At 39.9% G+C, this 131,881-nt stretch overlaps 2 protein-coding genes across 10 annotated transcripts; both read right to left on the reverse strand.

Moving 5' to 3' along the window:
• Window positions 1-10,230: 10,230 nt before the first annotated feature.
• abch1 (ATP-binding cassette, sub-family H, member 1) lies at window positions 10,231-42,697 on the reverse strand. 2 transcript variants are annotated; one of them, XM_053509161.1, is made up of 20 exons: window positions 42,641-42,697; window positions 36,754-36,905; window positions 34,647-34,806; window positions 34,073-34,227; window positions 29,649-29,756; window positions 28,694-28,787; window positions 25,176-25,250; window positions 24,873-25,050; window positions 24,662-24,758; window positions 24,363-24,531; window positions 22,973-23,073; window positions 21,476-21,546; window positions 21,313-21,362; window positions 20,456-20,512; window positions 19,102-19,172; window positions 17,921-18,009; window positions 17,346-17,449; window positions 15,491-15,650; window positions 13,295-13,399; window positions 10,231-12,801 (listed from the first exon to the last, which is right to left on the reverse strand). In XM_053509161.1, the coding sequence occupies exons 1-20, from the start codon at window positions 42,695-42,697 to the stop codon at window positions 12,695-12,697; spliced, it is 2,160 nt and encodes a 719-aa protein (XP_053365136.1). In that variant the 3' UTR covers window positions 10,231-12,694. The 2 variants fall into 2 exon arrangements, with proteins under 2 accessions (XP_053365136.1, XP_053365137.1); XM_053509162.1 differs by lacking the exon at window positions 42,641-42,697 and adding an exon at window positions 40,032-40,094 and having other exon boundaries at window positions 10,232-12,801.
• Window positions 42,698-45,089: 2,392 nt separating this feature from the next.
• On the reverse strand, window positions 45,090-69,751 carry aftphb (aftiphilin b). Of its 8 annotated transcripts, none has more exons than XM_053509813.1 (9): window positions 69,594-69,751; window positions 61,087-62,730; window positions 58,433-58,557; window positions 58,154-58,274; window positions 56,396-56,452; window positions 55,334-55,426; window positions 54,780-54,810; window positions 47,676-47,799; window positions 45,090-45,905 (listed from the first exon to the last, which is right to left on the reverse strand). In XM_053509813.1, exons 2-9 carry the CDS (start codon window positions 62,695-62,697, stop codon window positions 45,773-45,775), a joined length of 2,295 nt encoding a protein of 764 aa, XP_053365788.1. In that variant the 5' UTR covers window positions 62,698-62,730; window positions 69,594-69,751; the 3' UTR covers window positions 45,090-45,772. The 8 variants fall into 8 exon arrangements, with proteins under 8 accessions (XP_053365788.1, XP_053365787.1, XP_053365786.1 ...); XM_053509812.1 differs by having other exon boundaries at window positions 47,676-47,802; XM_053509811.1 differs by having other exon boundaries at window positions 54,780-54,813.
• Between the last annotated feature and the right edge of the window lie 62,130 nt (window positions 69,752-131,881).

Genomic DNA, 131,881 nt, shown 5'->3' on the forward strand with positions numbered 1-131,881 from the left:
ATCCTGTAAAGGGTTGCGGCGGGCCTGCCTGGAGACTATACTTAAGGCACGAGGCAAGGCACACCCTGGACAGGTTGCCAGTCCATCACAGGGCAAAAACACACACATGCACTCATTCACACACTACAGGCAAATTGGAAATGCCAAACAGCATGTCTTACTGTTAGAGGAAACCCACCAAGCAAATGCAAACTCGATGCGCACACACACACAGACCCAGGGTGGGAATCAAACATGAACCCCATAGGTCCAAGGCAATAGTGCTAACCACTACACACCTGTGCCGCCTACCATGTACATCCTCATGGACAATTAGAAAACGCATCCTTAGTCACTTGACCATGACTTATGAAAAAAACAAAGAGTTAAAATGAAAGCAACACACACACAAGCAAACAATAACAGATTCTACACAAAGAAATAGGCATAAATACTTTTCTTTCTTATTAAAATAGATTTCATGTAGGACAGCAGTTTAAAAGATAAACATCATGTGATATTTAAAAAAAAAAAGCATAAATCTGAAAAAAAAAATTAAACATTTTGATCTACAGTACAGTAGGTCTTCTACTGGATCGGACTACACGGGCCAGCCTTCACTCCCCATGTGCATCAATGACCCTTGGTCGTACATCACCCTTTTGCCGGTTTAACAAATCTGATTTGAGTGTTATAAAGACCAGCTGTACTGTAGCTGTCGAAGGGTTGGACTAGTCCAGGTGAATGCTGAGAACTTTCGTGTTTTGAGAATTCTGAGTGCCTCAGGAAACAGACTGTCCAGACTGGAGGCTTGTGGTGGTGGCACAGATGGCACCTCCTGTACCATCTGGAAAGGCTTCTCTATTCTCACATATGTCAGCTTGTTAGGAATCTAGGATCTGACCGCAGGGTCAGCCATGATACAGCACCCCTGGAGTTAACAGAGTTAAGGGATGTTAAGGGGCTTTGCTTAACAAGGAGGCTTTTGCTATTGAGCCACCAGTGACAGTTCAACTAATGCTAGTAATAGAATAAATTAATGTAATGAAATGAAATACAATGGTAATAACTAATAAGTTATAAAAAGTCAAATTCTAATTTAAATTTTATTTGTCATGTACACAACCATACATAGTATGATATGCAGTGAAATGCTTATACGACTGTTGGTGACCTAAAATGGAAGGATAGGACAGAGTCTGAAGATTTTACACTAAATTTCAATAAATGTATAAATCTACAAATTTACGGATTTACAAAGTTACAATAAAATCATTAAAATAGAAAAATGCATCAATAAAAAGAAATCACACAGGGTGTACAGAATGTGCAATATAAAAGGATATAAAGTGGTAGAGATATGACATGTAGGTATGAAAGCAGCAGTATGAGTGAAACATGAAGTATGGAATAAAATCATGTGTTTGTCAGCAGCAATCTGTGTTTTTAAAGGGCAAAAAAGTGTGTTGTGTGTGCTGCCTTATTCATTGTAAAACAATATAAACAAGCACTGTATTTTAGACAGTGTCTCTGCATGGACAGTGTTTTGTTCAGGCAGTAAGTACAGACGTGTTGTACAGTATGAGTGGGATGTAGGTGTGATGTTCTCTTTTGTCAACAAAGAAAATCATAAAAGGGCTTTATATCAAAGTCCTTCTATTCTGCTCATAACATCGCTGGCCACATCCAGGTGGACAAGTTGAGCAAGGGATTTAGGGGCAGTAGCGGCTCAGTGTGTTAAGGCTCTGAGTTACTGATCGGCGGTTCGAGCCCCATGTTGCCTCTGTTGGGCGCTTGAGCAAGGCCCTTAACCCTGTCTGTTCCAGAGGCACAGTATAATGGCTGACCCTGCACTCTGACCCCAACCTACTAACAAAAAAGCTGGGATGTGCGAAGAATAAAGAATTACTCTGATATATAATGTATATGTGACGATTAAAGGCTGAACGTAATGAACGATAATTTTTTTTAGCCTTAAGGAGTTCAAGTTGGCAAATTCAGATTCAGCAGTGACCTTCAGCAGTGTATTGGGCTTGGTGTTATATTAACTCACTAATTCATTAATTCATTCATGCCACTGTAGTCTCACCTTGATAAAATTCTGGGAAGCTTTCATACATTACACCTTTAAGTGAAACCTTTTTATAGATTTACACCATCAGCTAACACGTCCCCCGCCTCCACTTTCTCTTGAAACTATGCTAATGAAGTACATATATTAACACATTACCACTGTTAAATTTTGTGTCTGACTTCAGAGGTCATTGTGCTGCCTTGTCTCATTCTTGAGAAATAGACAGAAGGGTGTGTGTGTGTGTGTGTGTGTGTGTGTATGTGTGTTGGTGTTCTTTGATGGAAACTGATTTGTCAACTATGTATGAATTAGCATGAGCTAGCTTTAGAGATTGTAACCATATTTGAACAGGGCTTTCTAGTAATGTAGTATGCTAGCTAGCTAGCTAGCTGGCTCATGTTAGCTTACACAGGTGTCTAGTTACATTGGTATTGAACAATATCACACTAGCAACCTGTAAGAACTTAGATGAATTAGCTAGCTAGCAAATATAGCAAGCAACTGAACCTCCAAGTTATCTAGCCAGGTACAGTAATGATGTTGGGGTTCAGTAGCTTGCTAGGTTTGTTAGCTAGCTACAGTACCTCATGCTAACTTATACAGGTACCGTATAAGCTAACATGAGGTACTGTAGCTAGCTCATCCTAGCTTACACAAGTATTTAATTACATAGATATTGAACTCTATTGAACTGATAATAGGTAGCTACTGTAACTAGCAAACCTAGCAAGCCACAAAACCCCCAACAGCATTTGGTTAGCCAGCTAAAATTACTTTTTTAATATATTAGTGATATAAAGGTGAGTTTTACTTTGCAGTATAGCTCAGTTACTTTATATACTTTAAAAGTTAGCATAAAAACAGAACAGACAACAGAACATTTTCAGATTTGTTGTGTTGACGGTAGACGTGTAATTTGTAAAGTAATTACTCAAGTAATGTTTCACCAGATGATGTGTAGCATCCTTGTATTACAGTCATTTTCTTGATGACTGGTTTTACTTTTACTCAAATGAAAATCACAAAATCAAGTACAGAAGACGGAAGCAATTTCAGTGATGATCGCTCAGGCGCAAAGAGGTCGAGTGGGTGGAAAGGAGGTTCCTTCGCTTTCCGTGTAGGGGGTTAAGTAGGTATTTGTCATGGAGCTTATTTTGGATTTGTACGGGGGGATAACGGATATCAGCTACTCCCTATATAGTTGCCCTCAACTGAAACTAGACAGTCGACAAGTTGTTCGTTGTTCAAATCCCCCAACGGAAAGATCACTATATATATATATATATATATATATATATATATATATATAGTGATATATACATATTATATGCTGTACCAATTTTGTTATATATGTTTATCATGTCTGCATAATTATGTACAAAATCACTCAGTATTCAGTAGTTTTTATAGTTTTTATGTTTTATATATTTTTAAAAAAATTTATATATTTTTATTATTTTCTTAGTTTTCTATAGCTAAACTTACTCTTATTTTATCTTATTTTATTTTATTCCACTATTTATTTTTTTAATAGTTAAAAATAAAATTATGATCACAGGCCGTTATATAAGCATTTCACTGCATATCATACTGTGTATGACGTGTATGTGCAACAAATAAAATTTAAATTTGAATTATTTCCATATATAACTTAAATATTAATAAATAAATAACATTACAGGGCAATATATGCAATTAAGTTAAATTAAATTAAGTTATATATTGAAATACTGAATGATTTTGTACATAATTATGCAGACATGATAAACATATATAACAAAATTGGTACAGCATATAATATGGTGCCTAAAACTTATGCACAGTACTGTATATATATATATATATATATATATATATATATATATATATATTTATAGTCCAATGCCACCAGTACCGTGGCATATAACACAGTATTTGCTGATATACTGTAGTACACGGGTGAGTCCAAAACGATCCACATCCTGATTATATTAACACTTCTGTTTGCCACACTGTCTTATCAGCGCTTTCCGTTCAAGGCTACTGTCAACCCAGTCACTTCTGTGCAGGTGTTACATCAGTTCATTTGTAACCGCGGTGTGAGCGAAAATGGATGCCCCACTTGTGATTAGCACAAAAGGAGAGCAGCATGCAGTGATTTTTCTTTTTGGGGTGTGTCATCTAAGGGTGTAGATGGTGCCAAAACAACTCATGGAAGAGCATGAACAGTGGCGTATGGAGATCTGTATCAGAATTTGAATTATACAGCCAGGGTCATTTTTGATGTACCACGCTACGGTACAAAGATCTACCATCGTACTGTACATAGTTTGACACAACGGTACATGTATTATAGTATGGAACTGAAAATCATTCAGTATGTCAAAAAAATTGTTATACTGTACGTGCAAACTTCAGGGGCATCATGCGTGCTTTTTTAAATACTGAATATGAAAAAAGTTGATTTAGATAATAGTAAAAACATAATTATGCAAGCAAGTTAACAATTTGCATCCAAAGGTCAGGGTTTTTATTTATTTTTGAATGTTCTTGGCTCATGTTCCGGCTAACAATAAATCAGACTGTGCGAACTCCTACTCTGATCAGCAGAGCATAGCTGGGCTATAATATACCACTCTCACACTCCAGTCTGAATATAGGTACGTAAATAAATATGAGCACTAATAAATAAATGTTCTCAGATATAATGTCATATGGTTCTCATGTCAGCGCGTTGGGATGATGTAGATACACACACACACACACACACACACATAACTGCATTGACAGTGATAAATTAGAAACCTGACGCAATCCATATTTAAGCCACTATAGCAACAGCCCCAACATCTCACCAATACACTTATAATGGCGCTGTATTTGAGGGGTCAGAATGCATAAACACACACACACACACACACACACACACACATACACACACACACACACACACACAAGTATATTTATCTTTCTGTCAATGTGAGGACCTTCACATAGTCATTACTATATCTTAACATAAAAAAATCAGTACACTTGATTTCAACATCAGTTACCAGTAGCATCATTTTGGATCTTTTAATTAATCAATCAATTAATTAATTAATTCCTTTTTTTTTTAAATAATCCCTGCAGCATTTTTCCTTGTACTAAATGTCCCCCCCAAGATCGTTATATATTCCTATCCTTGTGGTGACCTTTGAGCTACACCAAGCCTCACACACACACACACACACACACACACACACAGACCTGACAGACAGCTTTAGATATGATTCATACAGGATAAATGAATGCTTGTCCCAGCCTTACAATGCCTCTCAAGAAAGTTCAGCTCTGTCCTGACACCTCTTTGATTGTTCCCTATGACATCACCTTTTCATGTTCTATTGTTTTTTTTATGTTTTAAAAACATAAAAATTAATAGCATGCTTTAAAAAAAAATAAAAAATTTTTAAACTCTCCTTTCTTGCTTTAACGACCCGGCTGTGGTTCCTGCTCCGAATCCTCCAGAGGGCATTCGTTCTAGCCGAGAGATCATTTCAGGATGCGATTAAATGAAAAACATAGCAACAGCTGTGAGCGAACGCTGAGCCGAGAGGTCGAGAAGAGGGCAGCGTGAGAGAGAGCCAGAGAGTAACATGGAAAGAGAAAAGGGCAGGGAGGAGACTGGTGTGTCAGGAACGGGTAATCGAATCTCACGGTGAAGAGTTCATATCTTAACCTCTTAGTGTTTGGGAGCGGGCCGCACACTGTTGTCGGGCTGCCCTGGCAACGGTAACTATGTACACTGATATGTTTACTCACTGCTTGTAATATTGCAAACGTGGAAGGCATGAGAAAACAGATTGGTCACATTCCATAAGTATTTGACTTACACAGGTGCACAGGGGTTCGAGATCGCTTGCAGCTGGATGCGTTTCATATTTTTGTTTTGCTGTATTGGTCAACAAAGATTTGCAAAAAATGCCGATTTTTTTCTAAATTAGATTACAAACCGATGCTTTAGGAGCTCAAACCATACCAGTTCCAATTTAAGCAGACATGACATCCAACTGAGAAATATTTCATAGTATAAACAGACCCACTCCAAATAGTCTAGTGTTCAATCTCTCTCTCTCTCTTTCACATATCACTGTAAAATATCCTCTACCAATATACTGCCTCATCTCTCCTTGCTGTTCAGGCAACTCCTACTCAGGCTGAAGAACTGTTGAGCTATTTATAGACCTGTTGAGTTTAATTACACACGCTTGAGATATAATTCTGAACTGTTGTCAGCTCTTTCCACACCTCGATCGATCAGTTTTTTTTTTTTTAAAGAGCAGTGTACTGTAGGTTTAACCCAGTGGAACCCAACCCAGTTTTTTTAAGCCCTACCACCAGCCTGGTCCTTGGTGGAGTCTCAGAAAAAATAGCGTTTGAGAAGTCTTCTAAAAGAGAGAGCAAAACCAAACAGCGGCTCCTAGATCAGAAAAAAATGAAGGGTGTAAGGACGTGAGGGTGGATGGCAGGCAAGGCAAAGCCATAATGATGTAGTTGGTGGTCTGTTAATGTTTTTCCAGGATTAAGATAGCAATTACCAGCGTTAGAATCAGGCTCGATTCCCGCCTTTGTGTGCATGTTTTTCAGTTTTCATTTTCTCCTCGTGCTTGGTGGGATTCCTCCGGGTACTAAGACATGCAGATCACGCTAATTGGTGTTCCCAAATTGCCCGTAATGTGTTAATGAGTGTGTATATGTGCCCTGTGATGGACTGGCATCCCGTCCAGGGTGTACCTCACCTTGTGCCCTATGTCTCCTGGGATTGGCTCCAGACTCCCCGCAACCCTCTATACAGGATTAAACGGTATAGACGGTGAGTGAGTAAGTGAGTGAGTAAGAATTAAGGCATCCTTGGCCTTGTTCCTGATGATCAACCACTCAAAAGAGTCTCAGGCCTAACCTCTGAATTGTAGATCACTGTAGATCCTTGCTGTGGTGTTTTCCCTGCCCTATATCCTATTTCCCAATTAAGAAATGGCTATTAATTACCTGAGTAGTTAAGTCAGGTATGCTGGGAGCTGCCAAAACGCTAAAATGTGCAGGTCCTCCAGCACCAAGGTTACCACGGTGTTTCTACAGGCCTATATTCATCTCCAGTAAAAAGTCCGAATCATCCCTATTTAGATTTATCACTTTAGTCCTGAATCCATTTCTCCACTAGTCTAATGGCAAAAAAAAAGTCAGCTCAAGAAGAACACCAACGGTGAAGACGTTGCGAGCAGATCTCCTGGCTTTGTGAGTCTACTTTGGGAAAAAAAAACATCATTACTAGAAGTGTTTGAGCTGCCCATTGCACTGTGAGTTCATTTTTTTCAAAAGATGGTGGTCACAAACCTCTGGTTGGTCATGATAACCACCCCAATCCCTGAAGTACGCGGTTCTTTGTTATGCCTGAGCAAGTGTTGATGCCGCCATGGAACCCGGTTTCTCTGTCTGAGGCCTGGTGCTTTGGGTGTCTCAAAACGATGAACTGGTTTAAAATTGGATAGCAGCTCCGAACTAGCTCCGGAATTGCCTAGGTGGAAAAAGGGTATGTGTGTGTGTGCCTTTGGGTATTCTGGTTTCCTCCCACAGCCCAAGGACATGAACAGTAGGTTGTTTGGCATTTCCAAATCGCTCACAGCATGTAAGTGTGTGTATGCTTGTGCGTAGTAATGGTTTGTCAACCCATCTAGGGTGTACCTTGAAAGTTCCCTGGGAAAGGCTCCTTGCAAACCTGGACAAGAAAAGTGATGTAGATAACAAATGAATGTCTTCCTGCACCATCAACATCAACATCTATAGTCAGGAGTCATTCCTGTTCAAAATACCATGAATGAAAAGACCAAACTCTGGAGAGTGGTAGATCTTCAGTAGCATGGCTGATTGACTTTAACTTTGGTGTTAAGACTGGCTTTGATGTTTGCTTTACCTACGTGATGCTTCCTCTAATCTGTAATCTTGCAGTTTTGCTCTAGACAGTGTAGGTTTGCGACACTCAAGGCAGCAATTCAGCTAATTATAATTGAAAAGAGGGCTGGAAAAGCGAAGGCGTGTGCATTTGCTATTTAAACTTCAACTCTTGTGAAAGCATTTATCATTACTTATTACACATTACCACTTATCCAAAATAGTAATTCTATTTTTTTTATGGAATATGGATAAAAAAAAAAGAGTTCTCCTTTCAGCCTACCTCACATGAAAGATGCATTTATTACCGAGCCACAAAGACGGAAACGTACCCACTTAGGTTTGATTTATGTAAATGTCAAACACGCTTAATATAAAAGTTGCCCCAGATCTTGGACCAGGGCCACCCTCCTACATTACCATTAACAGAAAATGTGCAAAACGAATCCTCAGACCAGCATAAAAGAGCAACGCCTACAACCAGACCGAGATAAATTGTTTGAAACACTCACGTGCAGTCGCCAGAATTCTTTCCAAGAGGGTCACCGCGTTCTCATATACGGAGCGACTCGATGCGGATAACCTGATTTACTGTGCTTTCATGTTTTTGTTCTTTAATCTCCTTTTGATCTTCCACCTCTTTCTTTCATTATCTCTCACCTCCTTATCACTGGCCTCATTTACTGTACATCAGGCTGTATATCTGAATCTGTAAAGAAGCTGAGTTTGTTAATAGCGATCTGACGCCCACGCCGGATTGCCTTCAGATAGCCGTGTAGGATGTGTTGCAGTCTCATGAAACATAGCGTTGAAGAAGTCTTGCCTCTGGAAAGAGCAAAACCGTGCATTTAACTGGCTGCTGTGGAAGATCTAAAAGACACATGCAGGGGTAAAACGGGGGGCATGGAAGAAATGAGGTCAGATGGAGAGCAGGATGAAGGCGTGATGTTTACGATGATGCAGTCGGTGGTTTTATGAGTGTTATTCATTAAGACAGCGATTCTCAGTGTTGGAGATTCATGGATTCATGGAGTTCTCGGGTTCTCATGCGAAAAAGACTTTGTGGATTTTCCTGACGTTGAAACATTTTCGAAAACCAGACTCTAAACACAAAGAGAAGATAAGCACAAGGAAGTCAACCTTCATGCTCCGCCTAATATTATTAATATTTTGGAGAACTCATCAGCATTGATGTTATCTCAGTCTGAACATTGGTCCACTTTCGTGTTTAATTATGGTTGGCTTTCATATTCAATTCCAACCGTACACCAGTACACCAAAATGTGAAAGCACCCTAACTCCCCATAGTCCTGCAAGTAGTGACAGATGCTGGAAAGGAAATTCGGCTTACAGGGTTAAACTGTTAAAATACCTTCTCACTCTGGTAATACTGTAGGAAGAGTGTTTTTTTTTCTTTGCATTTTCACTCTCACTCACTTACTCACTCATCGTCTATACCGCTTTATTGCGAGGGGCCTGGAGCCTATCCCAGGAGACGGGTTCAATTCCTGCCTTGGAGTCTGTGTAAATGGAGCTTGCATGTTCTCCCCATGATGGGTGGGTTTCCTCCGAGTGCTCCATGTTTCCTCCCACAGTCCAAAGACATACAGGTTAGGCTAACTGGCGTTCCCAAATTGCCCGTAGTGTGTGAATGAGTGCGTAAGTGTGTATGTGTATGCCCTGCGATTGATTGGCACCCCGTCCACAGTGTAGATAGATCAATAACATAAACCAGAATTTTACAAGACCATATTTAAAGTGCAATTGGCTCTTGTGTTATTTATGAAGTGCTTCCTCTAATCTTTAAGCTTTTTATGTTTTTTGATACTCGAGGGAGCTTTATCACTAATTGTAATTGAAAAGAGGACTATTTTTCTTTGTTTTAGTCTAAAATCCAGAATTTTTTTTTAATCCTAATATTTTCTGTTGTTTATCCAAATTAAAAACAAGGAACCTTGTAAAGAATCATGTATGGCTACCACAAAACAGTTTAATTATAGATTACTTTAATACGCATCAGATTTCACTTTTGTTTCAGGTTTAACACACCTGTTTCATGAGGAATTTCACATGCAAAACTTAAATAAACTTCATAAAGTCATGATACTGTACAATCGTATGATTTATGACAAACACATGATTATAGAAAAATAATTTGATAATGTAGGAAAGTGGAAATTTGAGACAGGAAATATTTTGGGTTTTCTGTCTTATATACTGTAGTTCTCTACATGTTAATCAAGAAGCTGTTTTATGACAGGAAAACAGGAAATATAAAGAGTTACTGTAAATGATCAGTAATTACTACATGTATACTGCATAAATGCATATATTTTTTTTAATTATGAGCCAAAACCTTTAGAAGACTTTACAGACAAAAAAAGTTTTCATATAGACATCTTTATAAAACACATCAGCTTTTAACACTGTTCACCAAAATACTCTAAAGCTAGTGATTAACATCAAATATATATACTCTCTCTCTATATATATATATATATATATATTTCTTCATATCTTTCAACATTCAGTAGGATGCCACTGTATTGATTGTAGCTGGTGCAGTTGGCACAAGGCTGGTATTGTGCTTGTAGCCCTGGCGAACTCTTTTCAGTACACATGCGTTGCCTCCTTGCACTTCTTTTTGTAATATTTTTTTTCACAGCTCACAATAATTGCAGGTTCGGTCATAAGACTAATGTAAACGTGCACATACCCCCCCAACACAAAACACTTGGCACAATCAGAGTTGTTACAACACACACAAACGGAACAGACATAGCGTAATACACTGTACATGATTAAAGGACGTCAGCTTTTTGATGTCAGCTTTTGATGTTGATCAGATTGAGGCCAGAATGAGGCAGTGAAGGAAAAGAAAGATGTATAGTAAAGTTATTTTGAATGTAAACAAAAATAAAAATAAAATAAAAAAAACATACTTGTCCATATATGCAATAAATAAAGATGCAAAGGAATTAAAATTTTAGTTAACTGTTGCTTGTTTTAGATTCCTTGATTGCTTAAGATCACCTGTCAATCAAATTTTGTGGTGAGGATCAGCTTTTTTGGCTTGTTGATGTACGACGGTTTAAAGTCCAATGTAGTGCATAAGATCTAGAAAGTAATGCTGAAAGATCTAGGTTCTAGGTTAGGTATATTTGCAATTGTTACCCGGTTAATGCAACTACAAACTTATTTTAATAATAAAATAAGCCGTGTTTAAAATACAAGGGGCATTCAAGTCAAACCCGGACTTACAGTATGATGAAATATCTGAAGAATGAGGGAGTTAAATTGATTAAAAGGGCAGTACGGTGATGGGACTCGGACTCGACTGCACTCGTTCCCGTGAACGTTCTGAGAATTAAACACCTGATCCTGGAAAATTGACAGATAACTTGTTGGCAACTTGTGGAAGAGACACAGAACTGTACACACAGGAACTCGTCTGGGAGTTATCGCCACATCCCCCGTACAGTCCTGACCTCTCTCCAAACCATTTTCACATGTTTGAGCCATTACAGAGTTCCTGCGAGGCCAGAGTTTCCGATGTAAAGTATACAAGGCATACTACCTTGATGGTATCCAAGCACTAGTGTAACACTTAGTGTAGCAGCGAATTATATAGAGAAATAAAGGGAGTTTTTACTCTCATAATTGTTCTGCTATTCGGCACAATCAAAAGTCCCGGTTGGACTCAAACGACCCCTTGTGGATTATTACTTATCACACTGCTTAGGTTGACTTATATAACAAACTAAGAGACAAGGTGTGTATCCTCTGTCAGATCCTATGACAATGTTCTGTTTAAGCCATCGATCAGCATGATATAAAAAATGAGCTTGCGTACATAAAAACATATTTCAGTGTGATTCTGGAGTAATAAGGCTATTGTCCTATTATCCTTTTGCATGTTTTGTCTACGGTTCGGAATTAAAATTACTGTACTGGTTTGCCATCCTCCTTTTGGCGGCTTTTAGACGAAAGCTGGAGCAGCGGTCACTCTCTGAAAACAGAAAGAAAGCTGACAGAACTTTGACGTTGGTCTTTGCAAAGGCTCTACATCGACCCCTGGTAGTCGGGTCACATGAGAAATCCAAACCGTGACATGTTTTAAGCCAGGATTTAAAAGACGATCCAATTAACTGAGTATGAATGACAAGTGATCTTACTATTAAATCAAAAAAACATAATAGCAGAGAACCATAATACAGCCATGTCTCACATACAAACCCCCGAATAAAGCGACTGGAAGGTTAAAATTATATATTAGATTATATAACATTACAAATTGTAGACAGCCAGGAATTAAACTAAATGACGTAAACTGTAACATCTAAATGCATCCAGATTGTCCTTCTACAACATGTCTGAGGTTTCGAATACTTATCAGTTTTAAAGACGAATTCCATGAACGAACATGCCTCAAAATCTGAAGCTTGGTACTTGCTGGTGGAATGCCATTGATGCACAAACAGAACCAAATCTTTCCCTGAGGCTGCTCTTGTTCTGGTTCTGGCCCTTATAACAAACCCTGACTGACCACCAGAGGCGGCCTTCAAGCTAAAAGTCAACTCTGATTGGTCATCGTTATCCTTCCACTCATGAGAGTGCCTTCATTAAATAAACAAGAGTTGAGACAGTGAGAGTGTGAGGCCTGGTCTTGTCCATGAAGCCTGGGGCTCTCCACCATCTGAAGCACCTTCTGGTGACCGGCGGTGGTGTCCTTCAGGTCCTCAGCTTGAGGATGATGGTGGCCAGCATGAGGAAGAACGTGTTCCAGCCAAGGGTGACGGCGAAGCCGCGCCACACCATCATGCGCGACAGACCCCATCCTGAAGAGCATCACAAACAAGATCTCATGTTTCTGTGCTTGTTACGATAGTTTTTAGCGGTAACTGTTTATTAACCCGGTTAAGCTGTGGTGGTGCTGGTGCTGGAGAGAAAACCAGGCAAGGGTTGAAAGGGGTTTCATTCGAGATGATAAGCTTGGTGAATAATTGAGGATGAGAGACACACACACACATGCAGAGAGAGAGAGAGAGAGAGAGAGAGAAAGAGTGAGGACAGATACAGAGAGAGCGAGAGGGAAGGAGGGTGACAAAGGGAGGGTTGGGTGTCCTGATTGTCTGGTGCAACATGAGCTCATGATCGTGGAACATAGACGGGACGTGAAACGCCTCTCAAACATGCAGTGTGTGTTTACTTTCGAAAGCCATAGTGTGTGTGTGTGTATGTGTGTGTGTCTGTGTGTATGTGTAAGTGTAAGATTACCAATAAACATTTTGCAGGAGAGTGCATCGTGTGTGTGTGTGTGCGCATGTTCACCTCGGTACATAATGCATCGCAGCGCTTCAGATGCGTACGTCTGAGGCAGTGCCAGACTCAGGTATCGCAGCGGATACGGAATACACTCCACCGGCCAAATGACACCTACAGAGAGTTAGATAAGGATCAAGAGAAGCATGTGAGGACGATTTAAAAAAAAATTAAATAAAAAAAAAAAGATAGTGATAAAGTGATAAAGACCATGTTTGTGTGTGATAACAGTGCACAAGGTCTCATAACCTCAGAAATGACTTCCTCCTCAGTCTGTCATTATCAGGCTTTTAGTGCTTTTCTGCTGAGCCCCCCCCCCCCCCCCCTTTCCTTTCCACATCACCTTTTCTCATCACTCTATCCAACCATCTCCTGATCCCAGTGGACTGGCCCAGATCAAATTGCGCTAATGTCTTTCCTCATCAATCAGCAAAGAAAAAAAAAAAAAAAAAAGACTCTCTGCATTAAAGCGACGGTAAGCGACTTTCCTGGAAATGTATGATTTAGCTGAAACTGAGACTGGCCTCGGTTGCATGCGTCATCGCTAACATATTGATCTCTATCGATCCGTTTTGAAATTTGATCCTTTTGTAAAAATATTATTCCATTTTGTTCCACTGATCTCATGTGCGGTGTACCGTGTGTGCCGTTACTACAGAATTTCACTTGGCTGGAAAAAAAAAAAATACAAAAATATTTACACAAAATTCAGGCATAACGGACGTCCAAGAGCAGCTGTTGTATTCCCTCTGTAAATAGTTAATGTTTGTGTTTTTTTTTAAATATAAAGCTTTTCATCCTTCAGTTAAAGCAGGAACATGAACTACTTTTCCAAGCAGTGCGTAACTCCTACTCCTTAACAAACTCCTTTTGACCAATCGGAACCGGGAAAAAGTGGTGAAGATACAGTGGGGAAAATAATTATTTGATCCCCTGTAGATTTTGCAAGTTCAATCACTTACAGTGAAATGAAAGGTCTATATTTTTTATCATAGGTTTATTTTAAAGAATGGAGACAGAATATCAATCAAAATAAAGAAAAACAAACATATTATATAAATGTTATAAACTTAGAGTTGGATTTCAATTAGTAAAATAAGTATTTGATCCCCTACCAACCAACAATAATTCTCACCTAATCTGTGTACCACATGAGCACATAAAAAATATCTATCTTCCATTTAAACCTCACCACCATCAGCCAAAGGATGTCAGGGACGAGACTGTAGACCTGCTCAAGGCTGGAATGGGCTACAAGACCTTCAGGAAGAAACTTGTTGGAGCGATTATTCACAAATGGACGAAATACAAAAGTAACCACCAGTTGCCCTCTGTCTGGAGCTCCAAGCAAGATTTCACCCCATGGGATAAGGATGATCATGAGAAAAGTTAGAGATCAGTCCAGAACTATAAGGGAGGAGCTTGTGAATGATCTCAGGGCAGATGGGACCACAGTCACCAAACAAACCATACAGTAGGTAACACATTACGCCGCCATGAACTTAAATCCATGTGGGGTGCAAGGTCCACCTCCTCGAGAAGGCATACGTACAGGCTTGTCTGGAGTTTTCAAATGAACAAAGAAGAATTGGGAGAAAGTGCTGTGGTCACATGGGTGCTCTGGCATCAACTCGACTTGCCATGTTTGAAAGAAGAAAAATGACTATGACCCTAAGAACACCATCCCTACAGTCAAGCACGGAGGTAGAACCATCATGCTTTGGGGATGTTTCTCTGCTAAAGGAACAGGCTGTCTTTGCTGCATTGACGGGCCAATGGACTGGGCCATGTATAATAAGAACCTCCTGAAGATGGTGAAGTTGGTGAATGGATCTTCCAGCATGAAATTCCACCAAAATTTATGGAGGAAGTTGTCAAGCGACAGGCAAGAAACCTTAACGATTTAGAGAAGATCTGTAAAGAATAGTGGACCAAAATCCCTCCTTAGATGTGTGCAAACCTGGTAACCAACTACAAAACTACAGAGGTTCTTACCTCTGTGCTTGCCAACAAGTGTTTCTCCACCAAGTACCATGTCATGTTTTGCTTTTTTTTGGACTTTTGGTTGATATTCTGCCTTTATTCTTTAAAATAAACCTATGATAAAACTTATAGACCCTTAATTTGTTTGTAAGAAGCAAATTCACAAAATCCGTATCAGATTATCAAATAATTTTTTTCTCCACTGTAACTTGTTAGTCGTACCGCTGATGATGAGGTTGGGGTAGAAGATGCCGAGAGCCGCCTGATTGGCCGACTGCTCATCGTCGATGGCAGAGGAAATGACCAATCCGAAGGAGATTCCGGTCACACCCTGAAGAACAATCAGGCAGATGACTAGCACCAGGGAGCCCTCGTTGGGAATCTAACGCAGAGAGAGAAATATATTATAAGGCTGCATAAACCTTGTACACTGTATTATGGACAATGTATTAGAAAGAATCATACATTTTATACATTTATTTATTCCTTCCACCTAAATCTACAAGTCACCAAGCATCATTGCGGAGAAAGGTCTTCCTAGATTACCCACAATGCAATTCAACTTCCTGCTAATAGCAGAACCAGTAGGATTTAGCCATGGTCTTCATCTCTACCTCTAAATAGAGAGGCAGCGGCACTTTATTCCTTTAGCCAGTCAAACTCCTTCACCTGCTTCACCTCTTCATACTAATCCCTCCATCAACACCATCAAATTTATCACAATCATAATTTCTTAACTGTATTGCATTCTGGGACTTTGAGTCCTAGAATTGCAGAGAAAGGGCAGTGGTGGGTCAAACAGTTAAGGCCGTGGGTTACTGGGTTAATGATCGGAAGTTCGGAGGTTCGAGCCCCAGCACCGCCAAGTTGCCTCTGGTAAGCTCCTGATCAAGGCTCTTAACCCTATCTGCTCCAGGGGCGCTGTTACCTGGCTGACTCAGTGCTCTGACCCCAGCTTCCTAACTGGGATAAGCGAAAAAATTATTTCACTGTGCTGTACAGTACATGTAAAAAATAACTGAATAATTAATTCATAATTAATGACTACATTTGTGCAATGTACTGTATTAAAATCTCATGTCGCCCCCTACTGGATGGACAAAAAACAAAAGAGGTGTTATAGTCTACGTAGATCTCTCTTATGGTCAGAAATCACTCTGGCAGGCATTGTCATTTCTATAGCAACAACTTGTTTAGTTAACATTTACAATGTAAGACTTCATTCAGCGTCAATATTCACTCACCCATCGTCTATACCACTTTATACTGTATAGAGGGTCACGGGGAGACCTGGTGCCTATCCCAGGAGATTTAGGGCATGAGGCGGGATACACCCTGGACAGGGAGCCAATCCTTTGCAGGACACCCACACATACGGCCATTTACACACTACGGGCAAATAGGGAATGCTTAATCTGTGGGAGGAAACTGGAGTACCTGGAGGAAACCAACTAAGCACAGAGAAAACATGCAAACTTCATGCCCACAAAGGTGGTAATCGAACTTGAACCCAGGAGGTGTAAGGTGACAGTGCTAACCACTAAGCCAGCGTGCCGCCTTAGCATCAACACTCTAAGCTCACACAGCTGCTTTAACTTTTATACTGTGTTCAGGGCGAAAGTACAAATTGATAAAAAGTATAATATCCTGATCTTAATAAATAGAACATTTATCATCGTCACATTTGTGCTAAATAAAAGAAATGAAGCACCAAGGAGTGGGCTTTTATTGAAAATAATCAGCCTGGGGTGTGGCTGATTGTTTTCCAAGAAGCTCTCACCACTTAAGTCTATCTAACTTGCCACCTGTTTGCTCTGACACCGCCAACCGGTTGTAAATACTCATAAAACAGTCCATTAAAATTCATGGTTAGGCTTAGGTAATAGCTTTGTTACAGCTAGACTTCCCCACTGAAATGATCATTTGTTAAACAGCTGCTAGTTCTAACCTAAGCACATGACACTAAACTATAAGATCAATCAGCTGCTTGCAGCCTTATACGCATGGGCAGGTTTCTGTTTTAAAAAAAAAAAATACATTTGTAGTTTAGGAAAAGCACTGATCTCATATTATATACCTTAAAAACGAGCAGGATAAAGAGCAGAAGCAGGATGATCTGGACGCTAATGACCAGGAGCTGAGAGAAGAGATGTGCCAGCATGGTCTCCAGTGAACTCACGCCTACAAGGGAAGAGGAAAATTAAAGATAGTGAAAGTAATGCAAAAAAAAGTGAGCGTAATATACAGCATGTCAGTGCCTCCATCTAGTGGTTTATAGACAAAATCAATTTTTTAGGTGTGCAATATAAATGTAAACAGCAAAAAATATAAGGGAAGGAGAGGAGCTGATTTATTTATAAAATGGAATGTGCTAAAAAAGGTGAAAATATAAGTGATTAGTGATTTTTCCTTTCAAATTATTGCACCTGCCCAAAAGTAACAGCAACATATGAGGACAAATTTGTGAGTGTCCTTATCATGCCCAGTGTGAAGGCGGCGTGGGTGAACAAGTGCAAGAAGGAGTAATGAATAGTAACCGGATTACAAATGTGTGGAATAGTCATCACTGTGGATCCTGCCTGATGCAGAAGGGATGACGTTTTCAGTAACATAGATACTTACTCGGCTATGTCTCAAAAGTTAAAGTCTCACCTGCGACCCAGCACCTGTCCAGCAGCCCCTCTTTCCTCTCCAAGACGAAGGACAGAGCAGTGAGTCCCACCGCCAGGTAAAAAGTGATACTGTGATAAAGACAGATAATTAAAAAAATGTACGTTAACAGTTACTTGTAAATTCATGAAGGAAATGTACCGTACACCAAAACAAGCTGTCACTGTAAATAAAAAATGAATGACCCCAAAATATGTTCTAAAATAAGCAGCAAACTGCCAATGTGATTTATTATTATTAGAAGTAGAAGTAGTATGAATTGTAGTAGTATGAAACTTTTTTTTTTCGTTAAATATAGCGAGCTCTAAAAGTCTGGGAACAAATTAATATTTTTAAATGTTAAAATGGAAATAAACACCAGGTTTCACAAAGGATTTTAAATATCCTCAACAAGGATATTTAAAAAATAAATATTTTTCTTTGTTTTAAACCATTTTTAAACCAATACCTTTAATATGTAATGTTTAAGATTCTGTACTATTTCTGTTTCTCTAATTAAATCTAAGCAAATGTGTAATATACAGTAAACCATGTTGTTGAACTGCTTTGTACAAAAGGTCAGATTTTTCTCTTGTCTTATCTCTTCTAATGAAGCGTGTGATCAGATTTCATCTGAAATGGATCATAAGATTTTAAACAAACATGAGGAGTCAGTGCCAGTTTCAATTCATGCGGTGATTAAAGCAAAAACAGGATGTACCGAATACTAAGAAACTCTGAAATGTACTGTATGTACGATATTCTAAACAATCTTGTTTAAAACAAAATATAGGCTGTGTTCATTGCCGATGTATAAATAATTTAGAGTGTGATGGGCAACATTTTACCGCCTGAATTTGATTGCAATTGTATTATTTAAAATGTAATAATAATAATAATAATAATAAAAAATAATAAAGATTTTGGAGTCTGTTTGGTGATAAATGAATTGCCACTTAAAAGAATATTAATAAAGATGTAAATTAATTCAGTTACATATCCATTACTGTTTTAAAACCAATACATTAACTTTTAAGCCAATACAATTAACAAAAAAAAAAAAAATCATAAATCGTTAAAAAAAAATTTTTTACAAAGTTTTAATTTGTAATCAAATATGTTTTAAAAAAGCGCTCTCAGCCTTTTGGACGCCAGTGTTTCAGGAGTGTGTAGTGTAATTTAACCTCAGAACAGCTCCAGGAGTCACAAACGTAGTAAATGTAGTGTTCTGACTGCCGTATATCGGCTCCTCGAACTGTAGAAGAGAAATAATAGACATAGAAGCGTCTCCATCAGAAAATTGTGTCACGAATGCATATTTGAAAAATTAGAATCATGATAAACATATGTCTGCTCTATTACACTTTCTACACACACATACACACACACGTGTTAACTTTCTCCTCAGATTCAAAGGTCTGTCACCCATAGTCACTTGGAGCACAATGACATTTTATATTCTATATTTTCATACATGTTACATGATAGACCTCAATATCAAGACTTCTAATTGAACTGGCTAGTTAGCATGCTGCTAACTTCAATTATAAAGAGTATGTGCTCTAGCTTGCTAACTGAGTGGCTTGATAAACATGTCATGTGGTAGCTAGCTAGCATAATTAGCTACATTCATACCATTAGACAATTTTATCCACCTTTTTTACATGAGAGCTCAAAATGTTTATTTTGTTAAGTCTACAGGATATGGTGTTTTTTTGTTTTGTTTTTTTTTGCTAACAACATTTATCTATAGCTTACTACAGTATGTATCTATAGCTTAGCAATGCTACACACCAAACAATTAGCAATTCTTAACAAGTGGAAATACCTTAAATGCAGTTAAATGTAACAATAACAATAAATAGCAATAAAACTAAGATAACAATAAACCAATTTAAAGATTATTAAACATATTTCTAGACATTCCTTTTACATGCTACACTTTTCAGATATTTATTTCTAACAAACTTTGTAAACAATTTAACATTTTTACTTTCACTTTACAATAGAGTGCCACATAAACCCCCAATAAAATACATTTACGTTTGTGTTTGTAATGTGACAAAATGTGGAAAACGTTCAAGGGGTATGAATACTTTTGCAAGGCACTGCAATGTACATGTTGGGTACCACAGTTGCTACCAAAACTCAGGAGGTATCTAATATGGTACTGCCTGTACTATACAGTACCATACCAATAGTATCTAAAATATCCCAAATATGCAAACATAAGGTAAATGGTAGCTATCGTGGTACCCAGTAAATACCACAATATTCACCATAATATAGCGGCACCCAATGAAGTGCAACGGTACCTACATGGGCACTCGAAAGTCCTACAGTGCCTACCATGGTAATGGCTGAAGTAAAATTTTGGGGGGGATTTTTTACTTGCTAAGATTTAAAATTTTGTGCTGTGTATGTCACAGAATGACCGCATGACGGTTGAGCCTAACAGCACAGGGAATTAATAATGAGTATAGGCATAAAACACATAAAAACACACTTTTGCAAATGAGAAATGTGACATAATCTTACCTTAACTGGGACAGACACTAGGTATGCCTGACTGCCCATCTTACTATCAATGAAAGCCTGAAACAGACACACACCCACACATATCACAAAGTATGAATTTTATTAAACATATGATAGTCTCTCAATAATAAGACGTATGCATCTCATGGGGAAATGCTCCCACAAGACTATAGATGGAGTTTTACTTTCATGTGGCTGGGAGCGGGCATTATTTTACTTTCATGTGGCTGCGGTGGGCGTTTCTATATGTTCATGTGACCAGGAGCAGCCTTTTAGATATTATAGATTATATTCAGATTACTTCAGTGATTAAGCTACTGACTACTTGATTAGGCTATATTTCGTCAGGGTTTATTTATAAGGAAGTTTGCAACTGTCAGTCATATGACCAGCCCCTTTAGGGACCCTGAGCCACCAGAGGGCGTTGTAAACATGTTTTGAGTGTGAGATCAAACAGCTTATTCATTTACAGCTCATTAGCACATATTGCTGAAACAGAATATACACTATATATATATATATATATATATATATATAAACCCTGCAAAATCGGTCAAGAGTGTTTACAGCGAAAGGCAGGTCAAAAATCTCTCAGCATTAAAAAACTGTCACATGCTCTCCTTTAATCTATACACATAAGCCAAGTCATGTGGTACAGGACTTTTCCTCCATTCCCTTGTTCCCTTTTCTAAATCTGTATACTTTCATACATGCTTAATAATTATTTCAACATCTCAGTCGCTCATTATTCCAAACTCCATCCACTTTATGGAAACACAGATCTTTTAAAAGATTAACAAGTATGACTGCAAAAGCTGAAGAGACATTGTGTTGTAGACTAATCAGCTTAGCTGTACCTGAAATGCTTCATGCAGCTTCTTTTGTAGCATTATTCCTATCTGTCGATCTAAAAAAAAAAGAAGGAAGAAAAACACAACAGATGTTTTTTACAAATAGATTTTAATTCGTGAAATTAGTGTCAAATCACACAGTAACTTTAATTCCGAAACTCAAACTCACTTGTCAAGTCAAGCCAAACGTGGACGGAGCCCCCCTCGACGATGCTCCTGGAGACTCTCGGGTTCAACATCCTGTAGAAATCATTCCACATGACACAGAGGAAATTATATATGATGAATCAGGGGCGGAATGTATACAAAATATTGGATACACATTTAAGTAGATAAATAGTGCTCCAATAGTAATTTAATTAACTATTATACACATTGCCAGTCAAAACTTTGGACACATCTTCTAATCCCATGGTCGGTTCTAATTTTTATTTCTTTCTACACTGTAAAACAATGCTGAAGGCGTTTATTCATAACATACAATAATCTCCTTTGAACGGTTGATATTGAGATGTATCTGCTACTTCTGCTCTGTAAAGCTTCTTCATAACGGCTCTAATCTGAGGTGCTGGTTGTTAATTGGTGATTTCTGAGGCTGGTGACTCTAAATGAACTTCTCCTCTGCAGCAGAGGTCAGGTTTGGTCTTGTTTTCCTGGGAAGGTCTTCATGAGAGACAGTTTCATCATGGAGCTTGATGGGTTTTGCAAATGCACTCGACACAATACTGTTCTTGCAAGACCTGATCCAGAACAGCTGACCTTCATGTCTTAAAATAACAACAACTATTACTATTAATAAACATGACTATTGCTGTTGTTGTTACTTAATTGTCTTCTTCCATGTGTGTCATTTCATAGTTATGAAATCTCCAGTATTGGAGACAAAAAACACTGAACTAGAAGGTGTGTCCAAACTTTGCCTTTTAGCCTTGTGGTTTTCAGCCATAAGAGAAAGAAGATAAATTCGCAACACCAAACATAACACGTCCTTTAAAGGATTTACCAAACGCATACTTTCGAGTTGACTTTGAGTGGTCTTGTGCAAAAGAGAAAGACAGACACAGAGAGAGACAGAGACACAGAAAGAAAGACAGGACTGACCTGCTTTTCCTCTCTCACACACTGATTCAGACAACAAGCTATGCAGCCTCTCCCAGACATTTCCCCCTATTCTCTGTGTCCTGTGTGCTACAGGCATGATGCGTCACCTGACTCTGTTTGTGCGAGTGTTCGTGTATTTTTAGAGCATCATCAAAACACCTTGCGCAGGTTAACTGTGAGGTAACAGCAGGTAAATGTCAGATATTATGTCACTGGCGATTTATGCATAACATTCGTATCTGCTGAAAAATAAACCGAGGTTACTAAAATGACTAAACTTAAGTACATACAGTATGTCACGTATATAGTATGTATTTTTATTAGGAGAAACTTTTACTTTTACTCCACTCAACAGTACAGCAAATCTCTGTTCGTTTACTCAACGACATTTCTGCATGGTGTTGTGTTACCTAACCACACTGGCATGTAGTAAGTGTAGAGGGACTTTCACCACCTGCTGACTATTATGCTTAATCAGAAGGAGAGAGTGAGAGAGAGAGAGAGAGAGAGATGAGAGAGATTTACAGATCTGGACAAGATGCGAAAGTCTTCTTGAAATTCCCACCTCTTGGTCAGGTAGCTGGTGAAGTTCTCGCCAAACCCGATGACGCCCCAGTACTCCCCGTTATGGATGCCTTCAAAAGCTGCAGAATGGGGCAGGTTCACCTGCAGTGGGCAAAGAGTTAAAACAATTCCATCAAAGAAATGCCAAGACCAAGCATCCAACTTCTAGCCAAACACAGCCTTTATCTTTAAAAAGCAGAACATGATGCCAATGGTGTTGACAGGAATGTCTCCACCACCACCACCAAGTCTAGACTCCATGTTACTACATGCTACATGTGACTCCATTGTTGCAGTGTCCTCAGCTGATCTACAGCAACTGTGTATGCTTAAACAGGTTTAAACTGAGCTACAACACAAGAATGCCGTTAGATCTCAGATAACCTCAGTTCCTTTCTTTATTTATACAGCTAGAGTTTCTTAGAGGTTCCACTTCTCAGTTCCTGAAAGCTCAGGCATTGTCATTGTCTGGCTGTGGAGAAAACTTCTGCAGGATAATCACTGTACCGTGATACCTGTTCATGCGTTAGCCAGACTGAAGTGAAACTCTGTACACTTCCTCTGCTGACAGAGGAAGTGAGAGTAAGAGATCTTGAGGTTGTATAAAGTTCTATCTTTGTTATGCAGTTGATGTATAAATAATATAAAGGACGGATAGATAGATGACTGGAAAAACAGGCTGATCTAATTGTAAAATCAGTTAACATACAAATATTTAACTATACTGTAGTACAGTATCATTATTTCTGTCCATCCATTCGTCCATCCACTCATTGTTCCACTTTTCTACTCATTCGTTCCTAAAATAATCCATTCATACATCCAGTCATCCTACTGGCCATTCACACACTCTTCCATCCATCCATCCATTCATCCATCCATCCATTCTTCCATCCACCCACTCACCCTCCCATCCATCCCTTCATTCTCTGGTTCATTCACTCTGTCATCCACCCATCCATCGACTCATCATTCCATTCCTATCCAGCCATCCATTAATCCTTTCATCCATCCAGCTATTTATCCACTTTTTACTTTATCAATTCCCTCATCCACCACCCATCCATCCAATCATCCATCACCCCTCCACTCATCCATCCATCATTCCTCTTAAATATCCATCTATTCATCCATTCCCTCATCATCCACTCATTCCTCCATCCATCCATCACCCTCCACTCATCCATCCATATTGATGCGTTTATTCATTCATCATTCCCTCATTATCCTTCCATCCATCCATCCATCCATCCATCCACCCTTATTATTATTCATTTAAATAATAACTAATTATAGCATAATCTAATTAGCACATAATTGATACCAGGTTTCCCAATCAGAGTGACGATGCTTCATGTTAAGGTGTGACATACAGAATGAAATGTTGGTACCTGGTGGATGCTGGTGTTGTCAAGGAAGGAGAGGAGAGAGAGGCTGTAGGAGCTCGAGCTGGTTTCGTTATTGACTACAGCCACCTGAATGCCTTTAGGGTCACCGCCGATACACAAACACATCAGACAGATCTGAATGACGGGCAACAGGAACTGAAAACACATCGAACTATAAAGAGGAAGAGAGAGAAACTAGCTTAGAGCGACATGAACACTTAAAAACACTTTTACTAAAACAGATAAGACAGATAATAATAAGAACAGCTTTTTTTTGCGCTGTACATGATTGCAGTGATTACCCTGGATTTCTCCTCATTCGCACCATGGTCTTGATCGTCAGTGCGGTGATATTTCTACATTTTGGAAAGACGTGCCGTGCTCTCACTTTCCAATCCACTGTATATACATACACACAAACAAAAATACACACATAAACACACTCACACACACACATAACAGCACATTGTAATATATATATGTTGGTAGTTTTTCAGTGTTTTTTAAAATCACCTTTAAGTTTGTGGATGTCTGATGTTCCTGATATTTCCTTCCCTAAAATGGGCTCCCTACAGTCATCCTTCAGACTGTCTGGAGACATGCTGTTACTGCGCACAGGACCCTGGGAACTGTCCTGGGACCCGCCCTGGTCCGAGTCCTCACAAAGCTGTAGAAAAGCGCTCTCCAGGGTCTGATGTGTGTATCATGTGTACAAACACAAACAGTAATATATTTACACTTTCTATGTCTATTGTCTCTCTTGTATAGTCTAAATGAGGACTTATGTAATGTGTGTGTTTGTGAAGATGGACTCACGGCTGCATTGTGCTGCTTCATGATCGCTTCTGGTTTGGCTTCAGCTAACAGCCTCCCGTTCCTCATTAACCCCACCTAGGCATGATTTAGCACCATCATTACCAACCACAGAGTGCAGAGAGATTTTAAAGACCAACATTATACAGAACATCTGGAATAACATCAGTCACTAACAGCTGCACACTAAAAAAGTAGAAAATATAAAAAAAATTGAATATACAGTATAGTGCAATCATATAATCATCCTACTGTACATTTGTATACAAGTCTTGTCAATTTCATGCCTACTGCATTTGTGTAGAATTTACCTTAAAAGCCGCCACATTATGGTAATATAACGAAGCAGCTGGGACACACTGAAAGGAAAGTGCTATCCACCCTCTTCTGCATGCACAGGCTTACACTGGCTTAGGAATGGCCAGCTAGTGCCGTTCTGATTGACTTGGGAAACTGTCACTCAAAAGTCTCCAGACGGAAATTCTTTTTTTTTATTTTATTTTAAAAATGCTTAAACTAGAATATATTTTTTACATAGATCACAGTTCTTATTAAAAAAAAAATAAATAAATAAAAAAATTAAAATCATCCAGACTGTCTGGGATTTTACTTGCAATCTTACATGCATGCAATTGTACACACATTCTTCGTACATCTAGTGTTCATATTTTTTAAGCCTCTACTTTTAGTAACTTTGCTTGCAATGTAAAGTACTATAGCAATACAATACAAATTTAATTACAACAAACAAATTGTAAGATTATTAATGTCAATTTAGTCAAATGTTACTAAAAATGTTCTTGTTCTGTTATTTTGCTAGCTTTAGGAATTAATTTCTTGAGAAAAGCAAAATTCTCTGCCAATGGAACAAAACATTTCCGCTTGTATTTTAGTTTGACTAGAAATAAGCCTAATGATTTTATATTTTGTTTGCTGTAATCTTATTTAAAAAAAAATTGATATGTTTGACTACATTGAAGAATATTTCACTTGCTAAGATTTTATTTATTTTCATTTCATATTTTATTTGTGCGAATAAAATAATCAGATGATTCTTCCAAATTTTTCTTCTTATTCTTATTTTTTTTTTAAAGGCAAAACCTAAACAGCTTAAAGTTTCTCATCAACTGCCAGAGATTGGATTTAGATCTGCTTCATTTATACTTTCCACTGAGGTTCCACAAAGCTCTGTGCTTAGTCCCTTACAATTCTCTCTCTAGGTCATATCCTCACATGGGTTATCATAGTATTGCTATGCTGATGACATTCAACTTTCATTGGAAAACCATCAGATCTCACTCTCACGCTACTGTATACTGTATGCACAACTGTGTGGAAGTTTTGGATAACCGTGTATCTTTATCCTTGTCACAAGTGAAAGATACACACTAAAGGGTGTTCCCTTGGTGGACAAGACAGAGATTGTTACTTTGATATCTGAGAATGTAGTGGCTTGAACTAACCTGACCGACTGTACCATCTCTTCAGATGTTCTCATAGCTAGCTGATGTAAATGAACTTCACCTGACGGTCTAAACATCTGGATTACTGTCTGTATGTCTTCAAACAAAAAGACTCAGGACATACTTCCTAAATTATGGCACTTTTTAAAAACATGTTTTTCTCCCTTAAGCGGTTTTAGCTTGACACTATCCTTAAAACATTAAACAAGCAGAATGGAGTGAAACATTTAGTACAAACTCAATGACACTATATACATGATCCATGTTGCTCAGATGTGTGTTTTTATCTTTTGCAGGGATGGGATTTGCCAAAGGATTAAAAAGTAACTATATACACACATGTAAGATCTCATAGGGCTTGTAAAGAAAAGTGTGCACCTCCTGTGTGAAGACACGTTTAGTCCTCAGGGGAAAAGGTAAATGCTGTGACCTGGTGTCACTGATGCTATAAGTGGCAGCATTTAGACAGCTCAAAGGGTATTCAAAAAGGCGTAGTTATCTTTTCAAAGCCTGATTCATTACCTTAAAGCCATTGTGTAACGAGTAAAAAGGAAAAAAAAGTAGTGTAATATTTCATAGCATGGAAATAAACAGACACCACTGATCTTTCGCAAAGGCATCTAGAGGTTTATGAGCGTCTGGGAAACCTATTGTGTCACAAAACCAAAATTAAGACAATTATTCAATTCAATATTATTATGTCTTCAGTCTCTATGATTATCACCCTTAGGTGAGGGTTTTGTGTGGTGCAAAAAGCCAAGCCAAGGCGTTTCGATATCGTACAATAACCCGAAGTAATATAACTTTTAAAGCCAGATGAACTGTACTGTGCGTTGGCAGCTGTGAGGTGCTGTCCGTGGTCTTAGCGTAGGCAGACCTGCCTGGTTCAGTCTGTGCGTAATGTACAGTAAGTGATTGAATCTAGAGATGTCACACGCAATACAGGAAAGCAATCTTAAAGTAAATAATACACGTTTATTAAAAAGTATTGCATTGCTGTTAATATTAGCAGGATTTTGTAGGGAGGAAACTGATAAAGCTTATACATTCAGATGGACGGGTTTCAAAATCACTCGTTCTCTATAGTGTTTATTAAGTGCTGTTCTTCTCGTGCTCGGTGGGTTTCCTCTGGGTTTGCCGGTTTCCTCCCACAGTCCAAAGACATGGACCATGCGAACCGGGCGTTCCCACATTGCCCGCAGTGTGTGAGTGAGTGTGTAAGTGTGTGCACGCCTGTGCTCTGTGATAGACTGGAACCCCACCTGGGATTGGCTCTAAGATTCCTGTACTGTACCTCCTGCACTTTGATGGCGTGATTTTGCTAAGAATATCACTTCTACAATTCCTGTTCGTTTTTTCCCGTCCATGCATTACACCAAGTTGTGTCCAAGTTGAGTTTCAGTTTATTTTACGGTTTTGTTTACACCCCAGCACAATCCGATACAGACACCACGTGGCGCGCCTTCCCCGAAACAAACTTGCATGTTCACCCACACTCTCTTTCGTTCTTTGTTATTTTTAGAAACACAATCAGTGAAAAAAACAACCACCCTGCTACGCCCTGAGCCCTGCGTTACTCTACACAAGATTACACAAGGTGACCTGATCATGTTTTGTTTTGCAAGCTGCCAGGTCAGGTGTCAGTCTGTTGTCACATATGCGTCGATGCAGGAAGAGCTCCAAAAATTGTTGCGAGAGAGAAAATTCAGCGATCGAGGGGGTGGATTTATAGCGGCGCAGGGTTGAGTTAGTGCAAAAATAGAACGGTGTTAAATACATTATGCTGCAGGAAAAAATTATTACAGCAGCAACTGTTAGTAGTCCCTACTTTATACCCTTTATTTTTTAGACTTGAAAGAATGGACTTATTTTAAAAGGTGCGGTTTAGACACTAATGTGAAACTTTATGTGATTCCAATACCACATTCAAGAAAAATGATGGGGCCGGGGATTTATTGCATAAGTAATAAGTGCATTTAATTACATTTACTCTTATGGCTCACTCTCACCTGTATAAGACCTCATTTGATTAATAGACCCGGAGTGTGTATATCTTACCATGTTGGCTTGTCTGGCCTCCTCTATGTAGTGCGTAGTGATGATGACGGATACCTGTCCTTCTTTCACAATCTCCACTAGGTGCTGCCATATTCTGTAGAAATCAGACAAGTTCAGATTTTGGATAATGATAAAAACGACAGCTTAAGTTACTGTAACAACCTAAAAGTGTTTTCTTATGAACAGTGCCGTGAAGTCCTTGATTCCTCACCACTTATACCACGAATACTTTTAATTAATCAATACAATACTTTTAAAACAATACTATTATATGACAGCAACTAAAAACAGTTGTTCACTTTTAAATAAAACAGAAAAAACAAATCACTAAAACCTCTTCTGTCCTGAATAAGGTAACACATTAGTATGAGGACATTGTGCATTTGCACAGTTTTTTTATTATTACTTCTGTTTTACACCTTCAACATTTATGAGAAAGTTCATCACAAGTCCTGGTTTGACTCGAACGTCGCTCGTAGAATAGGATGCAGTTTTGGGGGGAAAATGGAAAACCAACACTTAAAACCATGTGTGTGTGTGTATGTGTGTGTGTGTGTGTGTATGTGCTTTTTTTCTTTTTTTTTTAAAACAATAAAAAAAAATCTTAGCAACTGGGAATAAAGCTGTGAGGGTGATATAATAAGGGTGATATAATAAGGGTGATATAATAAGGGTGATATAATAAGGGTGATATAATAATTCTGCTGTTTCAGGATCAGATTAATGCAAGGATTGTACTGTACAAGCTACACGATTGATTGCGCAAAAGTATGTGTGTGTGTGTGTGTGTTAAAATTTGGACTCCTGATTTAAGGTTTACATGCATTAGCTGTAAATGTGAGTAGCAGGTGTTTCCAGAAATAAAAACGCAGCTGAGGATGTGATTGTATTTAGCAAGAGAGAGAAACAGAAGTGGAAGTTGAGAAAGACAAAGGAATAAAGAAAAAGTGTGTACTTGGATCGTAGAACAGGATCCACTCCTACTGTGGGCTCGTCGAGGATGAGGAGGCGAGGGTTCTGAAGCAGAGCCGCACCAAGAGAAACGCGACGTCGCTGACCCCCGCTGCAAACAGCCACAGTAGCAGCAGTTAATAACTAATAAACAACCTTTTACCCACAACAACTTTATGGTACGAATAATAATCTGAAATCTAGAATTATAAATGAATACACAGCAAAAAAAAGTTTTAAGTTAATAAAACAAATAAGTGTTACATCATGTGGTAAATTTTCTTTCCATCCTTTTTAAGGTGAATGTTCCTTTACGGCCAGGTTAACTATTGCTAGTGGATGATTCTATCATTACTCTTTGTTTACAAAAAAATATTAATGGCAGCTTTGACCACCGTGAGAAAGACTATTTTGAAAATAGTCGGACTGCTGATATAGACTTTGTTAAAGGATCGACAACGTGATTAGTTTTACGTAAATTGAAGCCCTGTGTGAAACACTATGTTTTTTTACATTTTTTTTTATTTTTAAATTTGTATAATTTAAAATTTTTTACTCTGTGATTTGCTTAATATTCATTTTATGTGTCCCTCCCCCTTCTTGAATCATTGCATTTTTTGGTTTTCATATTTGAATTTCCAATTAAAAAGTTATTAACAAAAAAAAAGGGTTCAGAATTTACACACTAAATACACATCAAAGAACAAATAAGTATATAATTCCATATATTTACCAATCATTTATAAACAATGTTAATAATTGAAACAAAAGTTCAAAAACAAATAAAACAACATTAAAGTTTTAAATTAACACCAAAAAAAACACCCGATGATCATGCATCAATTAAACAAATTCTAATGATTAACAAATAATTATTAAAAAACTATTATCTGAAGCATTTCCAACACTTGAAAAAACTATTTAATATGCTAAAATCAACAAATTATGAACTGATAAACAGTTGTACACCATAAACAACCAATTAACCAACGGATTAACCATTTAAATATGGACTTATTGGCCAACGGTGCAAAAAGCAATTTACATTCAACGCCAACATCAAATATAAATCTGTCACACACACACACACACACACACACTCAGGCCTGTTTTCACCACCCCAGAATATTTACCGCACTTCTGTTGTCCTTGTCCTCTTGCTACAGTCAATATTGATTCTCACCTCTTACTTGTTTCGTTTATTTGGATTTTGGGGAAGTATTGCCGGGGAAGTATTGCTGCCAGTCACAGCTTTGGTTCTCAGGCTGCTTGACCTAGTTCTAGATCATTTGTCCTCAATGACTCGCTGGATGACGAACTCTGGCTTGTTCTTACTAAAAACGCGGATTACTCTACATGCAAATCCTAATAAATGTTTCTGATTTATTATAGTTTAAAGTAATTTTTATAACTGAATTTATTACGGACATTTATTTGCTAGTAAACACTTTCATTGTGCTTAAAGTTTCCCCCTATAATAGTACAGGCGTGGCAGGTCGCCATGCCAACAAGAGCATGAAAATCTAATCCCGTCTGATATACACTCATAGGGAAATAATCATTTGCATTTGGGAGTCTGTGTCAGATTCCTCTTTCTTGCTCTCTCTGTGTTGCAATCTGTAGACCACAACCTCACTCAATTTTGGTGAACGGCGAACTGATCAATGCAGTTGACCAATTAGTATAATCTGTGGAATCTACCACAAGTTAGTCCAAAACGCCAAATTTTTACATTTGGGACAAAGCCAAAGTACCCAGAGCAAACCCATGAAGCACAGGGAGAACATGCGAACTCCATGCACACAGACATGAGACCTAGAGGTGCAAGTCATTGTGCCGCCATGACATAACATGACATGACATGACATGATATAATATGACATGATATAATATGACATGATATAATATAATGTAATGTAATAATAGATATTTTCCATTTTCTGCATAAATTATATATTTTTGTTTAATTGTTTTTTTAACTGGTGGCTTTCACAGTGATTTGTGTCAAATAAATACATCTTAATAATTCGCTCCTTATTTTATTCGACCTTAACTTCCTCTTGCCACGGTACCTGAAACCATTTCTAGGGGAAATACTGACTGAACACTTTCCAGCCTGGGTCATGTGGTTACATGCTTCAGAGAGCAGAGTATAAAAAACGGTGACACTGGGTCTTTGTTTCAGGCGGTTATTTCTAAATATGGCGTACTTTAAGCGTTTAGAAAGGATTTACATCAACAGTTTGATCTCATACAGGAAAAAAAACATGGAGTGTGATCAGGACTTCTTGGAGACCATTCACGAGGTCCGAGTTGTTCCGGCCAACATCCTGGAAAAAAGTGGTGCACCATGGGGTAGTGCTCCGGTGATACTAGAAGTTCTAGAGGCATTAAATAAATATTGATGGCTAACCAAATGGTGCTCAGTAAAAACCCAAACACAACTGAACACATCTCGAACCTCAGGCTGCTCTGTTACGGCAAAAGATCTTGATAAACTGGATCTCCGAAGCTTGTTCGGAGAAGAGAAAGTGTACAGTGTGGCGGTTTTATTTTGAGCTTTGTTTTCTATTTGTGCAATAGGAGTCATGAGTTTCGTTTTGAGCACTAGGATACAGATGTAGGAGTTGACAGAAGTAGCATGATAGGGAGAAGTCGCTTGTAGATTGGAATGGACGGAAATGACGAGGGTTGAAATCTAAATTTTTAAAATAATGTAAAAATTTGGCGCTTTGGACTAACTCGCGGTAGATTTCAAGCCATGGATTAACATCAATAAAGTGATTCGTTATATCCGTTCAGCCACTTCAGCCTTTTGTGCATTAGAGGAACTTTCCAGTCTTTAAAAACGTTGCGTGTATAAATAGACCTGAAGACGCCATGCATGTTCTACACAACCTGTCCTTCGACACTACACACACAGATACCTCTCATTAATAACAACTCACTAGGTTAAAAAAAATACATCAAATGTCAAATATAAGCCTTCGACTATACACAGAATTAATCAGATCCAAGCTTGTCATGGTGTTTTTTTCTCCTTACATAAAGTTTTATCGTGTTAAAGGTACAGTATTTGTCCTGGAAAACGTGACCGCTGAGCAATTAAAGGCCAGTAAATGAACAAAGGACTTGATAAGAGAGAGAGAGAGAGAGAGAGAGAGAGAGACGTACAGTGAGTGTGAAAGAGAAAACAAAGAAGTGAATATTGTTGGCATTAGCAGTGAAAGGCTGGTCCACATTCATCGTGTCACTGAGGATTCATTCTGATGGAAACTAATCAACTTTATACAAAAGAGTCCGTCACACAACAAGGCCTGCTTTCTTTTCCTGTCCTTTCTGCAGCTCTTCAGTTTACAGTAAACCGCATACATAGCAGCACAATCATTGTATAAAATAAATCCCAGAACAATTGAGGAAATAAAGGTGCGAGAAGGGAAGAGTGTGAATCACTAAGCCATCTCGCCGCTTCATCCTTGTTATATAGATATATACTGTATTATCGGTTTAATCTGAATGTAAAACGTAAACATGGAAAATGCATGAAGGCATTGTACATGGAAAGCGTTAGAAGTTCACCATGAGTACTGTGTGCACAATCTTTTTTTGAGAGTTCCCCATCAAGATCATCTTTATTTTGCACATATACATTACTGCACAGGGAATTCTTTTCTGATACGGCACCTGGGGTAGTTAGGTTGGTGAGTGGGTAGATACGATGGGCCAATACGATATTATCACGATACTGAGGTGCTGATTCCATTTTTTATTGTGGTACTGTATCACGCTTTTATAAAAACCCCAATTTAGAGAGAGCTGATTGGCCGAGCTCTCTCAGAGGGGAGGGATGAGAGGTACTTAGTGCTCCCACATTAATCACTGATCTACAGCTAATCAGGAGCGTTTGTGAGCTCGCGCAAGCGGAAGGAGTGGATAGCGTTGTCCTCCGAGAGTGTTACGCCGCTTCCAACAGTGTGTGAGCAAGCAGTTCGAAAAGTCGGCTGGCGTCATGTGATTCGGAGGAAACACGTGATAGTCTTCGGCCCTCCTGACAAAGTCAAATAAGTAAATGTCTTAATGTGGTCGCCTCCTAGTGACGGGGAGGAATTGGACACGACTAAATTGGGAGAAAATCGGGGGAAAATCCAAACAAATAATTACATTTTTACATTTAAAATGCTTATATATGCTTATATATAAATAAAAATTAATTCAACAAAGAAAGACAGTGTGGCGATACATGAATTGCCACACAAAAGAATTGCATTATGTCATGCATATACAGTATGTTTAAGAAGGAAATCTGTCCTGAAAGCATTTCACACATTTCAACTCCTGAGCGTCACCAAGCCTGACTGGGACTCTGACTCTGCTTCATATCCAACCACCTGCAGTGCATTAAAATGAACAGAAATGAATCGTCCGCACCTGAGGTTTCTGACGAGACTGTTCTTCTGCGGCAGGTCCAAAAAATCGATGAGGAACTTCATCCGCTCACGTGTCTCTTTGGATGAGAGGCCGTGGATTCGGCCAAAGAACCAGAGCGTGTCGCTGATGGTGAACTCGTTATACAGTGCTATATCCTGCCATGAGAGAGATGAACGGTCACATGAGCATTACCAAACACACACACACACACACACACCTGTCATCAGTAGCATGCTGTCTTTACTGCACATTTATCCATCCATGCATTTATTACATGATAATATTGTAATTATAAATAACTATTTAACTGGGTGGAGTTTGCATGTGTTATGAAACAGAAAGTGATCACAAGACAAACAGTCACATACTGCAGAAAGCTTTTAATGGTTTAATCCTGGGTGTGGACATACCGTACTGCAGACTCATCTGATAACTGTTTTATTACTTTACATCTTTACTTTATATACAAATAAAGTCAGAAAAACATTAATCGAGTAAATGCACTTCTCAAAAAATGTCTTTGCATGAACTACACGAGCAAAGTGTATTGTTGGGTGCATAATGACGGTCTCACCTGTGGCATGTATCCCACCATCCTTCCAGGCACCTCATGTCCGGGAAACGCCGGCGGCTTCCCGAGCACGCTGATGTGACCTCGAGAGATCTTTAGAGTTCCCACGATGCACTTCAGCAGAGTGGTCTTCCCACAACCGCTCGGACCCAGCAAGCCGTAACTGATAAAGAAAGGAAGTGAGGTTTAGAGTTCAAGGATTAAAGTTGAACTCAAATTAGTGAGATTTATTGGTGAAGGTTTAAAACTATCATGTGCATCAAGACGTGCTTTTCTTTACAACAAAGTGCATTTTTGTGATTTATTGTATGCAGATTGCTGGCTGTATGTTGCACAAAAGGTCAAAAATCGCAAATATTATTGATGATCTATTATTGATGATCATTAGAAACTGTAGGAGCAATACCAAAACTTTAGTTTACAGCATCGTCAGTTTCGTCCTTTACCAGTTTTAGTTTCACTAAATCGTTGTCCTAGTGCACCTTTAACCAACAGCTTCCCACACACAGCTTGTGCATCTCATGTTTCTTGAACACAAAATCGCCTGTGCATATTTTACATTTCGTAACATTAATTCTCTGTCTCACTGCAGTGCTTACTCTACAGAATCCCACATGCTTTGTTAAATGCATAACCTCGTGCTCGAGCAACATCCAAACTGCATAATGCCCTGTTTAACGAAACGTACCATTGATGTTAAGTGCTACATACCTGTCATGTTTTACTGCTGGAGCGACTGCAACAAACGGCAATAACAGAGTATAAACATCTTTTTATTGGCTTCAACATTCTTCAAAATCTCTTTGAACACATTTAAGCCACTCGCAGCAGCCGCTGTGTTGCACAGGAAGGATCTTTGCTTCCCTGATCACATGACAAAGAGATGCGATGCGATTGGCTCGTCACAGCTTTTGCTTGGAAATCTGGCGGCTACGTGTCATGCTTTGCTCAAAATGTGGCAGTTTAAAGCTTCTCAAATAAAGTTATATAATGGTTTTTAAGTTAGATGCTTTGTAATAGACAGTGTTGTGTCAATACTTTGCCAAAATGTGTAAAAGTCTAAAATCTCCAGTGTTGATTTAAAACTGTCCAAGTGGACCTGTATTGTATGTAGCACAATGGAGGGTGTTCAAACAAAATTCAACACTGGGAATTTTGCTGATCAGCACACACACACACACACACACAACCAATCTGGGAACGCCAGTTAGCCACCAGTTGATGGTGGTAGGGTTTGAACCTGGGACCTTACGAACCATAGTCCAATGCCTTAACCAATGCCTACCCCTGCTTCATACTGTACAAACTTTGCAGACACGGGAACGGAGGTGAGACTCGAACCCGCAACCATGGAGATGTGATGCAGCTGTGTGAACGCCAATTGTCCTAATCTGCATGTCTGTGGACTGTGGGAGGAAACCAAAGTACCCGCAGGAAACCCACCAAGCACGGGGAGAACATGCAAACTCCAAGCACACGGGATTCAAACCCAGACCCTGGAGGTGCAAGGCGACAGTGCTGATCACTAGACTAGTCTAAATTAACAGACATTATAGTGCAGGAATTCATAGTGGAAGAAAAAGAATCCCTGTAATTACTCATTTCTATTTCTATTAGATTAGATTAGATTAGATTAGATTAGATTAGATTAGATTAGGATGCACTAAAGTGCTTTATAAACCTGTGTATAGTTTAAAAACAGACATAAGGACAGAGAATAGATGAGAAATCAGAGTACACCACATCCTTATACACGTCTGTGCATACACATTTTTCTGTTCGCTTGCAGAATTGGTGTGACCAGTAGACACGTTTAAAAGATGCGTGAGATGCTGACACAGTGTGTGTGTGTGTGTGTGTGTGTGGAGTTATTTATCTCTGAGTGGTGCCGTTATAGATGAGTTCCATCGATTAAACATTAGCAACTGTCCCAAGTGTCTGAGTGTGTGAGTCTGAGTGTGTGTGTGTGTGTGTGTGTGTACTGTATAAAGAAATGCTAAGAGCTAAAACGAACAAGCCATGTGTGTGCTTATGTGAAAAATTAAGAGGGACAGAAAGAGAAAGAAAGAGACAGAGAGTTAGAGAGACCGAGCGTATAATCCATACTCACATCTGGCCCTGAGGTACAGTGAGGTTGAGGCTGCTGAGGACGCGCAGCTTCCCGTAGGAGCGACACACATCCCGACACTGAATAGCTGAACTACTGCTCCCCGAGAGAGAAGCCTCCAGGTCTGCCTTTATCATCTCACACTCACCACCACTCTACACACACACACACACACACACACAACAGAAACAATATTAATGCCAACTGACACACAAGATCACTTCACATCCATGAATTTATCCATGAAATCGTTTTCTGCTTTTAAACATAATATACAGTACAAAAGCCTAACTGCTGAAACAAAGCTCTGACACTGGAGACTCCTTCCAAAAATGTTAAATAAATGTCTCCTTTAAACTAACATTATACTAACGTCCTTTACATGATTTGCTTTGTAGGCGATGTCGAAAGTTAACCAGTTAAACAAATACCTTCTGACCAATCAGAATCAGGAATTAAAACATGACCATGGCCACCGTATGCTTAATATTCAATATTACCATCAGCCACAACATTATGACCACCAGCCTAATATTGCGGAGGCTCCACACTTCTGCTGTCATAACAGCCCTGGTCCCTCCAGGCATGGACTCCACTAGACCTCTGATGGTGTCTCCAACCCATCAATACAGCAGTTCATTTAAGTTCTGTAAATTGCGAGATAAGGGTTTTCATGAAAGCTGAGTCAATACCGCGGACTCGCTTTCTTCTCGTAGTACATCCTGGTGCCGTCAGACACACGGCCATCCACAAGATGTAAAAGAAAATATGATGCACAAGACCAGGCCACCTTCTTCCATCACTCTGTGGTCCAGTTCGAATGGCCATTGCAGGAGTTTTTGAAGGTGGACACATGGGTACTCTGACAGGTCTGTAGGAACAACAAACTGGGATGCACTGTATATTCTGACTCCGTTCTACTAGAGCAAGCATTAACTTCTTCAGCCATTTGATCTACAGCAGCTCTTCTATTGGATTGGACTACACGGGCCAGCCGTCGCTCTCCATGAGCCAGTGATCCTGTTGCCGGTTCTCCAGTTTTCCTTTTTCGGACCACTTTTGGTAGATCCTGACCAATGCAACCAATGGAACACGGCCTAAGAGCAGCAGTTTTGGAGTTGCTCTAACCCATCATAATTTGGCTCAATCAAATTCTTACGCTTGCCCATTTTTTCTCCTCCACATCAACTTCAGGAACAAAATGTTCACTTGCTGCCTAATATATATTCACTCCACTTCAAGGTGCCATTGCAATGAGATAATCAACGTTATTCACTTCACCTGATGGAGGACAGAAAGTTATGGCTGATCAGTGTATGTTGTTTATGTCAGAAATAGTCATAGTTTGGGATATTGTGACCTGCCGGGTAAACTTAGAGTACATCCCTTTACTCACACAACATATTGCTCTACTGCTTTATTCTGTATACATGGTCTGGGGCCCAGGTGGGGGATTACCTTGGAATTGAGTTGCAGGGCACACACACACACATACACACGCTCACATGCTCATTTACACACTATGGACGATTTGGAAATGCCAATTAACCTAATGGACTGTGGGAGGAACCCGGGTTACCCAGCAGAATCCCACCAAGCACGGGGAGAACATGCACCAAGCACTCCGGGAGCACAGAGCCGATGTGGGAATCGAACCCGCACCCTAGAGACGCAAGGCGACAGTGGTAACCACTAGGACACTGTGCCACCTACATTCCTTTACATTGCATTTAAAAAAAAAAAGTGCTGTGTTTGTTATGTAAGAAGGCATGCAAAGAATTATTTGTTTTATGATAAAATGTTTGCACCTAAATTCTTTCTGGGAAAAGCATGATATTTGAAATTAGAGGCCAGGCATCTTGAAATCTCCCTTTTTACCATTAACAGAATAGAAAACATGTAAAACATCAGTAACGTCACAACCTAGTCAACCCGGGTCTCCTGAAAGATGCCTCCGAAGCTCTGAGATCTGTTTACTTCCTGCACGTCTGTGACATGCTCTCACTAAGGTGCTTTACTTTTGGCAGGTTAAACAACAGATTGTTTTTTTAACCACGCTGCCTAAGATATGTGAATGATCAGCTGACTGCATTGTCATCGTGAGTGTAATTGTCAGTGAACAAACTGGTTCGGAGTGTCGACATGCTGAAATCTCAGCAACTCGGTATGTGTGTGTGTGTGTGTGTGCCTGCACATACAGTACAATCATTTATCTTTACGATGATCTCTATCTGTTCGAATCTTCTTATCTCTCTGTGTGAAATGTGTACTGTATTCAATACTGTTTATTTTTATCTTCTGATATATATTTGATATAATCTTCAACGTTGATGTTATAGTTTATGTAGCATTACAGGAGCAGAGAATTCTCGACACCCATGGATGGGGTGCCAGTCCATCACACACATAAACACACACACTAGTTACTATATGGGCAATCTGGAAACACCAAACAAAAAAGACCAGGACACAGACCCAAGGTGGGACTCGAACCCTCAACCCTGAAGGTGAGAGGCCACAGTGATAATCACTAACAACCTGTCAGTCCTAAAAATATATTTTTAAAAATGCACATTGAAGCTCTGCGTGTTATAGAATTGTTGGAGCAACCTTCTCCATTCCTGAAGACTTTCCCATGGTGGAAAACTCTCATTCACTCACTCATCATCTTTTACGCTTTATTCTGTATACAGAGTCACAGGTGGTCTGGAGCCTATCCCAGGAGATTTAGGGACGTAGGTGGGGTACACCCTAGATGGGGTGCCAATTCATTGCAGGGCATACACACTCACACACTCACTACGGGCAATTTGGGAATGCCAATTAGCATAATCTGTATGTCTTTGGACTTTGGGAGGAAACCGGAGCACCTGAAGGAAACCCACCAAGCACGGGGAGAACATGCAAACTCCATGCACAAGGACCCGAAGCGGGAATCAAACCTGGACCCTTGAGGTGCACGGTGACAGCGCTAACCACTACACCCCAGAGACCCCACCGCCCATTAATACTTAATGAAGAATTAAAAAGCAAAGTGGTATAAAGTGCATTAGCTTCATTATACTAAATATTATGTGCAGCCTTAATAACATGAGTGCTTAATTAAAGTAATAAAGGCAAGGTGTCAATTAAAAGATTTTTTTTTCCTCCACATGATCATAGACAATCTGACCCCTACTGTATTTAGACTTTTAATTATCAGAATTTAATTAAATTAAATTTGACTTGTTATCAAAAACTCATTTATAGTTCTGAATAAGTGCATTAAAGAGTTACAGTACCTGCACCAACGCGCAGCTCTCTCTCTCTCTCTCTCTTACACACACACACACACACACACACACACACACACACACACACTCAGTTCTTCTTTAGAATAAACCCCATTAATAGATTACATCAGTGGATCCCTGCAGCCCCGATCTAACGTGGCTCTGGACGAAGCGCGCGCACCGAACCGCGCGCGGAAGCCAGCTCAGATTTTCAACATTATCCCTCTTTGATATGCAAATATATTCGAATACGCGCATATTGATTGGGCGTCAGTTCTGACGACGTCACGCCGCTCATGTTCCTGTTATGGAAGGCCATCGAGGCCACAGTCCACATAGTAGCAAGAGCCACTGTAATTGCACGCTAAAGGGGGACAATACTGTAAAACTTCACTAACATATTTCACAGCATGTAAAAAATATAGGTTTGTCTCCATGTCCCCCAAATGTAATTACTCACTCACTCATCGTCTACATCGCTTTATCCTGTATTCTTGTAATTATTTCCTTCCTAGTTCTTAGATATTTTCAACTTTTTTAACCTCTGATATTAGACTTTTGTTTATAGCAGTATATTTGATTTATTTAGTTTTTTACTTAGAAAGCATATCGTTTTCTATTGTTAATCGTTCAGGGACAAAAAAGGAAATCTTTTTAGTCCCAAATGAAAAGTTTTAAAAAGTTTTCAAATTGTTTCCAAAATATTTGGAAAATCGGCGACACGGTGGCATAGTGTAACCGCATTGCGGCTTCGCACAGACTCCAGGGTCGGGTTCAATTCCTTCCTCGGGGTCTGTGTGCATGAAGTTTGCATGTTCTCCCCATGCTCGATACAGTAGGTTTCCTTCAAGTACTCTGGTTTCATCCCACAGTCCAGTGACATGCGGGTTAGGATAATTGGCATTCCCAAGTTGCCCAAAGAAGGTGCAATGTAATGTCTTGGCGCCATGTCCAGGGTGTACTCCGCCTTATGCACAAAGTGTCCTGGGATAGGAGTAACCTGTACAGGATAAGCAGTAGCCTATAGAAGATGGATAAATAAAGTTATATTCTGAGAATAGAATTAAATCGAATCAGGAAACCTTTATCGTGTATCATTCAACCCCTGTAGATCATGGCGGCAATGGTTAGCCCTGTGGCCTTGCCTTTCCAGGGCCGGGGTTCGATTTCTGCCTTGGGTCTGTTTGCATGCGCTTGGTGGGTTTCCTCTGGGTGCTCCGGTTTCCTCCTACAGTAGAAAGATCAGTCCAGATTAAGCTAACTAGTGTTCCCAAATTGCTCATAGTGTGTGAATGACAATCAGGCATCAAGTTGGCAACCTGACCCCTTAAGTAGTGCCATAGAAATGACGGATGTATTTTAAGGGTTGGGAAGTATCCACCGTCGCCGATGTACTGTATGGACGGCACATGAACTGACCAAAATACCAAATACAGTTTTATCTTAACATACAAATGCCTCATCATAAGAATTTTCCCCTTAAGAACAGAAATTTTGCAAGAAATGTGCCTTGGCATAGAAAGCATTTTCGACAAACCGTACGAGCGAACGAAGCGAGCTGAACCGAAACGTGCGTACCATCTGGGAGCTGTTCAAAACTTGGAAACTCTGTGTCAATGGAAAGCCAAGCAAAGCGTGTTTACAGATTTTTGTGTTTTTTTTTTTTTTCAGTGGAGACATAGCACCATGGGTCCCAAGAAGGTTAACAAGCATGGTAGCAAGAAGAAAAGAAAACCACTTTTGATTTAAACGCAGCTGGTGCCAAGAGGAATCATAAATTAAGGTTAAGTGAGATTTTATTTCATTTACATTTTTTTCCTAAATGTTTTGATTGTTTTTGTATGCAAAAAATATAATCATGATTTGATTGGATGAAATTGGTAATTTTGGCAATATTTTTGGGAGGCTGGGACGGATTATCTGCATTTACATTATTTCCAATGGGAAAATGCATTTCGCAAAAACTGCAAATACTGCATGATCTTGTCTTATTTCGATGTGTCGTGATGTCCTTTCCTTTACATATCAACTCTAAATAAGGATAGTTTTTTAAAAACTATTTCATAATAGTTATATTTCGAACTATAGTTATATATTTTTTTTATTAAGAGCGTATATTTTAAATATACACTCTAAATAACAATAGTTACAGTACGTTTTGAATTTTCACCTAAAAATTAAACAAAACTATTCATCTCACCAGTACATGCACCTGTAAGAAAAAGAAGAAAAAAAACAATTTCTGTTTGCTTTTTTTTTTTTAAATTCTGACTGATTATTTTGCAGTGGTCTCCTGTGTTTTTCCAGAGCGCATGGTTTCCCCCCTTTTTGACCCTTTTGGCTTCCCATAGCCGGAGCGCTGTCTCTCTGCATCCTGTCGCGCGCAGATGCTCTGCGTTTTCTGTGATGAATAATGACATTATAAAAAAAAAAAAAAAAAATCTCGAGTGTGTAAGGTACATTTATATACAGTCCGGGGTCGAATCACAGGGTCTTAACTCTCGGCCCAGTTCATCTATATCTGTGATGTGATGTACCGGATTAGAGTCGGCCTGACGAGAGAACAAAAATAATGTATATAAAAGAAAAAATGGCTGTAAAAACGTTTAAGACGTTACCAGTTTGTCCATCTCAGTGCCCCTGGGAGGAGGGTCGGGATCTCCGGTTTGGGCCATGGGAGCGGGCGGGAAAGCGCGCGAGCTCGCCGTGTTGCGGTAACACCGTGTTTCGGTCCGCGCAGCTGTGCGGGTTATTAACCCGTTACACCCTGAACCGCATCCGTACCGTCTACATACTGTACATACAGCACTGTGGAGGAGGATAATGACCTGAGAGGCAATGAATAAATACATGCATAAATAAAAGTATAAGTTAATAAATACATTAATTATGATTATTTAATAAATACATAAACAGTACAATAGAAAAGTACTGTGCAAAAGCCCACATTTTTTATACACTGATCAACCATAACATTTTGACCACCTGAGTAATAGTAAGTAGGTCCCCACTTCACCCCTATAACACTGATGCACTGATCAGACCACGCGGGTCAGCCTTCGCCCCCCATGTGCATCAGTGACCTCAAGCCACCCAGGATCCTGTCGCCAAGTGCACCAGTTTGATCACTTTTGCAGATTTGTCCCTTCTTAAAGTAGCTACATTTTCCATATCTCATTACAATGGTGACTGGAAGTGGGTGGGATTATACAGTATTAGGCATTGAGTGAACCCTGAAGTTGATGTTGTTGGAAGAAAAAAATGAGCAAGCATAAGGATTTGAGTGGCTTTGAGGATAAATAGAGGACTGGGTCAGAGAAAATCCCAAACTGCAGCTCTTGTGGAATGTTCCCAGGCTGCAGTGGTCAGGACGTACCAAAAGTGAACTGGAAACAGGGTCATGGACGGCTAAGGCTTACTGATGAACATGAGGAGCGAAGGCTGGCCTGTATACTCCGATCCAATAGAAGCGCTAGTGTAGATCGAATTGATGAAAAGTTTAATGCTCGAAAAGGAGTCACATAGGAGGGATCTACTGTGGTCATAATGTTAGAACTGATTTGTGCATTTTACTAGGAAAATAAGACAAGCACACGCCAATACCTAAACACATGATGATTTACGTGCAAACATACAGGCCTGTGCAAAAGTCTTAGGCACCATTAGTACAAATGTTGTAATATACAGTCGTGCTCGAAATAATAGCAGTGTGTTGAAAAAAGTGAGTAAAGCTCCATATCCATATAATAACTTTTCATTTAAATCACATAAATGCATTGGACCCCCTGCACGTTCTATTCTGAATCACAACATGAAGAAAAATGTGCTAAATGGATTATTAGTTTACAGAAAGTGAAGAAAAAACAAAAATTAGTCTGTTTATTCATCTTTACCGTTTAAACAAAAATGCTTGAAGTTTAATCTTTCTTGTGCATCTCTGAAGTAACATTTAGTTGTAAAACCATGCTTTCTGAGAACTGCTTCACATCTGTGACAATTGTACTACATGACACAATTCCTTTGCATTTCTTGGTTTTGCCTCAGAAACAGCATTTTTATTGTCAGGCCACAACTTTTCTATTGGATTAGGGTCTGGGGATTGGGCTGGCCACTCTATAACGTCAATCCTGTTGGTCTAGAACCAAGATGCTGCTTGCTTACTGGTGTATTCGGGGTCGTTGTCTTGTTGAAACACCCAGGCATTTAAGGGCATTTCCTCTTTTCCATAAGGCAACGTGACGTCTTTCTGATGTACTCAAATTGATTAATAGACCCAACACCATAGTACGAGAAGCATCCCCATATTAAAACGAACAATCTTGCTTTCATCAGTCCACAAGTTTAAATATATTGCGGCATTTCTCTTTAGGCCAGTCAATGTGTTCTTTAGCGAACTGTATCTTTAATCATGCTGGAACTGATCATTGAGTCTTTGCCAATTTTGTTATTCTTCGATCCATTTGTATTGTTCCGTTTTCTTCCACATGTTTCTGGTTCTGATCTCCATTTTAAAGCACTTGATATCATTTTAGCAGAGCAGCCTATCATTTTCTGCACTTTTTGTAAGTTTTTTCCCATTACTAATCAACTTTTGAATCAAAGTACGCTGTTGTTCTGAACAAAGTCTGAAATGACCTGTTTTACTCTGATTTTTAGAGGGAAATGCACAGGACAACCTTTTCTGCATTTATCCCTAAATAAGGGGAATTTGTTTGACACCTGTTTTTCACAGAATAATTCACCTCTCTAATTGAACTCCACACTGCTATTATTTTGAACACGCCCCATTTCAATTAATAATTAAATTACACAGAATCAGGTGCGTCCAATCATGACTGTTGGGTCTGTTGGTTTTCTGTTACTCCACTACACCTACAAGTAAAATATTTACCATGAAGAAATGTAATTTCTCCCAAAAACAATTATTGATCTGGTTACTGATGTTAGACTGCTATTATTTTGAACACAACTGTATGGTATTTCATAACCGCAAGCTTTTTTCAATTTAAATAAACCCAACATAAGTAAAATAAAATAAAAAAAAGACCAGGCTTTTATTTTCTTTGAAGTTCATGAACATTATGTTGTATGTATTTATTTATTAATGTAATTATTTTTATAGAAACATTCTTACATGTCAGTCAGTTATTCAGGTCTCGTGCAAAATTCTAACCTCACATGCTAATCAGGGATCTGACAAAAATAAATACAAACTGATATATGATGTAGATTATATAATAAATACACAACTTATAGTTATGGTTATAAATAAGAACTCATCTTTAGTAACATTCCTGAACAAATGTTCATCGTTGAGCTCAAAGAAATGCATTTCAAACAAACAAACAAACAAACAAACAAAAAGAAAATGTCTAATACTTGTCAGGAATAAAATGAGACAATGAGAAGTTTGTTAAATGAAATATTAAAGCAAATCTCAAGAAGGACATAAAAGTTCAGCAATATTCGTTATGAAGTTATTAAGTTTTCAAGTAATAAAATGTGCACTTGCTTTTCTTATTTCTTTCACACCTAAACCTAAAAGGACTAGTGCTTAATATTTAACAAAACATAAGAAAAAGGATTAACACCAAAGAACACTCACTACACCAGGATTAAAAACGCCTCAGAAAGTGACAGTGCTTTCTGTTGTTGTTATAAATGAACCTGCTATAAAGGTTCAGGTGAGGTCAGAGGAGAGGTCACTGGAGGACCAAAGCCTCAAGGTAAAACGTGACTGAGGTCGAAGGTCATGAGTGACCGGCTGCTGGAGTGAGGGTGGAGGGAAACATGAGGACTCTTGCGTGCATGAAAGACAGATCGGGGAGACGAGAGATCACCTGGGATGCCTCCTGGCTTATCTCACCATCTTGCTCCGGTTTTCTATGGAGACAGAGAGAGACAGAAGGACAGACAGACAGATGCAAGGCATCAATGCATGCAACAATTTGGGGTATGATAATACTAATTACAATTAGGACTGAAGCTGTGCTGTTTGTTCATAGTCTATCAAAAAGTCAGAAATAGAAATAATCTATTATTATAATAATAATACATCGTCTGGACCAAATAAGTCAGCATTTCAGAAGGGTCAAAGTATTGGGTTGCATTAAGCAAAGAAAACAACTAAGGAGATTTTAAATGTCTGTATCTGGGTTAAAAACACTTCAACATATTATTAAAACCTGAACGGATAGTGCTAAACCATCAACTCTATGGAAGAAATGTTGAACTTAAACACCTGGTGAAGTTGCATTGGAAAAAAAAAAATCATCAGTAAATTTATGTTTAATAGTTGAAGTAAAAGCATTTCCATACACATCACAGTGTAATGATAGCTCACAATTGTGCTGTTCAGTTCAGGTGTAAAAATGATTCCTCATGCTCCCAGAACCACTCTGTCACAATCTGAGTTTTGGAATATGGCCGTGCCATCGGGTTAGAAGAACTCCATAGATGTGATAACCAGCTCATTCAGTACATTCAGGTCATTGGCTGACTTCATTTTATTGCCACATAACGTTACTGAGTCTAGACCTGAGCAACTGAAGCAACCCCAGATGATATGATTGTCTCCAGAGGCTTGTACAGTGGACGCTATGTATGATTGGTGCATCGCTTCATGCGATTTCCTTTTTACCCTGACACGCCCATCATTCTGGAATAGGCTCAATCTGGACTTATCAGACATGATCTTTTTTTATTGCTCCCTAGCAAACTCAAGCCTTTTTTAGTCTCACTAACAAGTGGTGTTCTTATGGACACACAGCCACTGTTCCCCCGCAATGTTGGTTCAGCATCCTTCCATGGTTTAATAATGCATTGGACAGTTCTTAAGCAAATTCCAGTAATTTTAAATTACCTTAGCTGTTTTCTTTGCTTAAAGCCACCCACAATTTGCCCCTTAAATCCATCTCAAACGCCCCCATGGAAAAACATGTTCTTTTTTATTTATTTATTTTTTTCCCCAATTTTCTCCCCAATATTAGTCGTAGCCAATTCCTCCCCGTCACTAGGGGGCTCCCACATTAAGGATGCTACTACCACTCAGTCGGGAGGGCGAAGACTAAGAGGGCTGTAGGGCCGTGATTAATGTAGGAGTGCAAGTACCTCTCATCCCTCCCCCCTGAGAGAGCTCGGCCAATCAGCTCTCTCTAGGCCTCCGGCTGCGAGAGGTTACAGCAGTACCCGGGGATCGAACTCGCGATCTCCGGATGATAGGAACTCTTAATTGTTTAGCATACCAAGACATTTTGGCCAATTTCATGCCCCCAACTTTGTGGAAACAGTTTGTGTATGGCCACATCTTTTTCCAACATGACTGCGCACGAGTGCACAATGCAAGGTCCATAAAGACATGGATGAGCAAGTTCGATGTGGGAGAAATTGACAGGCCTGCACCTCAACCCGAGAGAACACCTTTGTGATGAATTAAAGTCCAACATAAGTGTCTGACCTCACAAATGCTCTTCTGAAAGAATGGTCAAAAATTCCCATAAACACACTCCTAAAGTTTGTGGAAAGCCTTTACAGAAGTGTTAAAGCTATTATGGCTGCAAAAGGTGGGCCCAAATCATATTAAGCCCTATGGATTAAGAATAGGATGTTACTTAAGTTCATATGCATGTGAGGGCAGGTGCATGGAAGACATACCTGGTTACAGTGCTATTCTTTTCCACCGTCTCCATCAGTCTGGTGAAGGCGTCCGTCACATTACTGCCAGTGTTATTGCTCTCTAGTTTAGCAGTGGTCAGTTCATACAGCTCTGGATCCACACCTATAAACACAGAGTATTTACACTTTAAAATATTCCCCCCGACATGTACACACACATTGTGGATATCAATGCCTATAGAAACAACCCGAATCCACAGACTCAGGTCAATTTAATCAGGCTGACCTTTTTCTTCTCTTTCTTGTTCACACAGGCACACATGCACAATTAAAACCAAGCTTCCAATGCAACGCTGAGACAGCCAACTCGTTAGTAGACAAGTTATATACTGTATATATTAAGTCCGAAAGTATGACTAGACCGTATCTCTCTGTGTGTCAAAAGCAAGGTATCTCCTACACACATTTCTACGCACAATTGATTTTTTTTATACAAACATGTTGGGACTAAAATGAAAAGAAATGACAAAGATCAGACATCAGAGCTAATACAAGCTATATATCTATTTATGCAATACCTCTACCCCAATAACAGGGCGTGTCAACTTATCAAATAAGGTATTTATGCATTTGGAAACACAATATGCAAAAAAAAAAAAAAAAAAGTAAGCGAAATGTAGTAAAAATGAAAGGAAAAAAAGGAATCTTTTCAAAGTGAATGTCTTTGTGTGAACAGTTGTAAAAATCAAGTTATCACGTTAAAGATGATGATGTATGATAATTTGTGTGATCTTACAGCCACAACATTACAATGCAAAACATTATGCCCAGTAATGTGTTGCCTTCCCTCGTGCCAATGGAACAGCTCTGATCCCTCACGCATGACTGTGTGGGGCCTCAGATCCTTTGAGGGCTCTGGGTTATGGAGGGGGGCTTCTCTGGATTGGATTTGTTTGTCCGGAACGTCCAAAGGGTTTGCAATCTCAAGAGTTTGAAAGTCGGGTCGACGGTCTCACACTCTTTGCCTGATGGACCACATGTGCAGTGGGCTGTAGCGCACTCGGTGTTCTGGGGTCTTTCCATCATAGCGATTTGTGCTGCATTGGCTTTTCAGAGGGATTGGACCAGATGGACTGGTCTTTGGTCCTTGGGTGTTTATAATCCTGCCTCCAATTTACTGGTACAGTAAAACCTTGGACTGCGAGTAACTTGATTGCAAGGGTTTTGCAAGATGTTTATTTTAAATTGCTAAACAAACGAGGTCTTGAAATAGGAGTAGTACGTATACACTTTGTTTGCGGAGCATCATGTGATCACAACTGGTTCTTCTCTCTGTCTCTGTTTCTCCTTCTCCTCTCCTCTCTCGTCTCACTTACAGCAGCAGCAAAGGTAAAGTGCAGATTTTATTTTTACATTATATTTCGCATCAATTTTCTAATGGGAATATTTCCCATTATTTCGTATGGGGAAATTTGCTTTGATAAGAGTGCTTTGATATATGATCACAAAATGCATTATGCTCGCAGTCCAAAGTTTAACTGTATATACAGTAAGTGGCTTATCAGTGCAGACCTCAATTGCTGAGAAACTGTGTATTGTCCCATGTTTTTATGCAAAGTGATTCCCCATTTAACATTCTTATTGTCCTCTGAAGAAATGCCTAAAACCCTAAGTAGGTACAGTACAGGTCATTTTGCGAACTAACTCTTACTTAACAAAATGCATCCATACCGATACAATCTGATAGCACTTTTCAGGTTTCTCTTGCTGTAGTATTCAAGCACTCGAATTGAGTTAATCAGGTGTAGCAGAGACACAGAGAAACTAAAAGGTCTGGAACATGAACACCATCACCAAAAACAGGGAATTCGTTCCATAAGAAATGATAGGATGTAGGAAATGAAAGAAGGATTCACGGCAAGCCAATTACAGTAATTTACTAAGGATGCAAGGATATGTATACCGTACAGTACATGCAGTATGCACATCTATGTGTGTTAAAACCACAGCTGTGCTAAATACTCAAGTCTGATTGGTCAGATGATGTTATGAAATTTTCTAAAATAGCTTTGACATGATTACATCGTACAAATAGTTGATACAGTGAATAATTAAGGAGATGTTTATTTAACATTTATGGAAATGAGTTTTTGGTGCCAGGATTGACATTAATTTGTTTTTATTACGTCCTCTCAAATTTTCACCCATCCCAATTTTTATTAATAAGAAATGTAAATTATGCTATAAACTTTGGTACGTTTTTGCATGTTACATATAACGTGATTCTCTTATTTAGAAAAGTTATTTTATTATTTCCTGCATGTGTATAAATCAACTTTAATCACTGGCTTTATTTCACTAAGTTTTAAGAAATTTTAGGAGAAATATAATTATTTTAATAATTGATGCCTTTTTTTGTCATGCTATAAGCATTCTCCAATAATGTTAATGTTTAAATTTGTTTAATTGTCATTCATGAAATCAATTTTGATAAATATTATTTATTTATTTAATACATAAAACTTCTAATCCCTGGCAAATTGCTGCAGCATATGAGGAATAAACACTATAATACCTGCTGTTATAAGTAAATAATTAACTTTGGGGTAATTTCACATTTGTGTAAGGCTTCAATGCTCCTCTCCATTATTGATTACTGTTCTGTACAAACAATGCATCTTACTCTTTACTTACTGTGTGTGGGTGTTTCTGTAAAAGTATATCGATATAATAAACAATATAATAATAGTTTACCCTAATATTATATCATGAATTTCACATAAAAAAAGCCAACTCAATGCCAAAACCTCAGCGAAAAAATGAGTATTAGATTATTTGGTTTGTAATTCTACAAAAATGAATTAGCAAAACATTCCCACGGGTATCATTTTAATCTTTTTAAAGTACAATTTTTTTTTAATCATAGCTGCCCTGTTTGTTGCTTATTAGGTGACTTTTTGGTGACATTTTTGTGACAATTCTAGGATTTACAGTACTGTGCAAAGGTCTTAGGCACCATATTATATGCTGTACCAATTTAGTTATATACGTTTATCATATCTGCATAATTATGTACAAAATCATTTAGTATTTCCATATATAACTTAAAAATTAATAAATAAATAACATTTATTACCAAAGTTACCAGAAGAATTCCTATTCTCCATACAGCTGTTTTATTATAAAACTGCACAAATCTGTGTCCTTTCTATTTTTTGTTAAAAAAACAAATATATATATAAGGCCTACTACATATTTTTTTATTTACAGCCATGCATATATTCTCCTGTAATGTTATTTATTTATACCTTTTAAAGTTATATATGGAAATACTGAATGATTTAGGACATAATTATGCAGACATGATAAACATATATAAGAAAATATGGTGCCAAAGACTTTTGCATAGTACTGTATAATGATAATAATAATGTGTTATACTGTCATATAACATGATTTATCATGATATATCATCACATCCTTAGTATGGAATGTCAGTATGTGTAGCTCAGGACTGTTCTTTGTCCTCTAACCTGGTATCGGTGCATCAGTGTCACTGTCTGAGCTACAGTCCTCCACAGGCCCAAAAAAATCAAGGTTGAGTTGTATGACAGCGCCCCCTGGTGCTGCGAGGCATAATGGCAGCACACAAGGAGGCAAGTGAGGGTTAAAAAGAGGTTAATGCTTTCAAACACACAACCAAACACATACATACCCACCTGCTAAAAGACTTAAAAAACATATATGAATTTATAGAAATTAAGTAAATAGAAGAATTAGAAAAAGTCTTAGATGTAGGTTTCAGATTTTAGATTTAGAAATTTGGACCGCCTACACACCAACACAGGGGAACGTAATTTGTAACTTCCAAGTAACTTGCTAACACAAGCTACAACGCTAACTTAGGGCTGAATCATAAATACATCTTCAACCCCTAATCAAGGGCACTACTTGGTGTATGAAACAAGGGATTCTACACCCTACATTAAACACTAGATTTTACTGTTACACTATTTGAAATTCAACAGTTATAGCTGAGGCTATTCCAAAGTGGAATAAACAGAGACTGTTCACCACTTCCATGGTTTATAATATTAACCTTTTGGCAGCATAGTACCAGTAAGAATTTAAACCTACTGCCCCTTCACCCCTGCATTGCACACTGCAATATATATGATACATATATACAAGGAGTCAGGATCCATAGGCATTTTTCCTTATATGACATTTAATATTATGTCTTATTTAAGACACAAGACCTTACAACATAGGTCTCGTTTACAAAACAGGATTCTTAACAGAAGTTGAGAGACAATGTTGCTGAATTTTACAGCATTTACACATTTGCCTATGGATCCAGACTTTGATGCCACCCTGTGTACCTAGTCCTCACCAAGCTGAATTAGGAAAAGTAAAGAAAATGTATCATTTTGAAAGATATTTTATGAGGACAGGAAAGACAGTCAGAACAGGAAGGAATAGAAGAAACAATGTAAAGAAATATGATGCACAATATAAACCTTTTTATTGAGTTTCTTTTACAAGGGTTCTCCCATGCACAGTTATTTTCATTACGAATAATAATAATAATAATAATAATAATAATAATTCAAACCTGAGAAATGAAGAATCGAAAATCAAAAGTGCACCAGAAATCAAATCACAGTTCATCAGTGTTTATCAGGGAGATAAATTGATGAGCAAGAGAGGAAGAAAATGAAACAGAAAGACAACACATCAGACACAGAAACACTTAAGGACATAAACATAAATTTTTTTAACCCCAATAGTGTTAGAGCTGAAGGTCTTTGCAGGTTTTGTGTGTCATACATTGAATACCTGAAATACGATTATGTATACAACTGCAGATTTGGTTTAAATGTACTGAGGCATCGAGAAACAAACCTATGAAACTGAAAATATTAACCAGACCATTAAGCTTTTCCTATAATACTTCCACTAGTTTCATTCAATATTACTGTGTTTTGGATTGTGTACCACGAATGTAGGAATTCAATTCAGTAGCACATGGAAACATTTCACAAGTGCAGGTGCATTTTAATGCAATTTACCAGTCATAAGTGTGTTCCAATACCGCCACATGTCGTCATGTCTTCATCTTAAAAGAAATCTCTATTATAAAATAAAGGGCTGTTTCAATATTTAAATAGTATTAAAAGTGAAATGATAAGTGTTTAGATTGCAGACAGATTGACATAATGTGAGCTGGAATATCAGGGGTGGACAAATTAGTAGCTCAGGTGCTCAGAAACCAGTCTCAAGGCTTTTTAAATGTTAATGCGATGCATCTCAACAGTGTAACTGAAGTATGTGTTTGCACTACACATGCCAGCCTATGTAAACTCACTAAGTAAAACTCAGTATATCTTTTAAGAATCAGGAGCGCATGAATAAAAATAATAAGTGCAAAACCATAATGTATGCTAACTCACAGTTAAACATAACATACATCAATCAGCTATAACATTAACTCTACCACAAGGTGAATTGAATAACATTGATTATGAGTACCAGTAAACTAGTGATAGGACCATGGGCACCCAAGGCTCACCCATGCCAACAAGGAGCAAAGGCCAGGGTGTCCAATGCAGTATAAATTACAGAAAAAAAATTAAATAGATAAATCCATGCTAGTCACAACATAAGGCACCTGCACAACCAGTCTACCACAGCTCAGGGCCAAGCAGGTAAACAGCCCAGGACTGCCAACCCTTCCTCCAAACCAACCAGATCCCAGTCTGATCGAGCACTCATAAGATGCACTGGACAAACAGGTCGTATCCACGGAGGCTAACATCCTGGTGCCAAACACCAAACACCCCCGCCCCCCCCTTCAGAGGCCTTACAGAGACAGCTGGCACAAAGGGAACCCAAGACAGTCATGGCTGATTGTGGTACGATTAACATCACTAGCCAGCCATACATACTGTACCAAGTTGCTCAACTGATGTAAGGACAGAACAGCACCAGAACTTGGGGCTATGATCAACAATCATATACTGTTTCTTTATCCTCAGTCTATTTTTAATGCACCTTAACTAGATGACTAGCTATACTTTATTAGATCATGTTAGATAGCCAAGTTTCAGGGCAGCACACTTACGCTTCCACTTACCCAGTGGGCTACCATAATGGATTTATAATTAATGTCAACCCCTGACTTGTAATGAAGTTAATGCTAACTGATAAATTGAGTTTAAAACAAGAAAAAAATTAACTGCAGTGTCTACCATTATCATTCTGTCAGTTACATAGCAAGCCAACGTGGTTTGGAGGAAACTGAGCGAGGAAGAATTATCTCGGTAGAGGGTTAATCACTGCTCTCCTTCTGCTGGCCACTTGTTTCACAAGCGAGCGTCAACTTTTAGAAAGGACAAAACCGATGGCACCAGGTCCACATTGTTGATGGTGATTTAGAAGAACTTAAAGAATACCATGCTAAGTTAATTCTCTCTGTTAATGCTAATGACTTTTAACAACAGTCAAGTTTCTGGAGTCAAAGTCAGTGTTTTATATTGTAAACGCATCTTTTTTTCGTGTCGTTTTAGCATTATACCGATGCTGATTAACACTTTGGTGTGTTTTCCTTTACCATTTTAGCACCAGCTCAGCGAAATGGTTTTTTTTGCACCAAACCCGATGGGTTTTCAGTGCGGCCTGAGACTCTGTGGCGTATGACTTCAATACATCGGTCAAAAAATTGCATGTCGACCAAATGAGGTAGTGCAGCATAACAACAAGAGCAAGTACAGCAAAGAGATAAAGGCAGAAGACACGAGACAGAAGTAGGAGAAAAAGGCTTGTTACGTGTCCTCTATACAGAATCGAGGACTATGGCACCTGGTTTTAAGGCAGTCCAGTTTACTTACTAAAGCTGAGGAGGAAATGACTACAGCATGAGTCAAAAGCAGAAGAAGTCTAAAATTCAGCTAGATTTAGATAATCAACCAATCAGGAAGAAATGGTGGAGCATGATGGAGAAGAAAGTACAAGGACAACTATAATGAAGGAAGAAGGAAAGGAGCAGGGCAAGGAAGCCGTATCAGGAGTAAGATTTCTGCCGAGAGTGACGGGTGGTTTTGCGTTGCGTTACAGAGAAAGAAGCTCGGCGCTGAGACGTACCGTCGTCTTCAAGACTTAGCGAGGACACCACCTGCTGGAGAGGGACACACAAACAAAATACAGCCGCAAATTTTTATTACAGTTTAATCATTGTTGTGGAAGGAAAGAATGTAAACTGTAATGATATGATGTTTTTATAGCATGTCGCTAACATAATGCTAGCATGACATTAAGATGATTAGCATGTCTCTAGCAACATAATTAGCATGTCGCTAACATGATGCTGGCGTTATTAGTGTGTTTCTAGCATGATGCTAACATCATTAGCATGCTGCTAGCAACATCATTATCTTGACGCTAATATGATTTTAGCGAGATTAGCATGTTGCTAGCATAATGCTAACATGATTAACAGGTTAGCTAATGACGCTAGCATTACGCAACATATGAAGAAAAAAAAAAAAAAAGTATAATAAGCGTGCAAGATAATACAAGTGATGCAAGTGTCCTGTGTATTCACGTGTGCTAAGCTCTTTTGTGTGTGTTTTACACCCATGTGCAGCATCGATTCGATTGAAAAGTATGAATTCACAATATGATTCGTTCCTCTGTACCTGAGTGCATAGAGCAGATCTTCTCTGATTGGGTGAAGATGCAGAAAAGATGGAGGAAGGATTCACAAGGTCTTTGGTGGGCTCAAGCATTCCCTAAGAGAGTAAAAGAAAGTGAGGGTTCTGTGTGCTTTTTAAAAAAAAATTTTTTATCACCATTTAAAATCACTTTTTTGATTAACAGCCTACAGAAATGGTTCCCCAATGGTTTATTAAGCCATATGCATAAAGAATGCATAATATTGTAAGTGGAACGGTCATAATAGCATTGAAGAGATCGACATTTGAATGCATTTACCGTGCTAGCTGGAGCATTAAAAGAGTAAGAACAGGCGAGAAACACGTTATGGGACTTATTACTATCAAAAGAGGGAAGTAATACACAGCCTGACAAAAAAAAAAAGTCACATACTCCAAGATTTCATTCAGCTTTGATAACAGCACACAATGTGGTGGCCAGTTCATGTGTGAAAAAATCTCCCTGTGCTCCCAGAACCACACTTCACAAACTGAAACTTGAAATATGGCCGGGCCATCAGGAAAAAAAACTGCATAGATATGATAACCTGGTCATTTAGTTGTTTATTTTTTCTTTTTTTTTTTCCCACCTAACGTTGCTGTGCCTAGACCTACTGTAAGCGACTGAAGCAAACCCAGATCATAATAATCATTCAAGCATAAAAACATCTAACTTAAGACATGAACCAGATTATGAAAGATGATCAGGCAGCTGATTAGTATACTGGCGATGCTGAATGCTGAGTGGTTAAAACAGACAAGGGGGGAATTGAGGTTGCTGCTGAGGTTATTACATAAACCATCATGTTTTAAATTGTATCTTTAACTGGAAGGGTGCTTTGCAGCCTCATACAGTAAAACATTTGTTCTTATTCCTTTAGTTTTATTTATAATCATTATTTGGATTTAATATGAAATGATCACCTTGTAATCTGATCATTTATTGATCAGTGTGTTTGGATCAGCTCATGAAACTTTAAATTCACAGCAACTGAGCACATGACAGATTGCTGAAAGTGACACAGTTAGCTACTGAAATGAACTCACCAGTCCAGCAGCGAACATGGGTACGATGACGGGTTGCTTGTTCTGACCAGTAAACAACTGAAATAAAACAAACAAACTGTGCTTTTGGATCTTAAAGTATTTAAACTGCAAAATTATATAATAAATAAAGTTTTTCTTGGTCTGTGAATGGTATTTAAATTTTTATTTGTAAAGAATTTTGTTAAAGTTTCATTTTAAAATGTGCTACAGAAATACATTTTGATTCGATTGTTCTCGATAACTGTTATGTGATCTTTAGAAGACGTCCGGGAGATTAAAATAGAGTTTTGGCACAAGATGTTATTATGACCTTGGTCATGCGTGAGGGACGTAAAAAATGTTAGGGTTAGGGTTAGAATATAAAAGACGATGCATGAAAGCAGACAACAGTGTCTCCTTTACTTCAGGACAAAGAAAGCCTTTTCATAAGCGTTTTATATGTTATAAGCTTTTTATATGATACATATAAATGATATTAGGAAACCACCTTTGCTTACAAACATTCCTAGTATTTTGAGCACAATAATATTATTCTGCTCTTAAATAACTGAAACAAACTTATGCACATGAATTTCCTGCCCCTTTGGGTGTTATGTATTAATGTATAGTGGAACCTTGGATTACGAGCATAATTCATTCCGGAAGCGGGCTCGTAAACCAAAACACTCGTAATACATAAAAATAATTAATACAAAATATAGAGTAAAAATAAAAAAAAAATAAGCCTGCTCTTTTCATTAAAAAAAAAGTCAAAATGAATCCAGACAGATAATTGTTTCCATTAAAAACAACACGCTGTGTGTGTTGTTTGTGTACGAATCTAAAGTAAAACGAGAATTATGATTCAAGAGACGATTACCTACAATTCAGCAACGCAAGAGAAAGAAAAAACATTGGCTCTTGACTCTCAACTTGCTCATTTTTCAAGCCAAATTTATAAAAATTTTTTGCTTGTCTTGCAGAACACCTACAAACTGCATTACTCGCAATCCGAGGTTCCACTGTATTTGTTCTGAGCCTACCTTTTATTTTACACCATTAAATATAAGACACCCCAAACTACATATTAACAACAGTGTAGGGCTGTAGCTATCGAATATTTAAGCAATCAAGTATTCTACCAAAAATGTAATTGATTAATTGAGTAATTGGATAAAATAATTGTGCTTATTTAAACAGCAATGTAAAATATCTAAGAGAAATGAAGATTAATTGGTTTTCTTTTAAGAAAAATCTAATTTTATTATTTTAATGCACACAGCATTTTATTAAAAATAAACAGTCATTATTCACAATACAAGGAATATCTTAAAGTTGACTGAGATGAATTAAGTGCATTACAGTGCCATACATTCTTATTTTTATCGCTTCTCTTCATTTTGCAACACCCAACAGAACGCTCCATCAAATCAATACACAGCTAACTGTTTGCATCTCCTTTCGCTTTTTTGGGTGACTTAAGCACCTTCTTCTTCGTCTGTGTTTAGTAGCGGCTTGCATCCGGAAGCGCGCTGTGTCACGCCAAACAAATAATTGCGCACAAACATAATGCAAGCTTTTAAAATTAATTAAAAGAAGCTTCGAGGCAAAAGATTTTGCCTCGATCATTTTTTGTAATCGAATTACTTGAGGAATCGTTTCAGCCCTACGTGTTGAACAACCGTGTTGAAACTTTTAGAGTTTTTTTTTTTAGAGGCTTCTAAATAAGGATGAGGACTTTGAAGTATGTGTAGAGATTTAAAAGTGATTTCTACGTACAATGTTGTAGATTCCCAGGCAGTCAAGCAGAATTTTGTTGCCTCGTGAGCCAACCCATTGCACCTTGAGGCCGTGGGTGCTGTGGATGTCCAACAGGTGGCGCCACATAGCTACAGACTCCCTGAGACAATCCGGGCAAAAAAGAAAATAACATGCATCTCTGCACTCGTCATTCTTCCATCAAATGTAAGGCATTTAACAAAGAAGTGCTTGTAGGATCTACAAACATGGTACTAATATTTCACATAAGTCATTTTTGGATGAACATAGGTATGGCACCTGATCTCCACATGGTCCTGGGGCTCCAGCACAGCTTGGAGGGTCGGCACATCTGAGTCCTTTGGAACCACGTCCAAAGGGAAAGTACTTTCAAAAAGATGCTGCAGTTTGTGACTCAACCCCAACTGACAAAGAATGAGAAATATAGAGAATTTCAACAAATTTCAACCAAAAAAATAATTTAACCCTCATATATTGTAAAGTATATGTATTTTATAAATGTTTTTATGTTTTAATTTCATTTATTATAGCTTACTGCTCATGAAAATCTATTATCTCAAAATTGTAGAATACTTTATTTGTTTGAGTAAACACAGAGTACTGTATGGAAACATATTGATGAAAAGTTGAGTGGAAGAGAAAAGTGTGGAAGGAAAATGTTCACAAGCAACAGGGATGACCGCTGCCTTAAGCAGATTGTCAAGCCGATTTAAGACCTTGTGAGAGCTTCACAACGAGTGGAGTGAGGCAGGAGTCAGTACATCAGGACCACCACAGACGTATTCAGTAAATGACTACAACTGTGGTGCTCCTACTATCAAGCCTCTCCTGAACCAGAGACGAGTTCAGAATCATCTTCTTTCTGTGAGGACAAAAATAACTGGACCATTGCTTAGTGGTCCAAAGACATTTTTCTTTTTATTTGGAACGCACCTGAAGCTGAAGAATTGAGTGCAATAAGATAAATTAATATATTAAGATAAATCAATATAAATTAGTGCAAAAATTAGTTTCTGAATTTCTGTATTGTAAAATCATTTTTCGGAAATATTCTAATATTTTGAAATACAGTGGAACCACGGATTGCGAGTAATGCGGTTTGTGAGTGTTACGCAAGACGAGCAAAGATTTTCTAATAAATTTTGAATTTGCCCAAACAAACAAATCTTGGATACAGAGTATCATGTATCACACATGCGCCTCTTGTTTTGACGCCGAGCGTCACGTAATCACAACTGAGCCAACGGTTTTTCTTTTTCTTGCGCTGCGGAATTGTGGGAAATCGTCTCCCCTGCTGGGTCTTAATGAGCGTCTCTTACTAGTATAACAATTTAATTTGTGTCTGTATGCGTGTGTGTACAGCGCGCGTGTAAAGCAAAAGAAAGTCTCATTAGCGGGGTTAAAGAACCATTTTCTCTGTCTGTATCAGCCTGCTCTTTGTGTCTGTGCGCGCGTCATTGGACACCCCCCCCACACACACATCTCTCTGCTTTACCCAAAAACACTGCTCTGTCGTGATTCTTTTAAAAGGTAATGTGCAGATTTATTTGTTTTATTTTTACTTTACAGCAATGATTCCGTTAGTGTGTCGCTGGTGTGTCACTTCTTGTTCATTTTTCCGATAAAACTAAAGGTTTTTCAGTTGTGGGCACGCGTGTGTGTGTAAAAAGAGTGGAGGAAGGGTAACTGTGTAGGACAAGAAGGGGGGGAGGGGAGTTTACTTTAGATTCACACACACACACACACACACACACACACACACACACACAAACACACAGCGCCTGCGCGCACAAATGAAAACAATAACGATCTGGCGGGATTCATTTTTACTTTTTTTTTTTAAGGTAAAGTGCAGGGTAATTAGTTTTATTTTTACTTTTTTGTGTTAATTATTTTTGTGTATTTATTTTTTGGGGGCTGTGGAACGAATAATTTGAGTTTCCGTTATTTCTTATGGAAAATTTCGATTTGGTTTTGAATTTTAAAGTGTGTTGGAATACGAGTCCACTTCCGGAACGAATTATACATGTAATCCAAGGTTCCACTGTACGCTTTTTTGATTTTCCCAAGCTGTCTGTAATAATTTAAATTAAAATAAAAGAGACTTAAAATATTTCAATGTGTAACGAATGTAGAATATAGGGAAGTTCCAATTTTCAAATTAAAATGAAACTTTTCCACAATATTCCTCTTTTTCATACACATACATAAATAATGTGAAACCATAGTATGCAATTAAATGTATTACTATAATACACATCATTAGAAAAAAAATCATAAACTGACCCGTATACTGTAGACTGGCCAAATTAAACCGCTATCATCCTTTATGGGAAATCCATAGCAATGTTTTTTCAAAAATATTCTTCTGTGTAATTTATCTTTGCTCTACTTTGTTTTTTATGTTATTGAATGCATGAATGCATGTACATCAGTCTGTGAGCTGCTGTAAAAGGTACATTTTCCCACCATGGTATTAATAAAGTTTCTTATCTTATCTTATCTTATCTCACTGTATCTCTTCTTCTGTCTCATTATTTTGTCCTCCCTGTGCATTCAGCAAGAGTCTGGACCCAAACTACCTGATCAAAAAGAGACTTGTTTACATTTAGGCATTTGGCAGATGCTCTTATTCAGAGTGGTAGACATACTGGAAATAATTAAGACTCTAAATTGGGCCTAGACTGTGGAGTTATCAGTGTTTTAAAAATCACCCAAATTTTGCTCCAATATATATTTTTGTTATTTGACATAACACTCTAAAGTGCAATTACAATTTTCAGAACTTCGATCATTCTGCACTCTTACTTCCAACAAAAAAATTCTAACCAAAAATGTTTTAATGTTTAAAGAAACTTTTAAAGAAAAACTTTTAAATGCTGTTAAAAAAAAGCACATATGAACAAAATCCAAAAAAAATTTCCCCAACATACCAACACATTGTCAGTCTTGAAGCTGTCAGTAAAGGGCGCTGTTGCAGAACAACTTTTCTGCTCCTCATCAAACGCTGCCCATGACTCCTGTTGTGCCTCGCACTCCTCATGCTGCCCAAACTCCGCCCAACTTTCACCTGTAGCTCCTGCTAGGCCTCCAAACGGAGCTGAACTGAAATCTGCAAAGCTATCGCTTGGAGGGAGGTTTGAGCAAATTGTTTCAAAATTATTACTGTCATGATCATCATCATTATCATCATCCACATCATCTTTATCTTCTGCAGGCAGCTCTTCTTCCTCTTTTAAGTCCTTCAGTGTGTCTGTATCTGCAAACTCATCGTGCGAGGAGCAATCTGATAGTGCAGTTACAAAGTCAGCGAATCCTTCTTGACTCACGGATTCAGTCTGGCTGACATCTGGAAAACCCTGAGTGGCATCCCTGAAATCTCCAAAGTCTTCATCTGACTCCACCGAAGACCCAACTTCAACTGTCTTATCTTCCTTACTAACTGGATCTGCCTCTACATCATGCACAATCCCTACTGTTGGGTCAACAACAGGCAAAGAGACTTTCTCAAAATCTTCTTCCATTTTTCCAGGAACCACAAGGGGTCCATTAACCACAGGGCTCACTGGAGTCTCATTATCAGTGTTTTTATGAAACTGTGCATCAGACACTAGAATATTCTCCACTACTGGTGCCACTGATGTATCAGGGACCTCACCAAGATCTTCAGAATCACTCTGAATCTGTGTTTCACACAAGGAAGTGCCAGAAGTTTTTGATCTTTGTGGGACATTAAGTTCCTCTTTCTCCATAATTTCCTTTCCCTGGTGCTCAACTGCCAAATTAGACTGGGATTCAGTTACCCCTTCTCCTGCCTGAGTGTCCCTAGCCTCAGACACTGTTCTCTCAGAGACTGTATCCTCCTGTGACAGTTGAGAACCAATAGAAGCAACTGCTGTGGAAGCTTTGTCAGTCTCTGAGATGGAAACCTCTGCGGTAGACCCGAGTAAAGATACTGTTCTGTTGGTGCTTGATATTCGAAGCTGCTCCAGCTCTTTACCATTGCAAAGTGTGATTGGTCCATTAGTAAGGCAGTGTCCCACTTGATCTGTGGTTGGTTTGTTAATGTGCTCATCTTTGTCACCCAGGTTAAAATCTTGAATCTCGGGGGAGCTATGCTTCCCTGTAACAGAGACCACAGGGAGTTTGCCCTGTGGGTCGGAGAATAAAGGGCCATTGAGGATAACAGCAGGTTTCTTTATTTTTTTTCCATAGTCCAAGGTTATATCAGTTTTGGACACCAGTGCCTCAGGATTAGACAGTTCCTGGTCCTTTGTTTTTTTCTTTTCAACTTCAACTACCACATCTTTTCCTGGCTGACCAACACTCTGTTGGAGTGTGTTGTATAGGTCAGGAGGTGAGGTACCCTTCTCACACGACTGATCAAGCACAGTGGGTGTGTCCCATTCTGAGAAGCTGAAACTGGATGACACATCGCAGCAGTAACCTCCAAACTCACCAAAGTCGTCTTCGTCTTCCTCCTCTCCATCCTCATCCATTGGAGGCGGAGAGGAGGAGTACATGCGGATGACGTCGGGCTCCATGATCCTCTAGTGCCCCCTAGAGGACACATAAACCTGAAATAGAGGAAAACGAAGGGACATATTTTGAGCCTGGATCGGATGTTGCAACAAGAGCAATGGTACAGTTATATACTTATTAGTGAGTAAGTATTACATATCGCCGTAATCAGCAAAAATATTTAACACTAAAATCAAATCAATCTAATTCTACAAAACCGCGCTGGATGGTGAACCACACCTAAGTCCACACCTTCATCACCACTTGTCCAAGTGTCCAATGTGTGCAATTCACTACTTCTACATTGGATTTTTCTTAAACATGAACATTACTGATAAAACAGTGAGTAAAAACTCGAGGAACCCCTGATCTTCTGAACAGTAACCCAGTAACCCACAGCCTTAACCAACTGAGCCACCACTGGCCCCTATCAAGTGTTTCAGACGGAGTTTTCTTCAGTAAACTGTACTCGAGTCAGCTTTATAAATAAATACCTCGCCTAGGATCCCAGGCATGAGGAGAGAAGCTTAAGGGTATGTTGCCTGACCAGTGTGCGACCACACGGTATGAAATGAGGTCAGCGCAGACAGCCTGTGTTACAGCCTCGCTGTTTGTTCAAGCCACTGTCTGCATGCATATTGATTAAAAAAAACAGGAACACTGTTGAGAGACAGAGTAAAGCATAGAGCACTCTGCATTTTGCTTGTACTGACCTACAATACACAGGGTTAGCATAAAGTGCTTCCCTGGTTATGGACAATTCGATCTTAAAACCATGCTAGAACCAAAAGTTGTTACGTCAGGCAAATGATAAAATATTTGTTTTTCTTTATTTGTACAGGTGGCGCTGCAATCATCAGCCTTAAAATCGCATCTATGAAGGAAAAGCCTGGTGTGTTTTGTGGTATTATGAAAGAAATTCGTATTCAGTACAGGAGTCACCAGATGGAGTTAAGAGTAAGCCTGGATGGTAGTGTTCTGACCTCAGAAATACATTCCCTGGGCAACAACTAAAGCACATGTTGAAGTTCACAAACAACAGCAAAAAATGTGTATTAACTGATTATTACAACAAACACTATAGGAATACAAAATTAGACTTAATAAATGACAACGTTTGTGAGCTAGTGTGATAATACGAGGGGCGTTCAAGTATAACAGGGACTTGTGAATGAAGATGTAAAAGCACTTGATATTTACAGAAAACTTCAAGCACAGTGTAGTGATAAGACTTTAGCCACAGTAAAACATTTAAATGGTGCAAAAAGTGTGTCTTGGGGGTCACTGTAGTCGTTCCTGTGAAAGAGAGTGAAAGGCCTGATCCTTGAAAATTGACGGATAACATGTCGACAAGTTGAGGAAGAGATGCATCTCTCTGTGGGAACTATACACACAATGATTCACTAACACCATTTGTACGTTACAGGAACTCAGCTGGGAGTTACCGCCACATCCCTCCTACAGTCCTGATCTCGATCCAAACCATTTCCACAAGTTTGCACCATTAAGGGAGTTCCTGGGAGGCCAGTGTTTTAGACATGAAGCAGGCAGTCTCATCATGGCTCTGGCCTACTGAGAGAACTTTTTACCTTGATGTTAAGCAGAAGGTTTGCTGTGTGTATGCTGTATATTACCTGAATTAACACTTGTATGTTTTTCGCATACTATAGTCAATAAATTTGCCATACTGCACTATTTTTTGCTCAACCAGAATTTTTGACACACAGTGATGTTTTAGATGTCCACATTGCAACTCGTACCTTAATATCTGGAGTAATCTTTCCAGCTTTTGCTTATTGCTAAATGTAGGAGTTAGTAAGCGTTCATGCTAGCATGGGTTAAAAAACAACATGCCTAGGGGAAGAATCTCTCTTGCTTTCAAGATTATGTTTTTTTTTTTATAAGGAGGAAATATCGGCTTGAATACGTTTCATTATTTATTTCAGTTCATGTAATATAATATGTGGTGTATGAAATATTTTTATTATGTTTAACACTTTATTAAACTATCGTATGACTAAATGTTTAAAATGCATGCATAGTCAATCGAGAGCATAGAAATCACTTTTACTTCCTTTTATACTATTAATTTTTAAGAAGTAAGTTTATTTATTTCTCGTCCAATCTGGATAAAACCGAATGAAGCTATTTGCAGATTTCCACAAAAAAATGATCTGGTAAAATTCTTTTTAATCACCGTAAATTAAAATCTAAAGCGCGATCAGAAGCCAGGGTGTCCCTGAGAGACAGTCGGATGAAATTTGACGATAACTTCATCTGCTTCCTCTTAACAGCCATCCAATCATTGACTGGTTTGTTTCAGATCTATTGTATAAATTTTATTGGATTCACAGGTGCTGCGCTGTTAGAATACTGCGAAAGCCAACCATCAGAATTTTATTTATTTTGTTTTGTAGTTTTTGTTTAAAGTTAACTACAAAAGTATTATTTGTAGGGACTGAACCTGAATCACCAGCTAACGTCACAGCAACACTAACCACTTTACATAACGGAAAGTCTGATAACCAGCCAGGTAGGTAAAGTTGATGGAGTGATTAAAATGACAGATAGAGGCGTTCTGTGCTCTATTGCCTTGAAGGTATCAGAAAGTCTCTGAAAATAAGACAGATATCGACAGTTCATTAGTTTCTCCATCCGATCGGGTTAAGAGTTTGGGCGTCACCCTCGATAGCTCATTATCATTTTAATCTCACAATATTACTCGCTGTGCTTACTTCCATCTGCGCAATATTAATCGTCTTCGCCCCTCTCTCTCCACCCATTCTACTTCTTCCCTTGTTCACAGTTTGGTGTCATCTCGTATTTATTACTGCAATTCTCTTCTCTTTGGTCTTCCCCAGAAACCACTTCATAAGTTACAACTTGTCCAAAACTCAGCAGCTCACATCATTAGCAAAAACCCCCTCTTTCCATCACATTATCCCTGTTCTGCAGCAACTTCACTGGCTTCCCATAAAATACAGAATTGAATTTAAAATCATTTTGCTCACTTTCAAGGTAATCCATAATCTGGCCCCCTCCTTATCTACTCGATCTACTTCAAATTGTCACTTCCTCTCGTTCTCTTAGATCATCAGTAGAGCATTCAGTCGCTCTGCTCCCATTCTGTGGAACTCCCTCCCACCAGACATCCGTAACTTAGATTCTCTCTCACTCTTTAAAACCAGACTCAAAACCCATCTATTCACTAAAGCTTGATTAATCTCCTTGAATTTACTGATTTTTGTACATTCTTGTTTTTTCTGTGTTTTTGTATTTCTCATTTGTTTGTTGATTGTTTTGTACAGTGTCCTTGAGTGTTATGAAATGCGCTTATAATTAAAATGCATTATTATTATTATTAGATATGTAAACTTAATGGCGCTGCCAAAATTTCATTGAGCTCACTCATGACCAGGGGTTGAATGAAAGATTTGAGTGGTGTACATAAGCAGAATGAATAATATCTTCTGTTCATTTCAATAGTAAATGACCAATATCAAATCTAGCCATTCCTTCAAGTGCTAAAGACCTTAAATCAGCCAGATCAGGGAAGGTCTATCTATTATTCACCTTCTGAGGCGGCCATTGTTATGATACGACTCTAACGAGGATATTGTGCATTGTGATTGTGGACTAGAGGACATGGTCATAATACACGTAAATTATACATGATTGTGAAATAAAATATTTAAATAACCTTTAAACAGCATTTCAGTAAGCTAATCAAGTCCTGTTATTATCCGAAATACCACGATTTTCAGTCACTATGGTGTTTTAGGTGAAATTTTAATTCGAATTTAGAAGGGATTTGATGACAATTGCATCCCTGTCAAAAACCAACACACACACACACACACACACACACACACACAGAGACAGACACACACACAAGGCTAGAAAGAGTAAAATGATCTCAGGTAAACTGATCTCTCTCTTTGTCTTCACACACGCTGAAACTCAATCCACACATCGACCGGACTGCCTCTCAAACACACCTCTTTTCCTCCTATTAAATATACTGCCTGATTTACAAGTTCAGGTTTAAATCAGGCACATCGTCATCTTGTCCATAATAATCTATCGATTATTGAAGCGATTTAATTAATTACCCGGATTACCCGGTCGCGTTTACTTAATAGTCCTTATTTAGCTTTTAGCTTTTAAATTGAAATTAGTAGTTAATTCAAAAATGTCTTTAAATAAAGTTTCATGATAAAACTAAATCTAAAACCAAGGAAAAGCAATATAGCAGCATTAAAATATAACTATTAATTAAAGCTTAAAGATGACAGATGGGAATTATGGGAGTTAAGTTAAAGTGGTAAGAAGACTAAGATTAAGGGGATTAGGGCCCCAGTATCATTTCCGAGAACCCAAGGTCTGGTTCATTTTGATCAGTGAGAACAGTCGAATCAGAAGCCAGTCCTGAGCACGGAAGTAGATCGCTGTTTAGATGTGATGTCATCAGTGCCTTCGGTCTCCTCCTAAATCTCAGTGTGCATGTAGCAAGGGCCAATCTCATCCTCTGACTTATACAGTCATAACGTTTCTCTTGACATGTCTTCCAAAATATCAATAATATTATGCATAGCACAAAAGCAAACGCCCCTTGTTCCTTGTGTTTATTGGAGGCTCACAGACCACTTAGGTGCGTATCTACTTTATCGGAGAGTGTAAATAAAAAAGTGTACCCGAGTATGCAGAGCAATCGTTCCTGGGCACGGTACAAATCAATCGTGCCCAAATGTGAAAACGCCAAAAGTCTGTGGCGAAGGGGCGTGGCCCAGCGAAGTGTGAAGGCCAAGAGAGTGAGGAAAAGGTGGGAAAAGAACACAAACTTGACGAGAATATGGCTAATTAGTGTGTGCATGTGTGTTCAATGAGGAGAACTGGAAATAAACGTCGACTCACAGCAACACACAGTCAGTAATTATTCACATTCTCTTCAGGTATGCATCCTTTCCCACTAACCTGACTCTCGCGACCTTCGCAACACAGCGGAGCTTAGCTACGCCCCAGCACAAAATATTTCCGTCTAATTATAGTTGCTGTTTTACTCGAGTTAAGAGTAATAAGTTTCCACACTTGGGAGATTTTTGCTTGTGAAGGTGTTTGCCATTGCGCTATTAATCATTTCACTCCAGTAAGCCTAACACGTATATGATGTTCACAGTTCGCACAATGACATCATAAACTTATAGATGATTAAACATATTTTATTAAACTGATATGATTTTAGTCAAAATCGATTAACCATTGTTAAACCATTGTGTGGAACCACACTTAAGGGCAAATGTTAGCATGTTGTCTTTATGTGCAATATTATAACTACTTGGTTATGTAATATTACTTAATAGTATTTAATTACCACTAATTTTCTAAAGTGCAATAACTTATACTAAACTCCACTAATGTCAGTAGTCTTTCACTCAACTGCGGGACTTACAGATAGATGGGTATTGTGTGTAGCATAGTCTGTATATTGTATTGTGGTTGTTTCTTTTTACAGATTTTATTTAGATTTGTTCTATTTTATTTACTTTTATCTAATATTGTTTTTGTGTCTCTGTATCTTTGTGTGTTATGGCAGTCATCACATAAGCAATTTCCTGCAGGATCAATCTGATTCTGATTTATGTTTTTCAGCATTAGTATCTAATATGTAGTATATGGACACACATTATAAGAGTACAAGCCAGCAAGTAAAATTAATTCATCTTTATCAGTAGTCAAGTCACTTCTTTGAACCTGCTCCAGAGGTCATGAGCTTTGTTTGATGTTTGTATTTCGCATCAGAATGGAACAAAAAATAGTAATAATGTGTTTTCATAGACTTTGATCACTGTATTATTGTTACTGATAGCTTGCTGCTGGTGGTGGTGGTGTAATGATGTGGGGAATTTTGGCCCGATTTGAGAATCACTTAATTTGCAGAACATATCTGAATATTTCTGCTTATCACACCGAGATCCATTTACCATAAATGAACAATTTACCAACTAAACTGCTTCCGTGAACAAGCGAACACGACAGTTAGTCTGGTGTTTTTCATTTGCTTTCCATATCATCAGACCTGACTTTAGTAGAGCACCTTAGGGATGTAGTTGAATAGGAGACTTCAGCACCATTACTGCATGTGATCATGTCAACATGAACCAGAACGGCTCTTTTTTCTTAAACATTTGGTGCAATCCAGTGCCAGTACACTGATGGTACATTGCATTAAAATATACACAGAATGTAAGGGATGCAGTAATAAAATAAAAAGCAGTGAATGCAACATCCATAGTAACCCTAGAGGTGTTTAATTAATGTTGCGTCACGTGATCCACTAGCACCTACACCATACAAACTAGTGCTGCACTGCAATAAATCCATGAGATAAACGTGGCGTTGATATATCCTATAATTATCTCTTCAGCAAAAAGAATTATGCGTTTGGCACAAAAAGCATTAAACCCCAATTCCGGAAATACCAATGGTGCCGCGCGTTTATAAAAACACTGGCTGCACTCGTATTAAGACAAATCCCGCCTCCTGAATCAGGATTGGCTGTGTCCGCCTCGCTTTCTGTGCTCCGATTGGATAATATTTCCGACTCACGCGCAGTTTGCGACAGAGCGCTGAAACGTTAGCAAATCCCTGTTGAGAGGGCGGGGTTTCTCCGAATACGGATGGGGAAAACAGTCAGGTAGCTAATTTTGCTAATTCGTCAAAACCCAGGAATGTAAAATAGCGACAAAAGTTTGAACGCTTTCCAACATCATGCACCGAGTTAAAGAATAACCTGCCAAGATAGATATCTACGCCGTTTCGTTATTTTGCAGCTATCATACCAGACCAGCTAGCTCTCTAACGTTAACGTTACCTGTCACAAAGATGAGAAATGTAAACAAAAACTAGCAGACAGTCTTACCTTTACTTAGCTTTTTAGATAGTTTAATAATGATGACATTTTCGCAAGATTAGCAAAATAAGGCGTAGTCTCAATCCATTTTGTTTCTTCTAACAGTCCGTAATTAGTGGGTAAAGTTCATTTCTGTACACCTCTGACATAGGTCTGTTTTCCCAGCATGCCACAGTCCAACAGTTGCTAATGGAAATAAAAAACCCAGCTGATGTTATCATAGAGCATACGTCACCCTGTCCGCCATATTGGAAAGGACTAAACAAAAGGGCTGCTAAATAAAGGTTTACCCTGCTAAATATTAAACTGAATTTCAACCCATTTGCTCTTTTATTCAGGTCTTAGATATTGTAGGTGACTTTAACAGAACCTGATGAGAGGTTTAACTCAATTGCTAAAAAGCGTTCAAGCTATAAAAACAGGCTGTGTGATAAATGTACATAAATAAAAGAAGGGTTTTGTCTGTACATTGGTCAGAATTCTCATTTTTTTATTATATCTTTACGTTTCATACATTGGAGGAGCCGAAACCAGTCTCAGAATATTTTCTGTCTGTATGTGTGTATGTCTGACCAGTCGATTTTGTCACAGCATCACATGAAATTTCGTGGACTTAATTTAATGTAAATTTGGCGGTACTTAAGTATTTACCTAAATTTAAATCTGCAGCATAAACGAAATCAAAATGTTGAGTAGAAGAGACTTCATGAACAGTTATGTGCCAGATTACATCACAGAGTCTAGCACCTTTTTTTTTTTTTTTTTTTACTAATTTAGTAAAAAAGTTTTCCCTTGAGGTGGGTATATCAGAGCCAATCAACATGATAGTTTGCCGTGTATAGACAGAGTATGCGTAAGACACAGAAGCAATCATAATGCACCGTCACAATCAGAAACGAAAGTGCAATACACTTATCGCAAGTAGATTATCAAAGCTGAACCTTCAAAAATTAAATGACAGATCAATTTATATTTATTGTTCCTGTAAGAAGTTTAAAACTAGTTTGTCTTACATGCTGCAAAACTGTGAAGCTAATAGAAAGCAGTAATGTGAAGCGCCACTATGTCGTTAAAGCAAAAATATTTGCAGAAGGTGAAGGCTTGTATGCCCAAACTGAGAGCCAATATTATGGCGTAAAACGTCACCCCTATTACAAGATAATGTTATCCCGCAAAACTGGCAAAACAGAATTTTATGAAACTTTTGCAGTACTTAGATATCTGCCTGAAGTTGAACCTGCACCATACAGTAAGCGAAATCAAAACGTTGAGTAAAAGCGACGTTATGAACAGTTATGAGCCAGATTAAATCTACTTTAAAATAAACTACTAATAAGCTACTTGCTCAATGCAAACACACATCTGCACTAATAGATATTAATTGGAAAAGCTAAACTAAATATTTATACTGCAATTAGTTCATATTTTCGTAGCTGAAATAACAGTGCTGAAAGTGGTAACAGTGAATTTAAATGAGCTGGAGTCAAACTTAATCTGTATTTAATTTAATCTGATTCACTGTCCGTTTACCGAATTGTGAGTGTATTTGGGTGATGATGAAAAAAGTACAACTTAGTGTAAACAAGTTGTAATTGTAAGTTTCTGCCATACAGAATGACAGGCAGACATGTATGTGGGCTTTAGCCTAAAATAATAATATCACTGATTACATTAAAGCTAATCAGCTTATTTTTATCTTCAACCTTTTAACTATTTCTACAAACTCTTGTCCGATCAATTCAATTCAATTTTTTTGTATACTCTTTTACAATTGTCATCGCGCAAAGCAGCTTTACACATTCAAAACAATTCCAACAACGGATACTTACATTAGTACCCAAATTTTGGCCAAACCTGTTAATTATTGAATTCAGGCCCCTTATCCCCAATGAAGGGCAATCTTAATGTTTCAGCATAGTGTACCAATACATCTTGGACAATGCTATGCTCCAACCTTGTGGCAACAGTTTGGGGAAGGCCCTTTTCTGTTTCAGTGCACAAAGCAAGCACTATGAAGACATGGTTTGATGAGTTCAGTGTGTAAGAACTTGACTGCATGGCACCTGTACTGAGCTCATCAAGCACCTTTAGGTATGACCTGGAATGTAGATTGTGAGCCAGGCCTTCTCGTCCAACATAATGCCTGTCCTCATAAGTGCTCTATGAGGAATATTGAGTAAAGCTTAGGACTGTTAAGCATGCATTGCTCTCGTACAGGAAATATACATATATATATATATATATATATATATATATATATATATATATATATATATATATATATATATATATATATATATATATGGGTCATTCTAGAATTGGGGGTACATTTTGCGTCTCCAAGGTAAACCCTTTATTATTTTTCAAAAACAAAAAAATTATTGAAAGAGTTTTGAAAAATTACACAAATTATATCGAGCTATCACAAAAAATAATGTTTATATGTGTATTTAGGAACATTTTGTCATGAAAATATTAAATTAAAGACTCCCTCTATACCTATTTTTGACTGTCTATGCCTCCTGAATCAAACATTCAGCTTCAATTATCATGAAATAATTACGTCTAATTTTAATCTTTTTTGTGTGTTTACTCTGCTAATTTATGTAAACAGTTGCATAAAACATCTATTTTCTGTATTATTTGTTCTGGTCAACTCTTTTAACTCCGTTATAAAAAGGCACAACAATCTTTAAAGCCCTGATAAAAAAAGCATGTGACTTGCTCCAAGTGATGTCACTTCCTTTGGCGGGAAAATCTGTAAGGCACTGAGGAATGTCATTATTCCTCTCTCATTAATTTGTACAAAATGTGTAGGATACACCAATAGTAGAATAATTATTTGTCAAATCTGTTATGGTGATATTTTAGTGAATCTCTCATTCACTTTTTTTTAAAAACAATGAAAATACATACATTTCTGTTTTATACATGCCATGTGGTATCTGGTTTGAGGTTAGCATCTTCAGCTACAGCACAAAATGGTGGAAAATGTCAACTCTGTTATTGTCAACTCTGTTAGTGGTTGACAGATTTTTCTGTTCGTACTTTGATTTTCTGAATAATTTCTAAAAATCTTACAAGTTTAAGATCAGCAAATATTAAAAATATTAAATTTGAAGTGTGTTCTATGAAAATAAAAAAGTTTAACATAAAAAGAAAATACTATTTTTTGTCTTCTTTTTCTATTTGAAACGTACCCGCAATTCTAGAATGACCCATATATATGCAGGAGGGGCTACTGTAGATATAGTAGCACAGCTCCAAGAACTGGGGAGAGTAGAAGGCAATGTTAAGAGTCTTTTAGAAAGAGGATTCACTGATCAGGTAAGTAAGCATTTAGTGTTGATTCTGAGGAAGACTGGACTGGAAGGTAAATAAAGCAGACGAAAAGTTCAAGACACAGACCAAGGCAAGACAAAATCAGGGAAAATGACTTCAAGAGGCTAGGAAGATGAGGCGGTAATGTATCCGCCCTACTAAATTCCAACTTCCATTAAACAACAAAGAAGAAAAAGAAGAAGAGTAAATGTGGCACTCCTGAGGATCTGTTTAACAGACTCATTCATATTTACTACTACTTTAGTGTTGCCAGATAGTCTAAACCAAATAATTGTACAGAGAACCCAGAATAGTCGAATTTCTGTTCAAATTGTACAGTGAAAATGTGATTGCATGGCACCCAGAACCCGCAAAGTTATTATACAGAACCCGCAAAGTAATTATATAATGACACTGTTGATGAATACTGCCTGATTTTAAGCATTGATTATTACGCCTACGCGGACTACACTGTGCACCATTAGCTAGCTAGGAGACGACAAAACGACATCCTCTGACTCACAACATCTCACTAGAGATGTGAATTGGCTCATTTTCTGTCGCATGTGATGACAGAGTACTGTATATATTAGCATTGTCATCTTGCACCTCCAGGGTCTGTGTGCATGGAGTTTGCATGTTTTCCCTGTGCATGGTGAGTTTCTGCCGGGTACTCTGGTTTCCTCCTACAGTCCAAAGACATGCAGATTTGGCTAACTGGCGTTCTCAAATTGCCCACAATGTGTAAATGAGCGTGTGTGTGTTTATGTATGTGTGTGTGTGTGTGCGCCCTGCAATGGATTGGCACCCCGTCCAGGGTGTACCCTGCTTTGTGCCCTAAGTCTCCTGGGAAAGGCTCCGGCCCCCCGGGACCCTGTATAAAGGATAAAACAGGTATAGATGATGAATGAGTAGCCAAACTAGTTACAAATCAGAAAAAAAAAACATTTAGGTATTTTTACAATTATTGATTGTACATCTTACAGAAACCCAAATTATCTTACAAATATGATAATTACTGTACATCTGGCAACACTCCTACTACACCACTCATTAAAATTAACTGAAGTCTGGTGTCAGGGCTGCCATATATATATATATATATATATATATATATATATATATATATATATATATATATATATATATGACCAAATCCTTTCCAATCGTAAACTAATCCATTTTAAACTAAAGAAGATCACAGAGGTTACTGATTTAAAGAAATTTATTTTTTTATCTTGTTACACAGATATTATTATTTGTGCACTACAGAAAAATAAATCCAAAAAAGTTTAATTACAGATCACATGATTTTTAAAAATTATTACCAAAAACAAATGACATTCTTGTTATTATATAAAATATTTTTTTTTCTGTTAAAATATGACAACAATATACGTATAAATATACAGTATGAGTGTTTTTTGCACAATACAATATTGGTATAAATTATGTATTAAAACATTGACAATCATTATTATCATCAATCAGAATTATTTCTCAACTGATAGAAATCAGAAAGATAAAATATTAAATTAAATTAAATGTTTTTATAAGAATGTTTTGTACTTTTGCACAATATTTAAATATTCATCCTCTTTACTCTCTAACAGTTACCTTAAATCATTTACAATCACGTGTCTACCACTTTCTCATCTTCTTTGCTTTGTTTTTCTTTCTTCTAACCCTCCAGCTCTCTTTTCAATTCCCTCACTTTTATTTCAGCTTCCAGAAAGGGTTCTTTGGATTGAGGACCCTGGTACCCTGAGAGATCTATCTCATCAAGTTCACAGACATCGAGGGCTTCTATAAGGCGCATTCTGGGGATTTTAATAGATGAATCATTTGGCAAGTGAAAGACTAAACTAACATGATCCCAGACATAAAACTGATAAGAGCTAAGCCTTTGTGCTTCTCCTAAATCAAAGTGAAACTGGTGTGTTTTACAAATGGCTTGTGCTTTCCAGATAATCTTCCCATCCTGATAACGAACCAACTCACTCTCTTCAAGAAGCGGGTATTCTCTAAAACACATGTTATCCTCAGGACTGTGAATCAGCACAGTGTACATGATCTCCTGTCTGTAGGTGACGGTCTCATACACTCTGAGAACCGGCTCTTCTCCCCCACAGTTCTGTTCCTTGTACCACTGCATCAGCTCACTCAGGGGAAACGTGAAGCGATAATTACCGTAGCGAGATGTCTCTGGTTTGAATGGGGGTGATGTGGTGAACTTCTCCAGAAACGGCTTTTGTTCATTCAGCTCTTGTGCTTGGTTTTCTAAGTTCTGTTCCATGTAGCGCTTCTCTGCTGCTTTTATCTCCTCTTTTTTAATTTTTAGGCCCCACCATGAAAACTCTCCTGCTCCAGGCCTGAACTGCTCCGACTCCAGGATCGCCTTAAATCCTGCCTCCACAGTAACATGAGCTACATCTGAAACACAAAATTCCACTGGACTTGGGTAGCGTGGGATCTCCTTTAGTAAGTATGTCATCATGGGAGCCTGAAGGATATGTTCTCTCAGCCTCTGTAAGCTCATATGCCTCCCTGTAAAGAAGTGCTCATCTTTTTCACGTGCATTCTTTCTGTATTGAATGTTAACCTACAAAGATATGCAACACACACTGTAAAAACAACATAGGAAACAATTTATTAATTTCATAGTGTGTATAGTTAATATATTATTAATAGTAAATTGTATATATTATATATAATTAGTATATAGTATATAAAATACATTAGTATTAGCATAGAAAAAGTAAAATTGATTGTTTTAATTTAAAAAAATAGTTTTGTACCTTTTCAAGTTGCTGTGGATTCACATTTGCCATCTTTAGAGTGTGGATCAGACAGCCGAGTGAAATGACTGATGACTGTTATCCTATGAAAGTTGCTTGTGCTGTGTAAATGTGGTGAAGTACAGCTTGTGGACTGACACACAACAGGATAAGTGACGTACTTTATGCACAAAGAGAGAGAGAGAGAGAGAGAGAGAGAACGAGAGAGAGAAGAACCTTTCTTTAACTACATTATAAATGTCTCCCATTTGTTTAAGAATAAGATTTCTTTCAATCTCAGTGCTTCTTAACTGTAATTTAAGTGTAATTTCTTTCCTTTCTTAGATAATCTTAAAGGATTATTTACCACTTGTAAAGAGAATTTTTTGGAATTTTTAAGAACCTTTGGAATTTTGTTTTTTTTTTAATCCCAATACATTAATCAGAACTGTATGTACATTAAAAAAACATTTTTATAACTTCAACCTTGCACTTAATAATAAAAAGTTTACATTTTATAATAAAAAAAGAAATAAAAAAAATCCAGTTGAATTATATCTATTGATGTGAGCTTTTTGGAGTTCACACACACACACACACATACACACCATTGACACACACACACATACACACCAATGACTTCCATACTGTACGGCATGCAATGATATCACAACCTTTTGTGAAAAGAAAATATACATGTATATAAGGGATATAAAAGATAATTGTGCCGTTGTTTGTGCGATATAATGTCATGTAACGACGGTTGCTGTAGTGAAATAATGTAATGAATATTTAAAAATATGTAGCAATGCAGGTCTACTAACAGGACTGTATGCGGTGTGGGTGTTGTGCAAACAAGACCAGGCTATTGTCCTAGGTGTTGGCTCTGGTTCAGGGTCTCGCTGTCTTGACCTTTATGGAGTGAAGGAGTTTCACTGACTGTAATAGAGACGTAAGTCCACTGTTCACTGTCTTCCTGGTCCAGGACTGCTTGCTGTACTGTACTGTAGGTTGGAGAGTTTAGTGTGATCACACTGCCCTCGGGTGGACATTAGCTTAACAAGAGGTATTATTATAGACTTTGGGAGAGAGGTGGAGAGAGGTTTCTGTCATGTTTTATGAAAGAAATTGAATTTACCTTTGAAATATTACAAATTAACAAACTGTTTTTCTAACTCTTTGATTCAAAACTATGTAGCTTTTCTCTAATTGTTGCTGCTGTAATGATTGCTCAAGACACCATTACGTACACTCTTCACCGTTTCTATTTTTTATTCTCCTTGCCAGATGTTTTTGTGTTTTGGTCTTGTATGCTTTGCATCTATTTACTGCTCATTGATGTCTTGTTTGAATCAACAAAAAATCCATTTTTATCTGTGTCAACAAATTCTTCCAATTGCAATGCTGCAATCAGATTCATCTGTTAGATTTGAGTATTTATTTGTACTGAATTTAGAGAGTATGAGCGAAGCGAAGCTCTCAACCTACCATCATGCTCTGTAAATTAATAGGACCCTAATAATAAATTCAGGGGGAAAAAAGTTTTCATGCAATCATAAAATTTTAATAAATTCCCTGTTTTAAGACATTTGTATATCAGAGTACTCAAAAATTTTTTAGTATACTGTAGTAAAGTCTAAGAAGTAAATGTTTTCAAGTGTTGAGGAATATATAATTTATGACAGGGAAAACAACACTGGATCCAGAAAAACACTGGATCCAGAAAAACTGGGTTTTGCATTTGACTTTATGCTTTTTTATTGTTTTTATTCTTATATATATATATATTTTTTTTTTTTTTGATTTTTTCCCGATTTTCTCCCTAATTTAGTCGTGGCCAATTCTTCCCCGTCACTAGGGGGCTCCCACATTAAGGCTACTACCATTCAGCCGGGAGGGCTGAAGACTATTTTTAGTATATTGTTTTAGTAAATTTTTAGTATATGCGCGAGCTCACAGACGTCCCTGATTGGCTGTAGAGCCGTAATTAGCGTGGGAGCACTAAGTACCTCTCACCCCTCCCTTCTGTGAGAGCTCGGCCAATCAGCTCTCTCTAGACCTCCGGCTGTGAGAGGTTACAGCATCACCCGGGGATCGAGCCAGTGATCTCCTGATAATAGGGCGAGCACTTTACCACTGCGCCACTAGGAGGCCCCTCTTATTCTATATTATTGTGTAAAACTTACAGTTTGTATGCTGGTGTAAATTAGTATAATTTAGTGTAATTTTATTTTGGTGTAGATTTGACTTGACAAATTATTTCATTTTCCTCATCACTAGCTTTTCACTGCACTTTGTACAGTATATGGTTGTGTACGTATTTACCAAAATATTTTTTTTATTTAACTTGAATGTAAACATTTATATCTACTACACCACTGGTTAAAACAGCCCGGGTGTGTGTCTGCATTTTCTGCTTTCCTTCCACCTTCAAAAAACAAGCATAGATGGATTGGCTGGGGTAACTGTCCAGGCTGCCATACATAAAAATGAAATCACAGAGGTGGTTAATGATTAAGAAAGAACTTTTATTTGTGTTCTGTTACATAGATGTTATAATGTGTGCACACAATAAATCCAGAACAGAAGCATTACAAATCCCATAATATACAGTTTTATATCTGGTAACAAATCATTACACTGTAGTGATTATGTCTGGATTGAGAAAAATTTTATATTAATATTAATGGTTAGAGTGGTATTTTGTACTTTCTATCAATGAATATTTTACAATTTTGGATTGATCTTCATCCTCTTCACTGTTTAACTCCTACTTAATCGTTCACAATCACTTGTCCACCTCTGTTTTTATATCATTATCATATTTGCTCTCAAATTCACCCTCTTCCAATTCTCTTTTCAATTTGCTTACTCTCATCTTTGCTTCAAAGAAGCCTTTGTCTTTGTGTTCAGAACTCTTGTACCTTGTGAGATCTATCACATCATCAAGCTGACAGGCACTGAGGGCTTCTATAAGCCGTTCTCTTGGGATTTCCATGACCTTGGAAGGTTTAGTATGATTTGGCAAGTGAAAGATTAAACTGACCTGATCCCAGACATAATACAGATGAGTATTGAGCTTTTCTGTTTCCCCTGAAACAAACTGATACCCGTGGCTTCCACAAATGGCTTGTGCTTTCCAGATAATCTTCCCATCCTGATAACGAACCCAGTCACTGGCTTCAAGAAGCGGGTATTCTCTAAACCCCTCGTTATCTTCAGGACTGTGAATCAGCACGATGTAAACAATTTGCTGTCTGTAGGTGACGGTCTCATACACTCTGAGAACCGGTTCGTCTCCTCCACAGTTCTGTTCTTTGTACCGTTGCATCAGCTCACTTAAAGGAAACTTAAAGCGATAATTACCAAATCTGGATTTCTCTAGCTGAAACAGAGGTGAAGTGGTGAACTTCTCCAGAAATGGCTCCTGCTCATTCAGCTCTCGTTCTTGGTTTGGGAAGTTCCTCTCCATGTAGCGTGTCTCTGCTGCTCTTATCTCCTCTTCATTAATTTTTAAGTCCCACCATGAGAACTCACTTTCAGGAGGCCCGAACTGCTCTGACTTCAGGATCCCCATAAATCCTGACTCATCAGTAACATGGGCTACATCTGACACCCAGAATTCAACTGGAGTTGGGTAGGGGGGGATCTCCTTACTGAGGTACTCAGACATTCGATTGTAAGGCATTTGCTCTCTCAGTGCTTGTACACTCACGTGCTGCCCTCTAATGAAGTGCTCAAATTTTCCACGCAAGTTCCGTCTCTTGTCAATGTTAACCTACAAACATATGACAGTCACAATAAGAACAGCATACAAATTATAACACACTCAACTCTTTCGCAGGATTAATCTTTAAACTCATTAAAGGCACAGTAGCAGCTCCAACACTTCCTTCTTGACACAGGTCAAAGTTTTTTTTTCAAATGTTACAGTCCGAGTGAAGAGTCTTTATAATTTTGTTCAAACGAAACATATGTTTACTTGAGTCCAATTTTAGGGCACAACCTACTGGTCACTTTTTATTCACACAATGAGAATAAATAGTTACTACTGTACCACATACCATATCTTTTTCCATAAGTGATTGATAGTGTAAATATACAGTACAAATTAGTAGACACACAGTAGTTGATAGCGTATAAAAGTTAGGGTCCTGTCACAAGTTTCCATCACAAACAAAAATTATGAAAGAATGCCACAGATCAAATAGATGAGGTCAAATAGAAAACATGTGCATTTATAAAGTTCTAAATATTTCCTAGATATGTTCCGGTCAATGCGTCTACCATGTTGCAACTTAACAACAATGCAGTGATATCCCAATGACAACTCAGACTTGACAAGCACCAATACCATAAGAGATGTTGGTTAATATATTCTTATTAAGTTTTTCCAACATCTTGCTTTGACCACATCCTCACCAGATCCTCACCATGTCCAAAAAAGTGTGACTGCTCCTCATCCAGGTGGCAATACTATGTACGTGCCAGTTTCTACTGCCTTCCTGCCAACTTGTACACATTCTTACTGCGTTCACCCAATTTTCCAAAATTCACCCAAAGTATTTTCTTACCTCTCCGGGCTGCTGTGGATTTGGATTTGCCATCGTTCAGAGTTGGACTTAAACAGCAAGGTGAAATGACTGGTTTAATCAAGTGACTGATCAGGTTTATCTGATTAACACCCACTTTATATTAAGAGCACTATTCCCTCCCATACCATAAATAGATACTGTGTCAATGGAAACGTACAGAGCTTATCTGTGACAAAGAGCTCATATCAGCGAAAGGATTTGAAATATCAGCATTGTTAAAGTGATACTGAAACTGGACGAGAGAAGGACATCACATCACATTTTAGGTAGAGCATAATCTTTCTAATTTCTACTTCAATTTTACAATTTACTGTACATAACTATGCATCACAATGTTTTTAATACCTGTACATGACAATTTTTTTTTTTACATATTCACATATTTAATTACCTTTGTGTATGTGTGTATGTATGTGTGTGTGTGTGTGTAATTCATGATCAAAGGTTAAATGAAACGTTACGGATATTGAGTTTATATTTGTATTCTGTGCTTTGCACGTGTCTCTGCTGGTGGTGGCATAGGGGTGTGTCTTTCCTTAATGTTTCAGGTCCCGCCCACTTCTGCGGGCTGCTTCCTGAAATCAGTTGGTTGCTCACCTGCTCTACCCTTGTTGATCAATTCAATTCAATTCAATTAATTTTATTTGTATAGCGCTTTTACAATTGTCATTGTCACAAAGCAGCTTTACACAATCAAAAGAATTTAAATTTGTTTGAAATGTGAATGTGTATGAATCAAAATGGTCAGATGGTCCCTGATGAGCAAGCCGAAGGTGACAGTGGCAAGGAAAAACTCCCTGAGATGGTAATAGGAAGAAACCTTAATTACACCTCCTACTTGTTGATTGTTTAAACAGGAGACCCAGAGACCTACTTACTGTAAGTCTTTGCTTACTGCCTGTCCTGTGATAAAAAAGAGATGTGTGTATGATCACTTGCTATGTTTTTTGACTGCACTCTATTATTTCCCTTTTTATGTTGATTGATACATTTTGTATATACAGTATTTGTATATAATACTGTATATAGTGGCTTAATAGGAAGTTAACGCCATTTTGTTTATACTTAGTTTTCTCCTAGTTTTTGGCTAGTAAGGTACAGTATTAAGGGTAATGTGTTGTTTTTCTTTTTTCTTGCTTTTGGTGCAGCTTTAGGTCTTTCACTTCGGAACTAGAGGGAATTTTGTTCATCATTTTGGCCTTATCGTCTTATGAAGCTCACAGCCACTTTTATTGTGTGATTTGCTATCTTACATTCGTAAATAAACACTAAGCAAATGCACTATTGGTCTTACCCTCTTTTATTTATTTGACACCTTTTTCTCGTCCGTACTTTTCTGTTATGGCTCAACCTAAGCCCGGCCGTAACAAACAGATAATAACTGGGTATAATAAACTAAATAGCAAAATTTGAAATAGAATCTATTATACAATCATTTAACATCTAATTGTTATTCAGTCGATGCAATACAGAATTATTGACACCTTTCATACATTCTAAGACAATAATTAAAAGTGTAAGTACTAAGCTACAATTATGTGTGTATAAATTTTAATGAAACTTACTTATCCTCTGTTTTTTTTAAATCCTGTTTATCCATGACGCACAAAAAATAGATTATTCAATATAACTGTAATTTCTTTATATGTTGGTGTTAGAGACATTATAGCATATCATTAGATATTTCTTCTTTTTTCCTCTTTTGTAAAGGTACAGGCTGAAAATATAGTGTGATATTTCTAAACCACTTCCAGAAAAAAAAATCATAAAAAAAATTCAATTCAATTCAATTCAATTCAATTTTATTTATATAGCGCTTTTAACAATGGTCATTGTCCCAAAGCAGCTTCACAAAAAAAAATATATATATATTTTCTTTTCTTTTTTTTTTTAGAAAAGAAAAGAAAAGAAAATATTTGGAAGTGTGTATGTGTGAGAAAAATGTGTCTAGATAATAATGAAATGAATGAATGATGAATGAAATGTCTCTGATGAGCAAGCCAAGGGTGACGGCAATAAAAACATTTATGGTCATAAAACATTTATTGTATTACTGTTACATAGGTTTAATAATTTTTGGACTTATAATAAATCTAGAAAGTATCATTACAAACTACATCATTACATTACTATAAACTAAATAAAAATAGAATGAAATAGAATCTAGTATACAATCATTTAACATCTAATTGTTATTTAGTCGATGCAATATAGAATTATTGAGAAATTTACTAATTACTAATCACATGATTTGAAATAGTTTTTAACTAAAATGATTACATTACAATGCTGTCCTTATTAATAGAAAGTGATAAAAAATTGATATTACAATTAAAAGTTATGTGGTGAAATATGACAATATGATTACATTTACAATATGAGTGGTATATTGCAGTCCATTAATTTGTTTCTTAATTTTTTCTTGATCTTTATCATTTTCACTTCCTATTTGTTACTTTGAATCACATATCTTTCTCCTTTTAATCTTAACATCCTTTTTACTTTCTTTTTCTTCTTCTTCTTCTTCCTCCTCCTCCTTCTTTATCAACTTGCTTTTCAGTTCATCTACTTTTTTCTTCGCTTCTGAAAATTTTAAGTGTAGGTTTGCACTAAAAGACTCTACGAGATTCACCTCCTCATCAATCTCACATGCCTCAAGGGCTTCTATAAGCTGTTTTCTGGGGATTTTCAAGCCATTGCAAGATTTATTATGATTTGGCAAATGAAAGACTAAACTAACCTGATCCCAGACATAATACGGTTTCTGTTTTAGCTGTCTCATCCGTTGAGAAACAAACTGGTGCGTGTGGGTTTTACAAATGGCTTGTGTCTTCCAAATAATCTTCCCTTCCTGATAATGAACCCATTCACTTCCTTTAAGAAGAGATTGAGTGAGTTTGTTATCAGAAAGGGAAGTACACTCAGTCTCTTTAAAGAGAGGATATTCTCCAAAACACTCGTTATACTCTGGACTGTGAATCAGCACAGTGTACACAACCTCCTGTTTGTAGATGAGGGTCTCGTACACTCTGAGAACCGGTTCTTCTCCCCTACAGTTCTGTTCCTTGTACCATTGCATCATCTCACTGAGCGGGAATGTAAAGCGATAATTGCCATAGCGAGATTTCTCTAAATTGAACAGGGGCGATGTGGTGAACTTCTTCAGAAATGACCTCTTCCTGAGAATTTGTTTCTCAACACTCTCCATGTAGTGCATTTCTGCGAGAAATCACAGTTAGGAGGCCTGAACTTCTCCATCTCCATTATCTTCTCCAGTCCCCACTTCTTAGTAACATGGGCTACATCTCAACACCAAAATGTAACTGGATTTGGGTAGGGTGGTATGTCTTTGCTTATGTACTTTTTAAACTCTTGTAAGCACGGGCTATTTTTACAGCTCTTTAGACACTTTGGTTCTTTCAGTCTTGGTAAACTCAAATGCTGCCCTGTGATGAAGTGCTCTTTTATGTTACGTGAATTCCTTCTATCATCGATGATAACCTGCAAAGATATGGAACACTCATTGTAAAAATTACACTTAGATTGATTAAAAAATGAGATGAAAGCCATTTTCAGACTTTCATTCATTCTAGCAAATTATTTTTCTCAGGCACACAAGGGCAATCCAGTGTCTTCTTGTGCCAGTCCCAAGTCTGGATAAATGCAGAGGGTTGTGTTAGGAAGGGCATCCGACGTAAAACATTTGCCAATGTTTTACATCCGACGTAAAACATTTGCAAATGTTTTACATTTGACGTAAAACATTTGCCACATTTGCCAAATCAATGATGGGAATCACGAATATAATTCCTATACCGGATCGGTCGTGGCCCGGGTTAACAACGACCGCCACTGGTGTTGTTGACCTACAGGGTGCTGGTGGAAATTGGGCTACTGTTGGTCGAAGAAGGAGAGGAGGAAGGCGTGTTTGAAAGCAGAGAGAAAAGAGAAAAGGCAAGAGTTTAGAAATGATAGTAGGGACTTTGAATGTTGGGACCATGACAGGGAAGGGAACAGAGTTAGTTGATATGATGCAGAGAAGGAAGGTGGATATACTGTGTGTCCAGGAGACCAGGTGGAAAGGTAGCAAGGCTAGAAGCTTAGGATCAGGGTTCAAATTGTTTTACCATGGTGTGGATAGGAAAAGAAATGGAGTAGGAGTTATTCTAAAAGAGGAGTTTGTAAGGAATGTTCTAGAGGTGAAGAGAGTATCAGATAGGGTGATGAGTCTGAAGCTGGAAATTGAAGGGATAATGTTCAATGTTGTTAGTGGTTATGCCCCACAGGTAGGATGTGAGTTAAAAGAGAAGGAGAAATTCTGGAGTGAGTTAGATGAAGTGATGCAGAGCATCCCCAGAGGTGAGAGAGTGGTGATTGGTGCAGACTTCAATGGATATGTTGGGGAAGGGAACAGAGGTGATGAAAATGTGATGGGCAGGTTTGGTCTTCAGGACAGGAATGTAGAAGGACAGATGGTGGTGGACTTTGCAAAGAGGATGGAAATGGCAGTAGTAAATACTTTCTTCCAGAAAAGGCAGGAACATAGGGTGACATATAAGAGTAGAGGCAGAAGCACTCAGGTCGACTACATCTTGTGTTGACGTTGTAACCTGAAAGAGATCAGTGACTGCAAAGTGTTGGTAGGGGAGAGTGTAGCCAGACAACACAGAATGGTGGTGTGTAAAATAACCCTGGTGGTGAGGAAGGCGAAGAGGACAAAGGCAGAGCAGAGGACAAAGTGGTGGAAGCTGAGTAAGGAAGAATGTTGTGAAGTCTTTAGGGAGGAGTTGAGACAGGCTATGGGTGGTCAGGAGGGGCTTTCAGTTGACTGGACAACTACAGCCAATGTGATCAGGGAGACAGGTAGGAGGGTACTTGGTGTATCATCAGGTAAGGAAAAAGTGGACAAGGAGACTTGATGGTGGAATGAGGAAGTCCAGGAGTGTATACAGGGAAAGAGGCTAGCTAAGAAGAAGTGGGACACTGAGAGGACTGAAGAGTGTAGACAGGAGTACAGGGAGATGCAGAGTAAGGTGAAGGTAGAGGTGGCAAAGGCCTTGTATGCTAGGCTAGACAGTAAGGAGGGAGAGGTGGATCTGTACAGGTTGGCAAGGCAGAGAGATAGAGATGGAAAGGATGTGCAGCAGGTTAGAGTGATTAAAGATAGAGATGGAAATGTACTGACAGATGCCAGGAGGGTGATGGGAAGATGGAAGGAGTACTTTAAGGAGTTGATGAATGAGGAAAACGAAAGAGAACAAAGAGTAGAAGAGGTGACTGTTGTGGAACAGGAAGTAGCAAATATTAGTAGAAGTACATAAAGTATGTCTTTTATGTTACGTGAATTCCTTCTATCATCGATGATAACCTGCAAAGATATGGAACACTCATTGTAAAAATTACACTTAGATTGATTACAAAATGAGATGAAAGCCATTTTCAGACTTTCATTCATTCTAGCAAATTATTTCCCTCAGGCACACAAGGGTGTTTATAACAAAACATTTTTTTTTCAAACATTGCTATATATTCTACTTTGAAAAGCTTTAAACTGTCACTAGCACTGATTTTGCTGTATTTGTGAGCTGTGATGCTGTTCAACAGTAATGGTAAATGATAATGCATGACCCTTTCCTGAGATAGATGTGTTGTAGGTGGGAAGGTGTTGCTATCATTAAATCTGATTAAATAACTGAGGCCTGTTCTGTAATTTGGATTCATTTATTATATTAAAACTCAATGGGGCAATGGACATACTGTATATCCAGTCTGTTGATGCTCAAACGGACATTATGGCACATCCCTTCACAATAATGGGGTTATTAACTCATAAAGTGAAACTGAAATTGCTCGCGGAGAAAGATGATAATGCTAATTTTTTTTTATATTGTTCTAGTGTTTCTCATAATTACACAGGCTATGTAACTGACAATTGACAACAAGTAACTGAGATGTAAGTCTTCCAAGAAAGACATGTGCCACTAGTCCTCTGAAAGTGCTAGTGCACATCTACTGTATGCTTCCTAATAAAGGTTTTGTGAGGGGCGTGGGGCAACCACGGGGCCGGGGGGGGGGGGGGGGGGGGGGGGGGGGGCTGGATTGGTGGCGCAATCCAGTGTCTTCTTGTGCCAGTCCCAAGTCTGGATAAATGCAGAGGGTTGTGTTAGGAAGGGCATCCGACGTAAAACATTTGCCAATGTTTTACATCCGACGTAAAACATTTGCAAATGTTTTACATTTGACGTAAAACATTTGCCACATTTGCCAAATCAATGATGCGAATCACGAATATAATTCCTATACCGGATCGGTCGTGGCCCGGGTTAACAACGACCGCCGCTGGTGTTGTTGACCTACAGGGTGCTGGTGGAAATTGGGCTACTGTTGGTCGAAGAAGGAGAGGAGGAAGGCGTGTTTGAAAGCAGAGAGAGAAGAGAAAAGGCAAGAGTTTAGGAGTGATAGTAAGGACTTTGAATGTTGGGACCATGACAGGGAAAGGGAACAGAGTTAGTTGATATGATGCAGAGAAGGAAGGTGGATGTACTGTGTGTCCAGGAGACCAGGTGGAAAGGTAGCAAGGCTAGAAGCTTAGGATCAGGGTTCTAATTGTTTTACCATGGTGTGGATAGGAAAAGAAATGGAGTAGGAGTTATTTTAAAAGAGGAGTTTGTAAGGAATGTTCTAGAGGTAAAGAGAGTATCAGATAGGGTGATGAGTCTAAAGCTGGAAATTGAAGGGATAATGTTCAATGTTGTTAGTGGTTATGCCCCACAGGTAGGATGTGAGTTAAAAGAGAAGGAGAAATTCTGGAGTGAGTTAGATGAAGTGATGCAGAGCATCCCCAGAGGTGAAAGTGTGGTGATTGGTGCAGACTTCAATGGACATGTTGGGGAAGGGAACAGAGGTGATGAAAATGTGATGGGCAGGTTTGGTCTTCAGGACAGGAATGTAGAAGGACAGATGGTGGTGGACTTTGCAAAGAGGATGGAAATGGCAGTAGTAAATACTTTCTTCCAGAAAAGGCAGGAACATAGGGTGACATATAAGAGTAGAGGCAGAAGCACTCAGGTCGACTACATCTTGTGTTGACGTTGTAACCTGAAAGAGATCAGTGACTGCAAAGTGTTGGTAGGGGAGAGTGTAGCCAGACAACACAGAATGGTGGTGTGTAAAATAACCCTGGTGGTGAGGAAGGCGAAGAGGACAAAGGCAGAGCAGAGGACAAAGTGGTGGAAGCTGAGTAAGGAAGAATGTTGTGAAGTCTTTAGGGAGGAGTTGAGACAGGCTATGGGTGGTCTACTATATGACACTTTTCTCCACCCATTCCAACCTGCCTGTACCCGCCTCTTCACCTCCTTTTCACACTCTCCGTTGCTCTGGACCGTTGACCCTAAGTACTTAAAATCCTGCACCTTCTTTACCTCTGCTCCCTGTAGCCTCACCGATCCTCCTGGGTCCCTCTCATTTACACACATGTATTCCGTCTTGCTGCGGCTAACCTTCATTCCTCTGCTTTCCAGAGCATACCTCCACCTCTCCAAATTTTCCTCCACCTGTTCCCTGCTCTCGCTACAGAGCACAATGTCATCTGCAAACATCATAGTCCATGGGGACTCCTGTCTTACCTCATCTGTCATCCTGTCCATCACCAGAGCAAACAAAAAGGGGGCTTAGAGCCGATCCTTGATGCAGACCCACCTCCACCTTAAACTCTTCTGTCACACCTACAGCACATCTTACCACTGTCTTACAGCTCTCATACATGTCCTGCACCACTCTAACATACTTCTCTGCCACTCCAGACTTCCTCATACAATACCACAGCTCCTCTCTTGGCACCCTGTCATACGCTTTCTCTAAATCTAAAAAGACACAATGCAACTCCCTGTTACCTTCTCTGTACTTCTCCGCCAGCATCCTCAAAGCAAATACTGCATCTGATGTACTCTTTCTAGGCATAAAACCATATTGCTGCTCACAAATGCTCACCTCTGCCCTTAACCTAGCTTCCACTACTCTTTCCCACAGCTTCATTGTCTGGCTCATTAGCTTTATACCTCTATAATTGCCACAGCTTTGCACATCTCCCTTGTTCTTAAAAATTGGCACCAATACACTTCTCCTCCATTCCTCTGGAATCCTCTCACTCTCCAAGATCTTGTTAAACAAACTTGTCAAAAACTCTACTGCCACCTCTCCTAAGCACTTCCATACCTCCACAGGTATGTCATCAGGACCAACAGCCTTTCCACTCTTCATCCTCTTCAACGCCCTTCTCACCTCACTTCTACCAATATTTGCTACTTTCTGTTCCACAACAGTCACCTCTTCTACTCTTTGTTCTCTTTCGTTTTCCTCATTCATCAACTCCTTAAAGTACTCCTTCCATCTTCCCATCACCCTCCTGGCATCTGTCAGTACATTTCCATCTCTATCTTTAATCACTCTAACCTGCTGCACATCCTTCCCATCTCTATCTCTCTGCCTTGCCAACCTGTACAGATCCACCTCTCCCTCCTTACTGTCAAGCCTAGCATACAAGTCCTCGTATGCTCTTTGTTTGGCCTTTGCCACCTCTACCTTCACCTTACTCTGCATCTCCCTGTACTTCTGTCTACTCTCTTCAGTCCTCTCAGTGTCCCACTTCTTCTTAGCTAGCCTCTTTCCCTGTATACACTCCTGGACTTCCTCATTCCACCACCAAGTCTCCTTGTCCACTTTCCCCTTACCTGATGATACACCAAGTACCCTCCTACCTGTCTCCCTGATCACATTGGCTGTAGTTGTCCAGTCAACTGAAAGCACCTCCTGACCACCCATAGCCTGTCTCAACTCCTCCCTAAAGACTTCACAATATTCTTCCTTTCTCAGCTTCCACCACTTTGTCCTCTGCTCTGCCTTTGTCCTCTTCGCCTTCCTCTTCGCGAGTCAACAAACATAGTATTTATACAAATTTGCATATTTACTTGGCCACAAATACAACTGCAAGCTGATTTATATATTTAAAAAAAAACTATGAGGTGGAGGGGGGTGTTTTGCAAAATCATACTGAATAACCGACACATTATTTTGACATTCATGCTTTTTAAGATGAGTCATGCTTGTGACTCAAAGAAATAATGGACAAATGAACCTAACATACCTCTAGCTTATTTTATTAATAGTATATAATATGGAGCATATATGGTTTTTGTTGTATATGGTTTTACATTGAATTTAATGTATATTTAATGTACATTTATTGTATGTAAACTAGTATAGAGATTTAGTAGCCAAGCCATTTTCTGTCAGCCTGTCCTTATTTGCTCTTTGCCACTTTTCTACGTACTAAACCAATAATCTGTCAGGTCTAAATATATAATTACTTAAGTGGAGAAAAATGGGGTCATCCCAGAGTGGGATGGTGTAAGAGAACTAGAGAAGGTTGAAAACTAGGCGTGCCGCTGCAATCTGGATCAACTGCAGAGAACGAATGGTGGACAGAGGCAGACCTGCCAGAAGTCTTGAAATAACAAGGGACTGAACAAGCACCTGAGTAGCCTGTGAAGAAAGAAATGGGCACCCTAGTGAAAAAAAATACACTTTAGTATATTACAAATATATAGAAATCTTTGATAGTACATTACAAATATACTAACAAAAAGTTGTACCATCAGTTAATATATAAAAAGTATACTAAAATCATGCTTTTACCGAATTTTGGATTTAAACTTTAAACATACTTCAAAATGATTATGTTATGATATTATGGTACACTTTCCAAAAAAATATATTATAAGAAAATATACTTTAAGTAAAAGGTTGGTCTAATTTCCAAAGTACACTTGTTTAAACTTTGTTTTTCGATTTTTTTTTTGTATATTTTTAAAAAAATGCTCGAAATAAACATAGAAATGTACAGAAAGTATACATTAGAATACAAATTTAAATATACAGTAGTCTCAGTATATTTTCAGTTAAATTTAAATGTACTTATTCATATGTACTTATTGAAGCTTATATTTAACTACTACTACTACTATAAGAGTCTGCGTGGGGCAGATGTGGATCCCCTCGATGTCATCTCATACGACCTATCTTCTAGTTAAAAAGCAAACCATTGCTACGCTGTTCCACAGATTCAAAGATGATTCACTGTGTTAAATGCAGCTGACAGGTCCAGGAGGATGACGACAGATGATAGTTTAGTTTATCTAGCAGCATGGAGTTTATCAGTGACTAACAGAAGGGCAGTCTCTGTGGAATGTGCCACTTTGAATCTGGGTTGGTTAGGATAATTGAGGTTTTTCTGTAAGAGACATTTGGTTGAAAACAGTCCTTTCAAGAATTTTGGAAATAAAAGAGAGAAGCAATACCGGGCAATAGTTGCTGACTTCTGCTGGATCCAGGCAGGGTTTCTTGAGAATGGGAATAACCCTTGCCTTCTGTTAAATTTTACTAATCTTTTGGATTTTTACCCATTTTTAATTTAGTGATGTTCAATTCATCCCCATCACTAGGGGGCTTCCACATTACTACCAGTCCCTCTACTATTTAGTCGGGAGGGACGCAGACTATCACATGTTTCCTCCGACCCACGTGACGTCACCGACCATCTTTTCGAACTGCTCGCTCACGTACCGTTGGGGGCGGAGTAGCACACTCGGAGGACAGCGCTATCCGCTCCCTCCGCTTACAAAAGCTTACAGCTCCCTGATTGGCTTGTAGAGCCGTGATTAATGTGGGAGCACAAGTACCTCTCATCCCTCCCCTCTGAGAGAGCTCGGGCAATCAGCTCTCTCTAGGCCTTTGGCTGTGAGAGGTTGCAGCACCACCCGGGGATCGAACCAGCAATCTCCGGATGATAGGGCGAGCACTTTACCACTGCACCACTCGGAGGCCCAACCCTTGCCTTCTTAAAAGCAGCAGAAACATGACCAGATGATATGGAAGGGTTGATGATGGTTGTGGTGAAGGGAAGGAGGTCTTGTGAGATGGCCTGGAGCATTGTGGAAGAGATTGGGTCTAATGATCGGGTGGTGGGATTTGACAACGAGATGATCTGCTGAATCTCATGACAGGTTGGAGAATTCTGCTAAGGGAGGAAAGGGAAGGTCCTAAAGTTCTGGTGTAGGAGTTGGGTTGGGAGCAAAGGACTGTCAGATTGCTGTAATTTTTCCCGTCGTAGAATGTGGCAAAGTCATCAGCAGTCAGGGAGGATGGGGCAGGATGAGCTGGTGGGTTGAGTAGTTAGGAGAAGATATTGTGGAGTTTGCCAGGATTATGTGCAGAGGCTTCCAGCTTTTCCCTGTAGAAGGCAGTTTTGGCAAAAGTCAAAAAAGAGTCCGGTAAGAGGCAAGATCTGCATCAAGCTGTGATTTCTTCCATCTTCTCTCTGCAGTTCAAAATTCTCTTCTGTTGTCGCACAGTACATAAGTTAGCCAAGGAGCAGGACAAGAAGACTTTCTTGGTTTAGAGGACAATAGGCATAGGAGATCCATGGATGAGGAGAGAGAGGAGAGAAAAGTATCAGTTGCAGTCTCTCCCAGAGGAAAGGGAGTCAGGATCTGGAAGGGACGATAGGTGCATGAAGACAGAGAGGAAGGGGAGACAGAGTGAAGGTTTCTGCAGGTAAAAGAGAAATTTTTGTGGTTAGCTTTAGACAGAATAGGAAGAGTGATGCTGAAGGATACCAGGTAATGATTTATGAAGATGAATAGCAGTGATATCAGTGACTGGGGAGGGGTGGCAGACCAGGTCATGAGAATTCCCTCCCTGTTTAGTATTAATGAGAAGGAGTTAAGGAGAGGGTGAAGGAACAAGAATTGGAGTTTGTCAAAGGGAAGGTTGAAATCTCCTCGAACAGGAAAAGGAGTATTATCAGAAGGAAAAAGACTAAGAAGCATGTCTATTTCATCCAGAAGGTTTCCTAGAGGGCCAGGAGGACGGTAGATAATTGATGCATTGATGTGAATTTGTGAAAATCTGTTTTAGTTCATACACATAATTGTTCTGATGTGATTTCCATGTTTGTAAATCAAAAGGACCATTAGTATTCAATTTACATTTTAATCATATTTAAATGACGTAATATTTTATATAATTTTGTACATGTTAATTATGTGAATTCTTTTTGGAAGAGAAGATTTTTTTGTAGGAAAATTTAATATATAAATCCGCCTTCCTTACTTTGACCATTAATTTTAGAACATATTATCTCTTTAAAGTCTTTTAAAGCATTTCTAAAAATTTGTTTAACAAAAACTTTATTTAGACCTTGGGGAAAGGAGGTTTTCTGCTTGCTCCTTGATGACTTTCATATTTTTGTAGACTGCTCACTGATATCTTGTTTGACTTAAACTAAGTCTCTCTTTATATAATGTTTGATATCTTTTTTGAACCTATAACAAACTTATTTTTTGCCATAATGTTCTTCTGCTCGTCACAATGATGCTTTCAGATTCTTCTGTAAAACTTAATTATTTAAATTTGGGCTCTAATGCGTCATCCTGTCATCTTGCTCTGGGACCAAGCAGCCGTCCGATGATATTTAAAAGTATGTTGTTTGTTTAACAAAAATGAAATGAAAACTATGAAATAATACCATAATCTTTTTTTGTTAAAAGGCACTCTTGTGTTCAACTGTCCAGTTTTTATGAGCCTGTTCCTGCCGTAGTCCCAGCTTTCTGTTCTTGGCTGACAAAAGTGAAATCCGACATGGAGCCCATCTGTCATAGGATTCAACCTGTTGTGAGTTGCTTTTCTGTGTACCACAGTTGTAGAGAGTGGTTATCTGACAGCTGAAGCTTTTCTGTCTGATTGCTCTTTATTGACCTCTCTAATCAACGAGACGTTTCCATCTGAGCAAACTCTAGGCAATGTATTTCTTTTTTTTTTTGGTATTCAAACCAGACTGTCTGTCATCAATAAAATCATAAAACCCCATTTTTCTCCACTCAAAGTAATTAGATATTAAGACCTGACAGATTATTGTTTCATTAGGTAGAAAAGTGGCAAAGACTAAATAAGGACAGGCTGACAGAAAATAACAGGGTGTGGTTGCCAATGAATGACTTTCCCAACATCCAGGGATTAAAAAAAAAAAAAAGAGTCACATATACAGGTCTGGATAAGTTATTAAAACAAATCAGTTTCTGTTTTTTGTACAATTAAATCAGTATAGTGAGGGGAAATGTAAAGTAGTAATATCCATAACGGGATTTCTCTAGTTTGAATGAGGGTTATCTGGTGAACTTCTCTAGGAATCGCTGCAGCCCATACTGTTCCTGTGCTTTATTTGGCAAATTACTCTCACTTATGTGTAGAAAACAGTCAAAGTGAGTTCCAGAATTATTGGACTACCAGTTAAAGCTCTGTTCATCCTTTGTGAGCAGCAGACATTGAGGTCAGCTGGCAGGATCTTATAGTACCCACTAGGTTCAGCTGTAGAACCTTTGTTCCCTTGGCTGTTTAACTGCTCAACTCAAACCTCTTTTTGTCTATGCCTTTTTTACATCCACTCAGTAACCACCATTTTCCACATTATAACCCCTAACATCATTCCTTCAAATAGGAATTAAAATTAGGAATGATGATCAAAGTGGCAGATTATTGTCTACTGTAAAGTTCTTATTCTACATGTTGTTTTTTTCCATAAGTAGAAATAAGTATAAATGTGTGTACACCCTAAAAAATGCTGGGTTAAAAACAACCCAATCTGGGTTGTTTTTAACCCAGCTGCTGGGTAAATATTGGACTAACTAAATGCTGGGTTAATTTAACCCAGCAAAAACCCAAAAAAATAAGGTTAAATATTCAACCCAAATGCTGGGTCATATTTAACTATAATGCTGGGTTAATTCTACCATTAAAAATTGGTCAAATGTTCTACCCAGATGTTGGTTCATTTTAACTGGAATGTTGGGTTAATTCTACCTCACAAATAGGTTATTATTTTTATGTTTTACAGTGAATCTGTAGAAAAAAAAAAAAAAAAAAACTACCCATGTCTATTAAACAGTTAAAATACTTTGATATACTGGTTTATTACAAAAAAAAAACTTAAAAGTTTTGTAAACCATACATATATGCAATAAACAACATCCTATTAAATGTTCATAGAAAAAACGTTTATTTTTCGAAAGCACAAGAACAGATAATCAACAGTGACATCATTACTATACTATTACTCACAAGCGCAGAATGGAGTAATAACAAAAATAGGCTGAGGCAGCTTCTACAGAGCAGGATCTCTTTGTGACATTAGATATCTTTTCTGCAGAACAAAACTATCAAGCCCTGGTTCCGTTTTAACATACTAACACTGTCTATGACTTTTCAAGTAGGCCTTGCTATTTCATAGCAACATTACAAAAAGTCCTATACAGGAGCACACTACTTTGGATAGTTAATGTCAAAAATATAAAATGCTTTGAAGCACACATCAACCACCCCAAGTAGTGTGCATTGCTCCAGAGCCTGTCCCACCAGAATAACGAATGCCTGAGAGCAGCGCTGGTCATTATCTCCCAACGTCAGGATGTAGGGTTCGGCCTTGACACTTCAGCCTGCTGGAGGTATTCCACCATGTTGGTGCCAACCTCAGAAAGAAATGAAATAAAGTTAAAATTTGTTGAATAACAAAGATTAAACTGAATAAGACTGTAACCTTAGTTCCTACAAACAATATACTTTGAATTATTTTAAGTTTACTGCATTGATTTGTTATTTATTACAGGTATTGCATATCATGGTATTTATTTATTTATGTGTTTTAATTTAGAAATTAATATTATTTAATTATTATTTACAGTGCATTATTAGCTATAATTTTGTCTATATCTCTGCATGTGTAATATTTAATTTATTGGTTATGTTACTTATGATAAGAGGAACTAACAAGTTACCTGTCCTGGGTTCCCAGGGCGACAGGTGAGAAAGTGACACGGTGTGAGAAGCACATGAGAGAAGTTTATATACTGTCGTGCTGTTTGGCTTAATAAACTAAGTTTTGCAAACTCAACTGTAGCCCGCTTTTTACCCACAGCCAGATAGAGACTGGAGAATAGTCAGAATAAACAAGAAAGAAGGGTTACAGACTGGTGGCAGCGGCGTTTATTTTTATTTTTCTTCCCCCCAATTTTTTTCTCGGGTTAATTAGCCAAGGCATGCAACTCGTTTTTTTCACCGCGGAAAATGGCTGCTGTCTGCACGTGCGCTCCGTGAGTTGTTTGTGTTTTTTTTTTCGGACTTTGACACAATTACTCGGGCAGTGTCTGAAGTAAAAAGGCAGACCGGATATTTTTCGTTAAACGCTGTGAGTTGGACAGTACAAAAATGTCGCTGCGGTCTTCAGTGGACGGCGTTGGTGACGGCGATGCTCCCGCTGATAATTAAGGTGCGCGCAGCGGAACCCAAAGAGACACAAAAACAAAAACTGTGGTGCATTACAGAGTGGAAGTACCGCCATACTGTATTTCCACGGAGATGGTAAGGACAAGGAGAGTTTCTCTTTATGGAAAACTAGATTGGAGCTAGCAGTTAAAGCGTGTGCGGATGGACAACAATTAGATCTAGCCACTATTCTTCCCACACGCCTTAGTGGAGATGCTCTAGCTTACTGGGTGTCTTTGTCGCCCGATGTGCAACAGGATTATGAGGACTGTGCAGCCAAGTTGAATGAAGTTTTTGGCAGGAAAGAATTTTTGCTACACTTCCAGACATTTGTGAATGCTAGACAACGTTTGCCTAAAGAACCTTTAGAGGTTTATGCTGCAGAAATTACAAGGCTAGTATTAGAAGCATTCCCTAACTATGGTCAGCCAGCTGTGGCAATGGAACGTTTCAAACGGTTTGTTGCTGGTTTGGATCCCATTCTCCAAGCAAAATGTCATGAACATGGTGCTGCTACACTGGAAGATGCTTTAGCTGTTGCATGTAAGTGGGAACGTGCACAGGAGGCCTTGAAACTCCTTCCTCCACCTGTTTTTGCACAAACTTTGACACCTTTTGCTGCTTCTCTTGCTTCACCCGATGAACCACTTTCAGCGATGGTGTCCACCAAGCATGAAAAAACTCAGTCAGACCAATCTGCTGGACTTTTTGATGTGGTTAAACAGCTCTCAGATGATGTTCGTGCACTTAAATTAGAAGTTTCTCAGCTTGGGAGACATTGCACCCATTCTGTTCATTACCGCTCTCCCCATGACTTTGCCAGATACATGTATGACCCTGCAGTTAAACAGAGACCTGAGCGTGGAAGAGAGAGATATCGACGCTCCCCATCGGTGTCTCCGGAACGTGCTGTTTATTCATCTACACCCAGTTATCACAGATCAAACAGGTCACACAGTGACCATCTCAATTCAAGATACTCTCCAGATCGCCGCAACAGACACTACTCGCCTACCTCTACCTATTCTCCAAATTATCGTGAGTATGATCCTTCCAGCAGCCACGATCATTTTCGTCACTACAGCCCAGACGGGCGGCGATCTCCTGACCATTCCAGGGACAGATATGCACATCAACATGATTCCTCCAGATACACCTCATCACATCCTTATGATAGACGCAGGTCCAGCTATGACTCACACCAAGCTCACTCAGCCAGGGAAAGACACCTAATCCCAACGGAGAGGAGTCATCATGTGAGATTTACTGAAGACTCCACAGATCAGGGAAAAGAGTGGAAGCAGATGCTGGGGGCCAAGTGTCTGCTGCTTTTGGTGATGAGGCCCAACAGGTATTGCCACCTTCATATAAAACACCCACACGCTATGTGATGACTATTATTGAGAACATTGCCACCAAAGTCTACCTAGACACAGGTTCTGACATATCTTTAATTAGTGAAGCTTTCAGGATGTCTATTCCATCCTTGAGGACTAGAACTATGCAACGTTCTCTGCTTTTTCCTAGGGCAGTGACTGGTGACTATCTGGATAATTTAGGCACACTTCCTATAACCATCAGGCTAGGTACTGAAACTTTCACCCACACAGTTCAAGTAGTCAGGAATATTACACAACCAGTGATCCTAGGTTGGGACTTTTTGCTCACCCATCACGCGGTAGTAGATTTGCGGGAAGGTAGTTTTAAAGTTGGAAATCGCACTAGTGTTCCCCTTCTGTGTGCTACTGAGGCAGCTCCTCTAAGCTGCAGCGCAGTTACCCTAGGTCCTGTCTTAATTCCTGCTTTGTCACAGATGACTGTTTTAGCTAAGATTCAACCAGCTGTTGGTGTACCTGATCTTGATGTTGACTATACAGGTGTCTTAGAGCCAGATCCACCTAGTTATCCAGGTCTCTTAGTTGCACGCACACTAGCCCCTGTACAGGCAGGACTGACTTACGTCAGGGTAATGAATCCAACTACGGCTGTCTTGCAGCTTCCATGTGACACTCGCTTAGGAGATTTTCATCCGGTAGGCAGAGACACTGACGATGATTATTGTTTTGTGGAACCTAGTGTGGCTACCATTAAGGCGACAGTAGGGTCCTCCCCCCATCAGTCGGTACCAAAAGTCGATCTTAATCACACAGACCTTACTACTGAGCAGAGACAACAACTTGAGACTTTACTAATGACCTACAGTGACGTTTTTAGCGTTCATGACCAAGACTATGGACGTACTAACATAGTCCGACACAGTATTAAAACATCAGAATCTTCACCAATCAAACAGCGAGCATACAGGACATCACCCAATAAGCGAACAGAGATGGAGAGACAAGTGCAGCAGCTGCTTTCACAAGACATAATTGAGGAAAGTTGTAGCCCTTGGTCCTCACCTGTAGTTCTCGTCAAAAAACGCGATGCGTCTTACAGATTTTGTATTGATTATAGGAAATTGAACGCAGTCACCATTAAAGATTCATATCCACTGCCCCGCCCAGCAGATGCACTGGACAGTCTGTCAGGTGCATGCTGGTTCAGCACTATGGACTTATCAAGTGGATATTGGCAAGTTGAACTTGAGCCACATGACAAGGAGAAAACAGCATTTAATACAGGCAGTGGCCTGTACCAGTTTAAAGTTATGCCTATGGGTTTGACTAATGCCCCACCAACCTTTCAGAGATTGATGGAGCTGGTTCTTCATGGCTTGCACTGGAAGGACTGTTTGATTTATCTGGATGATGTCCTTGTGTTTAGTCGCTCTTTTGCAGACCACTTACAGACCCTCAAGGAAGTGTTCAGCCGGTTTCGCTCAGCTGGCCTCAAGTTAAAAGCCAAGAAGTGTCACCTGGCACAATCTCAAGTGACTTTCCTGGGACATGTAGTTTCCAACCAAGGACTCCAGCCTGATGCGAGAAACCTTGAAAAGGTTCGCAGATGGCCTACACCTAGAACAACCACAGAGGTAAGGGCGTTTCTTGGATTGTGTTCCTACTACCGTAGGTTTGTTAGAAACTTTTCTGTGATTGCTGCGCCACTGCATGCTCTCACACAAAAAGGAACAGTATTTAAATGGACTGTCGAATGTGAGGATGCTTTTCAGTCACTGAAACATGCTCTTACTCACCCACCTATTGTAGCACACCCCATCTTCACTGAGCCTTTCTTCTTGTACACAGACGCTTCTCAGGAGAGCATCGGCTCGGTGCTGGCTCAAAAACAGGACACTAAAGAACATGTTATAGCCTACGCAAGCCACACACTCAACTGTTCTGAAAGGAAATGGTCTACATTTGACCGTGAACTTTGGGCAGTTGTTTGGTCTGTAAGACATTTTAAACATTTCTTGTCTGGCAGTTCATTCACTGTGGTCACCGATCATAAACCCCTCCTCAGTCTGAAGAAGTCTTCAGTGGATAATGATCTAACTGGTAGACGCAGTCGATGGATACTTGAGCTGGATTTGTATGATTACATCATCGTGCATCGGGAAGGTAAACAGCATGCCAACGCTGATGCTATGTCCAGGCGTCCTAACGCAATGACCCAGAGCAAAGCTGTTCAATGTGCAATCTCAGCAATCACTGCCACAGATGAAATCAACCACGGAGGCAGTAACAGCGATACCAATAATGCTTCTGGTCTCACGGACATCAGTCACACACTGTCGGTGGATTTGGACAAATTGCAGAAACAACAACATGATGATGACTGTCTCAGTAAAGTATTTTCATGGCTAGAGAAGAACGAAGCCAGACCACCAATTGGCCACTTGAAACACTCGTCCCCCGTCCTGCGAAAACTGTGGCAAGAATATCCCAAGTTGACTATTCGGCAGGGAATCCTGTGCAGGAAAACCAAAACAAGTCCATACACGTCTGATACTTTTCAAGTTGTTATGCCTGTTGCGCTTATCCCCACAGCTCTGATAGCATTGCATGGTAATCCATTTAGTGGTCATCTGAGTGCAGAGCGCACGTTGCTAAGAGCCCGGCGCATTTGTTACTGGCCATATATGTCCCGTGATATTCACAAGTTTTGTACTGAGTGCTTGCCATGTCAAAAACGGGGTTCTCCCACTCCACATGAAAGGGCTCCACTACAGCCAATCCAAGCAGAAAGGCCATTTCAAATGATTGCCGCGGACATCACTGAGCTACCTGTCACTACACAAGGCAACAGGTATGTTCTTGTAGTCATGGACTATTTTACACGCTATGTCAATCTCTTCCCGCTGAAGGACCAACGCGCGACTACTGTGGCAAAGTGCATTTTTGAGGACTACATACGACAACATGGCTTACCAGAGTCCATTCACACAGACCAGGGCAGGCAATTTGAATCGGACCTCATTAAACATCTCTGCACATTACTGGGCATTACCAAAACACGCACATCTCCATATCATGCCCAATCAGACGGCCTGGTAGAGAGACTAAACAGGACGCTGAAAGATCAACTCGCTAAATATATATCTCACACTGGAGGCGAATGGGATCAGTATTTGCCACAAGCTGAACTGGCATATAACTCAAGTGTTCATTCTGGCACAGGATTTTCCCCGTTCTTCCTTGTTCATGGCAGGGAACCAAATTTACCACTTGATGTCATGTTGAACTGTAGTCCTGCATTGACCTCATCAACACCCGGTACGCCAGCGGCTTATGCCAAGCACCTTGCCCTGCGTTTGTCATATGCTTTCAAAGATACGGCTCAGAACACTGCTACAACTAAACAGCGTCAGAAGACTCAGTATGACAAGAAGTTGGTGTTTCACCCTCACCAACCAGGTGACCTTGTTCTTTTGGATAACCCTGCACAAAAGATGCAGAAGCTTGCTCCTAGATGGAAAGGGCCATTTGTGGTCCAGCGACGGATGAGCAGAGATGGATGCCCAGGTGTCACCTATGAGATCACGGATCCTAGAGACGCACGTTTAAAGTCATGGGTTGTTCACCATAACAGATTGAAGTCATACAAAGGGGTTTTACCAACTGCTCCGATTATCCCTCATGCATCTCACATGTCATCTAGAGCTGACACATCAGTGGCTCCAACTCCTTGTCTCACTGCATTATCAGGGGCTCTTCCTTTTCGCCCTCCAACTCCTCCTTACGTTCCTGCCACGGCTGGACGACAGAGCCTAACCATTCCAACCAGGACTGTTTCTCAGGGCAGGAGTAAACCTAATGTTAATCTTACTGACCCTGGTTCTTCTTCTTCCCCATCCTTAACAGTCACGTTGGTGGACGTGCTTCACTTAGCCATGGGCCCATGCAGGTCACATCTCGTGCAGGTCGTCAGGTTAGGCGGCCACTTAAGTACAGTGACTTTGTGCCCTAACGGACTTGATTGGATAGTAACAGCATCTTATGTGTTGTATTTTGTTCTTTGGGTGCTGTAACTGGGTGTTGCACTGCAATTTACATGTGAATGTTTTGAGTAGGATGCAGGCTAAACACTACCTTTCATAAGACTTTATTGCTGTTTTATGTGTAACCAAAAAAAAAAAAAAAAAAAAAAAATTGGTTTGCTGATGTTTGCCAAGGTTGCCCTTGTTGTTTTCTCTCATGTCTGTTATTTATTTTCTCACTGGTTTATTGAAATGAGGACATTTCTACTCGTAGCAAGGGAAGACTGTAACCTTAGTTCCTACAAACAATATACTTTGAATTATTTTAAGTTTACTGCATTGATTTGTTATTTATTACAGGTATTGCATATCATGGTATTTATTTATTTATGTGTTTTAATTTAGAAATTAATATTATTTAATTATTATTTACAGTGCATTATTAGCTATTATTTTGTCTATATCTCTGCATGTGTAATATTTAATTTATTGGTTATGTTACTTATGATAAGAGGAACTAACAAGTTACCTGTCCTGGGTTCCCAGGGGGACAGGTGAGAAAGTGACACGGTGTGAGAAGCACATGAGAGAAGTTTATATACTGTCGTGCTGTTTGGCTTAATAAACTAAGTTTTGCAAACTCAACTGTAGCCCGCTTTTTACCCACAGCCAGATAGAGACTGGAGAATAGTCAGAATAAACAAGAAAAAAGGGTTACAAGACTATCAATTTAATGTGTAATAGGATTTATACTAAATAAAACCTGAAACAAAAACATGGAGACAGCTACTACCAAAAATAAAATAAGCAAAATAAGCATGGCTTTTGGGATAAAGCTCATATATATATTTATTATTATTATTTTAGTCAGACTTGTTGATCTTGTGGTCTGCGTTGATTTTAAGCTAATTACAGAGGAAATGCATTGTCATAGCTGGGGTCATACTGGCACATTACAATCACCCAAATATTAATACTTCCATCTAGTAGTTATCTGTACAGCTGACTGATAGTTAATTTAGTCTGAGTCACAAGCAACTTTGGTTAAAGAAGGCTACCTGGTTAGCTTACATGCAGCAGTCATATTTACATACTACTTGCCAAAGGGGTAAAAGTGTAAAATATTGTTATAACTCGGGAGAAACGCGGGCGACTTTTGACCGCGGAGTAAATTACTAGTTAGTGAAAAACGGGAGGGTTAGCAGGTGTGTATATTTGTGAGAGGGTCAGTGTTTTGTAACACCCCAGCATTTTATTGTCTCAAACAGTGAGATTAATAAAGTTCTAATGTTAATGTGGTTGCTAACGCTAGCAACCTAACTAAATGCTAGCGTCATGCTAATCCTACAGTTACAGTTTCGTCACCCTGCAAGCGTTCTACAGAGAAAGATAAAAAGCTCAGACATCTTATCCGTTTCTTTCGCACACAGGTGGGGTCCTTTGGCTAACTATAGCAGCTATTGTCAGCTAAATTATCTTACCTCAGACCAGCCTGAAAGTTTAAGTGTAACCTTAACATGGTAACAGTAATAAATCTCACATATAGTAATAATTTTTCAGTCATATGTGACTTAGGTGAGTGAACATGTGTATACAGACCTTGTATTTAACGTCATTTTCCCTTAAATGAACCGTCATCAGCGGTGTGGGAGCTGAATAGAGACACGAAGCTCTGACTGACAGCCGCTGAATCCACCGGTGAACTTTGGGGGAGGAGCCAATCAAACTTTAACCCAGCAGCTGGGTTACACAAAAACTACCCAACTCTCTGTAAATAACCCAGAAAAATGACCCAACAGAGGCAACCCAGCGTTTGGGTAGAAAAGACAACCCAGCGTTTTTTAGAATGTGATGTTACTCTGGGCCTCTCTTGGCTTTTCTCCTGCTCTGAAAAAGCTGATGGTCTGCTTCATGGGTTTCGACTTCTGACTGTCTGATAATAGCACTATGGATGCTTCCGGCAGTTGTCTCGAGCACCTGGTCATGCCGTCAGTGGTACTATCAGGTTTTTTTTGGCATTTTTCTTAACTCTTTGAAACAAATACCCTGTATATATATGGAGTATGAATACTTTGTTTATTTGCCTATTCTCTTTTAATGACAAAAATTTCTATTGATAAAGAAAAAAAAAACATTAACATCAGCCATATGTTGGCATATCTGCCATACTGGGACTACTGTAGACACAATGGTATATTAATTGAAATCTTGGAATGTGCAAATGATTCTATCAATGTCTTACATTTCAAAGGAGACTTTAACATAAATATACCTAATATTCAGTTTAACCCAATTGCTGACAACCTCTAACAAAGTAGTGGGATATAGAAATCTATAATTTAATGAACCAAATATGAATATGATCAATGACAACATAGATTTATTTCTTTATTTTGTCAAAACACAAGCTGATAGATGGATTGTCTATGCTAATCATAATACTTCCTAATCATAAACTGGAATTTTTATATAAATTGAAATGTTTTATGTAATAAAAAAAAATATCACAGAGAAATTTAAAGATGAAAAAGATTTTATTTTGCTCTTGTTACATAGTTATTATCATTTGTGCTCTTATAATATATCCAGAAAAGTGTTTTTTACAAATCATATTATATTTGTTTTTTAAAGCTGTTAAACATTACAATGTTGTGATTATAAATTAATAAAAATAATATGATAGATGAGTATTTTAGTGAAATACACAGTACAGTAGGGTTAAATATATAGTATGAGTGGTACAGTATTTTGCATTTTCAAATCCATGAATATGTTTCACAGTTTTTGATTGCTTTTTATCCTCTTCATGGCCTAACTGCTATTTCCAATAATTCACACTTATGTGTCTCCCACCATTTTTATCTTATCTTCTTTGCTCTTATTTCTTTTTTTCTAACCTTCCAGCTCTCTTTTCAATTCTCTCACTTTTGTTTCAGCTTCCAAGTTACGTTCCTCTTTGGTTTTAAGACCACGGTACCCTGAGAGATCTATCCCATCAATTTCACAGACATCGAGGGCTTCTATAAGGCGCTTTCTGGGGATTTTAATTTTATCATTTCGCAAGTGAAAAACTAAACTAACATGATCCCAGACATAATACTCAAAATCATTACATTTTTCTGCTCTACTTTGAATTCCTTCTGCTCCTGGAATAAATTTAAACCTATGTTTTTCACAAATGGCTTGTGCTGTCCAGATAATCTTCTCATTATCATATTCAACCCAGTGACTTGCTTCAAGCAGCGGGTATTCTCCAAAACGCTGGTTATCTTCAGAACTGTGAATCAGCACGGAGTAAACAATCTCCTGTCTGTAGGTGATGGTCTCGTACACTCTGAGAACCGGTTCTTCTCCTCCACAGTTCTGTTCTTTGTACCACTGCATCATCTCACTCAGGGGAAACGTAAAGCGATAGTTGCCATAACGAGATGTTTTTAGCTGGAACTGGGGTGAAGTGGTGAACTTCTCCAGAAATGGCTCCTGCTCATTCGGCTCTTGTTTTTGGTTTGGGATCTTCCTCTTTATGTAACGTGTCTCTGCCGCTTTTATCTCCTCTTCATTGATTTTTAAGTCCCACCATGAGAACTCACTTTCAGGAAAACCAAACTGCTCTGACTCCAGGATTCCTATTATTCTTGAATCATTGGTAACATGCACTACATCTGTAACCCAAAATTCAACTGGAGTTGGGTAGGGGGGGATCCTATTTTTTTTTTCAAGTTTCTCCATGACCTTATGCTCTCTCAGTCCATCTAAACTCACATGCTGCCCTTTGATGAAGCGCTCAGATTTATCACGAAAATTCTTTCTCTGTTGGATGATGCTCTAAAAAGATATGCAACACTTAAAAAAAACTCTTATATACACATGAAAATGTATTTTTTCACATGATCTTGTAGCATATAAAAGTTAACATATTAGTAACAGTTTATGGTATAATTTATATAAGACTATTGTATGACATACTGTATGTATTTAAAAGAGTATATACTGTACATTTAGTAGCATATAAAGAATTTTTTTACCCCTTGGTGTGGATTTGCAGTTGCCATTTTTCAGAGTGTGGATCAGAGAGCCAGATCAAATGCTTGATTGTTATCCTACTAGCTCTGCCTTTATACTGTACTGTATCATGGGATCTCCTCCCATACCTACGCATTCTTTGTAAATAGAAACCTAAGGACTAGCGAGGGAGAGCTTGTGGAGAAATGAAACTACAGGCCAGTGTAATTATGGTATTTTTTATCTTTATATTATTCATTTCTCCCATGTGTTTAGGAGCAAATTTCCTTCAAATCATAGGAAATGCTAACTTTTTCCTGTGTTGGATATTACTGAAAGGCTTATTTAACAGCTGCAAGGAGAATCCGAACCAAGCATCTATCTCTCTTTATATTTCTGGTATAATGTAGTCCAGATATAAGGTGGTCCATACTGTACTGCAAAGTGAGATTATATAGCCCATAACACAATAAACTAATCAGCGATCAGTATGCATACTTTTATCAGTTTTCCACAACTCCAAACATTTAGGTATAATAAAAACCCTTCCAAGTGAATTGTTTGACAGCAAAAGAAAACAAAAACATTTTTCCAGTTTTGAGAAAAATAATAAATTAAAAATTAAAAATTAAAACTGATAGAGAAGTATGATTTGCATGTTTTCATTGAGTCATAAAGCTAATTTTAATAATAATAATGTTAAAAACCACAAATGGCGAAAAAAGGAAAAAAGTTTATGTATAAATACACTGCTAAATGGTTTAGCATAAAGCCTGCATAATAGAATATCCTGGAGAACCAAACAAATAAAAACAATGTCCACTGTCAGATTAATCCCTGATGGCCAACAGTCTACGTTTGGTCATGTGCTAGTTTCTTCATTGGTTGCAGCAGTAAATGAACAGAATCCACATTATCATTTTATTAGGTGATTAAATATGAACTATTACTGAATAAAGACAAGTAATGATAAGGGAAATTATTTCTTCAAAATTTGTCTTCCTGAATCCATATAAAAAATGTGATTTTTCCAAAACAAAGAATTCACAGAGCATATCATAGCAATCCTCAATAGAATAAATAGCTGGTGTACAATGGTTGTTATTTTCAGTTCTTCTTGTGGGCATTCAATAAGTTGCATTGCTGCCACCTTCTGGTTATGATCTCTTTCATCTTCCTTTCAGTTTAAATAATTTGTTCCTTGTCCTTTTTCTTCATTTTCTAAAACAAGTTTCACAGTTTAGTTTGGTAAGTTAACCTTACCAAGTTGCTACCATTTCTTTATTTTAAACTTACTAGCAGCTACACTTAGTATTCCAAAGAGACTTTTTGACTTCAAAAATGTTGAAAAATCAAAAAATGTTTTTTGTGGAAAGGAGTTAATTCCACTTAAAAGCAACATTTATCCTAAATATTGTCACTATTTCTACAGAGAGAGGTAGAATTCAATAAATAAATAAATAAATAGAACATGTATTTGTAATCCTAAACAATCTCCACCTCCACCCCTCTAATGGACAGGGGAGTGACTTAAGATTGTGAGCTTTGCAAGTCCACCATCAGTTCTTTGGTCTTTTGGATGTTGAGCTTCAGCTAATTCAGCTCACACCAGTCCACAAATCTGTCCACAGCCATCCTGTATTCCAAGTCGTCCCCACCCTTGATACATCCGACTATTGCTGAGTCATCTGAAAATTTTTGCAGGTGACAGCCCTCCGTGTTGTATTGGAAGTCAGATGTATACAGGGTGAAGAGAAATGGTGACAGAACAGTTCCCTGAGGTGCTCCAGTGCTACACAGTACCGTGTCAGACTTACTTCCCTGTAGCCATACGTACTGTGGCCTATCAGTCAGGTAGTCCATAATCCACGCACCTAAGGGAGCATGAACCTGCATACAGTAGCAGACAGTTTGCTCCCCAGCCGGGCTGGCTGAATAGTATTAAAGGCACTGGAGAAGTCGAAGAATGTAATCCTCAGGGATGCACTCGGCTTGTCAAGATGGCTGTAGACACGGTGTAACAGGTAAATGATGGCATCATCCACTCCAATCTTGGCCTGGTAGGCGAACTGAAGAGAATCTTGCGCTGGCCTCACTAGGGGGCGGAGAGTGTCCAGGACCAGCCTCTCAAAGACCTTTATGCTGTGTGAGGTAAGTGCAACTGGCCTGTAGTCCGATGGGGCACTGGGTCGTGCCTTTTTAGGTACAGGAACCAGACATGATGTTTTCCATGTCACGGGAACTTTCTTGGTGCTGAGGCTCAAGTTGAAGATCCTCAGCAGTACTCCACATAGCTGAGAAGGACACAGCTTGAGTACTTGTGTTGTTAAGCCGTCTGGGCCTAGTGCCTTGGCAGGATGGAGTCTGCGTAGTTCTCTTCTCACTTGGTCCTTAGTGATGGTGATGGATGGTTTATAAGTGTCTGAGTCAACAGTGACATAAGGAGAGGAGGTGGAGGCTCTGGTTGGTACAATGGTGTGAGAGGGAGAGGAAGAGAGGTAGGACAAAGTGCTGCAGTTTAACCTCATAGACAAGCTCCTCTGTACCTCCTTGGTGCTTGCTTTATCTCATTCAGGAGGGCTTTAATGTCTTTGGTGACCCATGGCTTGTTGTTGGAAAAGCAGCGTACGGTACAGTACTATCCACACAGAAGTTGATGTACTCTGGGCCAGGGGTAGCTCATGTACTGGGCCAGGGGTAGCTCAGTGGTTAAGGCATTGGACTACGGTTCGGAAGGTCCCAGGTTCAAACCCCACAACCACCAAGTTGCCACTGTTGGGCCCTTGAGCAAGGCCCTTAACCCTCAATTGCTCAGATGTGTAATGAGATAAAAATGTAAGTCGCTCTGGATAAGAGCGTCTGCCAAAATGCCTAAATGTAAATGTACTCGGTGACGCAGTCTGTGTTGTTATTAATTTCCGCACCATGTGGCTCGCACAGGGCCTGCCAGTTCGTAGTCTTCATGCAATCTTGCAGGGCTGCACTGGCCTCCTTTGACCACTCCCTCACTGTCCTGACAGTGGCTGGCCGCCTCTTTACCAGTGGTAGGTAGGTCTGCCCAGAGGTGTCAGGGTGAACTAACCTGGGCGACCAGATGACTTAGCTTTAGCGATTAGCCCAATGTAGCGTGGATGGTGAACCCAAACGCGGATGAAAGTGAATAGGCAGGATAACCACGCGATTTAGTTTAAGGACTCTCACAAAAGTGGAGCAAGGGAAAAACACAAATTTAACCCGCGTCCTATAAACACACACTCAGAATCAGAAAGCAAAACCCAATAAAGTGAGTACTCACGAATCGATGGATGAAAAGCCAGAACTGACATGGGCTGAACTCAATGACTGAGCAAGATGCTATGGTTTGTTTACTCCTTTTATACTTCCTGGTTCGCGACCGCTTCACTTCCGGGTCCTAGTGCCGGTCGCGTTCCGAGTGTGCATGACAAGAGGTGGGATAGCTGTGCAGCTGTATGCCTCTTTTACATTAGCATACAGCAAGTCCAGTATTGTTTTCTCTAGTGGGGCAGTCTACATACTGTGAGAAGGTGGACAGTGTCCTGTAGAGTGAGACATGATTGAAGTTGCCTGATATATTTATCTTTCACAGAACAACCTTAATGACCCAAACCAATCTGGATTCAAAGTGGCACATTCCACAGAGACTGCCCTTCTGTCAGTCACTGAGAAGCTCCATGCTGCTAGATCTGCTAAACTTTCATCTGTCCTCATCCTCCTGGACCTGTCAGCTGCATTTGACACCGTAAACCACAAGATTCTATTATCTATTCTTACAAGCCTTGGAATTTGTGAAACAGCGTGGCAATGGTTTGCTTTTTACCTAAAAGATAGGTCATATGAGGTAACATGGAGGGGATCTACATCTGCCCCACGTAGACTCTCTACTGGTGTCCCGCAGGGCTCAGTACTTGGTCCTCTTCTGTTCTCCCTCTATACCCGGTCTCTTGGTAAGGTCATATCATCGCATGGATTCTCATACCACTGTTATGCAGACGACACCCAACTTGTTCTCTCCTTTCCTCCCTCTGACACTCAGGTTTCCACCCGGATCTCAGCATGTCTGGCAGACATCTCATTTTGGATGGCTGCTCATCAGCTGAAGCTCAATCTCAGTAAAACCGAACTGTTGTTTATCCCTTGTGACTCATCTCCAGGTCAAGACCTTGTGATATCCATGGACAACAACCAAATCACTCCCTCAAACACTGCCCGCAATCTTGGGGTAACCGTGGACAATCATCTGTCATTTTCCCCACACATTGCTAACCTTACTCGCTCTTGTCGATTTCTTCTTTACAATATCAGAACAATTCGCCCATTTCTTTCTTCACAGGCTACTCAGGTGCTTGTTCAGTCCCTTGTTATTTCAAGACTGGACTACTGCAACTCACTCCTGGCAGGCCTGCCTTTGTCCACGATTCGTCCTCTGCAACTGATTCAGAATGCAGCAGCACGACTCGTTTTTAACCTTCCCAAGTTCTCCCACACCACCCCACTCCTCCGCTCCCTGCACTGGCTTCCTGTAGCTGCCCGCATCAAATTCAAAACACTGATGCTTGCCTACAAAGCTAAAAATGGCCCAGCACCCACTTACCTCTCTGCGCTAATTACACCACGCACTGCACCACGTTCCCTCCGATCCTCCAGCACTGCTCGCCTCATCCCACCATCTCTCAGGGATCGAGGGCGGCATTCATCCAGGCTCTTTTCTGTTCTGGCACCTAGGTGGTGGAATGAACTTCCTCTAGATGTCCGTACATCAGAGACTTTGACTATCTTTAAACGACGACTCAAGACGCATCTGTTTCTCCAGTACTTGGACTAACCCCCCCCCCCCCCCCCCCCCCGGAAAAAAAAAAAAAAAAAACTTTTCTCAGATGTGTTGGACTAATGGTACTTAGTTATTAACCTAGTTAACCCAGTGTAAGTATGTATCCAATGTTGTAAACATTAAAGCACTTTTTGTAAGTCGCTCTGGATAAGAGCGTCTGCCAAATGCCTAAATGTAAATGTAAATGTAAATATTAGGACGAACGCGTCTTGGTGCACTGTCTGAAGTCTAGCTGTGGCGGAGTGAATGACGTCACACACCGTCGTCGCGTTGGCCGATGGAAGAATGTAAACAACAATGGCGATCACATGTGAAACATGATTCGGGTGGCACCATCTCTCATTAACAAAGACAGCGAGTCCTCCCCCCTTGCTCTTTCCACTCTCACGCCGAGTTCTGTCCGCCAAAAAGCCAGCAACATCCACGGCAGAGACAGGAATACGTAGAATATCTGCAGGAATACGTTCATGCAGCCATGTTTCAGTAAAACACATCAAACTGCACTTACGAAATTCTCTGTTGTGTCTGACCCGTGCCGTAAGCTCATCCATCTTGCTGTCCAGTGACCTCACGTTGCCCATAACAACGGACGGGAGGTTTTGTTTGTACCGTCTCCTTTGTTGTTCACCCGACCGTTTTCCATTCCTCATTCTTTTCCCTCGAACCTTTGCTCCTCCACGGCAACCTCTCTTGGTCTTCTCCCTCCGTAACTCTGTGGGGATATCCAAGAGGACCTGGCTGTGGCCTGGAGCCTCCGCGAGATCAGCTGATCGCGGGTGTAAACAAAGGCCGGGTCGCTGCCGCTAGCTGCGTTAGCATTAGCAACGTGCGGCAAGCTCAAACAAAAAACAATAAACAAAAGAAACGCAGAAATATCTCTTTCTACTCGCATGTTTAGAGAGGGCACAGCTTACTAATATTTAATAAACTGAAACAACGGTTGAAAAATAAAGACAAAGTTTAAAAACACTGAATTTTTTTTTCCCGGCCTGTCAGTAACACAGATTACACATAACAGAGTATATGTGTAGTTGTGGTATCATTATTCACAGCCATTTAAAAAAAAATGTATTTTATTTTATTTATTTTTTCTTTTAATTAACAGTTTTTTTCCCCTTTTTTCCCTTTTTTTTCTTTTTCCTTTTCCCTTCTTTTTTCTTTTTGTTTGTTTCCCATATTATGACAGACCAGACCGGGGGACCAAAAAAAGAGAAGAGAGAGTAAAAAAAAGAACCAACAACAAAAAAAGGGGGAGGGGGTGGGGGCAGAATATAGTCAAATTCTGCTTCCGTACCTGCTGATTAAAAAAGAGAAAACAACAAAAGACACAACAGCAGAGAAATTGCAGCCACAACCAACATCTGTATGATTCGCAGTAAATCATAAATCCTAAAACCTGTTGAGCAGCGCACATAATAAAATATTTTGAAATAAACATTTTGTTTTGAAGCAACAGCAAAGACAGTGTGTGTGTGAGCACCTGTTTGTACACCAGTGTGAACGTTTGTGTGCACACCTATGTGTATGAGCGCACTTGTGTTCATAAGGTTCCTCCATGTAAATGTTTAATAGTGTGTGTGGGGAACCACAGTCCCGTCCCGCAAGGCATGGAGCAGACACGGCGGAGACCTGGGCCCCAGACATCCAGAGGCCCCCCAGAGCACAGGAGTCCCAGGAGAACCACCGCCAGGACAGCCCCTCCACCCCGAACGGGGCGGCGGAGAGCCCAGAGGGGGGGTCATCCAGCAGCCCCAGTGCAGACGCCTCAGGGGGCCGTGGCGACACGACCGCAGGCTCCGCCGGCGGCCGTCCACTCCAAGGCAGTCCGGTCCCTGGGTCCAGAGATCCCAGGGCCCCTCCATCTCCCAGTCGGTGCCCAGCCAAGCCAGGAGAGCCAGATCCCGCCCAGCGACCGCCGCGAGTGAGCCCGCGCTCACCCGAGCGCCCCGCCCCGGAGCGAGAAACCACCAACCCACCAGCGGCCGGGGGCACCCCACAGCTGGGTGTGGTGGCGGAGCAGGGGGGGCCTGGGATATTGACCCGGCCCTGGCCTGCGGACAGAGAACGGGGGTGTGGAAAAAAAAAGGAAGACCCCCGCTTCGCTCCGCCCGCTCTAATGTAGTGTTGGTGTGTGTTGTTCTAAAGTGCTTTAAAACAACTTTTCCCTCGAACCTTTGCTCCTCCACGGCAACCTCTCTTGGTCTTCTCCCTCCGTAACTCTGTGGGGATATCCAAGAGGACCGGGCTGTGGCCTGGAGCGTCCTGCCTCAGCGAGATCAGCTGATCGCGGGTGTAAACAAAGACCGGGTCGCTGCTGCTAGCTGCGTTAGCATTAGCAACGTGCGGCAAGCTCAAACAAAAAACAATAAACAAAAGAAATGCAGAAATATCTCTTTCTACTCGCATGTTTAGAGTGGGCACAGCTTACTAATATTTAATAAACTGAAACAACGGTTGAAAAATAAAGACAAAGTTTAAAAACACTAAAATATATTTTTTTTCCCAGCCTGTCAGTAACACAGATTACACATAACAGAGTATATGTGTAGTTGTGCTATCATCATTTACAGCCTTTTTTTAAAAATTGTATTTTATTTTATTTATTTTTTCTTTTAATTAACAGTTTTTTTCCCCTTTTTTCCCTTTTTTTTTCTTTTTCCTTTTCCCTTCTTTTTTCTTTTTGTTTGTTTCCCATATTATGACAGACAAGACCGGGGGACCAAAAAAAGAGAAGAGAGAGTAAAAAAAAGAAAAAACAACAACAACAAAAAAAGGGGGGGGGTTGGGGTGGGCAGGCTGAATATAGTCAGAATCTGCTTCCGTACCTCCTGAAGAAAAAAGAGAAAACAACAAAAGACACAACAGCAGTGAAAATTGAAGCCACAACCAACATCTGTATGATTCGCAGTAAATCATAAATCCTAAAACCTGTTGAGCAGCGCACATAATAAAATATTTTGAAATAAACATTTTGTTTTGAAGCAACAGCAAAGACAGTGTGTGTGTGAGCACCTGTTTGTACACCAGTGTGAACGTTTGTGTGCACACCTATGTGTGTGAGCGCGCTTGTGTTCATAAGGTTCCTCCATGTAAATGTTTAATAGTGTGTGTGGGGAACCACAGTCCCGTCCCGCAAGGCATGGAGCAGACACGGCGGAGACCCGGGCCCCAGACATCCAGAGGCCCCCCAGAGCACAGGAGTCCCAGGAGAACCACCGCCGGGACAGCCCCTCCACCCCGAAAGGGGCGGCGGAGGGCCCAGAGGGGGGTCTCTCACCCGAGCGCTTCGCCCCGGAGCGAGAAACCACCAACCCATCAGCGGCCGGGCGCACCCCACAGCTGGGTGTGGTGGCGGAGCAGGGGGGGCCTGGGATATTGACCCGGCCCTGGCCTGCGGACAGAGAACGGGGGTGTGGAAAAAAAGGAAGACCCCCGCTTTGCTCCGCCCGCTCTAATGTAGTGTTGGTGTGTGTTGTTCTAAAGTGCTTTAAAACAAGGGAGGGGCAAGACACTAACCACCCTCCGGCAGCTAGTGTCAGCTCTGCCCCTCCCAAGAACCCTAAATGTCTACATGCAACTTAAAATTGGAAAGTGGGCATTGGCACCAGAGGTAAGGCTGATTAAACAGCCCGCCCTCTGGACACCATTCAGTGTGCCCACCCCCAAGGCCCTATATGTATGTGCAACATGACAGTAAGTAATGAGAGTGTCTAAAATGTGATATAAAATTGAGATGCAGGTGGTCACAAGGAGACAGGGGAGGAAAATCTCCCCTGCATTACAGCAACACCCCCGCACCCCAAAGCCCTACCTGTATGGTGTTGTGATGGAGCGGGAGGAGGGAAGCATCGGGGATGGGGAGGAAATAATCAGAGGGGGCAAGTACCCCCCCTTTGGAGCCAGCTCCCCTACTGACCGGGACAGCCCACCAGGCCCACAACAGAGAAAAAAAAATAAATAAATACTCCCACCCCCACATTCAGTTGACTCCAAGACTACATAGAACAATAGACACCCAAGTTAGGCCCGTCCTCCTCCTTTAATGGACCCCCCCTGCAGAGTGGATACTCGCAGATGGTAAAAATATACCCACCAGCTGAAGAGGCCCTCAGCTCCACCGATGCGTCGAAGGTCCCCGCCCAGGGCCGGGCACCAGGGCAAACACCAACCCACATCCCGGCAGCACACCAGCCAGGACCCACGCCCCCCAGGCCCAGCCAGAACCCCAGCCCAGAGGCAGAGCGCCCCCAGAACCCCAAACTCCCCCCCCGGACCTATCTCGGAGCGGTACGGCCGCCAGGCCGGCAACCTACGTCCGCCGACACGGGCCTCCCCGTGAAATACTAAACTACTAAGACAAGACACGGAGCAGTCAAAACATGCTGCAGCAAGCTCGCGCCTGCGCACTAATGAGTAACTTAATCGTACGAGCGCCGTACGATTTAGCATTATTTTACAATGTAAAATGAAATAAAAATCAGGAATCTGTATCTATCTGTCTTACTGTTTTTGTTAGTTTGTCCTGTTTTTTGATTCTTAAATGTTATCACCACTACCAGGGATGAACTGCTGAACATTCAGCAGGACACATCACACAATTTTCAACCAGTCTTTAGAACTGCGCTGCCGAGTATACATCTGGCGAATCTCCACTCTCTACTCAACAAAATGGACGAACTTCATTTGTTCAACTTTACTGCTCTTCAGAAAAAATAAGGACTTTTCAAGCCGCGCTGTGTTTCATGGAAACCTGGCTGAATGAAGCCATTCCGGACAACGCGCTACACCTGCCGGGCTTCCAGCTGTTTAGAGTGGATTGCGACACAGAATCAATGGGGAAATCGCGAGGCGGCGGGACATGTTTTTACGTCAATGAACGTTGATGTACAAATGTGACACCTTTGAAAAAGATGTGCTGTCCTGATATAGAGGCATATTTCATCAACTGCAAGCCTTTCTATTCTCCGCGGGAGTTTACCTCATTTATTCTTGTAAATGTATACATCCCTCCACAAGCGTGTGTGAACGCAGCATTGCAACGGCTGGCTTCTCAGATCACAGACACTGAGCAACAACACCTGGACTCTGTTATAATTATACTTGGGGATTTTAACAAAGCAAACCTCAAACATGAACTGCCCAAATACAAAAAGCACATTACATGCTCTATACTTTGGATCACTGCTACACCACAATAAAGGACGCATATCGCTCTGTCCCCAGAGCAGCTTTAGGACTTTCTGACCACTGCCTAGTCGATCTTCTCCCGACTTATAGGCAAAAACTTAAATCTGCTAAGCCTGTAGTAAGGACAGTAAAGAGATGGACCAGTGAAGCAGAACTGGAATTACAGGCCTGTTTTGACTACACTGATTGAAGTGTTTTTGAAGCTGCTGCCACCAATCTGGACGAGCTCACAGATTCTGTAACATCCTACAGCAGTTTCTGTAGGACATGTGCATCCCTACCAGGACTTTTTTTAACATATAACAATGACAAACCATGGTTTACAGCAAAACTCAGACAGCTTCGTCAGGCCAAAGAGGATGCCTACAGGAGTGGGGACAGGATCTTGTACGAACAGGCCAGGAACACACTAATAAGGGGGATCAGAGCGGCTAAGAGAAGCTACGCTGAAAAACTAGAAAATCAGTTTTCTGTAAACGACCCTGCTTCAGTGTGGAAAGGCCTGAAAACCATCACTAACTACAAGACGCCATCCCCCAACTCTGTAGGGAATCAACAACTGGTTGATGACCTGAATGAGTTCTATTGTAGATTACAAACACCAAGTCTCACACCACACCCCTGTCCTGACCCTCTTTCTACACCACCATTATCACCTCTGACATCACCCCCCCCCCTGCACTCCAGGTCTGTGAAAAGGATGTTCGCCAGATCTTTCTAAAACAAAAGAGAAGGAAAGCTCCAGACCCAGAAGGCGTGACACCAGCCTGTCTGAAATTCTGTGCTGACCACCTGGCTCCCATCTTTACACAGACCTTTAACAGATCACTGGAACAATGTGAAGTGCCTTTGTGCTTTAAACGTTCCACAATTATCCCCAGTCCAAAAATAAATTAAATCACAGGAATTAATGACTACAGACCAGTCGCTCTAACATCTGTGGTCATGAAGTCATTTGAAAGACTGGTGTTGGCCTATCTGAGGGACATCACAGGACCCTTACTGGACCCCCTGCAGTTTGCTTTTAGAGCAAACAGGTCTGTTGATGATGCAGTCAACATGGGATTGCACTTCATCCTTCAACATCTGGACAAACCAGGGGCTTATGCAAGGGTCTTGTTTATAGACTTTTCATCAGCTTTTAAGACGATCATCCCAGCACTGCTTCAGACCAAACTTAACCAGCTCTCTGTTCCTAGCTCTATCTGTCACTGGATCACCAGCTTTTTGACAGACAGGCAGCAGCTAGTGAGACTGGGGAAATTCATGTCCAACAGCCACACCACCAATACTGGAGCCCCTCAGGGATGCGTTCTCTCCCCCACTGCTCTTCTCCCTCTACACCAACGACTGCCCCTCTACAGAACCCACTGTCAAGCTCCTAAAATTTGCAGACAACACTACAATCATCGGCCTCATTCAAGACGGTGACAAGAGAAATTCAACCTGTAAAGAACTTGAAAAGGAATTCAACCTGCCACAGGAGCTGCTCACACAGTTCTACTCAGCTGTCATTGAATCTGTCCTGTGCAATTCAATAACTGTCTGGTTTGGCTCAGCTACAAAAACAGACATCAGAAGACTACAAAGGACGGTTCGGACTGCTGAAAGAATTATTGGCACTCCCCTGCCCACGCTGCAAGAACTGTATACATCCAGAGTAAAAGGGCTCGGAATATCACTTTGGACCCCTCACACCCAGGCCACCTTTTATTTGAACTTTTGCCGTCAGGTCGACGCTATAGAGCACCAAACACTAGGACAGTCACAAAAACAGTTTTTTTCCCCAGGCAATCTTCCTCATGAACAGTTAAACATCATTCTAACGGTCAAATAAATATATGTGCACTATTGTGTACAGTACCACTGTGCAATATACTGTATAATACCACAGATTTCAGATATTTACATAACTTAATTAAAAGTATCTCACACCCTACTTTATTTGATATCAACCTTTTTTTGTGTGTGTGTGTGTGTCGTGCTGTTTTGTCTTGTCATTTGTTTTTTGTTCTGGAAGCTCTGTCACTAAATAAAGTTCCTTGTACTGTACGTGCAAGCGTACTTGGCAATAAAACTCTTTCTGATTCTGGTTCTGAATGATCATGAAGTTAGAACGTGACCCCAAACTTTTGAGGGGTAGTGTATGTTTAGTGATACTTCAAATAATATACCTAAAAAGCATTTATTTCTGTAATGCGTTATATTTTTATAATAGCAAGTTGTGTGCTAAGTCAAAAGTCACAAAAGATGGCGGACTGGTGTGAACTTCAGCCAGTTCTGGTCATTTTAGCTGATCAGATAGAGAGGTATAATTTACCAGTAGACACTGTAGTGCAACCTACTGCATAGAATACGTATTGCACCATTAGACCTAAATCGATACTTTATGTGCTATTACTTACGTCTAAATAAAGGAGCAACCAATCACACAGCTGGCTCCGCCCTATCGCTCTTGATTGACAGAATGACTCATTCTGCTGAAAAGTCGCATTATGAAATAAAAATAGGCCATCGTGAAAAACGGGATTTTGAAATAAAAACTGACTTTGAAAAAATGACATTTTGAAATAAAAACAGCATGAATTCAATAAAATGCCTCTGCAATAATGTCTGTTATTGGGAAAAATAATGACCATGAAATATTATTTAATAATAATAAGTAAGTTTATATAGCAGAGGTTCGAAAGACGAGTGAGCTTAATTGCTGCCCAATGCAATGGGTGGGAGTACTTTATTTAACACACAGCATGTATAGCGTAAGCAGCACATTCACACGTGAACCACATCCAATTTAGCCTGAGCATATTTAACAGGTCACACACACTTTACACACAAACATGGCCGAAGCCACTAACCCAAACACCCTTCCCCAACACGGTGAACACATTGAAAACCCCCTGCAATGCATGATGGTCGTCAGCTGTCACTCCGCCTACGCCACACTGCCCCCACCCGAGCTGTGACCGTCCCCGGTCACCATGACTCTTTCAGTCTTGGAGGTGTGAAGGCGGTCGGCGCTGGCGCTGTAAATGCCGGGGTCCTTTGGTGGAGGAGGGAGGAGCGCAAACATTGTCCTGAGGCGGTCTGGTCTCCGCAGAGCTCGACGTTTTGCCGGCGTGTGTCCACGCCCATACGCTCTATAGGTTTCCCCACCCGAAATTTCTGCAGCGATGCCTGCGAACGCTGGCTGGGGCCCTTCTTTGCCATGCAGAGGTCACATCGGTGAATAAAGAATTTACTGTCGATATGACACCCCGGCCAGTAAAAATGAGCCGCAAAGTTTTATTCACTCTGAAGTGTCCCGAACCGGAATGTCCATGCACCAAACCCAGTACACATGCCTGCAGAGCCCTTGGTACCAGCAGCTGAAAGCATTCAGCAACTTGGCTGCATGCCGGCTAATCACCGCTGGAGAGCCTGGAGGACTGCACGAGGAGAATGTTCGAGTCGAGGGTTCTACGTCGCAACGGCGCTTAACTCGCTCGCAGTACCGACCACGCGCTTTGCTGCCAGCCCGTCGAGATAAAGCGCCGGCGTTAGCATGTAGGTTTCCCGCTTGGTCTGCTACCGGAAGTTCCGCCTCCCCGGGTGTGTGCTACTAACACATGCGGCTGTGGTTTGGGCATTAGCAACCTGGCTAACCCGAAGTTACCACGCAGAGTTCAGTCAGTTAGATTCAGCCCCGCACCCCATCTTTCAAAAATGTCCAGCCCCAAAATGCAATCCTCCTCACCTATTTTGACTCGGACTGTGCGACACGCCCGTACCTTCACTAGCTCCCAGTAACGGTGTGAATTTTGAAGGCGGGACCAGGCAGTTTGCAAACACGCTCGCTTTGCCCCAGTAATCCACAGCCCAGCAGCGAAACAGTAAAGCCGGTGTCCACTAGCGCCCGTAGTAACACGCCGTCCAGGACACAGTTCACATAGATCCCAGCGCGATGTCCTACACGTCCCGAACAGAAGTTTAATCCACCCATGCCTCAACATCGCCTTGAGACATGAGACTTGCTCGTTGCCTGGCCACGATGGGTAGCCCTGTCCGCGGCTAGATTTACCTACCGAGCGCCCCTGAGCTGCGGGCGGTTGCTCGGCTCTTTCGCCGTGATGTTTCACCATTATGGGTTCAGCGCGCTTGGCCTCGCGCAGCGCCTCAGAAAAGGAAGCTGGTCCTGCTAACCTGTTGTGCTCGCAGAGCCGCGGCGGTCAGAGTCCCCGGAGAAATGCCCGACGACCTAGCTCTTCCCGCTTGTCGTTCTCGAATTCCGGATAGCCTCGGCGCACGAGGCATCTTAAATCCATAGCGAATGCACCGAGAGGCTCAGAAGCGCGCCCCCCCGGACCGCAAGCTTCTCGCACACTGCCTCCTCACGGTCACCCGTGCCGAATTGGAAGTGGAGCGACTTCCGTAGCTTTGCCCAGTCCTTCCGCTCATCAACTCGGAGGTTTTCCAGCGCCCAGAGCACGTCGCCCTCCAGCGAGAGTGCTACCCGGACGGCTGTTTCCGCCGGAGACCAGCCCGCAAAGTCGGCGGCTAGCTCCACTTGGGCGAGGAATGCGTACAGTTCGACAGCGCCATTGTAGGAAGGAAGGCACAGCTGCAGGTTGCTTTGCCGGCTGCGCAGCGTCAACGTTGGGCTCCGCCACGAGATCCAGTGGGATCTTCATCTCGCCGCTCAGCTTTGGTCGCCGTGGTGTGCTCGCGCAAGCTCCGTCAGTAAGATGCTCTTTTTCCTTCCTTAACTGCTCCGCTTGAATGATAGTCATGCTACTGCTATTTTGGGTTCTCTTCTAGTGTCCTAGTATTTCCTTTTAGTTCCTGGATAAGACTGAGTTGGTTTCTGTTTCTGTTTTGGTGTCTTTATTAAAGACTATTCCCCCCGTGACTATGTCTTATGTCAAGTCCACACCCCAGTCCCGTAACAGAATGCACAACGAAAACAGTGACATAAGGGAGGGGCTTCCCCTAGAAAAATTTTTTTTTGGGGGGGGGGAACCCTGCTGGAGCTGGGATCAGCTCGCACGGCTAAACATAGAGGCAGGTGACACACAGGCCAGCATACACCTCCCAGAAAGCCCAGTGGAGGGCTCCAGTCTCCCAGAGAGCCCAGTGGAGGGCTCTAGTCTCCCCGAGAGCCCAGTGGAGGGCTCCAGTCTCCCATACCTCATTTCCACAACACTGGTGCCTGGCCGGTGCTGGACTGGGAACCACCGAGAACCGGCCTGCATTTACACTAGACAGGAGCTCAGCGGGAGCTGCATGATAATATGTTACAGGCCACGCCCACTAAACGACCATGGCCAAAGTCAGTTTACTGGTTATTCTCCAAACTAGTATGAAAATGTATTTCAGTATCCAAAAGCAGCATATTAGACGTGTTATAACCACTGAAAGTCTTTCTTCAGTTTTTTTAGCTTATACACTATTCAGTCGGTTGTTCGTGTGAAGCCTGCGACTATTAGTTCTTCTCTTATTTTTTTCTTGAATGTCCAAAATGCCGAAAAAACGCTTTTGTTTCGTCCGCGCTCCACATTAATGGACTTTGGGTCTCCGTCATTTTTTTTACGCTCCCCATAACTCCGCCCACCGCTCATGACATCATAGGTTCTCGCAAATAGATCAGCAGAGTTTAGGGGCCGGTTCGGTGCTTATTTTAGGGCACCGGCACCAATTTTTTTCTGTGGAAAAGCGCGGCACTGGTTCCAAAATTGGAAACCGGCACGGAACCGGCACGAGAACCAGAGCACTGGAAAAGGGGTACCAGAGAGCCCAGTGGAGGGCTCCAGTCTCCCAGAGAGCCCAGTGGAGGGCTCCAGTCTCCCAGAAAGCCCAGTGAGGGCTCCAGTCTCTCAGAGAGCCCAGTGGAGGGCTCCAGTCTCCCAGCCCCAAAAGACATGAGCCAGCTCAGTTGCAGCCCAGCTTCATCGACAGCGTCGAGCTTCCACCTTGGCCCCCCTTCATCGACGGCTTCGTGCTTCCACTGCTGCCCTGCTTCGCCGACCTTGACGAGTGATATCACGGAATACCACGAGAGGGCGCCATGTTCCCGGACTCCATTTTGTTTTCATTTGTAGTTTTTAAGTTGTATAAATAGTCTTGTGTTTGGTTTCCCCCTAGTTTTCACCAAAAGTGGTCAATATTCTCGTTAGGATAACAGGAACAAACCGAACTTTCTCCAAAAAAGGAAAAAATCACAAGATCTTTTAGGCCTACCCAGACATGAATAAATATAAGATGAGCAAGGAAAATCACGAAACGAAGAGATGCCACATCAATCTGCCCTAAACAAAAGTAATGTACATCTAATGAATATTAAGTAACTATTTGACTTAAGGAGGAGCAAACTGATGTAATTGCTAAGTAAGGGTATATAAATCGTGTAAAATTTGGGAAGTGAGGGGATCTTGCGAAATTTTTGTAAGGTGTCTGTTGTTTTTTGGCTGGCCAGTCCAGTGCTGTCCATTTACTTTTGGTTGCAATAAACTTTTTTTGCTCAAGTAGTTTTTGGGTTTTTGTTTGAAAAATTGGTGCAGTACACAAAAATTGCCAGGACACTAGCTCCAAGGCGGCAATGAGACAACGAGAGTCACAAGGCATGGGATCCTGTGGGGGGGGGGGAAACTGACACGAAAGGGGGTCAGGCTGTTCTTAAACCTGGGTTGTAGGACAGGGTGAAAAAAAAATGTAAATGTCGTCTAAGTACATGAACATGAAGGAATTCAAGAAGTCGCGGGGGATGTCGAGTTTTGTGAAGATATCTGTTCCCTGGAGAAGTTCAAAGGCGGTGGCCATGAGCGGTAACAGGTAGCGATTCCTGATGGTTATCTTGTTAAGCCCTCTGTTATCAATGCATGGACAAAGGGACCATCTTTTTTCTTGACGAAGAAAAACTCCACCGGGTAAGGAGGATGGACGGATGATTCCGACGGCGAGGGACTCTGTAGCTGCCCTTCGGTATCGATAAAAACGGGACACAGAGTGCTTCAGACGGGTGCTTATCTCTCTTTTATTTCGCGCTTGCAGAGCGCCATTAAGCTTTAGTTGCGTAGCACCGTGAAACTACACAAAGAAACAATAATCAAATAAATATCATAAATAAGATGCACATTTACAAAGAACCATAAAAAATAATAATAATTAACAGTAAAATGAATAAGAACAGATTGAAACAACTTATTAACAAGAAGAGCTTATGACATACAAAGCGAGCCCATATAACTTCGAAATAAAGTACAAAATGCAACATGTGTTGGCTTCACATACCTTGCTCCGCTTCACTAAAGGGTACTAAGTTTAAAATTAAGTTGAAACAAACTGCATTCACCAAATAACTAAATTTTTCTCCATGTACTTAGAAGTAACATAAATCTTCACGCTTCTCCCTGATGATCTAATTACTTATTATTACCCCACCCCTCACAGCGTAATGCACGTGACACGTACAATTAATTTAAAGAGACACAACCATTTTGCGGTCATTTACACTCCCACCAATCGTGTTATGATAAATCAACAAAACAAACTGCAAATGAATCAGAACATGATTTTGAAACTCAATATGACCACCCTAATTAAATGTACGTAATGACTAGAAAGCATTTTGAAAACAATTTGCTCCCAGATGCCTCCGGCGTGACTTGCAGAAGGAGCATTAAAAACAAACTCGCACTGTTTCTCAGAGAGAAAGACTTCCAGAGCTTTGGTGTCAACTTGTTTCAGTGATTCTTTGAGCTCATTTCGGGCTCCCACAAAGTTAGTACCATGGTCACAATGAAGCTTGCGTACTGCTCCTCTAAGGCTGATGAAGCACCTCAACGCACTAATGAAGGCATCTGTAGATAAATCTTCAATCATTTCGATATGAACTGCCCGAGATGATAGACAAGTAAATATTAGGCCATATCTTTTGTACTCCTTGCGAGCTTTCTTTACGACAAATGGCCCAAAACAGTCCATGCCACAGAATGTGAAGGGAGCAGATACTTCAGTGTGCTCAACAGGAAGTTCTGCCATTCGTTGTTCCTCTGTCGTGGTCTAAGTTTCCGGCATTGCACACATTTATGTATCAGCTTGGCAACTGACTTGCTACCTCCAATGATCCAAAATCCATTCATTCTAAGCTCCATTTGAGTTTGATTACGACCCTGATGACAAATCTTGGCATGGTAATGTGACAAAATTAGCCTGGTGACACAACTGTCTTTTGGGATGATCACAGGATGTTTCAGATCTTGACTGAGTGTTGACTTTTTAAATCTTCCACCTACCCGAAGAAGGCCTTTGTCCAATATGGGATCTAGGTTGTACAACGCACTAGAACTTGGAAGAGTGTTGTCGTTCTTAATCAGTTTTATCTCCTTGTGAAACGCTTCGTGCTGGATAAGCTTGATCACCACCTCGGCGGCTTTCTGGCGCTCTTCCACAGTCACATGATCACTGGGATATTTCTGTTTTGATCCTAATCGTTTTATTCTTGCAATAACCTTCAGAAGAGTTGACCAAGAAGAAAATCGATTAAGACGACTGAGAAAATCTGTGGTGTCACCGGTTGAAGTCGCAAATGTTTGGATTGATTTAACTTCTGGGTCACCAACAAGCAGTTTGGCAGAGTCGTACGGTGTCGGACTTACTTCCGATTCCCACAGAAATTTGGGTCCTGATAGCCAAATCGATGAAGGGATGTCAGAGGCATGAAGCCCTCTGGAGGCATGATCTGCTGGATTTTCTGCTGTATTAACATAACACCATTGATTTGGATCAGTGACGTCCCTTATCAGCTGCACACGATTAGCAACGAATACATGAAACCTTCGTGCTTCATTGTTTATATAGCCTAGAACGACCTGTGAATCTGACCAGAAGAATTCTTGATCAATCTTCATTTCAAGCTCCGTTTTCAGCATGACACTCATCTTTGCAGATAAAACAGCTGCTGCAAGTTCCAATCTAGGTATACTTGTGATTTTTGTAGGTGCAACTCTGGCCTTTGCCATCACTAAACAGCAATGCACTTTACTCTTATCATTTATGAAACGGAGATAAGAGCAGGCTCCATACCCAGCATTACTTGCATCAGAGAAGTGATGCAGCTCCGTTCTGATGATTTCATTGAAAGTATTTGGGTGATAACATCTTGGAATGGTGACTTCCTTAAGCTTCTGAAGACCGCTTTTCCAGTCCTCCCACCTTGAACATAACTCATCTGAAAGATTATCGTCCCATCCTATGCCTCTTTGGCACAGTTCTTGCAGGATACCCTTTCCCTGTAAAATGAATGGTGCAACGAATCCAACAGGGTCATACAGGGAGGCGATGACCGACAAGATACCACGACGAGTTGATGGCTGTTCTTTAAGGTTGATGTTGAAGCTAAAAGCGTCATTCTTTGTTGACCACTGTATACCAAGTACATGTCCTGTTGGTGCTGTCTCATGATGCAAGTCAATGGACTTAAATGTGATATCCCTTTCTGATAGGTCTATACAACAAAGAGCATCTTCTTTATTGGAGTTAAATTTATAAAGTCGCAAGCCTCCACGTTTACACAGCATTTGAGCATCAAGGATCAGTTCTTTAGCTTCGTTGACTGAATGAACACTAGTTAACCCATCATCGACATAAAAGTTCTTTTCAACAAACTCTGATGCTGAAGGGTGGGTGAATTTGTGCTGCTGTGCCAGGTACTTCAGAGCGAAATTTGCACACCCAGGAGACGATGTAGCACCGAAGAGATGGACGGCCATGCGATAATCTTTGGGCGCCTTTTCCAAATCTCCACCCTCCCACCATAAAAACCTTAGATAATTGCGATCATCGGGAGGGACAAAGAACTGATGAAACATCTTTTCTATGTCACAAGTGACTGCGACAAGTTCCTTCCTGAAGCGGCATAGTACCCCCACTAATGAGTTAATCAAATCAGGCCCGGTCAAAAGTGTATCATTTAGAGATATACCACAAAACTTGTGGTACCACACAGTTTCTCCTTCAGATATCACTGGGGCTGGTTCAGCTTCACCTTTGTTAAATATCTCATTCATAAACGCATTGTAGTGATTACGGTATTGCTTGTTAGACTTGAGCTTTTTCTTTAAATGCTGCAAGCGGGCAATTGCTAATCTTTTGTTATTAGGCAGTGAGGGTCGACCGCTACACTTGAAAGGGAAAGGAAGCTCATAATGTCCATTATCCATCTGTTTGATATTAGCACTAAGATGATGTATGAAACGAACATCCTCTTGGGACACACTTTTATCCTCATAGCCTTTCTCATTAAAATCTAACTCTAGAATCTTCAAGACATCGTTGGCTGATGGAACAGGTATTTCTTTGACTGCAGTTCTATGGACGAAACTCTGATTTCCTTGTCTGTCTAGGTGTGGATTGGAGAGGCCTATAATACTCCAACCAAGCTCAGTTCTTTGGGCAAATGGTTCATTTTCACCACCTATTATGACTTCAAGTGGAGCTAGAGCTAGCGAGCAGTCATAACCGATTAACAGTCCAACTTCGCAATTCTGAAGTGGTGGTAATTGATTGGCCAGATGTTTGAGATGAGGCCACTGCAGTGCTGTTTTCTTGGTTGGAATATAGGACTTGTCAACAGGAATGAAGTCTCTAGTATATGCTTGCTGTAGTTGAATAGAGCTTGTTGCCCGAAGTCCTCTAACTTGAAGACCACTGACCCTTTTACTTGCAGTGATGACGTCCACAGCTGTCATGGTGCTCAGTCTAAGTTGCACGGGTTGAGTGACTGCATTTAAGTCTTCAAGAAGATCTTCCAGAATGAATGTAGAGTCACTTTGTGTGTCCAGTAGAGCGTAAGTGAGTACTTCTCTTTGTGGCTCTTCCACTGTAGAAACGAGGACTGGCACTATGCTAGAAGTAGCAGAAGAGCTTTGTGAGAGTACATGGGCCGTAACTTTGTGAACTTCCTGACTTGCTTGAACTTCTGTAGAGGTTTTCTGTAATGCTTTCGAAGGTACTTTATCTCTTTCTTCATGCAAGCAAGTAGGGTGATTTCGGCCACATGTTCCACATTTATGTCTTCTTTTACAGTCACTCACAATATATCCTTTCCTAAGACACCCAAAGCAGAGGTGATTTTCCTGAATGAAAGTCTTCTTGTCTTCGATAGTTCTTTTTGCAAATGTTTGGGCAATGCTGTGTTTTTCATCTTTACAGACGACACCTTTGACTTGCTGGTTGTTTCAAACCTTTTAGAGGCAAAATCCTTCACTTTAGCCTTTGTACTGAGAGCTTTAGCTCGCCTTGGAAACCTTTCGTCAAAATCCTTCAGGTTCATGAAAAGTGGGGAAGTAATGGGGTTACATGCTATTCTGGTTTCCTTCTGCATAAATTCTACAAAGCATTTGAAACTTGGATAGTCACCTGATGCACCCAGCTCTTCCACTATGATTCGATTCCACTTGCGGACAATCCATTCAGGAAGTTTCTTTAATAACTTGTGATTTTCTTCACAGTCATTTAATATGGTAAGTCCTTTAACATGAGGAATCGCCTCAACACATCCTTGCAGGAAGTCTGTGAAGTCTCGTAGGGCAAGAGGATCATTTGCTCCGATTTTGGGCCATCTCATCAACTTGTCTCGAAAAGCCTTCTGCAGTAAAAATGAATTCCCATACCTGTCTAGTAAAACCTTCCAGGCACCTTGGTATGCGTCCTCTGAATTTCTATAGAAATATCCTTCCACCGCTTTGCGAGCTTCTCCAGCGAGGTAGTTCTTAAGGTAGAACATTTTTTCCCCAGGTGGGAGGGGCTTTTGATCAATAAGGGCCATGAATGACATCTTCCAATCTATAAATTTCAAAGGATCGCCAGCAAAGATAGTGGGTTCAGGAACAGGTAGTCGATGTGTGCTTAGTGAGTCTGCTATGGCTTGAGCTAGAGCAACATTTTCCTGAGATGGCTGTAATTCACGCTCTTCGAAGAATGTCTGCTGAGGTAGAAAAGATTCAGTTTCTGGGTTTAGCTGAAATGTAGGCTCTGTCCTTTGACAACCAATGTGAGTCCTAGGGTCTATTTCTTCATCACCACCTTCAATGATGCCTTCAAGATTGTTATACACTTTTACACGAGCTGCCGCCACTTTTACTTCTTTATCTACTTGCAACTGATGCAACCTTTTTCTCTCCTTTTCTAGCTTTAGGTGCATTTCCATCTCCTTTTGCTTTATTTCCGCAAGCATTTTAGCTTCACAACACTTCCAATCGCTCTCCATTCTGTTAAGCTTCGCTTGCTGATCATGGATTCCTTGCATAGCTTTAGCTTGCTCTTGTTTGGCTGCAAGTTCTGCCTCTGCATCAGCTCGTTTGCTTGAAATCCTGGAAGAGGTCTTTGACTGTTTGCTTGATCCTAGCGATGACTCTGAAATGACTGTGTTTGTTTTTGTGCATCCAAAGATAGATTCATACTCGTCCTTATTTAGAACTTGTCTCACTCTTTCCTTCACAAGCTCTTCATTGTAATCTTCATCTATTATTTCAAGCCGTTTACTTACAAGATCACTGATCTCACCAGTCAGTGCGGCACAAGCATCCATACGTTTGACAATGTCAGGAGAAGTGGCATGATTACGCAGTATTGGTTTATAATGATGATAAACTGAATTATGTTGGCTTTGAATGTCTTTTTGTATTCCTTCAAGATTCTCACGTGAACAGAAAAGTTTCAGTCTCGATCTACTCTCCTTTGCGCTCTCCTTCCAATAGTTATAAGCTTTATAAAAAGCCTTCTCTTGTTTCTTGGCTTCCTGTTCGCGCATCTCCAGACCCTTTTCTGTAAAGCTTCTTTCGCGTGAGCTTGACCTGATCTGCTGCACAGATGGATTGCTTATTTCTTCCGCTCTTAGCGACATCTCTTTTACTTGCTCAATTGCTTGTGCTACAGTATCCCTTTCCGTAGATTCTTCTTCATTCACAACTTCCATAATAATCTGGGAAGAACTTTAGCGGTTATTAATACCACTTTCACCAGACCTCTAGTAAGTAAAAACTCAAAGGATATTGGAAACAAACAGCAATATGTGTATACAAATTTCAAACTCTAACTTGTAATGTAAACCACCAGAAAATTTTCACAAAAGTATAATTAACTTCAGCACTGACTATCTCTTTGAATACACAATAGATTGAAGTTTCTTTAAATGATGCTCAAATTTCAGTCAAATTATGAATTAAAATTTTAAATTGTGAAATAGATGTATTGCATTTGCATCAATTATTCCTTTCACGTTGAAGTCCTTTGCAATTTTAACCTTTCATTTCAAATGTAATGTTTTCTATTCCTTTTGAGTAATTCAATTTACAAAGTACAGGTTGACTTGAAGCAGCTTATGTAGAAATATAATCGTTGTAAACTCTCTTGACCCTCAAAGTTTCCCTTTGCATCTGCTACGTAAAACAACAGAACACCGCCACCTTTCGACCTTGCTCTTTATACCTCTGCGATGACGACACGAACCCCAGCTGCTTGCTCCCGCAGAACTGGCTGTGCTGCGTTGTCGCGAAGAAGACGGTTGCGATGTAATAGGTGCATGGTTCCTTTGCGTCGAGTTTCACTGTAGCTGCCCTTCGGTATCGATAAAAACGGGACACAGAGTGCTTCAGACGGGTGCTTATCTCTCTTTTATTTCGCGCTTGCAGAGCGCCATTGAGCTTAAGTTGCGTAGCACCGTGAAACTACACAAAGAAACAATAATCAAATAAATATCATAAATAAGATGCACATTTACAAAGAACCATAAATAATAATAATAATTAACAGTAAAATGAATAAGAACAGATTGAAACAACTTATTAACAAGAAGAGCTTATGACATACAAAGCGAGCCCATATAACTTCGAAATAAAGTACAAAATGCAACATGTGTCGGCTTCACATACCTCGCTCCGCTTTACCAAAGGGTACTAAGTTTAAAATTAAGTTGAAACAAACTGCATTCACCAAATAACAAAATTTTTCTCCATGTACTTAGAAGTAACATAAATCTTCACGTTTCTCCCTGATGATCTAATTACTTTTCATTACCCCACCCCTCACAGCGTAATGCACGTGACACGTACAATTAATTTAAAGAGAGACAACCATTTTGCGGTCATTTACAGACTCCATGATGTACTTATTCATGACCTCGCTTTCTTGGCATGCCAGAGATTAAAGTCTGCCTTTTGAAGTGGAGGTACCCGGGAGGAGTTCAATACGACAGTCATATGGTCGGTGCGGCAGGAGTTACATGCTTGGGTCTTGTTAAAGGCCTGCCCGAGATTGTGGTATTCAGTGGGAACATTGGAGATGTCTGGGTTTTCATCGGGCGTAACTGGAACACGAGATAGAGGAAGCACTGGGTGAAGGCATGTCATAGAACATAAAAGACTCCAACCTGTGATAACATGCTTGTTTAAGTCGATCTGGGGACCATGGTGCAGCTGGAGCGGGATCCCTGACAAAGTCTTAATAACCTAGTTCCAGCCCCTCTGCTGACGTGATAACGGTCAAAACCCCTTTTTCAAGGTCTTCTTGAAGAAGACCTTGAAATTTTCGCAGCATGGGTCGTGAGCTTCCCAGAGGGCCGTGCTCCACTCATTGTCTCTACTGGTAAGTAGTGTAATTACATAGGCCACCTGGGAACGTTCTGATTAGAAGACTTGTAGCTTGTAGATCAATCAGCATTGAGAGAAAAATGATCTACAAGTCTTCGGCAATCCTGACTGAGTGGTAGTAGTAGCCTTAATGTGGGAGCCCCCTAGTGACGGGGAGGAATTGGACACGACCAAATTAGGGAGAAAATTGGGAAAAAAACTAAAAACTAAATTATTGTATGAAGTGCCAAGGTATCAGGAAAAACGCCTCCAGATGAGGTGCATTCACGCTAATTAATGCTAAATTCACGCCAGGTATCCGCGTTTATAAATGGCCGCGCCTTTGCCTGTTCAGAACTGGTAGCAGGAAAAGAGTCTGGATGAATGACTTCCTCCATCCATTCACCTGGTGCTGGGCCATTTTTAGCTTTGTAGGCGAGCATCAAGGTTTTGAATTTGATGTGGGCACCTACAGGAAGCCAGTGCAGAGAGTGATGAAGTGAGGTGTTGTTATAGAACTTGGAAAAGTTGAAAACGAGGCGTGCCACTGCATTCTGGATCAGCCGCAGAGGACAAATGGTGGACAGAGGCAGACCTGCAACAAGAGACTAAACAAGCACTAGAGTAGCCTATGCCTGATCTTCAACATCAGATTTTTCTGATGTTGAAAAGAAGAACTCGACAAGAGTGAGTAAGGTTAGCAATGTGTAGGGAAAACTGACAGATGATTGTCCACAGCTACCCCAAGATTGCTGGCAGTGGATGTAGGAGTGATCTGATTGTTGTCCATGGATATCACAAGGACATGGCTGAGGTATGAATCACCAGGGATAAAGAGGTAAGAAGCAAACCACTACCACACTGTTCCAAAGATTCAAAGGCTTGCAAGAATGTGTCAAATGCAGCTGACAGGTCCAGGAGGATGAGGACAGATGATAGTTTAGTTGTTGTAGCAGCATGGAGCTTTTCTATGACTGACAGAAGTGCAGTCTCTGTGGAATGTGCCACTTTAAATCCGGATTTGTTGGGATCGTTAAGGTTGTTCTGTGACAGATAAAGAGACATTTGGTTGAAAACATTTCTTTTAAGAATTTTGGAAATAAAAGAGAGAAGCCATACCAGTCGATAGTTGCTGACTTCTGCTGGATCCAGACAGAGTTTCTTGACCATGGGAATAACCCCTGCCTTTTTAAAAGCAGTAGGAACATGACCAAATGATATGGAATGGTTGCTGATGATTGTGGTAAAGGGAAGAAGGTCACGTTAGATGGCCTGGAGCATTGTGGAAGGGATTGAGTTTAATGATTAGGTGGTGGGATTTGATGACGAGATGATCTGCTGAATCTCATGACAGGTTGGAGAATTCTGCTAAGGGAGGGAAGGGAAGGTCCTATAGTTCTGGTATAGGAGTTGGGTTGGTAGCAAAGGAATGGCGGATTGCTGCAATTTTCCCATCATAGAATGTGGCATTCTAAGTCATTAGCAGTCAGGGAGGATGGGGCAGGAGGAGCCAGTGGGTTGAGTAGTGAGGAGAAGATATTGTGGAGTTTGGCAGGATCATGTGCAGAGGCTTCCAGCTTTTCCATGGAGAAGGCAGTTTCTGTGATTTCTTCCATCTTCTCTTTGCAGTTCTTAATTCTCTTCTTTTTTTGTGCAATACATCAGTTAGCCAAGGAGCAGGACAAGAAGTCTTCCTTGGTTTAGAGGACAGATGCCATTGGAGATTCATGGATGAGGAGAGAGAGGAAAAGGAGTCTGGGTCTGGGAGGGTGATAGGGAGCATGAAGACAGAGAAGAAGGGGAGACAGAGTGAAGGTTTCTACAGGTAAAAGCAATTTTGGTGGTTAAATTAAGACAGAATAGGAAGGGTGATGGTGAAAGTTACCAGGTAATGATCAGATTTATGAAGAGGAATAGCAGTGATACCTGTGACTGGGGAGGGGCGGCAGAAAATGGGGTCAAGAGAATTCCCTCCCTTGTGTGTGGGCGGGCAACTGTTTAGTGTTAATGAGAAGGAGTTAAGGAGAGGAAGATGGAAAGAGAAATTGGTCAGAGGGGAGGGATCTCCTAGAACATTGAGAGGAGTATTATCAGAAGGAAAAAGACTAAGAAGCATGTCTATTTCATTCAAAAAGTTTCCTAGAGGGCCAGGAGGATGGTAGATAATTGATGCATTAATGTGAACTTGAAAAATCTGTTTTAGTTCATACACATAATTGTTGTGATGAGATT

The sequence above is a fragment of the Clarias gariepinus genome, chromosome 13 (genome assembly GCF_024256425.1).
Source record: "Clarias gariepinus isolate MV-2021 ecotype Netherlands chromosome 13, CGAR_prim_01v2, whole genome shotgun sequence".
NCBI lineage: Eukaryota > Metazoa > Chordata > Actinopteri > Siluriformes > Clariidae > Clarias > Clarias gariepinus.

Coding starts and splice junctions, on each gene's coding strand:
- aftphb (XM_053509810.1), bottom strand. CDS start 62,697: ATGGAGCCCGACGTCATCCGCATGTACTCCTCCTCTCCGCCTCCAATG. Junction 58,275..58,432: donor CAGGACCATGTGGAGATCAG/GTGCCATACCTA, acceptor GGATTGTCTCAG/GGAGTCTGTAGCTATGTGGC. Junction 55,427..56,395: donor CCATGTTCGCTGCTGGACTG/GTGAGTTCATTT, acceptor TTACTCTCTTAG/GGAATGCTTGAGCCCACCAA.
- abch1 (XM_053509161.1), bottom strand. CDS start 42,697: ATGGCCCAAACCGGAGATCCCGACCCTCCTCCCAGGGGCACTGAGATG. Junction 20,513..21,312: donor AGCTGCATGAAGCATTTCAG/GTACAGCTAAGC, acceptor TGTCTGTTTCAG/GCTTTCATTGATAGTAAGAT. Junction 12,802..13,294: donor GCGATGCATTATGTACCGAG/GTGAACATGCGC, acceptor GATGCTCTTCAG/GATGGGGTCTGTCGCGCATG.